Raw genomic sequence first — 105,048 nt, forward strand, 5'->3', positions numbered from 1 at the left:
AGTTGTCCAATAGGGCTGTCGGCTGTGTATTAACCTGACTTCTGCACAACACAACTGATGGTCGCAACCCCATTGATAAAGCAAGAAATTCCACTAATTAACCCTGATAAGGCACACCTGTGAAGTGGAAACCATTTCAGGTGACTATCTCTTGAAGCTCATGGAGAGAATGCCAAGAGTGTGCAAAGCAGTAATCAGAGCAAAGGGTGGCTATTTTGAAGAAACTAGAATATAAAACATGTTTTCAGTTATTTCACCTTTTTTTGTTAAGTACATAACTCCACATGTGTTCATTCATAGTTTTGATGCCTTCAGTGAGAATCTACAATGTAAATAGTCATGAAAATAAAGAAAACGCATTGAATGAGAAGGTGTGTCCAAACTTTTGGCCTGTACTGTATATATACATGTATATATATAGTACACATCTCATCCACGGTGGGGCCTCTGACCTGTCAAGGTATGGACACACGGGGTGTCAGTGGCTTAGTGGTAGAGCAGGCGCCCTATGTACAAGGCTGTTGCCGCAGCGGCCCGGGTTCGACTTCAGCCTGTTGACCTTTGCTGCATGTCACTCCCTCTCTCTCCCCCATCACGCTTGTCTATCCTATCAATTAAAGGCCAAAAAGCTCCAAAAAGTATCTTAAAAAAAAAAAAAAAAAGGTGTGGACACAGGCCCTCTGGGGGTGTCCTGTGGTGTCTGGCACCAGGGCACTGGAGGCAGATCCTCTGAGTCCTGTGGATGGCGAGGTGGGGTATGTCCAACGGATGCTTGATCAGATTGGGATCTGGGGAATATGGAGACCAGGACGATGCCTTGGGATCAGAGTCACTTTAAGTGTAGCATGGTGCATGGTCCTGCTGAGGGTGGAGGGGTTTGCCATGAGGGAGGGATACTTAGTTTGTAAAGGTTTTTGTGTGCGTGGATTATGTCAAGTGGCATCCAATTAATGCCAAAGCCCAAGATTTCCCACCATTGTATTGTGATCATGTTGATATTATCTGGAGTAAGGGGGGTCATCTTTCACCCCCTGCAAGAACTAATGTTTTACACTCTTTCTCAGTATAATTACTGCTGCAGGTTATTTGTCACAACTGCCATGTTCAAAAGACAAGCATCACTACAGCATAACTTATTTTCCCTTTATTCCCTCAAAGAACAGTTCAAACAGTGACCTGCTGAAAAAGAGTTGCAGAGCATCCAGACCAAAAGTAGGTCTGCAGACATGAAGTCAGTCCAAGGTTGTTTCACTAAAACTATTCATCCAGTAAGGTATGCACCTGCTCTCATGGAGGTCCATTATCACTTCCAGATTTTACTCTTTTGCCTTTATTCAACTCCTAAATGGTGATTCTGCACCAGACATGTTTTGTTCTGCTGCACCCTCAGGTGGTGGATGAGTGCCACAACATCCTGATGGAGGACAGCTTTTCTGAACAGGGGGTCAGACAGCCAGCCACTCAATTTCTTTACGATATTGAATAGACATATACTGTAATAAAAGCAGTTAAAAAGGTGTTTATGGAAACAGGAGAGCTGAAATAAAAGGAACAATTCATCTCAGATTCTAGACAGTGTTGGCCAAATCCTGATATTTTTCAACAACAATTAACAAATTATTTGAGCTTTAAATAAATGTCTTCACAGATTGAGGAAGACAGGTGGTGTTTCTGTGGAGGAGCAGCTGTCCTGCGGCAACCAGTCTCTACCAGCTGTGGACACTGGTTCTGCAGACAGTACATCAGCTCATACTGGGACCAGTCTGGTTCATCAGAATACTCCTCCTGTCCCCTGTGCGAAGAAAGATCCAGAAAAAGACATGGACTGCAGTCAGTCAGTCCAGCACTGTTACTGTTAATCACTGTTAATGCAGATGCTGTACATTTTGGCAAATGTGTGATTTTTTTCCTTCTTTTTTTTAAATTTTGAAATTTCAACCCCAGCTCCTATAATAAGTCTATAATAAACTGAGTGACAGACACCCAGTCCCCAAAATAAAAAAAATACATAGTTTTCCTCTTATCTTTAGTGCTGTTTATCATTCTAGATTGTTTTGGTGTGAGTTGTTGAATGTTGGAAATATCCACCTTTGTGATTTCTGCCTTCTCTCTAATATCATGGGACGAGATTGCACACGGCTTGTGGTGCCCAGGGCGCCAAAAAACAAACTAAAACAACAACAATAAAAACCTGTAAAAACCTCAACAGCAACGTCTCTTTACAGGAATCATGACCTGGTTACACAAGATATTCCACAGACCTTGTGAGCAGTTTCATACGGGAACTATTTTCTTTTAACCCGAACTGCACCCTCCATCTGCATCACCACACAGAAAGAGGCGTCACTGGCGTCCTCCTCAGCTGAGCTGTAACGTTAGCAATCTCAATGGTGCTCAGCGAGCTAGCAGTAGATGCAAGCCTCCCTTAGTGTGGTGATATGGTTGGTGGGTGTAGTTCAGTAAAAAGAAAATAGTTCCTATGTAAAACTGCTCACAACAAGTGTGAGCAGTGTGGATTATCTTGAGTAACTGGGTCATGATTTCTGGAAAGAGACATTACTGTTGAGTTTTTAAAATGTACTGTTTTGGTGCTTTGAGCACGACAAGCCGTGTGACATCAAGTTCCATTATATTGGAGAGACGGCAACACTAAATACGAGATAAATAGCTGTATAGGTGAGAGAATGAAATATATTTGTTTTTTGGGTGAACTGTCCCTTTGAGGTTTCAGGGATTTTGCAACATAGCTTGAAACCAAATGGAAAGCATCATCATGCAGCTGCAAGGCCAAACAGGTAAAGGTGGTCACCTAAAATAATTTACCCCAGCAGCCCTCAGTTTCCTGTTTCACATGAAGATATTGCCATCTGTGTTACTATGTTTGTTGCTTCGTATGAGAACAGCTCAGAACATCATTTGTCATTTCAGAGGCACATGCTCAAGACATCAGGACTTTGATGACCAAACTGCAGTCAATACAGCTGAACATCAAGGATCAACTGATGGATGTCTATATCAATGAAGAGGGACCATCAGGTTATCCTCACAAAAGGAAGAGTTTGGAAAACAGTACAGAAAGTATTTATCAAAATGTGATGATCCACAGTCTGGAGCCAAACAGAACTGGACCTGCACCCTCAGGTAATGAACACATGCAAACAGGTTGTTATGTGTATACGCATACTGTAACAGGATGTTGACTACATGTTAATGTGAATATGTGAATCAAAAAGTCATTCAGATAGTGTTTGGTGCATTTTGTCTGGCTAAAACATGAACAATAATATGTGAATGAGTTAATTTAATTTGGTTTCACATTAATGAACAAACACATGACAAACAGGCGTTGTGACTTCCCCCCTCAGGTGCTGCAGATGTGAAGAAGAGCCCCTGCAGAGCTGCTGCAGTGTGTCTGAGTCTGCTGTGTCTTCTCCTTCTGACTGGACTCATAACTCTGGTTTGCCTGTGTGAGTATTTCAGCATGCTGATAAACACTGAGTAGGTGATGCTGATTAACAGATTTTCTTAATTTGTTTGTTGTTTATGTGTACAACAGTCACCAAAAGCAACTCTGAGTGGAAAATGGAGTTGGTCCTGGTTCACAACAATAACAACAACCTGACTATGGAGAGAGACCAGTTACAGACCAGTTACAACATCCTGGCTGACGAACGAGACCGGCTCCATAAAGGAGTTGAAGACATGACCGAAAAGATAAATGATCTTCATAAAATGCTTCAAGGTAATTATTTATATATTTAATTATGCCTAACTTAATCACTTAGTCCTCACTTAATCACTCTTCTTCATGATGAAACAACTGAATCAATGGTTCAGTCAGAGATCCACGTGTGTTATACTAGTAGCATTGAGCTGCTGGCCTAAGGCAGAGATAAGGAGCGGGCTGCAGAGGTCTGCTAAGATCTCTTCTTTCTAACTCAGACAGAAAGAAACATCAAGTCACAGAACTAAAAACTCCCTGGTGTGTGCCGAAATTACAGTGTTGGGAAAACTAACATTACGGCACACAATCCATGACCACGATGCTGTTCGATACTGTGGATTACAACATCTTAATTGAATGCCTCCAGTTTGGTGTTGGCATCAGTGGCACTGCATTACACTGTTTCACTTCCTACCTCAAAATAAAAGTTTCTCTGTCAGCATGGGAAATCACCCCTCTTCCTCAGCCACTCTTTCCTTTGGGGTCCCTCAAGGCTTCATCTTAGGTCCTATTTTCTTTTCATTGTACATGCTTCTTCTCTGCCAAATTATTAAAGAATATAACATCTCCTTCCACTCCTATGCTGTCCAATGTTGCCAGTCTCATACACTGCCTCAAGGACATAAAGAACTGGATGGCACAGAATTTCCTGCAGCTGAATGAGGGCAAATCAGAAGTTGTCCTCTTTGGCCCCCCTGACTCCATTAGAGGGATTTCTGACCAGCACCATTTCCGAAATCAAGCCATTTCTCTCCCTCAAAGACCTGCAGATAGTCACCCAGGCTCTCATCTCCTCCCGTTTAGACTACTGTAACTCTCACTGGTATCAGTCAGTCCTCTCTGTCCCGCCTCCAGCTGGTTCAGAATGCCGCTGCTAGGCTCCTCACAGGAACCCGGTGGAGAGACCACATCACACCTGTTTCGGCCTTTCTCCACTGGCTGCCTGTAAAGCCCAGAATAAACTTTAAGGTTCTCCTGTTTGTGTACCAGAATCTGTATGGTCTAGCCCCATCCTACATCTCAGACCTTCTAACCCCCTATTCTACATCCAGGTTCCTCGGGTCAGCTGACCAGGGGCTCCTGGCTGTCCCACGCTCCAGACTTAAGCTCAGGGGTGATTGTGCCTTTGCTGTGTCTGCCCCCAAACTATGGAACAACATCCCCCTCCCAAAAAGATCTGCCCCCACCATTGAATCATTTAAATCCAGGCTCAAAACCTACTCCTGTTCATTAGTGTTTGCATGCCTGTGTATATTGTGTCTCTAAATGTGTGAGCTGTGTACCTGACAATTATGTCACCTCTATGTATGCCTTTTTTAGTGGCCTTTTTTAGAGTTGTTTTTAAATGTGGTTCATAAATAAATTTGAGTTGAGTTGAGTACGATTTGCAGTTTATTTAGTTACTTTTACTGGATTCTGATATAGTTTTTGATTCAGCCATTCTGGCGTCACATTTGGTTCACAGATTCAACAATGAAGCCATCTGACTTTGTCCTGATTCACCACTCTGAATGGCTTTCTCTCCATGGCAGTGAAGGCTGTGGCTAAATTGTACTGTAGCATTTAGCAGTCGAGGCTCATGGATTTTGTAATATTTAGTGGCCGGTGGAATATTGTCGATTCTGTAATAACACACATACTAGTCACTGTACTAACTCATATCTACAGTGTTGATAGCCACTACCAAAGCCCATTTAATCAAGTGTCAGCTTTCAAAATCAGTGCTTACACCCTGTCTGGTGCTCTCCATATTATCTCTACTCTATGCAGTCCTAATGGGAATCAGTTTGGCAATTAATTAAGTTCATACAATTTTTCCCTCCCCAATTTAAAACAGCTTGCTGTTCCAAACAAGGATGGACATATTTCAGAGGTAGTTTATATTACATTTCTTCTACGATGGCACCCTGGCAACAAAGCAGAAGTGACTGTCAGCAAAGAGGTGCAGACCTGGTGATTATTAACAGCAAAGAAGAACAGGTATGTGTCTTTATGTGTGTGTGTGTGTGTGTGTGTGTGTGCAAAGAAAGAGCAAAAACATGAAGGAATGCAATGTTGCAGAAGTGGACAACGCAGACAGAATGAAACTATTACATGTGAAGTATGCTGACACTTTTTTCTGTGAATAAGGAATTCGTAAGGCGTTTCCAAAAGGTCCTGTGGATTGGACTGACTGACACAGAGACAGAGGGGAAATGGAGATGGGTGGATGGGACTCTGCTGACTAAAAGGTTTACGCAATACTTTACTTTTGTATTGCCATGATGTGCTGGGGCCAGCCACTTTCACTTAAGTTCTTTTTTTGTGTTTTAGCTACTGGGCCTCTGGTGAACCAAATGGACATCTTTTCGGCAGAGATGAAGACTGTGCAGAAATAATGAACTTTAATTTGGAAAACAGCTGGAATGATGACTCCTGTTACCAGCAAAAATCATGGATCTGTGAGAAGACATGGCCTGTGTAACTCAATGTAAAATCCCAGGAGGCAACTATATAATACATGAAAATAGTTTGCATTTTCCTGTTTCAGCTAAAATTAAGACTGCACTAACATTATGGTTCACTCTTAATTCAGTTATGTCAACATGATGATCATATCTCAAGATGTTTATATATTGTGTGTGTGTGTGTGTGTGTGTGTGTGTGTGTGTGTGTATCTTCTGCTGAATAAAAAAAATTAAAAATGCTTGATGTCTACATCAGTTATTCATATTGTAATTCACTGCTGTTGTTACTATGTTTTGCCATTTTTAAAATACATTGCTCAATAAAGAATAAAATATGATCATATCCACAACTGTTCCATATCCAATAATTTCACAATTACACACATATAATACAAGTATATATATATATATATATACAGTACAGGCCAAAAGTTTGGACACACCTTCTCATTCAATGCGTTTTCTTTATTTTCATGACTATTTACATTGTAGATTCTCACTGAAGGCATCAAAACTATGAATGAACACATGTGGAGTTATGTACTTAACAAAAAAAGGTGAAATAACTGAAAACATGTTTTATATTCTAGTTTCTTCAAAATAGCCACCCTTTGCTCTGATTACTGCTTTGCACACTCTTGGCATTCTCTCGATGAGCTTCAAGAGGTAGTCACCTGAAATGGTTTTCCAACAGTCTTGAAGGAGTTCCCAGAGGTGTTTAGCACTTGTTGGCCCCTTTGCCTTCACTCTGCGGTCCAGCTCACCCCAAACCATCTGGATTGGGTTCAGGTCCGGTGACTGTGGAGGCCAGGTCATCTGCCGCAGCACTCCATCACTCTCCTTCTTGGTCAAATAGCCCTTACACAGCCTGGAGGTGTGTTTGGGGTCATTGTCCTGTTGAAAAATAAATGATCGTCCAACTAAACGCAAACCGGATGGGATGGCATGTCACTGCAGGATGCTGTGGTAGCCATGCTGGTTCAGTGTGCCTTCAATTTTGAATAAATCCCCAACAGTGTCACCAGCAAAACACCCCCACACCATCACACCTCCTCCTCCATGCTTCACAGTGGGAACCAGGCATGTGGAATCCATCCGTTCACCTTTTCTGCGTCTCACAAAGACACGGCGGTTGGAACCAAAGATCTCAAATTTGGACTCATCAGACCAAAGCACAGATTTCCACTGGTCTAATGTCCATTCCTTGTGTTTCTTGGCCCCAACAAATCTCTTTTGCTTGTTGCCTCTCCTTAGCAGTGGTTTCCTAGCAGCTATTTGACCATGAAGGCCTGATTGGCGCAGTCTCCTCTTAACAGTTGTTCTAGAGATGGGTCTGCTGCTAGAACTCTGTGTGGCATTCATCTGGTCTCTGATCTGAGCTGCTGTTAACTTGCGGTTTCTGAGGCTGGTGACTCGGATGAACTTATCCTCAGAAGCAGAGGTGACTCTTGGTCTTCCTTTCCTGGGTCGGTCCTCATGTGTGCCAGTTTTGTTGTAGCGCTTGATGGTTTTTGCGACTCCACTTGGGGACACATTTAAAGTTTTTGCAATTTTCTGGACTGACTGACCTTCATTTCTTAAAGTAATGATGGCCACTCGTTTTTCTTTTGTCTGTTTTTTATTTTAACAGTTGTCCAATAGGGCTGTCGGCTGTGTATTAACCTGACTTCTGCACAACACAACTGATGGTCCCAACCCCATTGATAAAGCAAGAAATTCCACTAATTAACCCTGATAAGGCACACCTGTGAAGTGGAAACCATTTCAGGTGACTACCTCTTGAAGCTCATGGAGAGAATGCCAAGAGTGTGCAAAGCAGTAATCAGAGCAAAGGGTGGCTATTTTGAAGAAACTAGAATATAAAACATGTTTTCAGTTATTTCACCTTTTTTTGTTAAGTACATAACTCCACATGTGTTCATTCATAGTTTTGATGCCTTCAGTGAGAATCTACAATGTAAATAGTCATGAAAATAAAGAAAACGCATTGAATGAGAAGGTGTGTCCAAACTTTTGGCCTGTACTGTATATATACATGTATATATATAGTACACATCTCATCCACGGTGGGGCCTCTGACCTGTCAAGGTATGGACACACGGGGTGTCAGTGGCTTAGTGGTAGAGCAGGCGCCCTATGTACAAGGCTGTTGCCGCAGCGGCCCGGGTTCGACTTCAGCCTGTTGACCTTTGCTGCATGTTACTCCCTCTCTCTCCCCCATCACGCTTGTCTATCCTATCAATTAAAGGCCAAAAAGCTCCAAAAAGTATCTTAAAAAAAAAAAAAAAAAGGTGTGGACACAGGCCCTCTGGGGGTGTCCTGTGGTGTCTGGCACCAGGGCACTGGAGGCAGATCCTCTGAGTCCTGTGGATGGCGAGGTGGGGTATGTCCAACGGATGCTTGATCAGATTGGGATCTGGGGAATATGGAGACCAGGACGATGCCTTGGGATCAGAGTCACTTTAAGTGTAGCATGGTGCATGGTCCTGCTGAGGGTGGAGGGGTTTGCCATGAGGGAGGGATACTTAGTTTGTAAAGGTTTTTGTGTGCGTGGATTATGTCAAGTGGCATCCAATTAATGCCAAAGCCCAAGATTTCCCACCATTGTATTGTGATCATGTTGATATTATCTGGAGTAAGGGGGGTCATCTTTCACCCCCTGCAAGAACTAATGTTTTACACTCTTTCTCAGTATAATTACTGCTGCAGGTTATTTGTCACAACTGCCATGTTCAAAAGACAAGCATCACTACAGCATAACTTATTTTCCCTTTATTCCCTCAAAGAACAGTTCAAACAGTGACCTGCTGAAAAAGAGTTGCAGAGCATCCAGACCAAAAGTAGGTCTGCAGACATGAAGTCAGTCCAAGGTTGTTTCACTAAAACTATTCATCCAGTAAGGTATGCACCTGCTCTCATGGAGGTCCATTATCACTTCCAGATTTTACTCTTTTGCCTTTATTCAACTCCTAAATGGTGATTCTGCACCAGACATGTTTTGTTCTGCTGCACCCTCAGGTGGTGGATGAGTGCCACAACATCCTGATGGAGGACAGCTTTTCTGAACAGGGGGTCAGACAGCCAGCCACTCAATTTCTTTACGATATTGAATAGACATATACTGTAATAAAAGCAGTTAAAAAGGTGTTTATGGAAACAGGAGAGCTGAAATAAAAGGAACAATTCATCTCAGATTCTAGACAGTGTTGGCCAAATCCTGATATTTTTCAACAACAATTAACAAATTATTTGAGCTTTAAATAAATGTCTTCACAGATTGAGGAAGACAGGTGGTGTTTCTGTGGAGGAGCAGCTGTCCTGCGGCAACCAGTCTCTACCAGCTGTGGACACTGGTTCTGCAGACAGTACATCAGCTCATACTGGGACCAGTCTGGTTCATCAGAATACTCCTCCTGTCCCCTGTGCGAAGAAAGATCCAGAAAAAGACATGGACTGCAGTCAGTCAGTCCAGCACTGTTACTGTTAATCACTGTTAATGCAGATGCTGTACATTTTGGCAAATGTGTGATTTTTTTCCTTCTTTTTTTTAAATTTTGAAATTTCAACCCCAGCTCCTATAATAAGTCTATAATAAACTGAGTGACAGACACCCAGTCCCCAAAATAAAAAAAATACATAGTTTTCCTCTTATCTTTAGTGCTGTTTATCATTCTAGATTGTTTTGGTGTGAGTTGTTGAATGTTGGAAATATCCACCTTTGTGATTTCTGCCTTCTCTCTAATATCATGGGACGAGATTGCACACGGCTTGTGGTGCCCAGGGCGCCAAAAAACAAACTAAAACAACAACAATAAAAACCTGTAAAAACCTCAACAGCAACGTCTCTTTACAGGAATCATGACCTGGTTACACAAGATATTCCACAGACCTTGTGAGCAGTTTCATACGGGAACTATTTTCTTTTAACCCGAACTGCACCCTCCATCTGCATCACCACACAGAAAGAGGCGTCACTGGCGTCCTCCTCAGCTGAGCTGTAACGTTAGCAATCTCAATGGTGCTCAGCGAGCTAGCAGTAGATGCAAGCCTCCCTTAGTGTGGTGATATGGTTGGTGGGTGTAGTTCAGTAAAAAGAAAATAGTTCCTATGTAAAACTGCTCACAACAAGTGTGAGCAGTGTGGATTATCTTGAGTAACTGGGTCATGATTTCTGGAAAGAGACATTACTGTTGAGTTTTTAAAATGTACTGTTTTGGTGCTTTGAGCACGACAAGCCGTGTGACATCAAGTTCCATTATATTGGAGAGACGGCAACACTAAATACGAGATAAATAGCTGTATAGGTGAGAGAATGAAATATATTTGTTTTTTGGGTGAACTGTCCCTTTGAGGTTTCAGGGATTTTGCAACATAGCTTGAAACCAAATGGAAAGCATCATCATGCAGCTGCAAGGCCAAACAGGTAAAGGTGGTCACCTAAAATAATTTACCCCAGCAGCCCTCAGTTTCCTGTTTCACATGAAGATATTGCCATCTGTGTTACTATGTTTGTTGCTTCGTATGAGAACAGCTCAGAACATCATTTGTCATTTCAGAGGCACATGCTCAAGACATCAGGACTTTGATGACCAAACTGCAGTCAATACAGCTGAACATCAAGGATCAACTGATGGATGTCTATATCAATGAAGAGGGACCATCAGGTTATCCTCACAAAAGGAAGAGTTTGGAAAACAGTACAGAAAGTATTTATCAAAATGTGATGATCCACAGTCTGGAGCCAAACAGAACTGGGCCTGCACCCTCAGGTAATGAACACATGCAAACAGGTTGTTATGTGTATACGCATACTGTAACAGGATGTTGACTACATGTTAATGTGAATATGTGAATCAAAAAGTCATTCAGATAGTGTTTGGTGCATTTTGTCTGGCTAAAACATGAACAATAATATGTGAATGAGTTAATTTAATTTGGTTTCACATTAATGAACAAACACATGACAAACAGGCGTTGTGACTTCCCCCCTCAGGTGCTGCAGATGTGAAGAAGAGCCCCTGCAGAGCTGCTGCAGTGTGTCTGAGTCTGCTGTGTCTTCTCCTTCTGACTGGACTCATAACTCTGGTTTGCCTGTGTGAGTATTTCAGCATGCTGATAAACACTGAGTAGGTGATGCTGATTAACAGATTTTCTTAATTTGTTTGTTGTTTATGTGTACAACAGTCACCAAAAGCAACTCTGAGTGGAAAATGGAGTTGGTCCTGGTTCACAACAATAACAACAACCTGACTATGGAGAGAGACCAGTTACAGACCAGTTACAACATCCTGGCTGACGAACGAGACCGGCTCCATAAAGGAGTTGAAGACATGACCGAAAAGATAAATGATCTTCATAAAATGCTTCAAGGTAATTATTTATATATTTAATTATGCCTAACTTAATCACTTAGTCCTCACTTAATCACTCTTCTTCATGATGAAACAACTGAATCAATGGTTCAGTCAGAGATCCACGTGTGTTATACTAGTAGCATTGAGCTGCTGGCCTAAGGCAGAGATAAGGAGCGGGCTGCAGAGGTCTGCTAAGATCTCTTCTTTCTAACTCAGACAGAAAGAAACATCAAGTCACAGAACTAAAAACTCCCTGGTGTGTGCCGAAATTACAGTGTTGGGAAAACTAACATTACGGCACACAATCCATGACCACGATGCTGTTCGATACTGTGGATTACAACATCTTAATTGAATGCCTCCAGTTTGGTGTTGGCATCAGTGGCACTGCATTACACTGTTTCACTTCCTACCTCAAAATAAAAGTTTCTCTGTCAGCATGGGAAATCACCCCTCTTCCTCAGCCACTCTTTCCTTTGGGGTCCCTCAAGGCTTCATCTTAGGTCCTATTTTCTTTTCATTGTACATGCTTCTTCTCTGCCAAATTATTAAAGAATATAACATCTCCTTCCACTCCTATGCTGTCCAATGTTGCCAGTCTCATACACTGCCTCAAGGACATAAAGAACTGGATGGCACAGAATTTCCTGCAGCTGAATGAGGGCAAATCAGAAGTTGTCCTCTTTGGCCCCCCTGACTCCATTAGAGGGATTTCTGACCAGCACCATTTCCGAAATCAAGCCATTTCTCTCCCTCAAAGACCTGCAGATAGTCACCCAGGCTCTCATCTCCTCCCGTTTAGACTACTGTAACTCTCACTGGTATCAGTCAGTCCTCTCTGTCCCGCCTCCAGCTGGTTCAGAATGCCGCTGCTAGGCTCCTCACAGGAACCCGGAGGAGAGACCACATCACACCTGTTTCGGCCTTTCTCCACTGGCTGCCTGTAAAGCCCAGAATAAACTTTAAGGTTCTCCTGTTTGTGTACCAGAATCTGTATGGTCTAGCCCCATCCTACATCTCAGACCTTCTAACCCCCTATTCTACATCCAGGTTCCTCGGGTCAGCTGACCAGGGGCTCCTGGCTGTCCCACGCTCCAGACTTAAGCTCAGGGGTGATTGTGCCTTTGCTGTGTCTGCCCCCAAACTATGGAACAACATCCCCCTCCCAAAAAGATCTGCCCCCACCATTGAATCATTTAAATCCAGGCTCAAAACCTACTCCTGTTCATTAGTGTTTGCATGCCTGTGTATATTGTGTCTCTAAATGTGTGAGCTGTGTACCTGACAATTATGTCACCTCTATGTATGCCTTTTTTAGTGGCCTTTTTTAGAGTTGTTTTTAAATGTGGTTCATAAATAAATTTGAGTTGAGTTGAGTACGATTTGCAGTTTATTTAGTTACTTTTACTGGATTCTGATATAGTTTTTGATTCAGCCATTCTGGCGTCACATTTGGTTCACAGATTCAACAATGAAGCCATCTGACTTTGTCCTGATTCACCACTCTGAATGGCTTTCTCTCCATGGCAGTGAAGGCTGTGGCTAAATTGTACTGTAGCATTTAGCAGTCGAGGCTCATGGATTTTGTAATATTTAGTGGCCGGTGGAATATTGTCGATTCTGTAATAACACACATACTAGTCACTGTACTAACTCATATCTACAGTGTTGATAGCCACTACCAAAGCCCATTTAATCAAGTGTCAGCTTTCAAAATCAGTGCTTACACCCTGTCTGGTGCTCTCCATATTATCTCTACTCTATGCAGTCCTAATGGGAATCAGTTTGGCAATTAATTAAGTTCATACAATTTTTCCCTCCCCAATTTAAAACAGCTTGCTGTTCCAAACAAGGATGGACATATTTCAGAGGTAGTTTATATTACATTTCTTCTACGATGGCACCCTGGCAACAAAGCAGAAGTGACTGTCAGCAAAGAGGTGCAGACCTGGTGATTATTAACAGCAAAGAAGAACAGGTATGTGTCTTTATGTGTGTGTGTGTGTGTGTGTGTGTGTGTGTGTGTGTGCAAAGAAAGAGCAAAAACATGAAGGAATGCAATGTTGCAGAAGTGGACAACGCAGACAGAATGAAACTATTACATGTGAAGTATGTTGACACTTTTTTCTGTGAATAAGGAATTCGTAAGGCGTTTCCAAAAGGTCCTGTGGATTGGACTGACTGACACAGAGACAGAGGGGAAATGGAGATGGGTGGATGGGACTCTGCTGACTAAAAGGTTTACGCAATACTTTACTTTTGTATTGCCATGATGTGCTGGGGCCAGCCACTTTCACTTAAGTTCTTTTTTTGTGTTTTAGCTACTGGGCCTCTGGTGAACCAAATGGACATCTTTTCGGCAGAGATGAAGACTGTGCAGAAATAATGAACTTTAATTTGGAAAACAGCTGGAATGATGACTCCTGTTACCAGCAAAAATCATGGATCTGTGAGAAGACATGGCCTGTGTAACTCAATGTAAAATCCCAGGAGGCAACTATATAATACATGAAAATAGTTTGCATTTTCCTGTTTCAGCTAAAATTAAGACTGCACTAACATTATGGTTCACTCTTAATTCAGTTATGTCAACATGATGATCATATCTCAAGATGTTTATATATTGTGTGTGTGTGTGTGTGTGTGTGTGTGTATCTTCTGCTGAATAAAAAAAATTAAAAATGCTTGATGTCTACATCAGTTATTCATATTGTAATTCACTGCTGTTGTTACTATGTTTTGCCATTTTTAAAATACATTGCTCAATAAAGAATAAAATATGATCATATCCACAACTGTTCCATATCCAATAATTTCACAATTACACACATATAATACAAGTATATATATATATATATATATATATATATATATATATACAGTACAGGCCAAAAGTTTGGACACACCTTCTCATTCAATGCGTTTTCTTTATTTTCATGACTATTTACATTGTAGATTCTCACTGAAGGCATCAAAACTATGAATGAACACATGTGGAGTTATGTACTTAACAAAAAAAGGTGAAATAACTGAAAACATGTTTTATATTCTAGTTTCTTCAAAATAGCCACCCTTTGCTCTGATTACTGCTTTGCACACTCTTGGCATTCTCTCCATGAGCTTCAAGAGGTAGTCACCTGAAATGGTTTTCCAACAGTCTTGAAGGAGTTCCCAGAGGTGTTTAGCACTTGTTGGCCCCTTTGCCTTCACTCTGCGGTCCAGCTCACCCCAAACCATCTCGATTGGGTTCAGGTCTGGTGACTGTGGAGGCCAGGTCATCTGCCGCAGCACTCCATCACTCTCCTTCTTGGTCAAATAGCCCTTACACAGCCTGGAGGTGTGTTTGGGGTCATTGTCCTGTTGAAAAATAAATGATCGTCCAACTAAACGCAAACCGGATGGGATGGCATGTCGCTGCAGGATGCTGTGGTAGCCATGCTGGTTCAGTGTGCCTTCAATTTTGAATAAATCCCCAACAGTGTCACCAGCAAAACACCCCCACACCATCACACCTCCTCCTCCATGCTTCACAGTGGGAACCAGGCATGTGGAATCCATCCGTTCACCTTTTCTGCGTCTCACAAAGACACGGCGGTTGGAACCAAAGATCTCAAATTTGGACTCATCAGACCAAAGCACAGATTTCCACTGGTCTAATGTCCATTCCTTGTGTTTCTTGGCCCCAACAAATCTCTTTTGCTTGTTGCCTCTCCTTAGCAGTGGTTTCCTAGCAGCTATTTGACCATGAAGGCCTGATTGGCGCAGTCTCCTCTTAACAGTTGTTCTAGAGATGGGTCTGCTGCTAGAACTCTGTGTGGCATTCATCTGGTCTCTGATCTGAGCTGCTGTTAACTTGCGGTTTCTGAGGCTGGTGACTCGGATGAACTTATCCTCAGAAGCAGAGGTGACTCTTGGTCTTCCTTTCCTGGGTCGGTCCTCATGTGTGCCAGTTTTGTTGTAGCGCTTGATGGTTTTTGCGACTCCACTTGGGGACACATTTAAAGTTTTTGCAATTTTCTGGACTGACTGACCTTCATTTCTTAAAGTAATGATGGCCACTCGTTTTTCTTTTGTCTGTTTTTTATTTTAACAGTTGTCCAATAGGGCTGTCGGCTGTGTATTAACCTGACTTCTGCACAACACAACTGATGGTCCCAACCCCATTGATAAAGCAAGAAATTCCACTAATTAACCCTGATAAGGCACACCTGTGAAGTGGAAACCATTTCAGGTGACTACCTCTTGAAGCTCATGGAGAGAATGCCAAGAGTGTGCAAAGCAGTAATCAGAGCAAAGGGTGGCTATTTTGAAGAAACTAGAATATAAAACATGTTTTCAGTTATTTCACCTTTTTTTGTTAAGTACATAACTCCACATGTGTTCATTCATAGTTTTGATGCCTTCAGTGAGAATCTACAATGTAAATAGTCATGAAAATAAAGAAAACGCATTGAATGAGAAGGTGTGTCCAAACTTTTGGCCTGTACTGTATATATACATGTATATATATAGTACACATCTCATCCACGGTGGGGCCTCTAACCTGTCAAGGTATGGACACACGGGGTGTCAGTGGCTTAGTGGTAGAGCAGGCGCCCTATGTACAAGGCTGTTGCCGCAGCGGCCCGGGTTCGACTTCAGCCTGTTGACCTTTGCTGCATGTCACTCCCTCTCTCTCCCCCATCACGCTTGTCTATCCTATCAATTAAAGGCCAAAAAGCTCCAAAAAGTATCTTAAAAAAAAAAAAAAAAAGGTGTGGACACAGGCCCTCTGGGGGTGTCCTGTGGTGTCTGGCACCAGGGCACTGGAGGCAGATCCTCTGAGTCCTGTGGATGGCGAGGTGGGGTATGTCCAACGGATGCTTGATCAGATTGGGATCTGGGGAATATGGAGACCAGGACGATGCCTTGGGATCAGAGTCACTTTAAGTGTAGCATGGTGCATGGTCCTGCTGAGGGTGGAGGGGTTTGCCATGAGGGAGGGATACTTAGTTTGTAAAGGTTTTTGTGTGCGTGGATTATGTCAAGTGGCATCCAATTAATGCCAAAGCCCAAGATTTCCCACCATTGTATTGTGATCATGTTGATATTATCTGGAGTAAGGGGGGTCATCTTTCACCCCCTGCAAGAACTAATGTTTTACACTCTTTCTCAGTATAATTACTGCTGCAGGTTATTTGTCACAACTGCCATGTTCAAAAGACAAGCATCACTACAGCATAACTTATTTTCCCTTTATTCCCTCAAAGAACAGTTCAAACAGTGACCTGCTGAAAAAGAGTTGCAGAGCATCCAGACCAAAAGTAGGTCTGCAGACATGAAGTCAGTCCAAGGTTGTTTCACTAAAACTATTCATCCAGTAAGGTATGCACCTGCTCTCATGGAGGTCCATTATCACTTCCAGATTTTACTCTTTTGCCTTTATTCAACTCCTAAATGGTGATTCTGCACCAGACATGTTTTGTTCTGCTGCACCCTCAGGTGGTGGATGAGTGCCACAACATCCTGATGGAGGACAGCTTTTCTGAACAGGGGGTCAGACAGCCAGCCACTCAATTTCTTTACGATATTGAATAGACATATACTGTAATAAAAGCAGTTAAAAAGGTGTTTATGGAAACAGGAGAGCTGAAATAAAAGGAACAATTCATCTCAGATTCTAGACAGTGTTGGCCAAATCCTGATATTTTTCAACAACAATTAACAAATTATTTGAGCTTTAAATAAATGTCTTCACAGATTGAGGAAGACAGGTGGTGTTTCTGTGGAGGAGCAGCTGTCCTGCGGCAACCAGTCTCTACCAGCTGTGGACACTGGTTCTGCAGACAGTACATCAGCTCATACTGGGACCAGTCTGGTTCATCAGAATACTCCTCCTGTCCCCTGTGCGAAGAAAGATCCAGAAAAAGACATGGACTGCAGTCAGTCAGTCCAGCACTGTTACTGTTAATCACTGTTAATGCAGATGCTGTACATTTTGGCAAATGTGTGATTTTTTTCCTTCTTTTTTTTAAATTTTGAAATTTCAACCCCAGCTCCTATAATAAGTCTATAATAAACTGAGTGACAGACACCCAGTCCCCAAAATAAAAAAAATACATAGTTTTCCTCTTATCTTTAGTGCTGTTTATCATTCTAGATTGTTTTGGTGTGAGTTGTTGAATGTTGGAAATATCCACCTTTGTGATTTCTGCCTTCTCTCTAATATCATGGGACGAGATTGCACACGGCTTGTGGTGCCCAGGGCGCCAAAAAACAAACTAAAACAACAACAATAAAAACCTGTAAAAACCTCAACAGCAACGTCTCTTTACAGGAATCATGACCTGGTTACACAAGATATTCCACAGACCTTGTGAGCAGTTTCATACGGGAACTATTTTCTTTTAACCCGAACTGCACCCTCCATCTGCATCACCACACAGAAAGAGGCGTCACTGGCGTCCTCCTCAGCTGAGCTGTAACGTTAGCAATCTCAATGGTGCTCAGCGAGCTAGCAGTAGATGCAAGCCTCCCTTAGTGTGGTGATATGGTTGGTGGGTGTAGTTCAGTAAAAAGAAAATAGTTCCTATGTAAAACTGCTCACAACAAGTGTGAGCAGTGTGGATTATCTTGAGTAACTGGGTCATGATTTCTGGAAAGAGACATTACTGTTGAGTTTTTAAAATGTACTGTTTTGGTGCTTTGAGCACGACAAGCCGTGTGACATCAAGTTCCATTATATTGGAGAGACGGCAACACTAAATACGAGATAAATAGCTGTATAGGTGAGAGAATGAAATATATTTGTTTTTTGGGTGAACTGTCCCTTTGAGGTTTCAGGGATTTTGCAACATAGCTTGAAACCAAATGGAAAGCATCATCATGCAGCTGCAAGGCCAAACAGGTAAAGGTGGTCACCTAAAATAATTTACCCCAGCAGCCCTCAGTTTCCTGTTTCACATGAAGATATTGCCATCTGTGTTACTATGTTTGTTGCTTCGTATGAGAACAGCTCAGAACATCATTTGTCATTTCAGAGGCACATGCTCAAGACATCAGGACTTTGATGACCAAACTGCAGTCAATACAGCTGAACATCAAGGATCAACTGATGGATGTCTATATCAATGAAGAGGGACCATCAGGTTATCCTCACAAAAGGAAGAGTTTGGAAAACAGTACAGAAAGTATTTATCAAAATGTGATGATCCACAGTCTGGAGCCAAACAGAACTGGACCTGCACCCTCAGGTAATGAACACATGCAAACAGGTTGTTATGTGTATACGCATACTGTAACAGGATGTTGACTACATGTTAATGTGAATATGTGAATCAAAAAGTCATTCAGATAGTGTTTGGTGCATTTTGTCTGGCTAAAACATGAACAATAATATGTGAATGAGTTAATTTAATTTGGTTTCACATTAATGAACAAACACATGACAAACAGGCGTTGTGACTTCCCCCCTCAGGTGCTGCAGATGTGAAGAAGAGCCCCTGCAGAGCTGCTGCAGTGTGTCTGAGTCTGCTGTGTCTTCTCCTTCTGACTGGACTCATAACTCTGGTTTGCCTGTGTGAGTATTTCAGCATGCTGATAAACACTGAGCAGGTGATGCTGATTAACAGATTTTCTTAATTTGTTTGTTGTTTATGTGTACAACAGTCACCAAAAGCAACTCTGAGTGGAAAATGGAGTTGGTCCTGGTTCACAACAATAACAACAACCTGACTATGGAGAGAGACCAGTTACAGATCAGTTACAACAACCTGACTAAGGAGAGAGACCAGTTACAGACCAGTTACAACAATGTGGCAACACAACGAGACCAGTTACAGACCAGTTACAACATCCTGGCTGACGAACGAGACCGGCTCCTTAAAGGAGTTGAAGACATGACCGAAAAGATAAATGATCTTCATAGAAAGCTTTAAGGTTAGTTAGTCCTCCCTTACAGTAATCACTCTTCTTCATGATGAAACAACTGAACCAATGGTTCAGTCAGAGATCCAGGTGTGTTATACTAGTAGCAGCTAAAGTAGGATTGAGCCGCTAGCCTAAAGCAAAGATAAGGAGCAGGCTGCAGAGGTCTGCTAAGATCTCTTCTTTCAAACTCAGACAGAAAGAAACATCTAGTCACAGAACTAAAAATTCCCTGGTGTGTGCCGAAATTACAGTGTCTAGAAAACTAACATCACAATCTGCAGCGTATTTAATTTTACTGGATTCTGATATAGGTTTTGATTCAGCCATTCTGGCGTCACATTTGGTTCACAGATGCAACAATGAAACCATCTGAATTGGCTCTGATTCACCACTCTGAATGGCTTTTTCTCCATGGCAGTGAAGGCTGTGGCTAAAGGGTACTGAAGCATTTAGCGGTTGAGGCTCATTGATTTTGTAATATTTAGTGGCCGGAGCAATATTGTCGATTCTGTAATAACACACATACTAGTCACTGTACTAAATCATATCTTGATAGCCACTACCAGAGCCCATTTAATCAAGTGTCAGCTTTCAAAATCAGTGCTTACACTGTGTTCTCCACATTATCTGTACTCTATGCTGTCCTAATGGAAATAAGTTCATACAATCTCTAATATTCACAGAGCGTGTTTTAACCTGTAACAACCGAAAAATTGTGTTTCCCCCCTCTCCAATTTAAAACAGATTGCTATCCCCAACAAGGATGGACATATTTCAGAGGTAGTTTATATTACATTTCTTCTACGACGGCACCCTGGCAACAAAGCAGAAGTGACTGTCAGCAAAGAGGTGCAGACCTGGTGATTATTAACAGCAAAGAAGAACAGGTATGTGTCTTTATGTGTGTGTGTGTGTGTGTGTGTGTGTGAATCTGTGTGTGAGATGTAGTGGGAAAAAGAAAGCGAAAAACTGAATAATTGCAATGTTGCAGAAGTGGATGACAGAATGAAACTATTACATATGAAGTATGTTGACGCTTTTTTCTATAAATAAGGAATTCGTAAGGCGTTTCCAAAAGGTCCTGTGGATTGGACTGACTGACACAGAGACAGAGGGGAAATGGAGATGGGTGGATGGGACTCTGCTGACTAAAAGGTTTACACAATACTTTACTTTTGTATTGCCATGATGTGCTGGGGCCAGCCACTTTCAATTAAAAAGTTCTGTTTTTGTGTTTTAGCTACTGGGCCTCTGGTGAACCAAATGGAAATCATTTTGGCAGAGATGAAGACTGTGCAGAAATAATGAATTATAATTTGGAAAACAGCTGGAATGATGACTCCTGTTACCAGCAAAAATCATGGATCTGTGAGAAGACATGGCCTGTGTAACTCAATGTAAAATCCCAGGAGGCAACTATATAATACATGAAAATAGTTTGCATTTCCCAGTTTCAACTAAAATTGCTAAGACTGCACTAACATTATGGTTCACTCTTAATTCAGTTATGTCAACAGATGATCATATCTCAAGATGTTTATATTTTATATGTGTCTGTGTGTGTATCATCTGCTGAATAAAGAAATTAAAAATGCTTTGTGTCTAAGTCAGTTATTCATATTGTAATCCACTGCTTTGTTACTATGTTTTGCCATATTTTTTTAAAAAATACTTTGCTCAATAAAGAATAAAATATGATCACATCCACAGTTGTTCCATATCCAATAATTTCACAATCAATTTCAGGAACTAACTTTTCCTCCTTCTACATCATCGTTTAAGTATTGACACATTTCTGCATGAGTCAAGCATTGGCTAAGGTTTTTGTATCAATGTTTCATAGTTGGCATAGTGCTGGCTAAGAGCAGAGCTACTGTATACACTGATCAGCCACAAGATTAAAACCACTGACAGGTGAAGTGTATAACATTAACGGATGTAAAGGACAGAATCTTTTTAATGGAAGACTTTCTCTGTGAAATAGCTGCAGAAAGTTTTGAGTTTGGATCAATACAAAATACAGTCATATTACTAAATGTTGAACAGACAGATAATAAAAGCAGTTCAAAAGGTGTTTATGGAAGCAGGACACATAAGATAAAAGGAACATCTTAGATTCTAGACAGTGTTGGCCAAATCCTGACGTTTTTCAGCAACAATCAACAAATTATTTTATTTGTTGATTGTTGTTGAAAAAAGTCATTTCTTTATTATTTTAGTTATAAAGAAATGTCTTCACAGAAAGAGGAAGAGGAGTGGTATTTCTGTGGAGGAGCAGCTGTCCTGCGGCAACCAGTCTCTACCAGCTGTGGACACTGGTTCTGCAGACAGTACATCAGCTCATACTGGGACCAGTCTGGTTCATCAGAATACTCCTCCTGTCCCCTGTGCGAAGAAAGATCCAGAAAAAGACATGGACTGCAGTCAGTCAGTCAGTCTAGTACTGTACAAAGTAAGTTTGTACATCTGTCTGCTGATGTCATAATGTCTGAGAACACTTAACCCTTGTGCCTTACAGGGACATTTTCAACTTTTTCATTTGTTTCTATGATCATTTTGGCTGTGTTAATGCAGATGCTGTACATTTTGGCAAATGTGTGATTTTTTTCCTTTTTTTAAATTTTGAAATTTCAACCCCAGCTCCTATAATAAGTCTATGATAAACTGAGTGGTCAAAATACAGACACTCAGCCCCCAAAATCAAAAATACATATTTTTCTTCATATCTTTAGTGCTGTTTATCAATCTAGATTGTTTTGGTGTGAGTTGTTGAATGTTGGAAATATCCACCTTTGAGATTTCTGCCTTCTCTTTAATATTATGGAACTAGATGGCACACAGCTTGTGGTGTTCAATGTGCCAGAAAACAAAACAAAAAAAACAAAGAAAAAACAAAACAAAAAACCCAACAGCAATGTCTCTTTCCAGAAATCATGACCCGGTTGGTCAAGATAATCCGCAGACATTGTTGTGAGCAGTTTCATGTAGGAACTATTTCTCTCCAATGAACAACACCCGCCAACTGCATCACTGGGCAGAAGGAAGCATGCATCTACTCATGGATTAGAGGCTCGTGCCAAGATTTACACATTAATGGCATCCTCCTCTGCTGAGCTGTAACATTAGCTAGCTCATGGTGCTATGTGAGCTAGCACCAGATACAACACAATCCGTCCTCAGCTTGTAAGCTACAGTTTTCAGCGTGTGCTTGTTCACTTTGTCCCTTGCTGTTTTGTGTGCCACATGCCAAGTCATGAATACAGCTTCCACAGCAGGACAAACTGAGCTGAACTGCTGTGACTCAGCTTGGTATGGTCAATCTGAGATGGCCTCCTCTCTCAAACCAAAGTCTTGTCTGTGGCGTATCTGATTCAACACATGCCTCTGTGCTCTGTGTTCAGCTGTGGCTACGTTTGTAGCCTCTAAATGAATAAACTTACTGCTGACGTAAACTCAACATTTCCTTCTGCTACATCACATGAAATTTGTCCACCAACAGGAAGCTTTATCAGTGAAGCAGCTGTAGCAGATGAACTTGTCACTGAGTGAATTTGTCACAGAAATTTGCAGTGCTTTGTTAGCGGCTTTGTTCAATATAAAAAAACATGACTACACAAGAAGATATAAACATACTGGGTAACACTTTACAATAAGGTACACAAAATTAGAGTAGTTACTGAGGAACTAATGAGGAACTAATGAGTAGTTACTGAGGAACTAATGAGGAACGAATGAGGAACGAATGAGGAACTAACTATTAGTTAATGGTCAGTTCCTCAGTAACTCATGATCAAATTTCAGAGAAGTAGTTACTGAGGAACTTATGAGGAACTACTGAGTAGTTACTGAGGAACTAAGGTACACAAAATTAGAGTAGTTACTGAGGAACTAAGGTACACAAAATTAGAGTAGTTACTGAGGAACAAATGAGGAACTAATGAGGAACGAATGAGGAACTAATGATGAACTATTGGTTAATGGTCAGTTCTTCATTAACTCATGATCAAATTTCATAGAGGGGTTAATCACGACTTAATAATTAGTGAACTAGTTACTTCATCAGTGTAGAATCATTACTCAATAACCCATCCATTAGTTAACCTCTTTATGTCCTAAAGTAAAGTGACACATAATGAGTAGTCTTTCATTACATTATCATCATCTTTACAATTAGTTCCTTAACAAAAATAATCAGACAGCAAGATTCTTGAGAAGAGTTTTATTCATTATTTTCAGACCACATACACATTAATATGACCATCCATGTTATTCTGTACGATGATGCCTTAGAAATAAATATGATAGTGTGTCACATTTTAGGTAGGCTAAGCTTAAAGAATTTATCATGGGGGCTGCGTGTAAAGTACTGTATACTGATCACACCGTTGTTCACAGTACAGTTGTTTGAGGTGCACAAAATTTAAAGTAGTTACTATGAAACAAATTTGGAACTAATGAGGAACTAACTATTAGTTAACGGTCAGTTCTTCAGTAACTCCTGATCAAATTTCAGTAGTTACTGAAGAACTAATGAGGAACTAACTATTACTTAATCATTACCTACCCTTTTTGTGTACCCTAAAGTAAAGTGAGACATCAAAATGAGTAGGTAATGATTTAGTACTCATTACCTACTCATTTTGATGTCTCACTTTAAAATGAGTAGGTAATGAGTACTGAATCATTACCTACTCATTAGTTACTCTTTTTGTGTACCCTAAAGTAAAGTGAGACATCACAATGATTAGGTAATGATTACTGAATCATTACCTACTCATTAGTTACTCTTTTTGTGTACCCTAAAGTAAAGTGAGACATCACAATGATTAGGTAATGATTACTGAATCATTACCTACTCATTAGTTACTCTTTTTGTGTACCCTAAAGTAAAGTGAGACATCAAAATGAGTAGGTAGTGATTCAGTACTCATTACCTACTCATTTTGATGTCTCACTTTACTTTAGGGTACACAAAAAAGGTAGGTAATGACTAAGTAACAGTTAGTTCCTCATTAGTTCCTCAGTAACTACTCCTCTGAAATCTGATCAGGACTTACTGAAGAACTGACCATTAACTAATAGTTAGTTCATCATTCATTCCAAATTTTCGGCTGATTGAGCATGTTCAGTCGGCGGCGGAGCTTGTCGATGAGAGAGATCCCTCTGACTGGCTGTTCAGGTGTTATATCCTCTTCCCTGTAGCAAGCGAATCTGCCTGTAGTGAAACCGGGGCTAACCGGTGCTTCCTCCTCAGGCTCCACTTCACTCAGCTGCCCAACAGATCCGCTGCTTCTTCCCACTTTAACCTCAATAACAAACCGGAGCTAGCTGGGAGCGGCTAGCGGAGCGTTAGCCGCAGCATGACCGGAGGGAAGCAGCCAGTTAGCCTCTGCTAGCTTCCCAGCTAACGTTAGCCCCGGCTCTCCGTTTGGATCCAACCGGAGCACCGAGCCCTGGTTTGTTATTCAGGTTAAAGTGGGAAGAAGCAGCGGATTTGTCGGGCAGCTGAGTGAAGTTGAGTGAAGTGGAGCCTGTGGAGGAAACACGGGGAGTGTCTGGATGTAATAGTCCGTGGAAGCGCTGCGGTGCTCGGCTGCACAGATAGGAAACCCCTCGGCTGACAGGATGTATCACTCTGTCATTCCACGCTACTTTGTTGATCTCATGCATTCAACGGACTTCCGGTTTCCCTTTTTGCGTTATTTCCTTTCACGCAGGCGCAGAACGTATGTGCTACTTGGCCGTCGGACGTAGTCTTTTTTTTCCCCCACAACTTTATTTAAGACAGGAAGTTTACAGAATGCAGATCTTCAACATTACACATATATGTCATATAACAGGGGCCAGGGGGGATAAGAGTTTACAAGAAAATATTAAAAATATAAAATGTTTTCTATGTGTAAACTTACATTTGTGAATGTGAAATCTTGCCAAAAGTAAGATGAGATTAATAATAAATCTTTCAATGGGTTTTGCCATATTTCTGTTAAAGTCAAAAAGTCCAAACAGCACATCCCTCCAAAACAGCTTAAATTATTTTTTAATATTGTCCGCAATAAAATTACAAATATCACTCCAGAGTCTTTTGACAATGGGGCAGTGCCAAAATAAATGAGTAACAGTTTCAAGCGTTGGGTGTAGTCTTTGTGGTGTGTTCAAATGCAGCTGACACAGGGTGACGTGAGGCGACGTAGACGATGCAACAGTTGGCTTTTGTTGCCGCTAGTTCTTTGATGTCGGTTTGGTGTGTCAGCACCTTGTACAGAATAACATGGATGATCATATTAATGTGTATGTGGTCTAAAAATAATTAATTAAACTCTTCTCAAGAATCCTGCTGTCTGTGATTTTATTTGTTAATGAACTAATTGTAAAGATGATGATAATGTAATGAAAGACTACTCATTATGTGTCACTTTACTTTTGGACATAAAAAGGTTAACTAATGGACGGGTTATTGAGTAATGATTCTGTACTGATGAAGTAACTAGTTCACTAATTATTAAGTCGTGATTAACCCCTCTGTGAAATTTGATCATGAGTTAATGAAGAACTGACCATTAACCAATAGTTAGTTCCTCGTTAGTTCCTCAGTAGCTACTCCTCTGAAATTTGATCAGGGGTTACTGAAGAACTGACCATTAACTAATAGTTAGTTCCTCATTAACTACTCTGAAATTTGATCATGAGTTACTGAGGAACTGACCATTAACTAATAGTTAGTTCATCATTAGTTCCTCATTAGTCCCTCAGTAACTACTCTAATTTTATGTACCTTAGTTCCTCAGTAACTACTCATTAGTTCATCATTCGTTCCTCATTCGTTCCTCAGTAACTACTCTTATTTTGTGTAGCTTAGTTCCTCAGTAACTACTCTTTCGTTCCTCATTAGTTCCTCATTCATTCCTCATTAGTTTTCCAGTAACTACTCTAATTTTGTGTAGCTTAGTTCCTCAGTAACTACTCATTTGTTCCTCATTAGTTCCTCATTAGTTACTCATTTGTTCCTCATTAGTTCCTCAATAGTTCATCAGTAACTACTCTAATTTTGTGTACCGTAGTTCCTCAGTAACTACTCATTAGTTCCTCATTAGTTCTCCATTAGTTTATCAGTAACTACTCATTAGTTCCTCATTAGTTCCCCAGTAACTACTCTAATTTTGTGTAGCTTAGTTCCTCAGTAACTACTCATTTGTTCCTCATTAGTTCCTCATTAGTTACTCATTCGTTCCTCATTAGTTACTCATTAGTTCCTCATTAGTTCATCAGTAACTACTCTAATTGTGTGTACCGTAGTTCCTCAGTAACTACTCATTAGTTCCTCATTAGTTCCTCATTAGCTCCCCAGTAACTACTCTAATTTTGTGTAGCTTAGTTCCTCAGTAACTACTCATTTGTCCCTCATTAGTTCCTCATTAGTTACTCATTCGTTCCTCATTAGTTACTCATTAGTTCATCAGTAACTACTCTAATTTTGTGTACCGTAGTTCCTCAGTAACTACTCATTAATTCCTCATTAGTTACTCATTAGTTCCTCAGTAACTACTTTAATTTTGTGTACCTTATTGTAAAGTGTTACCTAAAACATGTGCACTGACACACAGTCAGAGGCTGAGAGACACAGGAGCATTTCTGTGCTCTCCCTGAAGCTGGATTTTATAAACTTTACTCATTTATATGTTCTTCTAGTCATGGACATTATGAGACAACAGGCCCCTGGGCACAGATATGCATAAGGTTCAACCACCTCTTCTACATAGGAGCAAGACGCACAAACATTTTGTAGTTTTATGCCGTTTGTGGTTATTTTGTGTGTCTTTGAGAAGTAATTTTGGTGCTTGCTGGTCAGTACATGTTAGTTTGAGTGACATTTTTCAGGTGAACTCCGGGGGGCCCCTGACCATCTGGGCCCCTGGGTTTGTACTTGATAGACCCATTCAGTAATCCATCTGTTTTAATATATATTTTTTTCATTGTAATGCAATAATTCACCAGATTGTCGAATTTTTGTGGTTGTGGCTCACTTTTTTTTTTGACTTTTCAGTATGTCTGCAGGAGGTTTAAGATGAACATAAGATGAGTCTGAGCAGGAGATGCAAATGAGTGACTGAAGGAACTGATGAGGCAGAGGTAAAACTCTCCTCAGCAGGATCTACACTGAGCTCTACATCACAGAGGGACAGAGCAAAGAGGTTAATACCCAATATGAAATAAAGCAGCTTGAGACAGCCTCTAAGATGAAGTCCTTCCATGACACTCCAATCAAGAACTGGAAGTTGTTTTGATGAGCGGCGTTGCTGGTGTTGGACAAACCTTCTCACTGCAGAAGTTCTCACTCACTCTGGACTAGGCAGAGGGTTTGGAAAACCAAGATGTCAGTCCAGTGTTTCAGCTTTCGTTCAGGGAGTTGAACTTGATCAAAGACAAGCAGTACAGTCTTCTAATGCTGCTTTATGTTTTCCTTGGGGATCTTAAGTCAAATGTTAAATCACTTTCTGTGGATTTTTATTTGCTTTTGGCTGCACAACATGAGATTGTATAGATAGAGTTACTGGTGAGGCTGGCAAAATTTGAAGTGAAGTAACTATGAATTTATTAGTGGCACATTTTCATTAATAGTAGCGAGAGCTCTTTTTCACTTTTTGTATTTTACAGTTCGTAACCTGCATCCTGCGGTGTCAATTTTCTAAAATTTATTTTTTCTTTATTCAGACTGTGTTGGTGCAGGTTGTCAGAGATTAGCTGTGTTTCTCTAGCTTCAGCTTTGAAGTCCAACCCCTCCCATCTGAGAGAGCTGGAGCTGAGTGACAACGACCTGTTTGATTCAGGAGTGAAGCTGTTGTGTGGTTTTCTGGAGAGACCGTTCTGTAGACTGGGGACTCTGAGGTCAATTCACTGACTTAAGTTTGTAGATCTTAAATGTTTAATTTGCAATGGAATCTGATATGTGCAAACATGACTTACATCCATTTAGTCATATTTTTCTTTTTCTTTCACTCAGTTTAGTCTGCAGTCACAAAAGACTAGTGTTTCTTAAAGAAGATGTCCACTATTAGTTGTTCGAATAAATTCATGTTAGAATTCTTGGTAAATGGTCATGGTTTCTGTCTTTTCCTATGAAGAATACAGAGAGATCAAAGCTTATTTCCAACTGCAGCTTTAATTGATGGTACAGCTGAGGACTGACAGGAAAGGTGGGGTATGACCTGCAGCAAAGGGCCGCAGTATGGAATCAAATCTGGGCAGCTGCAAAGGACACAGCCTATATCCGGTGCACCTTCTGCCAGGTAAGCTAGAGGTCGCCCCACAAATGCAGCAATATATATATTAAAATCAATATAATATTGATCCTCTAATCACAGCATTGAGAAAGATCAGCAGCATGTTATTAGTCTGTGTTGACATGAATATGTGTATGAATGTTGTGGTGATGTGGATGATGTCTTTAGAGGGCTGACATCATGATGCTCCACAATAACAGGATGACAAAATTTAGGGAATATCGACATGAATTAGGACATAGTAACAAATCTTACCTGTGCCTGTAATCCTCTCACACAAACACAGCCTTGATGCACAAGAGGTTGGCGGTGTGTCATAAGTTGACTCACATGACTAACAAGGAGTTGGCCAACAAAACTTCTTGGTTAGGAAAAGATTGTGGTAGTTGTTAGACTCATGTAAGTAGACTTATGTGACTAATGCCTGACGTGACAAAATAGCTCAGTGTTTACTTTTAGTATCACACAGGACATGGACACTTGTTTCCTGGCTCAAAGTCCTGTGCATGTTATCCTTCCAACTGTACACCTACAGCAACTACAGTATATCTCCACCGCTCTACTATGATGAACAACTTCTCACACCTCCTTTAAATGTGGCAACACTCAAAATAGGTATCTATAACTTGCCATCCTAACATGATGGATAACACAATGTACAACCTTGTTCTTCTTGGCTTAACTATTAGTTAACCTTTGACCTTTTCTCACTATCATCATTCAAATACAGTACTATATTACAGGACAATGTATGCATATTTGAGTAACTCCTATCTATACCGAAGCATCAGTGTTGATGCAAAGTTCCCATGGTCATGGTCTGGACAGTATGCTGTAATTTCACTTCATGTTTTCACTTCCTTTACAGATATTATCTTGATGAAATCTTTCTTTCTTAATTTTGGATACATCTTCTTTGTCTAACTGTGATACTTTGTTTCGAATCCTGACCATTTGTTTTTTTAAAAGGCAGAAATAATAATTAAAAAATACTTATTTCAATAACCTACATTTAAATAGACATTCAAATAGACATTCTATACATCTGCTTAGTTTTAGGGAGTACATCATCTCCAGTCTTGAAAAGTCTTTTTTTTTTTTTTTTTTACCTTTAACTGTTCTGATAACTTATTTTTTCCTCAGTAGGTATATCATTCTCTCTCTATTGTCAGATCAGGATAGTTGGGATAACTCTGTTGTTTCCTACAGTTTATTACATAAAGAGTATAGGAGAAAATGTATCTCTGGCTGTTCTGCTTCTCCTATGTCACACAATAACAACATCCTTTTCTGGGTTGGTAATTCGTGCAATGAGTCTATATTTGGTCAGGATCTGTCCTTGTGTGCGTCAGAGCAGAAGTACTCAGATAACAGAAATTATTCATCTTCCAGTTGAACAATGTCAGTTAGCGGATTGGGTGATAAGATAATCCTTTTACGTAACTAAAGTGACAACACAATTTTGTAAATATCCATTGCAACATAGTGACAAGGGCAACGTTAATGTCACTTTTAAATTGTTTTATGTTGCTTTAATGTATAATTTCTGCACCACAGTCACTGAATATAGCACTGACGTGTGTTAAAGGTATAGTTTGGATTCACTGCAGTCCCACAATAAGACAAACTACCTCTCAAGGCAGCGGTAGAGCAGCATCTACCATGTTCAGTGAGGTAAAATTTTTGTTGATGGAGTCTGGCTTTGAAGAAACCACAGAAAAGCTTCTCTTTTAATTTAGCTCCCTGTTGGAAAGGGCTGTGTCTTTGAGAAGCGCTGAGCGTACCACAGGATAAATGAGACATAGATTAGACTGGTTACTGAAAAATGAGGAAGAACAAAAAAGTGGTTTCAGAATATTAAGAGAGGAACATTAAAAAGAAGAAGCAGATCTCTGATAGTGGCTGTCTTGAGAAATACATCAGAACCATCTAGTGTGCAAAATATGGCGAGGAGTGTCCACAAAGCTGAGTTCACAGTGGATCTTGAAGGTATAGACACTGAAATGACTGCTGCAGTGCCTGGTAAGATTTCCTACAATCCAACTGTAGTTTTAATGTTCAGTTTGAAGAATGAAAGCCAACAGCTATATAGACATTAATGTTTTCTGGCACAAAAAGTTGTAGAACTTTGTAACGTATATTTCAAAGTGCTCAATATATATGGAAATTAAAAAGAAAATGCACAGAAAAGCTGTTTATTAGATAATAAAAATCCTCTGTAATGCTGTGCTTACTTTCATTGGATGTGACATGAGTATAATATTTACTTTTATTTATATGTTAACAGAGGACACAGGAGATTTATCTGAATTCAGCCTGACTACATCCTCAGTGACCTTCAGTCCCATAGACACTAAGTTGTACTACATTTTTCTGGGTATATTAGTGTGTGCACAACAATGCAACTACTCAAAATTCTGTGAGAAAATAATTCAAACAGGAGAAAACCTGCTTAACTCCTCCACTCAATATATATCAATATACTGTGTTCAACAGCAAACAAGCACGTAACTCCTGATATGACCACCAACTTTTAGATTTCAGTTTGTGTTTGGAGGAAATTAACCAAATACAGCTTTGAAAGTGTTGGGACACACAATTTTGAAGTTTGACAGTATCAAGTTAGCTGTTTCTCACATCCTGACCCATCTCTGTGCTACACGAGTTTGATATCAGTCCTTTCATCTAACTCTGAGAAAAAGCAAATAGGCATATGACTGTTACGCTACTGCTGTAGACTTTTACTGCATTTATAAAATGCTCATTTATTGCTTGGAACACACGATATGGCACCACCTATAAATACATTACAAAACAAGGCAAAGCACAGATGGTTGGCAGGTCTTGTGAGACAAGACCCAAAAAAGTTATTGTTAGCATGAACACAGGAGTAAAATGATCCTCATAAAATGATTTCTCACCAACTCTAACTCTTTAATTACCTAGAAAATACAGAAAGATATTTATTAGGTCATGCAGTTGGAGTTTCTGCCTCAAAGTCATTTTGCATTTCTATACTCAAAGAACACAATTATTATTATTATCATTATTATTATGAAGCACCCTGATAATGACCAGCCCGTTCTCATGTTGAAGTCATTAAATACTGGAGCTTTGTCACTGATTTCAGACACCCACCTCCAAAAGCCACCTTTCTCAGTGGTATGATATGTGGCTGGGCAGCATCACTATGTAACGAGGCCTGATGTAATCTTTCATGTTGTTACGTTGTTACGGCATCTGTAGCATCAGTCTCATATGCCTATGGACAGCGTCAGATTGAAATGCTGATGAAAACAACATAAGGAGCTGGAAAGTCTCTGTAGGGGGGTCAGTCCAACCAGTGGTGTATGGTAGTTGAGATAGGCCCCAGTGCACACTGTTAGGACAAACCAGATTTTGCTTCGAAACAGCTACCGTAAATTTTATAGCATTTATAGCACTGGACAACATCAGCATACATATTACCAATCGTCACTGCAAATCTCTATATGACAAAAATACCAAATAAAATAGGAAATATTTGTTGAACAATTTGTATAGTTTATGTAAAATTAACATCTCATTTTGTAATATATTTCTACTGACTATTTCACAAAAGAAAAAAGCGGAAACAATGACGGAGGTTGGTTTGCCTTCTCTATATTTACGCCCCTGGGTTGAACAAACCCTGGACTTTCACACAGGAGCGTGGTGTTCACTTCCCAAATGCTGAACCTAACCATGTGCTTTTGTTGACAGCCCGGTGTTGGTAGAATGTCCTGGAATGTCAACAGCAGATGCATGTAACATGTAGACATGAAAGGCCACTGACAAAGCAACGATATGTGATGTCTCTCTGTGTGTGTGTGTGTGTGTGTGTGTGTGTGTGTGTGATTTCTGCACAGAGAGAAAACTGTACAGAGCGGTTGCTGTGAGCTTTGGACTGCTGTGTATCCTTCAAGCTGCTCTCAACGTTTCCCTGCGTCTTGCTCTCTGTGAGTTGTTTTAAATTGTTTTTGCACTTCAACTCTCTGTTTCCAGATTTATACTGAAAATCACCATCTGATCGGAGGAATAATTACAATTACAATCTACGTTGTTGGTTTGCTGTTATTTTGGTGCACTGAAAATGACCTCTCTGCACAAAATTGCCGCTTGCTTGACATGAAGGTGTATCCAGTTGTTTTTTTTTTTTTCAGGATTGTCATCTAAATTTTTTTTTTTGCTTTTTCAGACAGTTCAGATTGTAAGACAAAAGACTTTGAGACCATTTTAAAAAACCTGACTGAAGAGAGAGATGAGCTGAAAAGGAAGCTGATTGAGATGAGTACGTTTAAAGACGAAATAGTTACATTACTAATTAGGCCTTGGAGTGTGCATTGCTGGTCCCAAATCTCTTATCAAACCACCCATAACTTCTCCCTCTCCATCGACGGTTGCACTGTGCTCTCCTCCCCCCATGTCCATAACCTTGGAGTCATCTTTGATCAAACCCTCTCCTTTGACCAACACATCAAACACATCACCAAAACAGCCTTCTTTCATCTCAGAAACATCGGCAATCTCCGTCCATCACTCTCCTTTTTAACTGCAGACACTCTCATCCACTATTTCCAGACTGGACTACTGCAACAGTCTCCTCTACGGTTTGAAACTACAGTATATCCAGAGCTCAGCTGCTCGTCTTCTCACACACTCCTGCAACCGTGACCACATCACCCCCGTCCTTCATAACCTCCACTGGCTCCCCGTCCCCCAGCGTATCCACTTCAAACTCATCATCACTTTCAAAGCTCTCCACAACCTGGCTCCCCCCTACCTGTCTGAACTCCTCCTCCTGCGCTCTTTGGTCTGCTTATGCCAACCTCCTGTCCCCCTTCACCAGTAGCTATATTATGCTGTGTGTGTTTGTCAAGCAGATGTGAATCCAGACAACCAGTGAGAGAGGAGCAGTTACGTAATTATATTGGTAAAATGATTTTGGTGCAGCTGAGAATGACCTCTTGTTTGAATCTAGCTTTTTCTTTGCAGAATTGTTATGTAAGTCTTTTTGCTCTTTCAGGCAGTTCTGATGACGAGACACAAGACTTTGAGACCATTTGCAAGAACGTGACTGAAGAGAGAGACGAGCTGAAGAGGAAGCTGATTCAAATCAGTAAGTTTGAGGATAAAAGTAGTTACACTAATAATCAGGCCTTAGATTAGCCTCGGCAGTGCCGTGCACAGACATTTTGTGGAGCAGATGCTCAAGTGAAAAAAAAGGGCATCCCTTCCGCAACAATTTTGGCATGTGGAAATGTTATTATTTTATTGCCAGGAGGTTTCTATAGCCCCTTTTACACTGCCAGATTTTCCGCGAATGTTGGGCCGTTTTGCCGGCCAGCTGCGAGCGTTTAGACACACAGAGGCGGAATGGGGAGTTGATCCGAGGTGCCCAATTTTCTGCCTCATAGGGTAGTTATATTGGTGGAACCCTTTTAGTTTAAACAGACCGAGGCGGCCTTCCACCACGGGAGGGGCTGTTGAAGATTTGTGGGAGGAGCTGTTGATGACGCCGCACGTGCGAGCCACTGGCGGTGGATAAACAGGAAACAGCTGATAGCAGGAATTAGCAAGCAGCTAGTAGCAAGAGGGAAACGCAAACCTGACACTGTAAAGATGAGCAACTGGGGAGACAAGGAATTGCGCGCCCTTCTTGCCCTCGCAAACGAAGAGGCCATTAACCATCAGATGACAGGAACGGTGAAGAACGGGCCGATTTACGAGAGAATTGCCGGCTGACTATCACCGCCTGACCAGCCGCGGCTTCCCTCCCACGTCACTGTTTATGTCACACGCTGAGCCACACGAGTTTTGTTACTTGCTCACGCCCTCCATTGCCCTGAAAAAGGCACATTCTGTATGAACAAAAGTAGGCAGGCGGCATTCTGCTGCACTCCCCGATTTTGTTTTTATACTGCCAATGCTGAAAAAGACTGATTGGGCTTTCCTGCAAATTTGCACAATTCCTATCTAGAAAGGGCTTATGTGTCAGCCGGCACCAGAAGAGCTCTTTAGGCTGATGTACATACAATACATTTGTGCAGGAATGGTCAGGGAACATGCCTGAGGTGTCCCAAACCCTATACTATATACACCTTGCTGCTACACATTCACTTTCTACAGTTATCATTCATTTATAACAGGTAACAACAAAGAAAACAATGCCACACTGTGAAGACTGAAGTGGTCTATAAATTCACATTCAATAAATATTTACACAAACTGAATTCTATCTGTTGCATGCACCTGGTCAGTGTAAAGAAATGGAATACTTTGGTAATGTATGTCTTTCACTCACCCTGTGTTACACTGAATTTGTGAAGAAGTTTTCTCACATGTCTCCATGGTGAACAAAGAATCCAAAATAGTTGACATAGTTTTGCTGTTGTTAACTGTGCCCCCCCTTTACGTCAGTTCATCAGGAATTTTCACCTTTTTGTATTCTAACATGGGGTTAGTAATTGATGTACAAACTGTCATGTGGGGGGTGAAGTATTTCCATCCATCCATCCATCCATTTTCTAACTGCTTATCCTTTTGAGGGTCGCGGGGGGGCTGGAGCCTATCCCAGCTGACATTGGGCGAGAGGCAGGGTACACCCTGGACAGGTCACCAGACTATCACAGTGCCGACACATAGAGACAGACAACGTTTCACACTCACATTCACACCTACGGACAATTTAGAGTCACCAGTTAACCTAGTGAAGTATTTCTTTCGGTTTAATAATTTGATGAAAACTTGTTTGGAATAAAGACTCACTGCTCAACAGTGATCAACTCACAGATGTCTACAGTCTATCCTAAATGATAAGATGTTTGCCCACTTCGCAGCTCTAATCTTGTAATTCTGATCTATCTTATAAATATGAGACTCGTATCTCAGAATGGAGAGATTTATATTTCCTCATTATGAGATGATCTTGGCATGAGATGATTGATTAAGACAGGTTCTTTAGCCTCTTTTGACTATCTGTATATTTTTGTGAATAGATATTATCAAAAGATATTAATCACGTATTATATTTCTTATTTTTATTAACAGCAGGTGATCACTACTCCCAACTAGGATGGAAGTATTTCAGTGGTAGTTTCTACTACATTTCCTCAGACATGAAAACCTGGAAGGACAGTAGAGACGACTGTGTGCAAAGAGGTGCAGACCTGATTATTATCAACAGCAGAGAAGAACAGGTGCGTGTGTGTGTATGAGTATGAATCTGTGAAAGAGTAAAGAAGGCTTAATGTGAGGTCACTGAGGTGGAGGATAGACTAACGCTGTATATGTTTCATATCTATTGATTAATGTTTCTTTCTTTCAAGATGTTTACTGCAGGTTTCCAGACAGTCCTGTGGATTGGACTGACTGACAGAGAAACAGAGGGGACATGGAAATGGGTGGATGGGACACCGCTGACTACAAGGTTTACATATACTTTTTCATTGCCATGGTTTGTTGTGACCAGATTCTTGCTTGATGTGCTCATTCAGGGAAACCGCGAGAAAACAGATAAATCCCAAATCAAATATTCATAATGATGTGATTTGATATGACTTTGGTTTGTTGTTGTGACTCTTCAGTTTGTGTTTGCATGTGGTCATGAGAAAAAGAGAAATGATTGCTCGGCCCTTGATTAAAAAAAAAGGAAAGAGGAAACAACAACAACAACAAAAAACAACAGTTGTACAGTTGAACAAATGTTTGATGTTTGAAATTATAATCTAAATGCTTTATGGTATGTGTTATTTGTTAAAGGCTTATATTTTGTTTGGGGTTTCAGCTACTGGACCTACCATGAGCCAAATGGTGCTCCAGACAGAGACGAAGACTGTGCCGAAATTAAGGACTTTTATTTAATTAACAGCTGGAATGATGAACCATGTGACGCCCAAAAATTCTGGATCTGTGAGAAGACATTGCCTCTATAACTCAATATATAATCCCACATGACAGCCACATAACACAGTGCTAACATAATGCTAAGCAAGCTGCTGTATGAAAAGAGTCTCAATAACGAGACATAAATATCCAGCTTGGTTCACTGCTTTGACTGTTAATGATGAAGACTGAACATATTATTAATGAATGTCTGTATGAAGCACCACGCAGTACGATCTGACCTCGTGCTCAAGCTGCATTAGGGGAACATCTGAATGGAAGTTACATAGTGGACCGTTTTGCAGTTCACAGTTGACATCCAATGACAGTATCTAGTGCCCACAGAGAAAGCAGAGTGCTCTTTATGAAGCGAGGACTGGAGTCACATCTTGTCATGACTAATGTTCACTTTTTAAATAACTTTAATCACATCCCCTCAATTTGTATTTCTCACTTTTTATGTTTTTGTGATTGATCATTCGCTTTCAGATCCTTTTTTCAGTTCACAGTTTTTTGTCTTAGAAATTTTTGAAATTATTTTCTATTGGACATATATCAGTTTGTGAATTTTCGTCTGCTGGTTAATTTCTACATCAGTTATTCATGTTTTAATTCACTGCTGAATAAATAAGTTTATAAATATGTCAGTAAAATGTTTGGCAGTTCTTCCCTTTGTTTTGCCCAAGAAAGTTTCAAATATAATAAAATCCACAATTGTTTCATATCCAGTAGTTTCATAATCAGTTTCCCCCATGCTACAATTTTTCACTGGACAATAAGACTTAGGACTTAGTGTTCATGTGCAAAGGAATCGTTGTTGCCTTCCTCTTCATACAAGTTTTGAAACAATGCTTCATGAGTCAAACTTTGCCTATATATTACTTTCGATTAAACAGTTCAAGAAATGAAGTGCCACACTAGAACAAATAAATAAATAAATAAATAAATAAATAAAAAACAAATCAGTTCAGTTTAATAATGACAAAAGTTTCGTCACGAGTACTTTTTCACATTCATCAAGATATTTTCACATTATTATGATGGACAAAGAAGAAACCTTACTTGTTATAACAATATACTATTTATCTTTTTACAACGTGGACATACAACATGAAATGTTTCATGTTATAACTTGATAAATCACATTGTTTTAACATGAAATATTTGATGCAATAACAAGATAACATATTATTATAACATGAAACTCATGTTTAAATGAAGAAACTGATCGATTTTTACTAAACTTGGTAGATATGTAGAACAGGACGCCTCAAGGTGACTGGAGAAATTTAACTCTAATTGGCAACTGGGTGGCGCTATAACAACAGAAAAATGCTTAAAAATGGCTAAAATGCGACCGATCGCTGTGGCTCCCCCTGTGGCCCAATGTTTTGTTTTTTTCTAATTTTTGGTATGACTAAGTCATGGTATGGTATGCTGTACTCAATGGGTATGGACTAGTTCTTGTTATATTAGGATTCTTAATATGTATTTTGCTGGTGCATTTATGCTGGAAACTTCCCCTTTTACATTTTCCTTTGCTCTATTGTATAATTTATATTATTTAGGCTAATAGGGTCATGTAGCTGTTAGTAGTTTTTCGTGCGTTTTGGACACTTTTAAGCATGATCTTATTCTATCACAAATTTTCCAAGTAGTGATCATACACATGTTGTAAGCTTATTCTGAAAGTTTTCTGCATTATTGGATGCAACTTTTGTGTTTATGTGCATCTTCATTTATTTATCTGGATTCTAAAACTCCTTATACATAATTTCTTGCTACGTTTCCAGAAGTAGGAATTCATATTTACACCTTTTAGCTTGTGACACTGTTTGTTGTTGTTTCTGATTGTTGTGGACACACCTCCTACGTAGGAGTGGTCGTAACTGGTTGGTTCATTCCCAGATGGATCCTTTGATGTAATTATCTATTCTCTTTCCTGAGAATGCATATTTTTTGTGTTAACATTTCTTTTTACACATTTTCACATTTCTTTAACACTTGAAATGATGAAAGCAGATGTAGGCTAAACGTGTTTAGTATAAGACAGTTATTTTGTCGGTGAACCTTGTGAGTTGTAATAAAGCCAAATTGTGTGCCGTTACCTTTGTTAAATGTTGTCCCTGGTTTTATATGAGAAGAGGGAAAGATTGCTATAGCTGCTAGGCTAATTTATACAATGTGCTAATGACGTTAGCATGTTGTATTTGTGGGGAAAATGTGTCCGGATAAAGACAAGTGTTTGTCTGTGAATGCTGCGAGTTATTGTGAAGCCAGTTTGTGTACTTGTGTTTGAAATTGTCTATTAAGCCATTTTTAATGTGTGTTTTGAATCAACTAAACTTTACAGCACTTCACAGAAAGCCACCTGCTGACTAGTGTTTTGGAGGTGTAACTGCAGAGTGACACAGACACACCACCGCACAAGTATAAAGGCCCACTGCGGCGTAGGCAACGTGCGTGGGTGACGTGCGAAGGCTAGGGCGTAGGGTCTGCCACAGTTATAAATCCCACTTTAGCCTGTACCTGTCTGGTGGGAGGGGTTTCAGACAGAGAGGAGGGAGCTGCAGGAGGAGTGTGTATTTTCAAATTCTGCCATTTTTTTTCTGCTGTTTCGGAAAACTGCAAACGCCAGCTTTAACATTAACAAATATACTTAAACTCCACTAGATGCTGCACCAACAAAAAAAATCAAGTCATCACAGTTTGTACAAAACAAGTTCAGTCCTGAGAAAGTAATTTCACGATTTCTCAGACAATCACATTTCTGACATTAAAGACACAATCAGTGAGCCAAATGTCAACCAAAGTGAAGCCTTCTCCACCAACATTTAAACCACAGGGTTAGAAGTTGTCTCGTCCTACAGAGAACACAAAGACACAGAGGAACCGTGCGAGCGGAACCTGAACCCAGGATAAAGAGGCCATGTGAATGTGGTGTTGAAGGTGTGGAGGTGTGTCAGTTTGCCAGAGGAAGAGACACTGTAGAAGGACAGAGTTCCCGCAGGACAGTCGACATACACTGCTACTCTGTGATGGGCAGAGGAGGAGGAGGAGGAAGAGAGGGAGATGTAGGAGGAAGGAAGAGGAAGGACTGTTTCTTTGTTATTGTGCCAGACAGAGAAACCATTACCAAAGCAGTACAGACTCCAGGAGTGATTATTTCTGCCAAACACGCATTCAGTACTGTTTCCCTTCCTTCTGATTCCTCTGTATGTCACTGCGTCACGAACCAGTCCTGTCCACTCCACCTCCCAGTAACAGCGACCAGTCAGAGCATTTCTACAAAGCAGCTGAGGCAAGGTGTCAAATCTCTCTGAGTGATCAGGATATGGCTGCTCCTCCTCCACACACGTCACCTTCCTGCTGTTTTCGGACAGTTTGAGGTTTCTGTTCACTGTGTTTGTGTCCAGTGTGAGTTGACAGAAATCTGATGGAGAGAAAATACAACACAGCAACAGCTGATCATTGGGCACATTAGGGTTTATTCTTTGTTTTTGCACTGATGTTGTTCATTTCAGAATTTAATGACGACAAGTTGTCTGTAATGTTTTTCTTAATAAATACCACAACTCAACTTTGTTTTCTCTTTTAAAGAGAAACTGACTCTGTGGTGTTTTGTCATCATAAGTCAAAGTGAATCCACACTTACACTTCCTCAGACCAGGTTTTAACCTCTGCTCTCCACAATGGTCCACCCTGAAGGAAGAAACACAGAATGATTTTTAACCAACATCTGGCAGCAGGGATCAACAATAAGGATTGCCTGTTTGTCTGGGGCAGGTAAAATGCCACAGAGGGTGTTACTAAAGCTGGCAACTCACTTGCCTAATCAAGGAAAAAGTGATAGAAATTAAACCTAGTTTATCAATCTATCTTGCAAACCAATGCAGATCTTACAATGGGGTTCATGTGTGATTCTGGAATTCTTATCTCACTGATCACAGTGTAGGAATGATTGGCTGTTAATAAATGTGGTGGCTAAAAACAATCATCATTTACATGTTGGGATTCACTGGACCACAGATGATTTGACATTTGTTACATGGGAAGGCTTCTCCTCATGTTCTTTGTTCTTCAAACAGAGATAGCCATTTGGCCCTTATCTCCACAGGATGCCCCACCTCACACCTTAGTAAGAGACAAGTCTCCAAACTTGATTGAACAGTGTCATGTGACTCTGTGAGGTCACCAAGCAAACTTCAAGAGAGGTTCTGGATTGTTCAATCTGTCTTTCTCTTCCAGCTGGGCTGTTGACCAGCTCAGTAGTTCTTTCTCCTAGGCCCTTGACCAGCCCTGGACTATGACTTGCCCTCACTCACAGCAGGTGCAGAACTGGGAACCAGAGAAATTAGTGTGCAAACAAAAGGTTTGCAACTAACTTAGCACCCCAATGTCTTATTCTGCACGGGCCCTGAGCGACCGGCTTCCTCTGATCTGCACTTTTGGAACACACAACAAAGACTGCTTCTGGAACCACAGCTCTTTCCAGCTTTCCTCTGCCAGCTAACAAAAACCACACAGCACAAAGCGACTCTTCCCCCCATCCATTCAAGGACTGGTAATGTACTAACTGGGCATAGCTTTATTACAGTCGTACAGGCTAAGCAAGACTGTTTAACTTTGTTGATTGTGATTTAATGTTGTTTATTGAGTCATTGTTGTGATTATTGCAGTTAGATCATTGGTTAGTTGGCTTTGCCAAAGCTGAGTGATGTTAGTTTGCTAATGCTGTTCATAGAGTCTTGCATGCAACTAAACATCCTCTGCACTAATCCAGACCATTTGCAACACATATCACATTCACATAGACTCATTTACACATTGGCTTTCAACAGAGCTACACCCAGAGAGGCAACGCAAAGTTCCTGCTTCTTTTCCTTTGTCTTTGTCCACACAGTCAGACAAGACCTCCCCCGATCTGAAACCAGCTTTGATTCAGCCATCTTGTAGTTCTCTGTTGTAAGCCATTTTGTTTTGTAGGCCAAATGGCCCTTTGATTACCACACCTGCCTTTGTTTCTCTCTCTCTCTCTTTCTTTATGAATAAATATAATTCTTTGGAATCATACCTGCTGTCTGTTTAATATTGCACAAGAGTGAATGAATAGTCAACCTCTGCTATGTCAAGAACTCAGAAATCCCTCAGCCTTTACAATTAATATAGTAATTTTGGCTTCAGTTATTGATTTAATTATCAATCAAAATTCCAAATTAATTGTTAAGTGAACTTTATGAGACTAATACCATTTACAGGTTATCATTTTTCGCTTTTTGGGAATGGTGCTCCATGTGGTGATTTATTGTAAATTAAGTCACATTGTTTAACATAATTAATAATTATTAATAATGACTATTAATTATTTCTGATAGCCATTTTTATTTTTTAATTGGAGATCTGTTACAAGGTCAGGCTCATATTTAGGCATTTCCTACAAATGGTCCCCCTCGGTGTCACTTTAGATTCCCAACATTTTGGTGTCCCCATGTGACACTTAGTATAGCATAATTTGTAGATCACAACATACATATCCCATCCTGATATATTCTGGGTTTAGCCAGACTTTTTTAGCCAATTTGTTTTCTGTGCAGCAGGAAATCCAAGACCCAGTGATAAAGGGATATATTCTGGGTTTAACCAGTTTGCCTCCTGGACACTGCCCAGGTGCCTTGGAGCAAGGCACTGACCCCCCACCTGCTTGGAGCGCCTGTCCAAAATTCAGTACTTTATTGCCATATAACTTGCACAAGTCGTTAGGGATTTGCTGCAGTGCGCTCTACATAGTAGGACAACCACAAGACAAAACACCAAACAAGAAAACAAAAACAAGAATAGCAGACATAGGACATAGGACACTCTTCATGGCTTACACAGGGTCACATTTGGCATGAGAACAGGTCATACCTCATACGCCTTGACATGTTTTAAACCTGGATGTTAGTCCAGGAGGCTAAAGTCTAAAGTGACTAGTGCAGATTTTAAGTGCAAATTCTCAGAAAGTGCAATATGTAGCAGGTTGACTCTAATGTGCAATAGTATAAAAAGAAAATAACACTGCAGCATAATAAGAGCATCAATCAATCAATCAATCAATTTTATTTATAAAGCCCAATATCACAAATCACAATTTGCCTCACAGGGCTTTACAGCATACAACATCCCTCTGTCCTTTGGACCCTCTCAGTGGATCAGGAAAAACTCCCCCAAAAAAAAAACCCTTTAACAGGGGAAAACAGTAGAAACCTCAGGAAGAGCAACTGAGGAGGGATCCCTCTTCCAGGACGGACAGACGTGCAATAGATGACGTACAGAACAGATCAGCATAATAAATTAACAGTAATCCGTATGACACAATGAGACAGAGAGAGAGAGAGAGAGAGAGAGACAGAGAGAGAGATGCAGGACAGACGGTAATGACAGTAGCTTACAACAACATACTTACAGCATAAATACCATATAAAAATATAATGACAAAAAAACAGAGGGCAGATTATTCAAGTGCTGTGGGGAAGTTTCCTACTTCCATAAGGTATTGGTGCAGGGATGGAGCGCTGTTAAGGAATTTGATGACATTCCTGTATGTACTATTCAAAAAGCAGGAGGTCTTAGTTTTGATAGCACTTAATCTTTAGGAGGGGGTTGGCAGGGTGGGTTTCATCCAATAGGATTCTCATGCCCTTGCTTTGGATACGGGCCTCGTATATATCTGAGATGGGGGGGTTTGCAGCCTATGATCTTCTCAGCCATGTGGACTATTCTGTCTAACTGCAGCCTCTGCTGGACAGTAGAGCTGCCATACCAGACAGTTATAGAGAAGGTAAGAATACTCTTAATAGTGGCTTGATAGAACTGCAGCATCCCCTTACAGGCCACCCCAAATTTCCTCAACTGATGGAGGAAAAAGAGCCTCTGGTGGGCTTTTTGATGATACAGCTTAAGTTGTCTCCCCATTTCAGTGAGGATGAGATTGTGGTGCCTAAAAACTTAAAGCTGCCCACCCGTTCCACCTCCGCCCCTTTGATGGACAGGGGCTGGGACACTCTTCCCCTGCTGCGGAAGTCCACTACCAACTCCTTAGTTTTAGAGACATTTAGCTCTAGGTTGTGGAGGGTACACCATTCAATTAGTGTGTGGACCTCATTTCTATAAGCAGTGTCATCATCCCCAGAAATCAACCCCACCAGTGTTGTGTCATCCGCAAATTTATACATTTTGACACAGTCTGTGTGTGATACGCAGTCATTTTTGCACAGTGAATATAACAGGGGTGATAAGACACACCCCTGGGGGGAGCCAGTGCCAATGTGTTTGACCCTAGAGGTCTTATTATTGACCCTAACAATTTGTTTTCTGTGCAGCAGGAAATCCAAGACCCAGTGACAAAGGGAGTCTGTCCAACTGTTGAAGTTTCTTAAAAAGTTTGCTGGGTAAAATTGTATTAAAAGAAGAGCTAAAATCGAAAAAAGGATCTTAGCATAGCTGCCCGGGGCCTCCAGATGCTGTAGGATGGAGTGAATACATAGGGACACAGCATCCTCAACGGACCTGTTTGCCCTGTATGCAAACTGGAAGGGTTCTAGGCTGACTACTCTGGACAGGTGTTCAGATACAATGTGTTCAAAGATTTTCATTATTACAGGAGTTAAGGCTACCGGTCTGTAATTGTTCAGGCAGCTAATCTTAGTGTTTTTGGGCACGGGAACTATGACAGCAGACTTATAGCAGTCAGGGACTCTGCATTCCCTTAACGACCAGTTAAAAATATGTGTGAGAACTGGAGCCAACTTAACTGCCCAGTGTTTGATGGTGGCGGACAATACAAGGTCAGTGCCTGCAGCTTTCCTGCAGTTTTGTTTTTTAAGTAGGAGCCTGACCTCATCCTCTTCAATGACAAAAGGGGAGCTGACAGGGTTTGCACACCTGGGCTGCATAAAGGGGCCAGCATAACTATTATCAAAGTGACAGTAAAACTCATTTAGACTGTCAGGGTGCTCAGGATCATCACTGACCCCTGGTGCTGTACTTGTTTAATTGGTAATCTGCCTCAAGCCTTCCCATACTCCTCTGCTGTCATTGCTGTTAAGTTTGTTCTCAAGCTTGTGTCTGTAGTCAGCTTTAGCCTAAGTGACAGCTTTCTCAAATTCATATTTAGCCACTTTATATAAATCTCTGTCCCCACTCTTATAAGCATTGCTTTTGTTTTTCCAAAGATTTTTTTTTATCTCTCTGCTAAACCATGGCTTGTTACTGCTGTACCCAGTCACAGTCTTAGTAAGCACACATACGTTTTCAGAAAAATTTATGTAAGCATTGACCACATCAGTAAATGATGATAGATCATGACATGATTCTTTAAAAACAGACCAGTCTGTATTATCAAAATAGTCCTTCAGTGCATCAGTTGCTGAAGTAGACCATTGTTTTACCACTGTAGTTGTTGGTTTAACAGCTTTTAGTTTTAGGGGTTAGAAGGATGGTGTTATGGTCTGACTTCCCTAGCGGAGCCCAAGCCACTGCATAATAGGCATTAGCAATGACACAGTAACATTGATCCAGGATCTTATTATACCTGGTGGGCATTTGGATCTGTTGTTTAAACCTGGGCAGGGACCTCTTCAGATTGACATGGTTAAAGTTTCCTAGAACCAACACCACAGAGTCCAGGTAAGAATACCTGACAGACCATGTTTCTACCATGGTGATTTTACACTCTAAATAAACTGAAACTGAAACTGAAACTGATACGTGATGAGAGGGCTCTGTAGCTTGAGGAGGTATATAAACAATGATCAGTATGGTGGAAGTGAAGTCTCTTGGCAGGTAGTCTGAGTGGGCGGAAGTTCGCTGCATAGATCAGCCTCTCATTGGGTGGAACGAGCAACCCGCTGAAGTCCCGCCATACCACCTCCGGTTGTGTAGCAGTTTTCAACCGTTTTAAACACGTCCTTTACTAACTTTTGCAGTGTTTGATCTTGTGGGGATGTAGCCATTTTTCTGCCATGGTTCGCATCCTGTAGGCGATATTTTTGTGGGCATGTTACACCAAAACCTGGTTCCCTCCGGCAATATTTTTGCAAGCGCACCATTGCTGTGGCACCGCCCAGAACGATTGTGATTGGTTGAAAGAAATACAAGCAGCCGGTGCGTTTTTTTCTCCAATCTTAAATTGAGAGTCGGCCCAGCCAGACCTTGGTTTTCTTGAGAAAGGTCTGGTGAGCGAGACTACTTGGCAGGTAAAACAGTCTGCACTTTATGGATAATGTCTCAAGGACTGTAGAGCAGGTCCGTGAGATCACTGTTGTGTCTGTGCACCACCACTGGTTCACATAGAAGCGTACTCCCCCACCTTTGGTCTTCTGTGACGCGTCAGTACGGTCTGTGCGGTGGAGGGTGAAGCCGTCCTGTTGTCGGGGATGCCAGCGTTGAACCAGGTTTCAGTGAAGCACAGAATAGAGCAATCCGCAATGACCCGTCTGCTGTTGATGAGGATGGAGAGCTCATCGTGCTTGTTTACTAGAGGTCGGACGTTGGAGAGTAAAACGCTTGGTAAACCGCTTGGTTCGGTGCCTCTGCTGTTTCAGACGGACTAGAGCGCCAGCTCTTTTGCCCCACTTCCTGGTTCTCAGCTGGGGTTTGGGGTTGGTGATCACCCGGCTACCACTTGTGTCCCTAGGTCCGATTAAAACGTCTTTGTAAAAGTTCAACTTTGGCTCAACTTTAGCCATGCTATCCCATATGTGAAGGAGAGCCAGTCTCTCGTACCTGATTACCCCCAGGACATAATCCACATGTAAACACAGCGCAAACAAACACACTGACAGACAGAGCAACACCAAGTCGCCATAGGACGGTGCCATGACACCACCACCGTGTCTTTTCAACTGCTTAGCGAAACCAACGCCCTCACTCTGAAATCTATCTATTAAAGCATGTATAGGTCCTGTTTGTGTATGGGTGTATTTCAGGCCTGTGTGTATGAATGAAAAAAATCGAATTTCCCTTCAAGGATTAATAAAGTATATCTCCTTCTTCTATAATGACAAAAAACAACTTGAAACCAAAATACTCGACAAATTAAAATATTGATCTGATGATGGCACTAGATGGAATGTCAGAAAATCACCATGGTTATTACAGTTCATCCTGAGTGGGACATAAATGAACAAAAAGTTGAATAGATATTTCAGTCTAATGGTTTGGACTGATAAACATTGCCATTCCTAGAGCCATGTTGCTAGCAGGTCTAAAATGAGAAATGTTTTAATGAGTGGGGATCCATGTGTTTCCTAACTCAGGTATACTCACTGTTCTGAACAGATTAAAGAGAAATAAAACGTCCCTCATGATGACAGACCACAGCAGAAGAATATGAAATTAGAGACATTAGAGAAACATGCATGTGAGCTCTTGTTGTCTGTCCATACCTGAGAGTGTTCAGTCTATAGCGTGGATCGTCCACTGCAGCGGACAGCAGCTTCACTCCTGAGTCTCCTGGATGATTGTAGCTCAGGTCCAGTTCTCTCAGATGGGAGGGACTGGAGCTCAGAGCTGAGGCCAGGGAAACACAGCCGTCTGCCGTGATCAGACAGCCTGACAGTCTAGATTTAGGAACACATTATAAACAGTTTTAGAAAATGTATCTTCGGCTCGAGTGTGTTGACTCACTCTGGCGGATCTGTGCGGAGTAAGTAGATGGGGGAGGAAGGCTGGGTGACCTTATTCCTCCCCTCAACCAAGACCACAGCTGAATCAGACTGTCAATCCTTAAAAAGAGAGAGAGAGAAAAACAAAAGACCCACTACTTCAGGTTACGTAAAGGGGATAAAGCCAACAATGGGGTAGCTCCCCTCTATAAGGGTCTGGGGGCGACCCAAACCTGGATCAATATCAGTCACAATAACCACAAATAAACATAAATCACAACTAAAAGAGTCCCCTCAGAGGAGTGCAGATCTCTGCCAGGCAGCCAAGCGGCTGCCCAAGCTGATCGTGGCTACTCTAGAAAATTCTCATAATTCCTAGATGCATTTCAGATGTTCCCAGAAGGTAAGAAAAATTACACACCTCATGTCTATTTTAGACAGAGCTGCAGCATAACTGGACTTTGAACAGTATTAATTTAGTCTGAAGGCTACAGTACAACAAAGTGGGAAACAACAATGATACACACAATCAAATAGACCAAAAGAGAAACCACTTACCAAACCTTGCCTAGGCTATCTGTGGTAGAAGTACAAATATAAAGGAATTATGTGCCTAACTTTGGAGGATCAGAATATATTGAGTATTGAATTAATCTGCAGATGCTCCAGTTCAAAATAAGACCAAACATTTTTATGAGTGATTATTTTTGAGACATGTAGAAGACCAAAATGTGGCCGACAACAGACAGTAAGGATTGTTGTTCTTAGCCAGGCCAATGTGCCGAGCCCCTACTGGCTGGGTAAAAGGAGTGACGGGTCTACAGTCAATGACCGCATACGACCGAAAATAAAAGTTTTTTTTAAACAACTTTGAATCAGCATTACTACAAGAGGCCCTTGAGCATACAGTCATAAATGTGCACACAAAATATTAGGCTGACTGGTCCAGTAGTATTTGAGATGGACGGCAGCAGACAGATGGATATGCACACACACACACACTCACACTCACACACGTACTAACATCAAATCACTGCAACACTACCTTTATCTGTCTTTTGTGATTGTATCAAAAAACAGAAATCATGCAACCATGAAGATCCTACAGGTGTTATTCACTAATATGAACCTAAAGCTTGACTGTTTAACAAACAGCTGAATACTGACCTGAGAGTTTCCAGTCTACAGTGTGGACTCCCCAGTCCGACAGAAAGCAGCTCCACTCCTGAATCCCACAGGCTGTTGTTACTCAGGTCCATCTCTTTCAGACTACAGAGCTGTGAGCTGAGGGCTGAGGACAGAGCTTCACAGCTTCTATCTGAGAGGTTACACAAGTTCAGGCTGTAGGATTGGTGAGACAAACAACAAATTTAATATGTCATCTGTAAAACATAAACACAAATGTATTTTATACTGTATTTAGAGGAATGATGAATAACGCAGCTGCTGACTATATATAATGATCCATCCACCTACAGAGCTTTGTTGGAGACTTTTACCACTGGCAGTAGCCACAGAAGAGTCTCCTCTGTGGCGGAGTATTTCTTCAGGTCAAATATGTCCAGATCTTTTTCTGATGACAGTAAGATGAAGACCAGAGCTGACCACTGAGCAGGAGAAAGTCCATCTGTGAAGAGATCTCCTGAACTCAGGTACTGTTGGATCTCCTCCACTAGAGAATGGTCGTTCAGCTCATTCAGACAGTGGAACAGGTTGATGATTTTCTCTGGAGAGGTACTGTCAGTGATCTTACTCTTGATGTACTCAGCTGTTTGCTGGTTGGTCTGGGAGCTACTTCCTGTCTGTGTCAGCAGATCTCGTAGGAGAGTCTGATTGGTCTGCAGTGAGAGACCCAGGAGGAAGCGGAGAAGTAAGTCCAGGTGTCCATTTGGACTTTGTAAGGCCTTTTCCACAGCACTCTGATAGAGATGTTTCAGTTTGGGTTTGTCTCTGAAGGCTTTAGGCCACTGGGAGGTTGATTGTTCTTCTGACAGCAGATTGACACCAGAGTTGATGAATGTCAGGTGGACATGAAGAGCGGCCAGAAACTCCTGAACGCTCAGATGGACGAAGCAGAACACCTTGTCCTGGTACAATCCTCTCTCTTCTCTAAAGATTTGTGTGAACACTCCTGAGTACACCGAGGCTGCTCTGATATTGATGCCACACTGTGTCAGGTCAGATTCATAGAAGATCAGGTTGCCTTTCTGCAGCTGTTCATAAGCCAGTTTTCCCAGAGACCCAATCATCTTCCTGCTCTCTGGACTCCAGTGTGGATCTGTCTCAGCTCCTCCATCATACTTGATGTTCTTCACTTTGGACTGAACCACCAGGAAGTGGATGTACATCTCAGTCAGGGTCTTGGGCAGCTCTCCTCCCTCTGTAGTTGTCAACACATCCTCCAGAACTGTAGCAGTGATCCAGCAGAAGACTGGGATGTGGCACATGATGTGGAGGCTTCATGATGTCTTGATGTGGGAGATGATTCTGGTGCCCTGCTCCTCATCTCTGAATCTCTTCCTGAAGTACTCCTCCTTCTGTGGGTCAGTGAATCCTCTGACCTCTGTCACCATGTCAACACACTCAGGAGGGATCTGATTGGCTGCTGCAGGTCTTGTGGTTATCCAGAGGCAGGCAGAGGGAAGCAGATTCCCTTTGATGAGGTTTGTCAGCAGCACATCCACTGAGGTGGACTGTTCGACATCTGTCAAGATCTTATTGTTTTGGAAGTCCAGAGGAAGTCGACACTCATCCAGACCATCAAAGATGAACAAAAGCTCTTCAAACTTGCAGATTCCTGCTTCTCTGACTTCAGTAAAGAAGTCATGAACAAGTTCCACCAAGCTGTACTTTTTCTCTTTCAGCACATTCAGCTCTCTGAAAGTGAATGGAAATGTGAACTGTATGTCTTGATTGGCTTTGTCTTCAGCCCAGTCCAAAGTGAACTTCTGTGCCAGCCACTCCCTTAGTCATCACTGTTCTGATTGGTTCATCTCTTCCAGGTCCGGTTTTAAAGATGTCTTCTTGTCTGATTGTTGTTTCTGGTCTGTCTGGTTTCCTGGGTGCTGTTTCAATCTGTCTGACCTCATGTTCACCATTAACCTCTGCAGCCCCTCCCTCTGTGATGTAGAGCTCTGTGAAGATCTGACTCAGAGGGGTTGGGTTTCCTGCTTTAGCAATGCCCTCAAACACACACGTGAACTTCTTCTTCAGGTTAGCTTTAAGTTTACAGCTCACTGCAGCAGATGTCCCTGAAGAAAAAAAACAGGAAATACAAATAGGACAATGCTAAGAAACTGACCCCCAAAATGAATCACTGCTCCTTGTTTATTATGCACTTCCTCAGTGGCAGATACCAGTGAGGAGAGTAGTGCTATGAACACATGAAAATGGTGTGCTGTTGAAAGCGCAACTCTTTTGTTGAGACCCTGATGGACAACAAATGACAACTGTCATCACTGAGGTATGTTGGTAAAGTCTCCTTAACCTAAAAGGACTGAAACCAAACCTTGTGCTATGTACATAGCACAAGGTTTGGTTTCAGTCCAAACCAAACCAAACCAAACCAAACCTTGTGCTATGTACATGGTTGTTAACATGAGAAAAGAACCTGAGTGGACCAGGGTTAAGGTAAAGATTGTGTCTTGTTGGCAATCATGGCATTAAGTTTATAGCCCCATTTCCACCAAAAACTTTCGGTTTTGTACCCTTAGAACCATACCTAACCTGTATGGACATGTACCTGAACCATAAATCTGTTTTGTGTATCTACTGTTTTGTGTCGTCCACAGACAGTAGTATTATTAAATGTAGGCAGCAATGTTACCAGATAGTAACAGCTATGTCACTGCTCCATCCAGCTCATGCTGTAATTCCTCTTCACCGACGATACAGAGGAACGCCTGCACCTCGCTTATTGTCCATGGAATGGGGTAGTAGGCTGGAGTATAGAGTCTGTGTCGAAATCAATGGAATACTTAAAAACAGTCATTGTTTAGCATGAGTGTTGATTCTCTACTGACTTTTTAACAGTCTGCAGTGTTTCTAGGTACCTCAACAGAGGGGTGAAGAAAAAACAGGATGGAATGGATTGGTTCTGTTGGGACCATCCACAACTTTTGACAATAAAAATGCAAAGATAACCATTCTGAAACAGACAAAGTACGAGCGACAAGGTGGCAAGCTGAGAAAGCTTTTGATATTAAGCAGTTGTGCACGCTACTGCCCTCGACTTACAGTAGTAATTCAGAAACTGATGTCTACAGTTAAGGGCTGTCATGCCACATGACACATGACATGCCAAAAGACATCTGTTGCAGTGAACATGAATTAAGTAATCCAAAACATACAATCGAGCTAACTGATGGTAATGAGGTGGCTCACAATGGGTACGGTTACATGATGGCTTCTCATTCAGAATGAAATAAATCTGAATGAAATCATTCGGAATTAAAGTCTTTCCAGGTAGTTTACATGGGAAATATTCTTAGTGCCTTTTTCGGGCTTGTTTTGCTTATATTCTTGAAGCAGCAGTACGACAACAACCTTGTTCTGCTAATGCTTCGTCTGTTGAGGAGGAGAAGGGAGGTAGAAGGTCGAAGAAGGGAGATAAAAGACCATGCTTTGGCGAATGGAAACCGGTGAGCGCAACGAGTCCAACTGCTCTATCTCAGCCCGTTGCTATGCGCGCTATATACGTCATCGTGTCAGAAGGGCAAGGAAACGAGCATGCGCAGAAAGACCGGAATGAACTTAAAGAGGAATGAGTGTGCGAGAAATTCTTTCATTCGGAATTAGAAACGGAATATTCCAGCCCCTTACATTGGATTGACTTTTCAATCACATTGGCCATTTTCATTCCGATTTAGGTCTTTGGAAGATCACTTGTAATAGGAATGAACTTTCATTTCGAATGAAAAGGGAATTAAACTGTCCATGTAAATGTACTCAGTGGTAGGGCTTGTGAAGTGGTTGGAAAAAGGAGACCAAACAATTGACAGGAGTGAAGAAAACAGAACCTGGCATCCTCCACCGCTGAAGTGTAGTAGTTTTCCACCACACCTGACAAGGTGCTTCCAGTCACCCCAAGGGATGTACTGCCCCCAGAATTAGAGAGCTTTGCTGTTTGCTTAACAACAACTGAATGATGACAAATTAGCTCATCCTCTACAACAGTTGCATTTTTGCACAACACTAATGCAAAAGAATACACTCTGATTTAGCATCTTAATAGAAAACTTAGCCAGTGGGCACTAATAAGCAAAGAGCCCAAACTGTTGTTGGCCAGGCCCTTGAAGAGAGGGGTCATGGCCTGACAGTACACACTAACCCAGCCACTGATGTGATCATCAGCCTGATGTCCATCTTTGAGGTCAATAGGTCGAGCCATTGACCGGTCACTTTTGATGGACACACAGCTGGGTCAGGTCCAGGTTCAGGTTCAGGTCCAGCTTCAGGTTCAGGTTCAGGTTCAGGTTCAGCTTCAGGTTCAGGTTCAGGTTCAGGTTCAGGTCCAGGTCCAGTATAGACTGGTCTGTGCTCCTGCTCTGGGCTTCAACACAACACACATAGATCTTTGAGTGTCAGTAATGATGGTGGAGTAATTTGAGTGCTGAGCTCCGACGTGGAGAAGAGTCATGGAGAGTAGAGATCCTTTTCCCCCCTCTGAGTTTTGGTTTGGCTGACAGGGTGGGCAGACTGATACTGCTGAATTGATACTTCAATACCGACAAGCTACTCATTTGGTTTTGATTCCTTTAAAAATATGTTGATATTGAAATTATAAACATCCAAAATGTGGGTGGCTGCATCAGAACTTAGGGCACACAGTTAGCACATGCAGGAGTATGCACAGTCACAAACTTTCACATTAAACATGAGAGAGTAGCAGAAAAGAAATATAGGGTGGTGCGGTGCTACATTTCACCTGTAGATAAAAATATAGCAGCAACACAAGCATCCTCTTCAAACAATTAAAAACAACAAGGCTGAACAGAAATAAGAAGATGCTCAAACATCTAAGTCCCCTGCACCACCCTCTGTCTGACAAAAGTATTCAGAGGGGAAAAGTATATCCAGCCACAGGTAGGTGGCAGAGGTTATGCTTCTGCCACGTTTGTCTATCCATTTAAAAAATGACCAGTATCGGTATTTAAATTGTTAAAACTGTAACAAAAATTAAAAATATATATATTTTCAGTAATCCTAAAAAAATGTCTTAATGTGTAACCCTGAACCTGTGCTACATCGCAAAAAAAACAAAGTGTATTTGGGGGATTTATGGGTGCCAAGAGAAAGTCAAGGTCTGTGTCTCTAAATCTTTAAATCTATCTTTGAATATTTAAATTATGACAAAAGTTTAACAGAGAGTTCACATTTTCTATCCCTTTAGAGGTCCCTGAAGGCTGAGGGACCCTGAGCAACCACTGCCCACCCTGGGCTGACTCTGATCCATCTAGAAAGGAAGTTATAGCCTCTGAGACAGTTGAGACCTGGACTGTGCTAAACAGTCTTTAGTGAAACCGGGTTAGTCTCAGTGTTGGAAGATGGCTTCATTTAAGCACAAAACACTTCATCTATGCACTTAACTTAAGGGTATGACAGTTTCCATCCTTATCATTTGCAAAACAGGATGTACATCGTACCATTAGAATCAAACAACGGATTACCTGCAAAAGTCTGTAACTTGCTCAGAATCCTTAGTTCATCTCTCAAAAGCAAAATCTTGTGTCAATAAACATGCCCTCAGAACACTAGTTTACAAGTAAGATAGTTAAAATGCTAGATTTAACAGTACAAGGTTCACATTACTGTATGCAAGGGATTGACTGCAAGAAATGGGGTTCACATTCACAAAGACCAAGTCACTGAAAAGAAAAGAAAATGACAGGACTGTTTTACAGCACTGCATAGCATAAATGAAAAAACAAAATAGAAATATATAACATAGGAAACATCTCTATGTCAGAACTGTACATGCTCTATGGGGAATTTATGGGGAATTACAACGCAGTGTTTCTATACATGCTGACATTCCTTTCTGCTGAGCCACAGATTCTTACCCACATCAAGACAGAAATCTTCCCTGCAACACAACAGAAAGGATTTTTTGGAATGTCTTACCTGTGAGAAAAAATGCACCTGAGAGCTACTTTAGAGAAGCATTTTAGAGAACTAGTTGATCATTGGTTGATCTAATGTGTCACACATTTCCCAAAGAAGTATTTTTGAGGATTTCAATTCTGTTCTAAATAATGTACCAAAGAGACTGAGAAAAACTGTAACAGTGAAAAGATGAAAACACTTTAGTCAAGTCAATCAAAGCTGTCAGACCAGTTCAGACACATTTTCCCCTGAAGAAACCTCAGATTACCATTAAACCATTGTCGATTCTACTTAAGAAACAGTAACAACATTACATATAAGTCTTTCTGAAATTATTGTGGCGAAACTCGGAAAGAAATTTGACAACATATTTCAAATAGATATTCTGAATGAGCCAATGGGCATCAAGAAACATTTCTACTGTACAGTTAAACAGTGATACAGCACAACATGATCAAAGTGATCCTGAGTATCAAACATTTACAGATTCCTCTGGTAGGATTCTCACCTGCTGAACTCACTTCAGGTCAGTTTACAGACACAGTCCTCTTTCATGTGCTGGGGAAACACTGGGAGAGAAGAGGCTGCTCATTTCTTCCTCGTCAGTCCTGGTGTTCTGTGTATTGTATGTAAGTTCAAATCTAAAGAAACATCAGAGTGACATCAAGACCAGTCTAACCAGTGGTAGAAACTCAGCCAGTGTCAGAGAAATCGCACATCAGATGATGTAGTTCCACTCTCTGTCCACTAGATGGCGAGAACTAACCATGTAATGAAATAAAGATCAGCTCAGAACTGAAAGATACAATGAAGCTGTAGCATGGATCGCTTTGGTACACTACAGGAATTTGGACATATTGTTTGTTATAAGGCAGATCCCCAGGCGAGGCCCTTCACTCTTTACTACCTCTTCATCACCAATATAGAAAGCAGGTTCAATTGTGGATTGCACACCAAATTTTGAACTGTTCGGAGCATTTCGACCAAAAAAGAAAATTGGTTAGTAACCTGAAAAGTTGGTTCCCAGCCTGAACCAAAAAATAGAAGATTTTCAGTTCAGTTCAGCTTTATTAGTCACTTAGTAACACTGGGTACATTCATGTGAAATTCTTAGTCTGGAAAGCTCCACCAATAAAAAAACAAAGACAAAACAAAGACAGCACCTTAAAACCAATTCTAAAAGCAATCAGTACTACCTAAAACAAATTGATAAACTATAAAAACAGGACTAGTACATCACTCTAGTAAGGTGCATAATGCTGTGTTATTGCACAGCTACTGTTTCCTGTCTGATGGCCTGGGGGATAAAACTGTTTCTCAGTCTGCTTGTTCGTGTTTTAGGATTCTGTATCCTTTCACCCGTTGGGACTACAGGGGGGTGAAGTGACTGTTGTGGGGCTGGGGTCCTTGATGATTCTCAGGGCTTTGCTGAGGCAGCGCTGGGTGTACAGGTCTTCCAGACTGGGCAGCTCGCATCCGGTGATCTTTTCGGCTGTGCGAACCACCCTCCTCAGCGCTGACTGATTATTGAAGGTACATTTGCCATACCAGGAGGTGAAGCTGCTTGTCAGGAGGCTCTCAATTGTGCCTCTGTAGAAGTCCCTGATGATCTGGGGCCTCATGCTGAATTTCTTCAGGCGTCGGAGGCCGTAGAGGCGCTGTTGGGCCCACTTGAGAACCGCGGTGACATGGTAGTCCCAGGTCAGGTCCTCCTCGATATTCACCCCCAGATATTTAAAGGGTCCACCCTCTCCACCATTGAGCCATTGATGGTGAGAGATGGTCGAGCCTCCTTCCTCCTCCTGAAGTCAACAATGACCTCCTTGGTCTTTTTGACATTCAGGGAGAGGTGGTTGTCTCCGCACCACTGCTCCAGGTCGGTCACCTCCCTCCTGTAGCCAGACTCATCCCCACCGGAGATCAGCCCCACCACTGCTGTGTCGTCCGCAAACTTCACAACGTGGTTTGATGTGGTCTGGTCTGGCAGTGGGGTCAAACCTGGCAGTGAAAGAGTTATAATCCTCAGGAAAAGTGGAAGTGACATTTGGGATTTGTTGTGACTTTCCCCTATAGTCAGCTATGGCTTCGAGCCCCTGTCATAGGTGACTATTTTCTCTGACCTGAAGTGTGAACTGTGATGACATCAGTGGGCATGTTATATTCAACAGGTTGGACAGAGAGAATGAAGTCTTGCACATAATAGTCTTCTACATGTCCTTATCATAAATAGTTGGTCCATGCTTGTTTTTTTTTGTTGTTGATAAAACTAATGTAACTAATAACAGTTCACAGATTATCAATGCAATCTATCATCTTACTGCTTCTGTCCATTGTACATTGTACAACACTCTGTTGATGGCACATTCTTGATTACCATGATTCTGCTCAAAACTGGTAGAAACACAGGTTGGTTTGCTGGATAGCACCAAGGTTACAAGAATCCTGCATGGAACCGGTTTGAGAACTAGATTTAATTTGGTAGAAAAGGGATGTCTGTTTCTCAGTCCTGGTTTCTATCAAAAGGGGATGAGAAACCCCAGAACCTTAGGCTGCCACACCTCTTTTCATTTAAACCTCCTCAAAACAGACTTTGGCTCTCAAGTACTTTATTTAAAGGTATTTTTACTCATTTGTCATTTGACTTTGTACCTTTGTTTTAAAAGGTGTTATAGAGATACAATGTTTTTTTTAACATCACATCTAATGGTGCTTCTGCTTCTGATAATATGGGTAAAATAACAGCTACTGGGACTGAGAGGTCAGAGGTCAGGGTGGAGTAGCTGTATCTAAGCGTAGTTGTGTGTGTACTCCTGTGAGGATAGTGTTTGTGAGGACATACAGTATTTGTGAGGACGTTGTGTGGCTACAGTATTTGTGAGGACGTTGTGAGGACATACAGTATTTGTGAGGACATTGTGAGGACATACAGTATTTGTGAGGACGTTGTGAGGACATACAGTATTTGTGAGGACATACAGTATTTGTGAGGACGTTGTGAGGACATACAGTATTTGTGAGGACATACAGTATTTGTGAGGACGTTGTGTGGCTACAGTATTTGTGAGGATGTTGTGAGGACATACAGTATTTGTGAGGACATTGTGAGGACATACAGTATTTGTGAGGACGTTGTGTGGCTACAGTATTTGTGAGGATGTTGTGAGGACATACAGTATTTGTGAGGACATTGTGAGGACATACAGTATTTGTGAGGACGTTGTGTGGCTACAGTATTTGTGAGGACCTTTTGTGTTAAAACAGTGTTGTGTATTGTAAATTGCAGGCTCTATTGGACAGCAGTGGAACGTGAGACTGTTTATGATCATAAATAGTGTAGGCAATAATATCTATAGACTTACATGTACTCTGTGATGTGCCTCATGTGTTGTGTTTAAAATAAAATGTGGATAAAATATGTTGTAGCCTATTAACAGTGAAGATCACTGATCACTGAGTGTTTCCCGAGGAAAAAAAAAATGTTGTAAAGTTACCTCCAATATCAAAATACATTTTAATACACAGTATTTTATTTGAACTCTCAAAAAAAACTTTTCCAATAGATGCCTCTATAGAAAGACCTTGACATCATTCATAAAAATGACCCATCCTTCTGTACAGTCTGAGAAAATCATTCCCTACCTCAGGTGCAAGTGGTGACGTGAGGTGAAAAAAATTCACCTGAGCCAGAGTGAAAAGTATGAGGCAATTACTCCAACAAGTACAATTCAAAACAGAGTACGTGTGTCAAGAGTTCAAAAACTTCCAGCGCACACTAGAATATCAGGATTGACACAAAGTTTATTCAAAAATGTTTAACAACAAAAGGAGCGAACAACGCGTTTCGCTTGTTGCGTCATCAGATTCGCTCTTGATTGTCATCAGGTGTGTGCTTAAATAGTCAGGGCAAGTAACAACCAGACAATCAATCAATCAATGAGAAACAAATACAAAGTACATAACCTAGCTATAATATTAAAGGGAGAGTGCATACAATATAAATAGAAATAGATATCAAAACAGTGATACAAGAAAATACTTTACAATTGCACAGTTCATCATCCGACAATTGTTTATACATACTTGTAATGATGAGATATAAAAAAATGCAAAATACATAATCTGGCTGTACCAACTCATATAAACAGGGGAGAGTGAGTACAGTATAAATAGTCAAATAGTCAAAAAAAATTTTTAGAAATACATATCAAAAACAAGTGGGCCAATATAAGAGATATAAACAAAAGAGGAGATACTCCAGAAGTTACAAACGTTATTCCACAATCTACAATATCTACTCTAGCATTCCTGTCTACACAGGGGAGGAGGGGAGGGGGATGTGCCAGGAGAGGTGAAAGTGGCTCAACTTTCCCTATACATTACCTGCAGACACAGAAGCAGAGAAAAGTTAGACATATAATGAGCTTACAAAAATGGACTCAAGTCTAATGTCTCATTTAGTCCATGTGGCTCTAAAGAGTTAAGGGTGTATATCCAGTAGGCTTCTCTCTTCAGTAGCTGGTTAATGATGTTACCACCTCTGGGATTGGGATTAACTCTCTCAATACCTATAAATTTAAGAGAGGCGGCCGAACCATGATTTCTGTCCTTGTAGTGTCTTGCAATAGCATAGTCCATATTTTCATTTCTTATAGCTGCTTTGTGTTCAGCTATTCTCAGTTTGAGATTACGTTTGGTTTGGCCCACATATATAAGTCCACACGGACATTTGAGCATATATACCACATGTGTAGAAATACAATTAATGAACTCTTTGATTTTATACTTCTTCCCTGTATGAGGATGACAGAACTCTTTGGTGTCATACGTGTTAGAGCAATGGGTGCATCAGCCACACCTATAATTACCATATACTTCCTTAGAAAGCCAGTTAGTTTTCATGTCAGGTTCTTTAAAAACTAACTGGCTTTCTAAGGAAGTATATGGTAAGTATACCAAGAAGTTTTTGAACTCTTGACTGTGATTTATCCTACACCAGCTGGCACCTAGAAGAAGCACTGCGCCGCTGTGCACAGGGATTTACTATTTTTTAGAGTACGTGTGTGTTAATAAGACAATGTGCTGCAGTCAGAGAACTGTCAGTTGAATTAAACAGTGGTTTTAGTTGTATAAAGGACCTACTGTTTATTAATGTGTGCAGAGATGTGTATATACAGGTGCAATACACATTTTTTTTATATATACATGTTTAATGACTGAGCAGTGGTCAGTTACTGTAAGTGTGAGATTCAAAAATCCTATCTTGCTGCAGTAGTCTTAGCAAAATGGAAAGCACCTCCGTACATCTACAAGAAAAACCATGACCATCATCCCACCAGCCCTCATGTACATACACTTCTGTGTTAGCACTGCCTTCTCAGTAGAACCACAGTTTAGATATTTCTCATTTCTTACTTCTGCTTTAGGCACCTCAGGTTCAAACTGAACCGTCAATACAGCTGAACATCATGGATCAACAAGATATCTACATGAACGTAAAGAGACCAAGAGGTAATCCTGGCAAAAGGAAGAATTTGGTCAAAGGTTTCAAAAGTGTTTATGAGAATGAAGATAGGATCCAAACTCTAGAGCTGAACAGAACTGGACCTGCAGGTAATGAAAACATGCACAGAGGTACACATACTACACATACACATATTGACTGCAGGGTTGTTCAAATATGTGAATATTCTTTATGCACACACAAACACTGAACAGATTTTAAAATAATTTAGGTGAACGAAACAAAGAATTCAATGAGAAACCATAGTGTAAAGTGGGGGACGGAGAGAGCAAAGAAGTTAACCACAGCACTGAGTTTCTGTTTTTAATATACTCTGTTGTTCCCATGAGACCAAATTTTTCTGAAACTTCATTGTGGTGTCATCGCGATTCTGCCTCTGGGAAATATTATCAGGGATCATGCAACTGATCATTATTACTATGCTGATGACACACAAATATACATTTCCACATCACCCACAATCTCTCTCCCATCATGAAGTGGTAATGGTAGAGAGGATACACAGTATATTGATCTTCGCTTCTACTATTGTCCATTTTACAGTTATATTTGGGTTTGTATTGAGACATCTAACTTAGGTGCACAGCTTTTCTTTTCTGTTGTATACTGCTGTAACTCCGTCTTTCACAGTCAGTCAGAACATGTGTGAATGTAGCACTTGTTTTTTTGGCATATTAATTAGTTGGCTGTAGAAGATATTTGACTTCACTTTTGGTTGACTGTAGAAACATTAGCTCTTGATGAAATACAGAAATGTGATTCTAACAGAAATCCTTGGACATTTCACTGCTGTGAGACAGACAAAAAACATTTTGTGTTAGGGATATGACTGATGAATTCATGTCTAAAGTGTTTTGAGTGAGTTACACTTTGACACAGATTACTTGGTGTGATCATTTTAGCTAAAGTTCAGAATTGTAACTGTGCTTAAAAGGATGTGCTGTTATACAATACTCTCTACTACTCTACTCTTATCTTTTTATCTTAACCAAAAAGAAAAAAAAGCTTTCAGCTACATGCCCACCAGCTGCTTATTTTCTCATGGTAACATCTGCCACAGTGACTACATTCCACCACTCACACAACAACACCACTGACAAAGCTGAAAGACATGTTTGATAATGATGATTGTGGAGGAATGCTTAGACCAACGTTGAACAGGTGTGGAGGGAGGGGGCTCAAAATCTGTTTGACTATCTGACAAGCAGTTCTGATGAAACATTCTGAACCTTTTAGACCATTAGAGTCTATGATGATTTTGGTCCTCACTTCTGGGACTTTTTGTCAGAGAAGCTGTGAGCATCCAAATTTCTTTCAAGTTCATTAAAAAAGTTTCCTCTTCAGCACAGTATTTACATTCTGTAGCAAGTCAAATCAGACTGACATGTTTCCTTTACTCTTTACGTTAGGTGCTGGAGATACTAACAGGGCAAAGAAGAGTTCCTGCAGAGGTGCTGCTGTGTTTCTGGGTCTGCTGAGTCTTCTCCTACTGGCTGGACTCATAACTATGATTTTCCTATGTGAGTGCTCTGTTAGCATGCAGATAAAACACTAAGCAGGTGATGCTGGTTAATAGTAATTGTTGTTTATGTGGTAAACACAGACACCAAAGGCGTCTCTGAGTGGGTTCAGCTGCAGAGCAGTTACAACAATTTGTCTGCAGAGAGAGACCAGATGCAGAAAAGATTTGAAGCCATAACCAAGGACAAAAATGATCTGCAGACAAAGCTCCTCTCAGGTAATTCACTCTTACTTCTTGTGGGTCTAGGTTCATCTGTTTAAAATTCAAAATTGAATCTTTGTACTTTGCTGGGAATTCAACTTTTCTGTGCATGAGTAAAAGTAGATTTTATGAGTGTTTTTTTATTTTTTTTATTTCACTCATCTTCGTGGCACATGACGCTCGACTCGACTGTGTTAACCAGCAGCTGTAACTGGTTGTTGGCCATGAAGCGATCAGTGTGGGTAATGGCTGCCCACGGTGGTTGATGTGGCTCAGATCACCATGCAGTCGTTTTGAAAAAAGAAAACATTGGGCCACTGTGGGTGACTCCACATTACACAGTGTCACTTTGTTCAGTTTTTGGCAGTATGAGAGCTCCCTCAGACTAATGTGATAACTAATAGATTTCTATGAAATGTGAGGATTTGTCGAGGATTTTTTTTGCTTCTTTATCCCAAGAGAATGAACACATTTGCGTGTGACAACCCAGTGACCTTTCCTTTCATACCGCCTGGCAAACTTTACATTTTTGGAGCAAAGTCATCAGTATGTTGTTCATTCTGTCCAAATGTTTTCACAAGCAGTGAAGATGATTCTAGCTTGAAGACATCACTTGCAGGGTATTATATTCTCTACACCTATTATGCATGTTATTTCTATGAATATTTTATTTACCGAAAGGACCGACATGAAAAAGAACATTTCAGGTCATTGTGTTTCAGCTGTGGATGGATTTTGAGACAATAGCTCCCTGGGCACAGACAAGTAGATGCCCCCCACCTCTCCTACATATGTGCGAGACCACAGACTGAGAGAAACATTTCCAGGCTCTTCGTGGTCATTTTGTGCCTTTTTTGTAGTCATGTTGAGTCTATTTGTAGTCCCTTTTCATCTCTTTCTGGCTATTTTGCTTCTCTCTGTTGACTTTTTAAAGACTTTCTTCAAACAGAGGCTCTTGGGCCCCTGGGCCTGTATCCGGCAGGCTTCTTCAGGAATATCTTCATGGCTTCAGCACTCAGTTTCATCCATCTAGGATTTTATGCAAGCAAAATGATGGCAAACCAATGTATAAAAGAACAGGAGGCACTGGCTCAATTAGAATAATATGCAGAATTGTAAGCTACTGTTTGTAATCATGCTCGCCAGCGAAAGTGAAAGTCCTATTCAGCGTTTTGCCCATAGACTGTGAAAACAAAGTTTTGCCTCACTGCGCTGTGTCTTGTGGATGCCTGCTGCTTACAGTCTGACACCTGGTTCCTACCTTTTTATATAGCCCTGACCTCACCTGTGCACCATGAGACAACAACGGAGGCTGAACTTCCCCTAAAATTTCATAGAAGAAATGGTCAAATATTCACTATTGAATTTACTTTAAAATAAGAATTTATATTGCATTAAACGTGCGCTAGGATGCATTTAACATCATGATTATGCTGTTCAAATGTCAGCTGTTTATCACCAGTTTTCAAACGCGACCTCCCTGTCATACATTCTCGTGTCAGCACGGTGGACGCGGAGCCTCCAAGCATTCCTATGAGACAGCGCTGGGCAAGTTTTTTCATGCAGCAAAGCAAGACGGTCATTGGATAAATGTTACAAAATCTCCCAGGGAGGCTCATCTCTCGCAAGATGACGTCACAGCCCAGAGCAAGTGAAGGGTAAGGGAAACGTTTACTATGCTATTTACAGAGATAGCACTGGCGATCTGAACTGGTCAGTGGCGAAAAAAACACTTTTAATGTGCAAACTTATACGGGACACATTTGCCCCCGTTACTGTTTTAGCTCTTTTCACGGCTCCCAGCTGCATCCGCCTCCCTCAATACTGAACCAATTTTAGAACGAGTTGTACCTATGAATCATATGCACACATACACATGGGGAAATAGGGCCCAGGTTGAAAAATACCGAAGTTATCCTTTAATGAAAATGGGTTATTATTATCATTTATGATGTCTCTGTTGGTCCTGAGCGTGTGTGTGCGTTTTTATGCTGTAGACACAGAGAAAAACTGTTGTGACAGATGGGTGAAGCTTGGCTCCAGCTGTTACTATGTATCTACTGAACAGAAGACCTGGACAGAGAGCAGAAAGGAGTGCCAGAGCAAAGGAGCTGACCTGGTGATCATCAATAGTGAAGAGGAGCAGATGAAAAGATCACAAATCAACATCAGTTTAGCTCTTTTATTAACCTGAGCACATAGATTGTTGGACCATGTGTGAGCTCTTGGAGGCAATATGAGGGCTCCATTGGTGTCTTATCATACAACTATCATCTCTCATACATCTTTATATGTTTTTTTCAAACAGAAATTTGTCATTAAGTTCGACAAAAGAATCTGGATTGGGCTGACTGATCAAGATGAGGAGGGTGTCTGGAAATGGGTGGACGGGACAGCTCTGACTGCAAAGTAGGCCTACATGTACAGTGCATGAAAAAAGAAAGAATGAAAAAGAGATTTCATCGCTAAAAAAGCAACAAAATGGAAATGAAATGTGAAATTATAGAGAAAAGTTACTATTGCTTGATGATCTCCTCACAGGTACTGGTACGCTCCACAGCCTGATGATGGTGGGCAACCAGGAGTGAAAGAAGACTGTGCAGAGATGTACGTTAAAAGTTCTGATCCTTTATTAAAATGGAATGATATTCCTTGTTCACATCGTAACTACTGGGTCTGTGAGATTTAATCTGACAACCACATCACTGAGAGTTAGCCTGAAGTAAGAGAACTTCTTTAAATATTTTGCAAATTTATAAGGGGTCCTGGGCCATTACTATGAGGCAAAAAGGGGACTATGTAATGTGCTTTAAAGCTGTTAATGGTTTGATAATAGTTTGGTTATGATCTGATGCATGTCTCAATGAGAGTCCTACCCTATGAATCTGGTTATCATCATTTCTACCAATAGCTCTCTCAAATAATAACAGAAACAAAATGTCACATCTTGTCGAAAAACCTTTGTTTCTTGTTTTTTTTTAGATGCAAAAATTGTTTCAATTAACCTCTGTCTAGCTGTATTTTTTTCCGTCTTTATTTGATGCATTTGTGGCTATAATAAGCACAAAGAAAAAGGGATGTTAGTCCAGGTTTCAGTGTAAAGATTGTGGTTCACACAGACAGAGGTGTAGAACATCATGGCTGCAAAAATTGGCCCCACCGTTTCTCAAAAACAATCCATTGTAGAGAATTACTTAATATTTCAGTCTAACACTATTTCTATGATGATCTAAACCCTAATTAATTAAGACCCAAAATGGTGGTGGTTATGCCATAAAGGACATTGGAATGTTTGTATAATGTTTTCATTTTCCCCATGATGAATAAAAAGTTTAACAACCTCAAAATACACAGAAAGTTGCAATAGATCACAGGCATTTTCTGTCATCTCAGACTCATAATTGACTGGAATTATAAATCTTTTTGCAAATTAAGGTGACCATATTGCATCAATAAAACTATCCATCTACTTGCAGCCTGATGACATGATGTACTGTATATATATTTATACCTTTACTCATTTTCAGTATTTTTAGTTTATATCCAGGGGCGGAAATCCCAGGGGGGACAGAGGGGACATGACCCCACCTGCAGTAAAGCTGTACCCCCCTAGAATAATTTGAGACACAATTAATAATTTTTGAACAATGCAGTAGTATTTATTAAAAGCACAATGTAAGCGGTGCTCATTATAATCGCGCAATAATGTGCTATTTAAATCTTAAAAGATTTAGTCCCCCCCTCTCATTCCTAGAAGTGGTATATCCCACACTCTTTCCAACAGGCGGGGCTAGGCTGGACCCAGCTGCCCACATTGCGCATCGCAGGGTAAGATGTTCACTCACACAAACACAGTTTAACTTACACAAGTTACAACACATCCCATTTACTGTTACACCAAGCCCCAGGCCCAGGCTGATAATATAAACTGTCTGCAACATTTATCCTGCATTGTTCAAAAGCCTACTCAATTACGAGTGCTGCTAAGCTAAAAGCTAATGATTAAGCTCAGAGTTTAGTGATAGTCAGAGAGGACAGGAGAGAAAGAAGAGGGAGAGGACAGGACAAGAGCAGTCAGTGGCGGAGCGGCTCGTAGCTAATGGGTACCTGTCTGTGGGCTCTCCACCTGTCAGTGAGACAAACATGAGAGACGTGCAGTTTAACCGACGAGGAGCAGTCATTACGCGCGACTATTACGCACAGTTGTGAGGTGCGCAGTGGCAGATCTCACAGCACACTGTTTATAAACCAGTTTACCAGTTTAATTGCAGGAAATGTTTAGTTGTTAGGCCATTTCTCATAAGTACAGACATTCACTGTATTCTACATGTGGCTGCTGCTGGCTTGAGTCTTGACTCTCTCTTTACCAATAACTTGCAATGCTGAGATAAATGTTTAAAGTCCAAAAAAAGTAATTTATTACGAACAGGTCAATAAAACAGGTTTCAAAATTCAAAATACCTTGTAAACAAACAAAATATTCAGTATTATACATTGTCTTTGGTTACTTTTCTTTCAAACATTTTTTAAAGTTATGATCTCACTGCCGGTAAAAAAACGAAAACAAAAAACAGAAACGGTTTGCTCCTGCAGCCAGCCAGAGACGAAGGATCCATTCCACACACCTGAGCCAGAGAATCAAGCAGATCCCTTGTAAAGTAGCAGCACTTTCACTTGTTTAGCATTTGTTGCTCATATGTATTTATTATGAATAAATTTTTCATTTCTTCATCAAACACTGTGATAATCTAAGATGTTAGAATTGTCAGAAGCTTCTTAATGTAATCTCACAGTAATAAATTGCATGTTGATACAATTTCTGTTGATATGTCATTGTTATTTGATTCACTGACAACAGTCTGATAGATAACATATCAGACTTTTTCAAGGACAGATAATAAAGTCCCTGCAGTCGTCAACTTCACCAACAGTGTACATTTTGTCACCTCATCACATTAGTTCTTCCCACTCCTACACTAGTGTCATCCTGTCTCACATAGAAAGAGCAATGGAACTCATCCTTCCAGATATTTTCAGCTTGCTGCTGTGATGTAGCTGATGGATGTGGCTGAGTCTTCTCCTTTGCCATGTAAAACTTCACAGGTGATGTCTCCAGAAGCAAACGTATTCAGACTCACATGTTGTCAAATGGACTGCCAACCTTCTGGCCTTCAGAAACAAATTACTCTTGTAGTTTCTCACTTAGTGCCTGGGAGGGAAACACGGCAAATTTGGACATGTGTTATAAAAGCCTAGACCTGGTGACTTGGCAGCACTTGTTGTGTCTGATAACCTGAAATTGTGCTATTCTGCTCTTATTGAGTCTGACCTTTCCTACAGCATTGGTAATCTGTAGCCTTAAAAACAAGAACAAGTTGAAAAAAGTGGTCAAGTCATGCTGCAAGATCACTGGTGTTACTCTGAATAACCTCCAGCATATGAAGAGAGGGTCATCTCTAAAGCTTGGTCTATTGTCTCAGACTCTCAACATCCCCTCCAAGTTAAGTTTCAGATGCTTCCATCAGGACGGAGGTTTTGATAACAATACCAATACAAAACAAGTTTCTACCTCACCTGTCCCGCCTCCTGAGTCTGTGATCCCGTGTTACAACACACAAAAACAAATCGGAAGAAGAAGTAGAGTTGACAGAAAAGTATCTTTGCAATGGGAACACAAATGATTTACACACTGTATTATTTTGTATTTTTTGTCTTGTGTTCACTTCAATAACAAGCATGTTATAGATTATATGCAGTGCACATAATGAGACAATAGATCTTCACAGATTAATGGGGGCTGGAGCACATTACATTATTCTTGCAGGCTTAGCTGTTTATTCTTTCTCTATTAATCAATAAAAAAATGAAGGTTCAACAAGACAATCATCTACCAAACACCAATGCAGTAGTGTAGTGGAGAGTTTGCGTAGGAAAATGGGGTATTCCCACCTCTTTTTCAGGCTTACAGGCCCATAAAAGAAGCTCCTATCAGCCAAAAGCCATCAGAATATACAAAAGAGTATACCCATTTTGTCCTTGTGGCAGCAGAAGTGAATAAATAAAGAGTGAAATGATCAAGTTGTCTTTTGTGTAATTTAATAAAGTGATAAAAACAGAATAATAAGAGTTAGTCATTTCAGAGTCTATTTCAGATGAAAGGTGAGAGCTCAGACACCTGGGGCTCTAGTTTCGCAGACCGGGCGCGGCGGAGGCGCCAAATGGGTGTGGCCAGGCAGATTTTGTTAGTTTGGCACACCGTGCGCCCTGGTGCAGCTACTCCTCTTTCCCCCCTCCGTCCCTCCGAGTCGGAAAGAGAGGAGTGGTTTTTACACAGCCCATTCACATCACACCAATCAAATGAGCCCCTCTCCTCTCCCTTAAATGCGCCGTGTGAAGGCGTAATGAGAGTTTACTCAATTCGCCATGGCAGAAGAGAGCAGCAGCGTCAGACAGCCAAACTTCTCCCAGGAGGAAACTGATGTTTTGGTCCGGGAGGTACAAGCTCGCAGTGTCCAAATATACGGAACTGCGAGCAGACCTCCACGGGCTGATGATGCAAAGGTAGCCTGGGAGGAGGTCACCACAATTGTAAATCAATGTTGCGTTTCTCTCGTGCGCGCGTGCTCTCTCTCTTTCTCTCTCGCAGTCTCACTCTGTTTCTTTTCTTTTGACTTTTCTAAGATGACAGATGCTGAATATATACTCCCTATCTGATGCTGTGGCTGTTTGTGGTTGGCTGAGAGGGATGTGAACTCATTAGTTTGCAGCTGTGTTAATCAAATCAGGTTGGGTTTCCATTACGCGTGCCAAGCGGGCCAAACGGTGCCAATCCCCTTTGATCTGACATCAGATGTGATGGGACAGTCGATATAGAGATACATTTATGTGCTGATTGCAGATAGTTGCATTGAATAGTGGTTTTTGTGGGTATTTATTGCATCGTTAATGTGCCTGTTATTCTGGAAACCTGCCTGTGAGGCTTTGGTGACGTGTGCGCACTGTCCGCCGGTCAGCCAAACTTCGGCTTACACCGGCTGCGCTTCGCCTGCGCTGACAGTAGACGTGGTTTCAGTTGACGAGCTTTTAGCGCACCTTCGGCAAAGCCTTTTGGCACGAAACTGTCACTGCACCAAGCTTGATCTGTTGACACCTCCCCCTGCTGCGCTGCCACACTCATCTCAGCGCACCTCGGTCTGCCAAACTACCAAACTGAGTGCGCCTCGGGATGCGCTGCTCGAAACTAGCTCTGCGCGGGGTTCGCCACCCTGCGCCGCGCCGGGAAACTAGAGCCCCTGGAGTGTCCTCTGTAGGTCTGACTAAGAATCACAGATTCAGTCACATAATATAATTAAAACTTGAAATGCACAGAAAAGGGAGGCAAAGGGAGGCCTCTAGTTAACTGATACCTGTAATGAGAACAGCTACAAAGCACGCTTCTCATACACAAATGAAAACTCCCAGGACACAGTTTACTTCAGGTACAATGAAGCCTTATACACATGAGGAAGCACAATACTACGTCTATGGTAATTAATTTTGATCCCATCCATCCATCCACCTAATAGTAACCCACCTCATCGACTACCACTACACCATTGCAACAATGTACGACATACATATGATTTAGCACATAAAGTGCCACAAAATATCTCGATGCAATACAAAGTACGTCACAAAGCATACTACCATAGTCTCCAAAGGTATTGCAAAATTGGCTAACAGTTTGTTTAAAATACATCAAATTCATTGTTGCCTTCAGTTCTAAATTAAATTTGCTTATATTTCCATATTTTAGTTTGTCACTGATGATTTTTTTCTATTATTGTGACAATCAGTTTTTATTCAGAATGGTTCCAAATGTGAACGTCTTAGCTCTGCTGCATGCAAAAGCACATTAAGTCATTTGCACGTGCATGTACAAACACATAATAATATGCTCCTGAGCAGTGGTGTCGCCCAGTTTATTGCATCTCTGGGAGCATCTCTCTCTCAGCCTCTCTCTCTAGCTCTAGATTTCTTTCTCTCTTTTTATCCTGCTCAACCACAGACACATTACGCACACGTGGACACAGCTCTGTCTCACACAGCCAGCGCCGCTGGACTCGACAGGGGGCGTCATTCCAGTTGGCCTGGACAGGGTTGAGGTGATACATCTCCACACAGTCCTCTACCTTGGTGGGACTGCGATCCGGCTGTCCAGACTGCCAAAACCTAAATGACAGCACAGTGATAAAGGTCAGAGAGATTCAGTTTGAATATTCATGTTAGATGACTGGACTGATACCAGTTTGTGTAACACTATAACATCATAGGGGCCTTTGTGACCATTCAACCAGATGGTTTAGGGTAATATTAATATATATACATATGTTTCTCATGCCAAAACTGAAATGAGACCATGTCCCATCTCTGTGTGTCACCTTGGACCCAGTTCCCCCCTTTGGTAGGTTTTCTCTCTCCTGTTGGTTCTATTAAAGTTAATCACATTTTGAGTTGGGTCTAATTATCCTCAGGACGATTTGCACTGGGTCCAAATGGAAGATTTAAATGCCCAAACTGAAGCAAAACAAACAAAGAAAAATATAGGAAAAAGTGAATTACAATTCATGTTATATGTAGCCTTTTTCCATTCTGTGCAGGAGGAGGAACATGACATTTTTCAGATAGTCTGTCTCATGTACTTCTTTCAGAACAAAGGGATAGTTTCAGCATATATGTCACAAAGTTATTTTCATTAGATCAGACCAGATAAGGTCTCTTTAAAAAAAAAATTGGTCGGTTTCAGATCTAGTCTAAAATTTTAGACCTGTGAAGATCTCTTAACCAGTTCTAATTTACTCGGCCTGCCCAGCATAAAACTACAGAGTTATTTTAAATCTTACGATTTGGTCAGCTCAGATCCATCCACCCATGTCCACCTGTTGGTCCCTTTTGTGTCACTAAGACCGATCCAGAACAAGAGGTCAGCATCCCCATCCAGACGGTACAAGGCCCTCTGTTGATTGAGATCACATGTAATTATGACTTCAAAAGTTCTCCTTCGACCTCAAGAACTGCAAACACTCATGCAATCAGACTCAGTCACAGATTTTCTGTACTGTACCTGCTCCTGTTCGCTGTTGATCACCACCAGATCAGCATCTTTACTCTGACAGTATTTCCTGCTGTCCTCCCAAGTCCTCTTCTCAGTGGAGAGGAAATAACATCTGGAGTTAATCTCACTCCAATCTGCAGGACACTGCTGAGAGGACAGACAACCACTCGGCACTGGAGGATGAAATCAACAAACAACACATCACAAATTAGACTCTGAGGAATTGAATGGGGAGCTGTAAATACAAATAAGACTCTGAATTTGACAATTAATGTAATCTGAAGACAATAAATATTAATATGTTATTGCCTATCTGTGACTATAAAACACTAATTGTAATTAGCATGTACAATACATAACAGACTGTAACTGCAACTGTACAGTGATCAGTTGTAAAGACATATTCACAGGGTCACTGCTGGTCATTTGAGTGCCCTGAGTGTTATTGCTTTGTTGTGCCTGAATGGCCTTAAACTAGGAGAGTTAATGCAATACGTATGATTATGACTGATGATGATAATATTGGCTTTTTGGATGCCCCCTCTGGTACTAGAGCCTTCAGCATAGCACATGTGTGTGCCCGAACCAATTTCTTACATGTGGTGACTCCTGGTGCTGCTATCCGAAAAGACCCTGCAAATCAATATTTGTCCCTAAAACACAGCCAAAAATGTTAAAGCTTTCATATTTGTGGTCTAAATGGAAAAGGTTATTCGAAAAGTAAGAAGAAGAAAAAAACTTCACTAAACAAGAAAGTTGATGCTTTTGATCTCTGCTTGCAACAACAATAGTTTCTTTGTAACCACAAGAAGTGCTGGGTCATTAGATGGAGATGTCACCATGACCAAACTGACAAGAAAGAGGAAGAAATGAAGAGGACCTAAAGTTAAAGGGGAACTACGCCCAGTTTCAGAAATCATATACGTTATTCCTATGGTCCAAGACTACCCTGGAAATCCAGAGTCACCCTGTGTATTGTTCTGATTGGTGGTAGTTTTATCCAATTGCGTGCAGTGATATTTACAAATGCATGCTTGGTGCCGCCCCTTGAGTTGGGCCATTTTCATTACTCATGGCCAGACCCTAAATCTTTCTAGATTTGGGTCTGGATTTCCAAGCTAGTCCAAGACAGTCTAAAGGTCTAAAAAATATTAGTAAACTCTTTTCCTAAATCCAAAAGGTACAGTGCTAAAACTCAAATCTGTGATGCCATAGGGTATAAAGTCATAGAGCAGGTCATAAATGTTCCCGACCGTTCCAAACGTACATTTTGTGTTTCAGAAATGCGAACACTATGATAGGATAAAGTTCGTTTGAGTATAAAAAAGAAAACAAACATACTGTGAGTTCACAAAATCTGGCTCCCATTCATTGTCTATGGAGCAGCTCTATACTCTATGACATCACAAGTTGAAGAATTTCTTCCCTGGTTTCTTACTTTGAGAGAGAGTAGCTCACATTCACAAAAATTGATTTAACTTATCTAGGCCATATAAATAACATATTGGAATTCTAAATATTCTTAATATACTTGTGGGTGGTGTTTCTCTTTAAGGTCAGAAACCTTAACCTGATTTGTTCTCACCCCCCAGCCTCTGTTTCAGCCTGTCCCTCTCCTCCTCCACGTTCCTCAACCTGTTGGTGAGGTCATTGTTTCTGTTCTGAAGATCATTTTTCTCTGCAGTCAAGGCGTTGAACCTCTCTTGCAGTCTGTTACAGTGGTCAGGCTTCTTTCCCTCACAATCCCTTGGCACCATCTTTGTATTGTTCTGGACACAAAAATGAGTTGTGTTGCAGTCCGAGTGGGTTGATTCCTTGCTCGATGACACTGAGAGTATGAACAAATATGTACATTCAAAATATTTTTCAAATTGATTTAAATCAAAAAAGGTTTTGTTTGACAGCAAATTGTGAAAAAAGCAACATGTCAAATTACACCACAGAGCATATGTATTTGTAATATTGTGGTACTGTCTGCACAACTATGTTAGCAAATTTCAAGTTTCTCAATGCAAAGAAAGCGCCCTCACCTGTAAGGCGTAGAGAAACATTGAGAATGGCTTGTACAATGCAGAGCACTCCAAAGCCGAGGAAAAGCAGCTGACAGAGTCTTCTCCCTGCAAAATCAACAGCATATGTGTGTAATGTTTGTTGATGCATCACACATAAAGACACCTATGCTCTCTAGCTTTGAAGTAACTTTTACTATATAAAGTTTTGCAAGGGTAAAATGGCAATCGTTAGCATGCTAATGATTCGGATAGCTACATTTTCTGACAACTTGGGTGTCATTTTTGACGCTTTGGCCATTGTCTCTGTCAGTTGTTACTCCCAGATTAGCCACTGACATTATGTGTAATGGAGCAAGAAACATGACTGATAATCTGACAGGTTGTATTGTAAACAAATTAACAATTTTGCCAGCTTTGGTTTTTCCTGTTCCTCTTCAGGAGATGGTTGAGTGAGCTTTAAATTAACTTGGTGAGTACAGTGTTGTCATAACTGAGGGTCTCTGGCAAAAGCTTTAAAAAACAAGTAATAAACCAGATATCACCTTCAGTGTTGAAACGCACTAGTTGAATAAAGAGGTGTTGCTTCTTGTAAGTCAATTAAAATGGTCAAGTTTTCAAACAGCTATCGCACACACAGCTGCAAACACTTTGTAGAGTACAATATATAAACCTGCGTTGTTTCACAGTACATATACAATAAAATAATTTGTGTTATTACCTGTTGGATATCCATCCCCACTGCGTTTCTGCTCACGTCTTGGTCTCTCATTAACATAATCCGCTACCTCCATCTGCTGCATCGTCCTGGTTGCCTTAATATTTGTGGAGAAGTCAAGTTCAGAGAAGTCTGATCAGTGAACTCTGTGTTCCCTCTTTGTGTGTGTGTCTTCGTCAAGTGTGAGCTAATAAACCCATTACTACACCACGAACTGATTTAGAACAGGTCAAATAGAGGAAGAAACAATTATGTGGAAACAGAACATATAGCACACTGAAATCTGTTTCACTTCAATGACTGAAAGAATAAACTAGTTATAATTTGATGATTTAAGGCTTTAGGTATGTGCCACTTCTTCATCTTCACTTCTTTATCTTCTTGCATCTATGGGAAAAGTAAGAGATGGGGGTGTGTTTGAATGTTTTACTGTGGCTATTTTTGTTTATTTCTTCATTTATTTATATTAAAATTATTCAAAATAAAATAATTAAGATATGAAATAAAGCAGGCATGAGACAGAGTATAAGAATATGAAGACAGAGTCAACAAATCACTTAATGGCATACATACTGTTAAACTGTACATGTAACACACTTTATGTCACTTCGACAGTTGCGCAGCACCAAATGAACTTTGAAATATCTCAACAGTCACACACACTACACAGGGAACTGATACAGAAATATGTGTACACTCTTTTTTTTAAAATCAGGTTTCAAAATAACAAAACTACAAAGGAATAAAAAGAGTCCACAAAATGCCTTCAGTGTAAATGTTAAGAATAAAATTGAGCACAAAAAGTGATCTAAATTAAGTACAGTATGTAAATGCACCTCAGATTGACATTTTACAGATCACTGTGTAGATCAAAAATTATATATATATAAAAATCTACAATTAGTGAAACAACAACTGAACAGCGGTGTAGTCAGGATTACCTACATGTTCATTACCTACATAGCTCTCTATCTAGAACCATCACTAAAAGTTGGGTGTGTTGGGTATGTGATGCTCTCATTCATTAATGATTTCACTTCCTATTGAGCTGAACTGTGGGCCACGCCCTTCCAGCCTGGATGCACCAGGTTGAATGCCCCTCCCAGCCTGAAGGCTCAAGGCTGAGTGCACCAGGTGAGGGTGGTTTGCTAGTCATCTGGGTTTGGAGTCACAGAAGCACTACAAAGCAGCAGTGGGAACAAGCAGTATGAGAGGTTGCTGATTTATGATGATTTGGACACCAAGACTCTTTGTGCAAAACTAAGCTTACAAGGAAGAAGGAGCCGGTGAGCTTTCATGCATTGTCTGTTGTTTGTAGCCCATTGTTTGCAAGTCACTTTAATGATTTGATTAAGAACTATAAATATTAATGGTTAAAATAATGTGGGATAAATATAATTAAAAATGCTGCCATGGTAGTTACACAATTACACAATTAAGACTGTGATGCATTTAAAAATCACGTGAGTTATATACAATTAAAGTGTGAGCATTTAGATCTATCTTAAAAAAGCTGTTAGTTTTGTATAGTTAAGATCATGAAGTCAAATCAAATTCCACACTAAGAATGTATTTAATGTGCTTACTGTGTTTAACATAGTTACTTAAAATATTGCTCTATTATTCGTTACTTATTCACAAGGTTTATTTCTGGTTATTTAAAAATTCAAGTCTTTGACGTGTTTCACTGAATGTGATTATCTTGCTTTTCATTTTTTTAAAGTGGTGTTTGTTTGTGTTTAAAGGTTTTTCACCTGGTTATTCACCATTGCATCAAACTTCTAAATAAAAGAAAGAAGAAAAAGAGAGCAAAAGAATGATGAGTGGAGTCCTGTGAAGTCTTCCTGAAATTAGCTGCCTTTTCAAGTGGGGGAGTTTTGCACACTGACACTTTGCAACAGTGAGGGCACTTGACACTTCCTTTCACACTCTGTTAGTTTGACGTCTATTTATAAAAATACGCTCTGAGAACTTCCTCCTCTTCTTTCTTTTGAATTGCAAGTCTTGCTGGGGTTATAATCTCTGGAGTCTGTCCACAGCTCTGGGGAAAAAATTGTTCCATAGCCTTTTTGCGTGTGTGATGGGGGCCCTCCGTCTTCCCATGGCAAGGGTGGTGAAGAGAGGGTGTCCGGGGTCCAATCCAATCCACTTTATTTATATAGCACAATTTTATTATTATTTTTATTTATTTATTTTTTTTAGATATTTTTATGGGCATTTTTTGCCTTTAATTGATAGGATAGTGAAGTGTGAGAGAGAGAGAGAGAGAGAGAGAGAGAGAGAGAGAGAGAGAGAGAGAGACACATGCAGCAAAGGGCCCCAGGCTGGAGTCGAACGCGGGCCGCTGCGGCAACAGCCTTATACATGGGGCGCCTGCTCTACCACTAAGCCACCAACGCCCCAATATAGCACAATTTTAACAAACACACGGTTTCCAAAGCGCTGCACAACAAGCTAAAACACAATAAATAAGAATAAGATCAAAAAGATAAAATACACAATAAAAAAGATAAAAGCAATAAAATAGTGTGTGGGTGTGAGGTGTCTGACCTTATGTATGTGGCCTGTGTGAGAAGACGGCCTGAGTGGATGTCACAAAGGTTTGGTAGGGGGAAGCTAATGATCCTCTCAGCCATCTTGACAACCTGCTGTTTCTTTTCGGCTGCGGTGCAGCCAGAGCACCACACGGTATAGCAGTATGTTATTATAATCTCAATTCTACAGTGGTAAAAGAAGTTTCTGAGGAAGCCTGTTACGTTTCAGGGTCCTCGGAAAAAACATCCTTTGATGGGCTCTTCTGATGATGTGGGAGGCGTTAAGACTCCAGATCTGGTCCTCAGCTATGTGCACCAGGAACTTAAAGCTTGAAACCCTCTCTACCTTTTCCCCATAATGTGCAGTCCACTGTGATGAGTTATGAAAAGTGCGCTCCCCGTGGGCTGTTTCATTATTGTTTGATTTGAGTCCCACTATAGTTGTCTCATCTGCGAATTTGATAATGCGGTTGGTGTTGTGGGAGGGAGTGCAGTTGTGGGTAAAAAGCGAGTAGAGGGCTGGACGGAGGACGCAGCCTTGGGGGACGCCAGTGTTGAGAATGATAGTGGAGGAGTTGTGGTGGCCGATCCTGACGCACTGGGGTCTGTTTGTAAGAGAGTCTTTAATCCACTGATGGAGAAGGGCTCACAGACCGAGTGTTTGCAGTTTGTTGATCACTTTATTTGGTTTGACGGAGTTGAATGCTAAGCTGTAATCAATGAACAGCATCCTGACATAACTCTTGGGATTTTCTGGGTGAGAGGAATGTGTGTAGTGTGATGGAGATGGCATCATAAGTGGATCTAAAAAAAACTGGTCTGAACTTTGGCAGCAGTGTTGGAAATTTTTATTATCACTTCAAGCTCTGTGATGATGTTTTTATTTTCAAAATAGTGATAATGTAACTGTTGATCTAAAAGGCTCAGAAGGGCCCAGACGTCACATAAGCAACCCTTCTGCAGTGAAATGTTTAACACCTAATGTGATGGTTTATCAGTAATTTCTTGTTTCAAAACGTATGAGAATGTTTGACACAAAAGTATATAGGTATAAGTATATATATAAAAGACAGCATATAAGACACCCTACAGTCTTCAGCCTTACAAACTGTTTGCACTTTGTCACTGCATCACTTTAGTTTTTGCTACTCCTGTAGTATTATTTCTCCCAAAGAATAGTTTCATTGTGTCTCACATAGACCGAGTGATGAAACTCATCTTTCCAGTCATTGATATTCTCATCTTGCTGCTGTGATGCAACTGTTTGATGTGGTCGAGTCTTCTACTTTGCCATTTAAAACTTCTCACAGTTGCCATTTCCAGAGGCAAACATATTCAAACTCACAGCCAGTCAAATGGACTGGCAAATTGTTGTGATTATTTCTAATGTGTTATTTCATGTGTTTTGTATGCTGGGATAGATGACATTCTTGTGATGACAGTAACAAGAGATACTGTCATAGGCAAAAATTGACAAAGTTAGTCATTGTCACTGAAACCTACACTACACGTTTACTACATGACAATGTAGGAAAACTTTACTGCTAATTTCCTCTCTGCTCCCATTTCAAACAGGTGTCTGCTCCGAGGACATTTTTCGTTCTCTCTCTGTCACTCAACCACAGGCTGTGAAGCGAGGTGGCTTCTTCTGTTCGACTGGTACGACTTTGAAACGGGTCATTCTCAGAAGCTCATTATCTGAGAACTTCCCACCAGTGACGGCAAGTTCTTTAATCAGCCGCCATGGGACACACGGGTCAAATGGATGATGCTAGTGGGTCCATAGCCCTCAGGGAGTCAATTCGGCTAGGCCAGTTGCCGCCATGGGCCCCTATGTAGCCTAGAACTCAAATTTATCTGTTAATGATAGAAATAGGTCTTAAATTTTTGCTGAATACAAGTTAATCTCTGCTCACTGGCCTTGTCCCTGACCTGAAGGCAACGTATGAGCCCTGAGATTATCGAGCTTTGGGAAGGGCAGAGGGGCGGAGGGGGGCCTTCTTATTTGACATTTCCACCATCCTGATCACATGAAGGACCTGACGTGCTACCTTGGTGAAAGGCGCACTATCTTTTGAGTGTCACCCGGACAGAGGTATCATTTCGGGGAAAGATGCGTTGTCTTTTCATGTTAAGCCAGGACGGAGATGCTACACATGGAGTCCCTCACAGGCAATAACCTGCCAAAGTTGCCTCCGTCTTCAGTAACCCTTCAGAAGATTTCAGTTACTCAGATCTCAAATGGATCAGTTTTGTTTTATAGGTTTTGTTCACACCTTGTAATTTGGTCACTAGTTTGTTGTCACCCATTACCCCAGTAGGATTAATTTATCGCATGGTGACTCATAGTAATCGTTTTAATTTTTATTTTATTAACCCTTAACCCTGGGAACCTAACAGCTATAAGGTTCCACCGTGCTCAGCCCTCTTTGTAAGCCAGGGGAAGGGCCCCTATGCAGGTTATCCTCCCCAGAGGTGTAGAGTAGCCTATAGGGTGTGTGTGGATCTGTATCAGTTGCGTACCGTTGTGTGAGATGTGCTGGAACTTACCTCGGGGGCTCTACGCTGAGTTCCTGGGTGATGATAATCATTTTTACAAGAAATAATAATCCAAGGAGAAGTATTCCAAGTTGTCACTTGATTTTTATTCCCTCAATAATGTTTTTCTTACATGGTATGAATAATCCAAGAAAAGGTAAGAATCAACCTCAATCAAAGAATAAGGGTTATTACATCGACACGTTTTGTAATCCCAAATGACATGAAAAGATCAAAAAGTATGAAAATGAAAAAAAGGAATATTTCTTTAAAACAGAATTTTGTAAACCCACACAAACTCATTTTTTGTAAATCCACAAGATGTGAGAGAATAAAAAAAAAATAAATAAATAAATAAAAGAAAGGTAAAAAATTATGAACTGGTCTGGATTATAAACCCTCAAATTTGGGCTGGATTATTACTAAATTTTGAGTAGTTTTTAAAATTCTACCTGCTCTGGGGTCCTTTCTCTACTCAGGGTCCGTTCGCAATCAACTTTCACCAGTTAAGAGTTTCACAAGGGAAGCTAGAAGATTCAGTCTATTGCTCAGTCTCCTGCCAGAGACTAAGGGTAAAAAAAAAATCGTGGTTCAGTGTGACAAGGGCTCTGCAGGCTTCCAAAAAGTCAGCCCTGAACATCAAAAATTTCAAGCCCAGTTCTTTATGACGCGGCGCAGAGTTTTTTAATAAACTCAAAATACAATTGGCTGTTGGTCATCAAAAAAACTTGGGTAGTTTGATTCATAAGTCAACGGACAGCAGCTCAACCTGGGTACTTTCCCACCTGCTGTGGTCTGCTTCAAAACATTGTGTGCGGGCTTCAACACCCATACCCACACACCCACCCACACACACACACACACACACACTTACACACACACACTTACACAAACACATATAGCTTTAAGTGCTGGTGTATGAGTCACAAGCGAGCCATCAAAATAAAACATGGTAAACATTAAAGTATATAGGTCAGTGAAATAATACTCATGTAAAATAAAAATAAAAGCATTTTAGAAGCAGTTTTCTATTTGTTTTGATTCCCTCCTGATTCATCTTAGGACTGTGTATCAGCCTACCTTCCTTTGATGTACAATGCAATACACAACAACACAGTGCAACTATGAATGCATTACAGGCACCCCTTCAACGCTTAAACAAGTACATTAATATGTCAGTACTTATAGCCAGCAAATGTATGAGACCATAAAACTTAATAAGGTAAAAATAATAAATAAAATTTAATCATGAATTAAAAAAACGTAAGGGTATGGCGGCAACACTTCGCAAGACGTTTAGTGGAACCGTAAGATCGAAGGATAATCCTTATGAACCAAACACGTAGCCTACTCTTAGACGATAGTGTGGGCACATTTCTTATCGGATGTTATCCTCCCTGAGCTGTTGTGGCTTTTATTTTTTTTTTTTTTAATTGTTCCCTCTTTGGGGGTTTAAACATCATAGCTTATGAAGGCCAGGCTATGGTCTGAAGCCTATGAAAGCTCCATTCGCTGGCCGCAATTTAATACGAGGCACCGCTTCTAAATCAAGCCATTGTAAAAGCCAGTACATGTTCTATGAACATGAATGCATGTCAGCATACAGTATGTGTAACTGTTGGTGTGTGTGTGTGTGTGTGTGTGTGTGTGTGTGTGTGTGTGTGTGTGTGTGTGTCATGAACAAAACCAGAGACAGGACCCAAATGCAAGACTCTAAGACGAGGGTTTCCCAAAAAAACGTTGTTTAATAACAGACCGGGTTCGGTACACAGGAGGGCAGTCAGATGAGGCAGAGGTATCCAAAAACGAGAGGCAAAAGGCAAGGTCGATAAACAAACAGGATCAAAAAAGAACTAGAGAGCAAGACAGGAACAATGCTGGAACGTGACATGAAATTCAACGAACTGGCGACGAGACAGAGTGAGACAAGAGGTAAAATACAAGAGGTAATGGGGAGTGATTGGAGACACGTGTGGGGAGACACAATCAGGGGCAGGTGCGCACATGACGGGGGGAAGGGACAGGACACAAACCTGAAACAGAGACAGGGGTGAGTGATCTTCAAAATAAAACAGGAAATGCAGAACATGAAACATAAACAGATACTAAACCGAGACATGACAGTATGTGTGCGTGTGTGTGTGTGTGTGTGTGCGTGTGTGTGTGTGTGTATGCGTTCAGTATGTGAATGTTTACATATCATCAGATGCCTGGCCCCATATGCAATACTACTCTCCTACTCTGGCAAATGGTGAGATATTAGTTAATGGTCAGGGTGCCTTCATCCAAAGAAAAAATTGGTCTCACTTTGAAATGCAGCATCTGCAAATTAGTTCTTTAACCAAAATGTCATGATTCCCTAACATGAGGCACAATACAACACCAATACATCACCTTTTCCCTTATTTTGGTGCCATCTTGACTGTGAGGGAGCAGGTTTTGTTCAGTCTGCTGCATGGCTTCATACCACGTGTTTTAGAAGTGGAGTATTTTGCCTGCCTGATTTTGTAGACTTGGAGATTTTGTTGGTCATTTTTTCTTTATAGTTGTGCTTCTACCATAAATAAGTAAGAAAGGTATGTCGTTAAATGGTTCTTCCTTTGTCTCATTCAGTTGTGTTTATTATTGTAATTTCCTACTTTCTTGTACTGTAGCCTAAGTTAATACCATTCAAAGTCCAGTTCTGAACAATAATGATCAATTATCTGTGGCTGTTTTACTTATTAAATGTACATTCATCCTCATAATTCCTGGTAATTCCTGGTAACTGTCTACATTCAATCAGTCAGTCTGGTTGGGCAGCAAGTTCCTGCACTGTACTGAGTTGTTCTTACTACTTGTGACATGAATTTCCATGCCACATTAAAATCAAATAGAGACAGAAAAAAAGTAAAGTGTTGTATTGCATTTCAGCCTCATCCACTAGAGGGCAGCTCAAATCTGTCAACTGTAAATGCTTGACATTAGTTTTCATGAGGAAGTGCATAATGGGTCTTTCTTGTTTTAAATGAGCTCTGCATCCATGTACATCTGTGCACTCCATGTTCTAATAAATACGGGCGGTCATCAAATTCAAATGGCTCATCCAGATCCAGTTGGTCAAAGTTGGGTAAAAATTCAGCCATGATTACTCCAAACAGAGTAACTCCTCGTGTTTGTAAGGTCACTTCCTGCAACAACTCAAATCTCGCGAGACGTAAGATTTCAGAGCCAGACCTTCACTTGCCACAAGAAACATATCCGAATTTTTAACCGATTTTGACCAGCTGGATCTGGATGAGCCATTTGAATTTGATGATGAGTACACGGATGAAATTGAAGAGCGGACGAGGAGAGAGAGGGAGCAGCAACAGGCAGAGCAACATGTCCGAATCCAGCTAAAGGTAAACACAGACGTTCATTTCTCCTTTCCGTTATGTTGTCGGATAATTATACTAACAATCTGAGCCTATCTGTGTGAAAAAAATGCACTTTTAGTGGACGTATCCTGACGTTGTTTGACGTTGTCTGAGTGCCCTATTATTTAATATAGCGCGCGCTCACGGGCTGCAGGCAGGTCAGCCCTAGCTTCGTACTGGAGAAATTTAAAATATTGAACATCCTATCACTCATTTAGACAAAAGTAGAATGGAAAATAGGGCCCAGGTTGAAAAAAACATTAGTTCCCCTTTAAGCCTTACCTACTCTTTTGCAGGCCACATTTTTCCTTTGGCTCAAAAACTGACACTGATAGAAACATTTGTTCTGATATTGAAACAGAACATTGCAGATTGACCCAACACCCGATATATTATGATCCACTAAAGTTAGGCACATAACGAGATGAATAAATCACTATTTTCTTTATTATCGGCACCATCTTGACTATAAGCTAGCCTGGACCCATGGCCACAGCTGCACTGTGTTCTGGCTGCGACCGGTGTTGTTCCGTCTGCCCAGGGCATTTTACCACATTAGAAGCGTTTTAGAAGTGAAGCATTTTGCCTGCCCAATTTTGTAGACTTGCAGATCTTGTTGATTTGGTCATTTTCCCTTGATATTTGTGCCTCTACTATAAATAAGTAAGCAGGCTATGTAGGTAAATGCTTTGTTTTGTTTTTGCCCCCAGACAAAGTTAATACTGTTAAAATTCCTGTTATGGATGATAAGGATCAAAGATTTGTGGCTGTGTTTTAATTACTAAAATTACAGTCATCCTCACAATTGTATCATTGTGGTGTGTCTTCTGGTAATACAAAAGTTGTCTACATTGGCAGCAATCAGTTTGTTAGTGCTTTTTTCTAGTTGTGACAAGTTTTGTGAGGATGTTCTTTGTGTGTTTTGAGATGGAAAACAATATCCATGTCTAATTCCTGTTCATTTTAAGTACCCCCCTGTAAGATCGGTTCTCTGAAAAGAATTGGTCTTTTTTTTAGATACTGATACTGGACCTATGAAAATCTATACAGCCTAGCACTACATCTAAAAGCCTTACAGTTCAGTCAGCACAGATCCATCCACCCATTTCCATCTGTTGGTCCCAGCTGTGTCTTTCGGTCCGATCCAGAACAAGAGATCAGCATCCCCATCCAGACGGTACAAGGCCCCCTATTGATTTTGATAGAGAATGTAAGCATAACTTTAACATATAGAATGGTGTACACACACACACACACACACACACACACACACACACACACACACACGATGCTTTTGAACTTTCCCAGCAGCAACAATAGTTTCTTTGTAACCACAGAGAGATGCCACCGTGGCCAAACCAACAAAACCAGTCTGAAAGGGGAAGAAATGAAGAGTTAAAGTTAAAGGGGAACTATGCCCATTTTCAAAAATTAAATATGTTATTCCTACGGTCTAAGACAGTCAAAAGATTAGTGAAAATGAACAACTCTTTCAAATCCAAAAGCTACAGAGCTAAAACTCAAATTTGTGCTGTCATAGGGTATAAAGTCATGGAGCAGGTAATAAGTGTTGAAAGATGTTCTAGAGCACCCAGGAGACGGTTCTGAATATGTGGGTACATTTTGTGTTTCAGAACTGAGAACACTACCATAGGATAAAGCTTATTTGGGTATAACACAGCAAACAAACAAACTGTGAGTCCACAAAATCAGGCTCCCATACTTCCCTGGTTTCTGGCTTTGAGAAAGAGAGTAGCTCACATTCACAAAGATTGATTTAACTTATAGAGATAACATATTGGAATTCTAAATATTCTTAATATACTTGTGGGTGGTGTTTCTCTTTAAGGTCAGAAACCTTAACCTGATTTGTTCTCACCCCCCAGCCTCTGTTTCAGCCTGTCCCTCTCCTCCTCCACGTTCCTCAACCTGTTGGTGAGGTCATTGTTTCTGTTCTGAAGATCATTTTTCTCTGCAGTCAAGGCGTTGAGCCTTTCTTGCAATCCGTTGCAGTGGTCAGGCCTCTTTCCCTCACAGTCCTTTGGCACCATCTTTGTATTGTTCTGGACACAAAAATGAGTTGTGTTGCAGTCCGAGTGGGTTGATTCCTTGCTCAATGACACTGAGAGTATGAAAAAATATGTACATGTGAAAAAAAAGGCGGAAAGCAACATGTCAAATTACATCAGAGTGTGTGTATTTGTAATATTGTGGTATTGTCTGCACAACTGTGTTAGCAAATTTCAAGTTTCACAATAGGAAGAAAGCACCCTCACCTGTAAAGCGTAGAGAAACATTGAGAATGGCTTGTACAATGCAGAGCACGCCAAAGCCGAGGAAAAGCAGCTGACAGAGTCTTCTCCCTGCAAAATCAACAGTGTGTTACCACATCATAAATAAATACAGCTGTGCTCTCTAGCTTTGAAGTAACTTTTACTATATAAAGTTTAGCAGATTAGGTAAAATGGCAATTGTTAACATGCTAATGGTTCGGATAGCTACATTTTCTGACAACTTTGGTGTCATTTTATCAGTTGTTACTCCCAGATTAGCTGCTGACATGACTTTCAATGCCCAGGAAACATGCCACAACATACTGACACTTCACAAAACTCTTTGTTGACAGTGAAATAGCCTCTGTAACACTCATATTACATTCAAGTTTTAAGTTTTTTTTAATACATGAAATAGAGAGACAATACAGTGTTTGACATTGATTGTACCTGCCCGCAGCAGTTGAGTAATGGCCTCTGCTGGGGTACAGCAATACCATGTGAACAAACCACCTGCACAACTGCAGCACACTGTAACACTAACTGTTGTAACAATAATGGCAATTTGACAAGTTTATTTATGATTATGATTACATTTGCTAAGGATTATTTTGGATGGTGGCGCTTGGTTGCCTGTTGTAGTATAGCAATTTTTTTCTGTATATTTTTTTTGCAATATGGGGACACTTTGTATTTTTATGGGGCAGTGGCAGCCTGCTCTCACTCCCAACTCATTAAATACCGCTACTTTGTCAGTGATCTCTGTGTCAGATACTGATGCACAGAGCCACCCTTCAAGCAGTATTCTATGCACCAGGTAGCGACTATTTCTGACGCCACCGGCAACAACCAAACTCATTAAATACCGCTGCTTCATCAGTAGATATTGGCATCTGACACGGACACACTGAGATACTCTTCATGGTGGTATAATATGCACCAGATGGCAGCGATTTCTGACACTGCCAACATCTACCATAATATGAGGATCAAGAAAGTCCATCTAAGGTGGATGGGTCAAACAAACACTGGATTTTCACTCAGGATCCTGCTGTTTGTTTCCTTTGTGAAACCAAAACTCAGTGAAATTACTTTAGTAACAACGTAATGTGCTAGTATGTGTAGCATGCTACACTAGTGACGTATGTCAAGGGACGTGACACTACATTAGTAGGATCCATAGTTATTTTAAGACAAATCATGATGATTTTCTCTAAACCCAACCATGTGCTTTCGTTGCCTAAGTCTTTTACCTTTGTCATAATTTTATTTTGAAAAAGTATGTATGCATGTCATGAGCAGAAGCTGTACATGTCTTGTTAAATAAGGAAAAGTATTTTGAAACAACAAATTGCATGTAACAAGGGTGAATTGACACACCGTCCCAGAACATCCAAAACCTGCACAGGAGACTTCCTGGTGCTTCATATTTGGATGTTTAGGTCGACTGTCATGGCAGCAGTATTTAACGAGTTTGGATGAAAACACGTTGGCAATACCTAGTGTTATCATGTCATGTTAGAACTTAAAGATTAACTCATAACTTAACTGTATAGCTGCTGTAGCTGTTCAGATACAATCTAACATCAGCAAAATATGAATATAATTTCTAGGAGACAGGGTTATGGGGCCATGTTGCTACTGCAGCTAAAACACTTGATGGAGTCCAATCAGTCTATCAACCTGTGTCCATATACAATAAAATTATGTTTGCTATTACCTGTTTGATTTGCAGTTGTCTTAATATTCGTGGAGAAGTTCACAGTAATCTGATCAGGGATCTCTGTGTTCCCTCTTTGTGTGTGTGTCTTCGTCAAGTGTGAGCTAATAAACCCATTACTACACTGTGAACAGATTTAGAACAGGTCAAATAGAGGAAGAAACAATTATGTGGAAACAGAACATATGACTGAAAGAATACACTATTTATAGTTTTAGGATTCAAAACCTTTGATGAATACCATGGCTTCCCCATTCTTTTACCCGTCTCCCTGTCTGAACTTCAGGGCTATCTTTTATCCCTGGAAGTAAACTTCTCCCACCAACAACATCATTATTTAACAATAGTATGAAAATCAGCTCAATATTAACTGTCAAGCAATCCAATACCATTGATGTGAAGTGAAATGCTGACCATTAAATCGATGTATCGAGTCTGATGAGTCCCTCATGTGAAACAAGGAAATTGGAGGCCTCTTTGAAGTGATAAGATCGTCGGCATTGCAGGTAACCAGGTTGTAGTGAAGTCAAAGGCTTTGGGATGAAGAAGTTGCTTAAGTCAAATCTAAAAATGAGGAAGAACAAAAATGTGTTGCTTAGCAAAATCAAAATAAAAGCAAGAAGTAGATTACACATCACAGTCATTCGGACAAAAACACATTCACCATCATCATTGTCACTTTCTAGTCAGTGGGTAAATTATGGCAAACTTTGTCCCTCAGGATCAACCTGAAATCACTATGGACTATGTAAATATACCTAATTCTTCAGCCAGGAGCTCTAGTGATGACGGTAGAGGGACTGCTGCAGTGCCCGGTGAGTCAGAAAACCTATAGTGTAACATTTTAGCATTTATCTAAGAAGGCAGTATGGATACAAATTTAAATTCCAAAATGTAAAATAGAGATTTTTAGGAAAATATCAGTGTAGAAAAGTGAGAAAGATCCTCTATATATTTTTAGTGCACATGTGAAAATATTATTGATCTTCTTTTATATCAAGTCAGTTTAGTCAGTCATTTTACACTGAAAACTATTAAAATTATACATTCGTTCTTGTTTTACTGTTAAATTAACATGGTTTACTCTGAAAAGAACACATAATGGTTTACAGAGCTGCCTGACTTTGGCCTGAACACATCCTCAAATTTACAGTCACACATACAGTCCTCCTAAAATGTCAACAGGGTAACATTATCCATAAATCTGCTTCATGTACTGTAGAAGGCTGCCAGGCGCCTGCTTTATGTGCATGTCTGTCTTACTTCTGCACACAGGTAGAAGACTGTACAGAGTGGTTGGTGTGAGCTTTGGACTCCTGTTCATCCTACAAGCTGCTCTCAACATTTCCCTGCGCCTCTGTGAGTCATTTTGAACTGTGTCTGTAGTTTTGCTCTGTGTTTCTGCAAATTCTCTGTTATCATAAGTCTAGAGAGTGGATCTGGTTACTGCCACAGTTGATTAATTACAATTACAAGATATCACACTTTGAGAGGTTTCTAAGATTTTTTTGTCTAAATATTATTTCATCAGTGTTCAGATCACTTGATGATTGATAGCGTAGCAACATTCTCTGTTATTCTGTGTTTGCGCTCTCAGGCTCCTTCACAGTTTCGATTCAATTCAGTGATATTCAGTTACACAAGTTTGGGGAAGTTTAGAATCACAAACAGTCACGAGGAATAATAACACTAGAATGCAAACTTACGTCAGATTACGTAAGAAGAGTACGGGACTTTCCAGTTAGTTCTCTCCTTATGAAACTCAAGTCAGAACTGTCAACCGGTAAACGTATTGTTATTGTAAGCTTAAAGTCTATTATAAACTACATCACAAATACTGTACAAATAAGCTTCTTTGCTTTGTTTCCCAATCTCCTCAGACCCCCTTGTTAAAGTGTCGTTGAGCAAGATACTCAACCTCAAATTGCTCCTAGTGCATGTGGGCATAATTGTTGATTTAATTTTAGTGTTTCTGCTCTTTCAGACAGCTCTGACAGTAAGACACCAGATACAGAAGCCGGCTGCACAAACCTTATTCAGGAGACTGCCAAGCTGAAGAGAGAACTGACTGACTTTGGTTAGTATGGGGATGAAGGTTGTCATGCCAATAATGAAAGACCCTGAATCCAAAGGGAGATTTAGTGCCATGTTTGGGTTCTCTTGGTTTTCATTTTTGGACAGACACTGTACAATTTTATCTGACTCATATTGTGTTTACTCACACTACATGTTTTAATCAGACTTTCTGCACAGCACACAGAGCACTTTGGAGGTCTAGAACATAGTAACTGGCCAATCAAGATTTCAGTTAGTTTGTTTTTGCAGAAAGTCTCAATTAAATAATATGTGGGATTGTGAGGTGTAAATTTGTATTATATATATTTTAGGTATGAAATACGTATTATATTTATATTCAATATTATACATACTTCTGAATATGATGCAGTCAAGTACAACAGCATCACCAACTACTGCATGACCTCAATGCTAAAACATAATTTAACTAAATCCTTCGACAGTGTCAACAAAAAGTGATCATTGTAGGCATCGTAAAAGCAAACTTTACAGCAGAACACTTGTATTTTATTGCATTACAGAAGTACAGACACACGAGTGGTAGAAGTAGGGAAACCCATGGACATGGAATTATTACATTTACTAACCTTTTTATCATGGTCTTTTTTTACTTTGAGCTTCATAATGCATAGTTTAATTTTGATTATTGAATTCAAAAAAGCTCTTTAAAATTGGTCAGTTTCTTATTTAAAAATGTCAATTTCCATCCATTAATCTTTCTGTAACAGATTACTATTTGCAACAAGGATGGGTGTATTTCCGCCACAGTTTTTATTTTGTTTCTACTACCACGAAATCCTGGCAGGACAGCAGAGATGACTGTCTGCAGAGAGGTGCAGACCTGGTGATTATCAACAGCAAAGAGGAACAGGTGTGTGTATTTATATGTGAATGAGTGTAAGTTTGAGGTTAGGAGAGACAATGCTAAGAGAAAAAGTGAAAAATGTAATGAATGAGAGGTAACCTACTAACTGCATGGTGAATTTAAATCAGTTCAGTTTCTATTGATTAGTGATTTCTGTTTTTCTCTGTAAACAAGAATTTCATAGGAAAATTCGGCAGGGTCTTGTGGATTGGACTGACTGAGAGAGAAGCCATGGGGATGTGGAAATGGGTTGATGGGACGCCGCTGACCGAAAGGTTCACACATCACTCTGTTATTCAACTAACATTAAAGCTACAGATGGTAACTTTTAGGAAAATAACTTTTTGTCATACTTACTCCTCCTCTTCGTAATGCTTTTAATAGTATTCCTTGGAATTTACCGCAGGGAAAAAAAAAACAGTCTGAAAACTGTGGTGAAACTGTCAAACTAGGCAGCGCTGATCAAATATGAATCAAGATTCTGTTCCTGCATTGCCTATTTCTCAGCTCAGATGTTTTCTGAACCATATTTTAGTGCACTGTTTAGCTGTAATATGACAAAATTAGTGTCATGGCTGCCATATTGTAAATGGTCAACCGAAGTACCAAGCATCACCCACCAGGTGGACCAGCTTTCTCATTTTACATAGAAATAGCGGTGACAGAATCTTGATTCATATTTGATCAGCGCTGCCTAGTTTGATGATTTGACCACAGTTCACAATGAGCAACAATTGCCATGACTGACAGCTACGTTAGAGACTCCTTGGCTCTGATTGGTTGTTTTCTGGTTACATGCAGTAAGGCCATTAGAAATGCTACAAAGCAATAGAGTAGGCAGAGGGATATGATTTATTTTCATAGATTATTTTTCTCACTTTGCTCTCTGTGAATATAGTGACTGTTTCAGCATATATGACAAAAAGTTACTTTTTTTATAAAAGTTATCAGCTGTAGCTTTAACGCTGAATCTAAAGGCCTTAAAATGTCTTTTAGATTTTTATGTTAGATGAATAAATTAATCTAGAAATGAATCACAGGAAACATTTTAATTTTCCAGCTTAAAGCTGGTCACATTCCAGCATTGTGTTGTCCATGAAATGTTTCTTGGTTTGTGTTATTTGTGAAAAGACGGTTTGTTTTTTGGTTTCAGCTACTGGAAGCCTGGGGAGCCAAATGATTTTTTGGGCAACACTGAAGACTGTGTAGAAATGGAGGACAGCTGGAATGATATACCGTGTAAAAATCAAAACTTCTGGATCTGTGAAAAGATGATGTCTTTATAACTCAGCATACGAAACCATGGAGAGCTGAAATTCAATTCATGTTTGATCTGGCATAGGTGTTTCTAGCCCATTTTTGGGGGTGCTGAAACCTGCCTAAATTGAATCCCAGCACCCCTAAAATTTAAGAGATTTTTTTTTTTTTTTTTTTTACTGTATGTCCTTTTTTAACAAGCTAGAAAAGTGTCAAAAACATATAGTACTTGGTTGAAACATAATATATCCCCCCCCCTGCCTCAAAAATGGTTTGAGCCACCCCATCCCTCTCATCTTTCCCCGACTCGGGCTCTGAGAGCTCTATCTGCACAGAGCAATGTGCTGCCTTCCAGTGTGCGTAATATGCAGTAGTGGTGTAAGTACCTGGCTTAAACCAGGGTATGTGGCACATTTCTTAACTTCTACCACTCAATACCAACACATTATTATCATTACCAGTCCTCATTTTTGCTGCATTTAATCGTAGGTCACTGTTTATGTTGTTAGGTAGGAGTTAGCTGACGTTTTTTCTAGCTAGGAAACGTTACAGGTGGTCAGTACCACTGTCCTCTGTTTGAATTGGAATGAGAGAAGCTAGCTGTTGTGTCATGTGCATGTGTTAATATTAAACCAAGGTGCTACTGACTAGCTAACTGACTGGATGCCCATTAACATTATAACTCCTATTGTGTGTATTTATTATTATTATTTTGTAGATTTCAAGCACTTTTCTTTTTTGAAGTGTATTTTTATTTATGTATTTGTATTATATAATAGAGACAAGAAGGAAAAAGACAAACATTGAAAAAGTCAATTACTGTTAATGTGTTAATGTTACATGTTGTGCATTTCATTTCAAATAAAAGTCCAAAAAATAAGTCCAAGGTCCATTTTTGGTATTTTTGGTACTCACTATAGGGGGCTGGTTTACTCCAGAAACATACATACTGTTTATGTGTATGTTGAGGAGCTGCTGTATCAAAATGAGTTGTCTTCCCCCAGAAATTAGGGTTACGATATGTTTATTTTATGACTCCAATCCATTCCTCTTTTGCTGTGGCTCAGCATTTGAATAACCTTTATCAGATTTGATGGTTTAGTCACAGACTTTCCCAAAAAGTGTTGTGCTTTTCTTTCACAAATGTGGGAATGAAATTGCATTAAAATGTACAAAACAGTGAAATTTATCTTGCCTGGCCGGGCAGCTCTCTGGGTGCTCAGCACCCCTAAACCTCTGATCCTAGAATCGCCCCTGATCTGAAGGCACAAATTCACTTTTCACAATCCTATACCTGTACATGTGTGTGATTTTGATTTTGGATGGAGGACTCATTTACTTTTACTTATTTGTAATACCTTTGTATAGTCCCTTGAGATTAAAGGGAGGTGTAAGATGATTTGACAACAATGGTATCCAGGTTTTTGACCTCTGGTAGAGGTATGGAGCTGTTTTTATGTGACTAGGTCCCTGTTCTGTTTATCTAGTGATAAACGCACACAAGGAATCGCAGCAGTGCACCAACAAAGGCAGAGAAGAATAAGACTGCACGCTAGAAAGCATGAATGAGCAATGCAGGTTGTAAATTCTTGAGAAGAATCTTTTATGAGGAAGGAAATGTTTCCCAACACAGTTGTTATACCTAAATGACAATGTTTACATGAACACTAATTGCACACTAATATTCTACTATTATTACAAATATGACAATGTTCTGAATTTGACACGGGTCATGTAAATAGCATAGTCTGGTACTATTTCGCTTGTAGGAGCATTCTTTGGACAGCACATTCAGAATATGCATCTCAGCTGGGCTTTTTACAGCAGTTTGTGACAAATGGTCTCTTGTCAGTTTACAGTCAGCTGCATGTGTTGTCATATGTTGTACACAAACAAACTAACCAACAGTTTGCAACTCTGTGGAGTACAGATGCATGCCTAAAAGAAAAGCCCACATTGCTGGTCAGAAGTAGAATCACACCTTCTTTTAAACAATTAAAGGCTTAGATATCAACAGGTTTTTGGATATGCACACATATTGCAACACCAACCTTTTTGAGAGGGTAGTTGAAAGAATAAAAGAGGGAGGCTGTGTTTGCTCTGAAAGAATCTTATAATGATGCAAAGAAGCAAAATGGCACATGCAGCTGCAGCCATTCCACTTTCACATGTTATGAAGTGATTTTTATAAGGTGACGGTATTGATCGTAGTATGCACAGCTGCATGTAAACGATCAAGTATAAACATCTCAAGTAGGAAAATTCTTTTTCGAAATAAGGGCAAAAAATTAAATATTTTGTGAATGTAAACGTGAACGTAACTTTTGTTTGTTTGCAAGAAAACTCCACATGCCCCCTTCAATTACAGTGCATACATACCCTATTTTAGGATCTGTCGTAAGGCCGTATTTGACTGAATAATAATTTTTATGTATGTTACCAAAAAGATCTACTGAACCATGAGGGGTATTCCAGGTGGGAGGTTCAACAAACTCTGAGTCTAATCCTGAACTCTGAGTTGACTTACCCTGAGATGGGAAACTCTGAGTATCCGGTTCCAGAACAGCTGATTTGAATTAGTTCAATCAACTCTGAGAAGGTACACCTTGAGTTAAGCGCGTGCACAACCACAATAAAAAGCCATCATCAATGGAGCCCTGATACCTCGATTCACCATGGCAACCGGAGAGAAAATCTGATCAACTTATTTTACACCTGTGGAATTGGAGGTGCTCATGAACGCCTACAGCGAATATGAGCATATATTTCGTAAAAAAAAAGTAACACCGCTAAAGCTGCCAAGGAGAGAGAAGCGGCATGTGAAATTTAGCAAGCAGAATCTCTTTTTATGGGAGGTTGGGGGCTTAGTGGATAGAGCAGGCGTCCCATATGGCAAGCGAGCGGGTTAGGTTCACAGAGTCAGTTGCCATGGTGATTGACTCTGAGTTTGACTTACCTCTCTGTCTGGAACTGAAAACCCAGAGTTTCCCTCATTTCAGGGTTAACATACTCAGAGATTTCACTAAACCCACTTTCTGGAATACCCCATCATCTAACAGATGGCTAATTAATTTACTAACATTTTCACTGTCCACATACTTTAATAAACTTTTTGTGTTTTACATAATATTTGTGAGATGATTGCTTGACATAGTGTCAGGGGAGGAAAGAAATACGAATAAAATCTAATCTAGCCTAAATTACTTCTGAAGAAGTGACTGAAATGAATCAATAAGTGATTATTAAATGACTCAAATGTGAGAGGGTACTGGAAAACAGTACTGAATGTTGGGGCTTTTTAATAAAATGAAAATGCACAGCCAGCTGTCGTGGCGCTATACTTAAAATGAGTTCACTTATATGAACTTGTGTAACAGCTTACCTGTCTGGTTGTGAAGAAAAGCAGAAGGCTGATTGCCGTCACATTATGTCACGTTGAAATGTAATAATTAATGAAGACAGAACTGCAATTATGAATAATGACCTTAATGATAATAATAATAATACATTTTATTTATGGGCGCCTTTCACAACACTCAAGGTCACCTTATAGACAAAGACAGTGAAAGTGAAAGCAGATAAAAAGTCAAAGAGGTAAGGAATAAAGTAACATAAAATAAACAGCTAAATAAATAAATGACCTTCTGACGATATCTACTGTATGTTTCAGTTTACAGACAAATAGATAGGTGAACTTTTTACTAGTGACATTTAAGAGACCTCACAAATACAGTAGCACTAACCAAAATGGAAAGCACCATCAGGCACCTGCAACTTATAGGTCGAATGGGTAAAAGTGGTCAGCTTAAGTATTTCACACCACTAGCCCTCAGTTTCCTGATGATGTGAGAGACACATCCGTAAATAAAGAGCCTCTTTTAGAAGTCAGAGTTACTCTGTACGCAGTTCATACAGATGGATTTCAAAGGCACTCTCTGCAGACTTTGAAGGTTTCAGGCACCACAGGACCAAACTGCACCACCGGTGTGGCTGAACATGATGGATGAACTGTCGAATATCTATGTTAATGTAGAGAGACCATCAGGTAATCGCAACCAGAGGAAAAGGGAGAGAAAAAGCTCTGAAAATATTTATGAAAATGTGGTCAACATTCAGGAGCCAAATGGATCTGGACCATCACACTCAGGTAATAAACACATTGCATTTCTTACTTAACGGCACATGGACAGAAAGGACTGCATTATAAAAGCAACAATACAAAAACTTGTGGGAGAAACAATAATGTGGAAAGAGTTAAGCAGCAAGAGACCATTAATACCCACAGTGCATGAAGAAATTATATACAAAGCTATGCAAAACATGCTTGAATATTAATTAATGTTGACTCACACAAAAAAAGTATATTCCATACTTTTGGATGGTTGCATTTCAATGGGTAACTTTTGCTCATGTGAACGTCATTACAATGCCAGCCCTCATCCCCTCCATGTACCAACGACAGACATTACACCAGCTTTTGATTTCATTTCAGTTCAGTTCAGTTGTGTTTTCTGATGAGAGGCAACAATACAGAGGTTGACTTTTGTAAATGACAAAATGTTCATGTTTTTCCTTCAGGTGCTGCAGATGTGAAGAAGAGTTCCTGCAGAGCTGCTGCAGTGTGTCTGGGTCTGCTGTGTCTTCTCCTTCTGACTGGACTTACAACTTTAGTTTTCCTGTGTGAGTACTGTGTGAGTACATGCTGTTAAAGCTCCGAGAAGACTGGCTGACAGTGTTTCTTTATTTCTTTATGTGTCAAATGCAGTTACCAAGAGCAACTCTGAGTGGGAGATGGAGATGTTCCTGTTACAAGACAGGAACAACAACCTAACGAAAGAAAGAGACCAGTTACAGACCAGTTACAACAACCTGTCTAAAGAAAGAGACCAGTTACAGACCAGTCACAACAACCTGTCTAAAGAAAGAGACCAGTTACGGACCAGTTACAGCAGCCTGTCTAAAGAAAGAGACCAGTTACGGACCAGTTACAACAGCCTGTCTAAAGAAAGAGACCAGTTACAGACCAGTCACAACAACCTGTCAAAAGAAAGAAACCAGTTGCAAAAAAAAAATGAAGCCCTGACCAAGGACAGAAATGATCTTCAGAGAAAGCTTGAAGGTAAGCAGAGAATGACATTTCTAAGGAAACCGTGGGCGACTGCTGTGTTGCATCATGTACAGAACAGCCGGAGCTGAACAGCCTTGGTAGCTTAACCTCACATGAGGGGGCAACTGAAGGACTGTAATTAGTTAGAAAAGTATGAAAGGGATAAAGTTGCAAAATATAGTGTGTAAGAGCCAAATATTGTCTTTCACATACCAGATATTAATAGTATGTACCATGTATGTACACTGTTTGGCACTGTGCTGGTATTTGGGGTTTAGTGAATTAAGGTAGGAAGGACATTGTTGCCGTCAGGTGTGAACCCTGGAAGGGCAAAAGGTTTTTGACCAAAGATTGTTCGACATGCTGAAAGTTGTGTGTTTGGTTTTTGGATGAAAATGAAGAAATGGACATTTATAGACATTTGATCTTGGCGGATCAAAGCACAGTGTACAGTCCAATACAAAGAAGCAGACAGTGTGGTTGGTTACCAACTTGACTCTTTACCCTTTTGATATGTTACATAAAAGTTCCACAGATTTTAGAAAACTTGATGAGGGAGTTCAAGTACACCAGATTTCGTAAAGATGTAGACAAGAAACCATGTCATTTAGCCATTTTGTAAAGCAAGGAGGGGAAGCTGATTTCCATTCTCACAGAATAACCCTTTTTGCTATGACTATACTAGTCATCAGGGACTAACTGTTTACTATATATGTTACTTACAACTGAAAAAAAACAAAAAGAACATGATGGCTTTGCTTTTGTCCATTTATTTTTTGTTCTCATCTTCTCTCAGCAGCAAAAGCCAGTCACGGCACCACCTGAAAAGAGGTTCAGAGGTCAGCAACCAGGCATCAGTGAAAGATCAAGAAAAACATTCACATCGGACGACAGAACATCAACAGCAGGGATAACTATTTCCCCTACATATACAAACAAATGGTTGTCACATGACCAATATTCTGTGACCAATTACTTACATCACATGGTGGGTAAAAGCTTCATAAACAACACGCTGGATGATGAGGATTCAGAGCCAGAAAGTAGCTTGTCCAGCTAGTCTGTGATGCTAACTTTTGTCTCCTGTCTCTGGTGGTAAGAGTAATTGCACAAACACCGTCGGCACAGTTTACATAACATATGCCTGTAGGTGACCTTGCCACATCTTTCACGACCCCATTACTGTAATCCTTCTTCTGAATGCCGACTTTCTTTTTTATCTGGAGCATCCACTCCAGAAACTTTTCTTGGATGCCATATTCCTAGCTGCTACTTTAATCGCTAAGGTCTCTCCCCACTTCTTTTTTGAAAAACCTTTATTTCAAATGAGAAATCAGAATCATGCACATAGTAAAAGACAAAAAAAATCTACTGTAAAGCAAATACATTCATCTCTTTCCCCTTTGGCTCTGGCTGGGTGACGTAAAATTGTGTCACTTCTGGTATGTATGTAGGTATGGAAGAAGTTGCCACAGACACCTGACACCAGAACTCTGGTATAAATCCAGAGAGCTTTCCCTGGTGGCAATATGCTTAAAGAGCATGGTGTAAACTCATTTGGCAAGACCTAGTCCAACACTCTAGCTTTAACATTAGCTAAAGCAGCTACATTGCAGGGTTTTTAAAAGCTGCGATACAGGCGGCCAGTCTGTCAAAACCTTGTTAGACACGTTTCTAACAGTTTATAGTATCATAACTGACTAGTTGCAACACCATTTGTTAATTTCATGTATACAGCTGACTGTTTTTAAACATCAGCAACAAGCAACAGAGATATTGGTATGATTTCATGAATACAGAGACAAGATGAGTTTGTGATAGTACTTGATAAAAATATCTTGCTTCATACTTTGTAGACAGGGCTATAGTTAAATTCTAGTACATGACTGCAAATGAAATCGCAATCAGTATTGGCTGTTACTTTTCTGAGGGGAGATGGCAAAAAACATTTTTCCCAGCAGACGTGTCACAGCAGAAAAAGCACAGATGTCACTAATAACATTAACCATGGCTTTGTTTATTCTAAGTCTCACCATTAATTATGACAGTGTGATGTACAATGCCCGGGCTTTGTAACTGAAGCAGCTTACAGTAATAAAAGCCCTAAGGGGAAGTTTAATTGGAATAGGTGACAACATCGGCTTGTCCAGCAGGTGGCACTGAAGCATTTGAGCCTTAGCTGTGAACAACTGTGGGCCTCAAGATAAACTGCAACCCTGAGACTCCACAGCCTATCCAACAAAAGCAATGGTCTTTCTTCCTCAATTAACATTAGATTGATGTTGTTTTTAGTGAGCCACTGAAAAATGTACAAACTGTCATGTCCAGGTCACGGGCAAGATATGGAGCAGTAAACAGCCTTCAATACTTTGTTGCTTTTGTTTTTTGTTGCCACTAGATAACTGTAGGTGTGAATTTATGATTTGATACACTGTGTTGAAAAAGTTGTTATTGTTATTTTGCTGTCTTGAGTCCAATTTTTTGTAGTAGTCAGTATTTCCTGTTTAGACACTGTATGTGGTTTTGTTGATTATGTTGTAAAATAAAAGTATACTACGCAGGAACTATCAGTTACCATTTGTAAACAGTATTGCTGGCGAATATGAAAGCCAACCCCAGCTATCTCTGCTTGGCATATCACCTTGCTGTATTTGTCTTTTTCTGTGCTGTGTCCACAATTTTCGGAGGTTTGTCTTGGATCTGGTGTGGCACCTGGTTGCGACCTTTTTATAAAGTCCCGACCTCACCAGTGCACTGTGCTCAGGAACGTCCTGAACACAGCAAAACATTAAGGAAATAAGAAAATACAGGCAGAGAGCAGAGTCTCTGCAGATAAATACACCACCACACAGTGAGAGTGGGTCATAAATGATTATTGAGAGGGATTACTCATGTTTGAGTCTATACATTGTTTTGTAGGGAAATCCTGCATAGTATATCTTTAAGAACACAACACTTTTTGGATCATGTGAATGGGAACATATTTGGTGTAAAAATGGGCTTATTCCCCATAATACAGCTTTAAACCAAGAGAGAAAAACTGTAACATAAGGACACTGATTTATGAGTCAGACCAGTGTTCATTCAGTCAAATGTATAATAAAGATACGTGGTGTTATGGACATTCAATTTCTCATACTCTTCCCTCAAAATCAAACAAAACATCATTTCAGCATTTTCATATAATCTTGCTGTTATATAGTCTATTGTCAGTTTAAAAGCCTCATTTTCATATTCATATAGAACAGTTTGATGTCATCTTAAAACAAAATTGTAGTGCTGTACTATTGTTTGTAGGCAAATCTTCTCACATGTCATGTAGAAATTTCTGGAGGCAAATGTTTTCTCAGAATGGTCTTAAATACTCTCTAACCATTGTTTATGTTGCTAGTGGTGGTTATCAATAAATAGCAATTAGACTAGAGTCTTTATTCAGTATTCATCCCTAACATCCCTCAAGATTCTTCAGAGCTGCTTCAATGTAATGCCATGGATTGGTCATGCTACATGAAATAAAGTGCAGTCAGCAGTGTGTAAACCTTTAACCAGTGCCCCTACATCAGAGACAATGCTTATAAGAAGAATCTCTTCATGCACATGAAGAATAATTGGTTAATGATTATAAGTTAGTGCTCTCAAACTAGCAACTACTTTTGTTTATTAAAAAAAAAAAAAAAAAAAAAAAAAGTAAAATTTTTATTTTTATATTCAAACAGTGCTGCTGCTATGGCAATTTGAGGAAGTGTGGGTGATTTGGGTGTTTTCCTCAGATGCTCTAGCTATCTCTACTGTATAAAGTGGGTTAAACAAAAGGCTCAAAGAAGACTTTAGGCCTGTTTCCACTGAAGAAGTTTCTGGTACTATTTGAGGGGCAGGAACTTTACAGGAACGTCCTCTCGCTCGGCCCTCTCAACTGCTGTGTCTCCACTGAGTAGTAGGAGGAAGAAGGAGGAAGGTTCCTTTAAAGTAAAACCGGGCTCTGGATGTGACGTAATCGTTGCGCGGCCATTTTGACCGGGGCGATGCGGCAAAGAAACAAACAAAGAAGAACAACAACAAAGAAGAAGAAGCAGAAGTACGAAGAAGAAAGCAGACATAAGAAAGATGATTATCAACATGGAAGGAGCTGAGGTGGTTGCTGGGTTTCTGACGTGTCTCTTCGTTTACATGACTCCTCGTCTGCTGAGTTTTGAAAATGCCGGCTATTTTGTCGCTTTCTGTTAACGTCACATCCCGCCTTGAGTATATCCAATCAGCACCAAGTAAACCTCAAGCCCCACCCAGGAGTTTTTTGGGGCCGTTCTGAATACCTACTCCAAGGCAGGGACTTGTTTAGCTCTGGAACTCTGTCCTTCGGGGGTGGTTCCTGCGGTGGAGACACGCACCAACGGCCCCCGGCCCCGTATAATGACCCCGAAGTTCCTGCGGTGGAATTGGGCCTATTTAAGTAAATAAAATTAAGAACAATAAAGTGTACAAACCATAAATACATATATAGCCTAATTGTTTTTACACATTCAAAGGATAGCTAAATCCTCCAGATTGACTGATTTCAAATTGAGTGATGGGGGACAAAATCCACTGTCCATGTGTGCATCTATACGTACATTCATATTTGTCTTATGAAGGTGATATAAGGCTTCAGCAGTCTAAGTTAGACAAAGCATGCTAGTATCATCCAAGCTCTTTTTAGTGCTTCGTAGAACTCTGCAGTGACGTACCTCTTTGTGCTGTTACCCCTACACTGCAACTCTGCACACAAACAATATTTGAATTAATCAAAACTGGAAAGTTGTACCAGTGGTGTACGGTAGTTACACCAGGCCCAGTGCACGCTATTGTGACGGTCCCAATAGTGTACGCTGACGTGCACATATTGTCTTGTCACATGATCTGAGACTTCACATTGGATAACATTAACATATTACCTAGCAATCATTATTGCGTATCTGTGTATCACAAAAAATACCAAAGAAAATGAAAAATTATTAATTTAACAATTCCAGTGGTTTATCACAGTTTATTTGGAATATGCATATAATTTTGTTATCGATGCTATTGTCTATTTTACGGAGATGATAGAGATGGGTTTGCTTTTTCAAGGTCATAAAGCAAATGGTGCTGTTTTTAATCTAATTAGAGTTGTTCTTTGAAAACAGGCATATTTCCAAGGTGGCAATCACACCCCGGAGCTGTACTAAAGAGCCTAATGACAGGCAGGCTGATAATTTTCACAGAATCAGTTCCTCTAAGTTGACACATGTAAGTGTATTCAACCATTTGATACTTAAACTATGTCAGTCTCTCCATCACCAGCTACTGCTGCTCGCCCCACAAAACTTCTCTTCAATGCATTACCAGTCATCGTGTATGTTTTACAAAAATAAAGATAAAATATTCATTTTAATGCACTGATTCAACATCCCACTTGTATGTATAATCTGTGTAAGCTCAGTATGTTGTTACATCTTGTTGATACAGCACATCTTCTTTGTAGTGTCCATGTTGTTTTGTCATTATAACCATGGGTGCGGGGGGGACACAATCAGTTGTGATTTTTTTTAATTGCACGCGTGCAAATCATGCCCACAGAGCGCTTGAGATTGCCAGCATATTTCACGATTTCATAGAGGCTCATCACCAAGTCATTCAAAAAGCACTACAAAGAGAATCATATGCTTACCTTTACTGTTTATTTCTCTTAAACAGCCAATAGTACATGGAGCCAGCCATCACCCTCCTTTTCACTGCTTCGCTGTTAGTTAATGCTACTTCTAGTTTCAGGGTCTCAGGCATGTTATGTCCACTCACGTTCTCATCTCTCGCCTCTCACGGATTCCCATTTCTCCTCATCATCTTCCCTCAGTAGCCAGAGAAAAGAGAAGTAATAGTCACTGTGATACAGATGAGGTACAGATAAAGATATACTTCCTCTGTTAATGTCACAGATGCATTTATCAGATAATCTAAAAAGTACATTATCTGCGGTCATTTGAGGCAAGTATGACTGTCCTGATGGGTTGTCTACTTGTGGGTCCCATATTTGGTACAGTGTGATGAGGGGAATGTGGTGGTTGAACATGTTTCTCTTGCAGTGTTGTTGCTTTATCTCTGAGGCACAGCATAGATGTCTTCCAGGAGTGCTTATCAAGTGCAGTGTGCGCTCAGTTGCTCTGAGTGATGTGGAATTTGTTTATATCAGTTTTGATAATGTCCTGTATACATAATTATATATACATAAGATCTGTTTGGGTGGTGTGGTGCATGGTGGTGTGGTGGTTAGCACTCTCGTCTCACAGCAAGAGGGTTGCCGGTTCGATCCCGGGCATGGGAGCCCTTCTGTGTGGAGTTTGCATGTTCTCCCTTTGTCAGCGTGGGTTCTCTCCGGGCACTCCGGCTTCCTCCCACAGTCCAAAGACATGCAGATTGGGGACTAGGTTAATTGATAACTCTAAATTGTCCGTAGGTGTGAATGTGAGTGTGAATGGTTGTCTATCTCTATGTGTCAGCCCTGCGATAGTCTGGCGACCTGTCCAGGGTGTACCCTGCCTCTTGCACGATGTCAGCTGGGATAGGCTCCAGCCCCCCCGCGACCCTCAATAGGATGAAGCAGTTAGAAGATGAATGAATGAAGACCTGTTTGGGGAGTCGTGTGTCAGATATGCAGATGACATGGCCTGTCCATCAGAGTTGGTGCTGCATTATTGTAGTGGTGATGAACAACAGTGAACAACAGAACAATGATGTTAGTGCGTTTGTCCTCCCATCTGTCCACTGTTTATCTTAATGCGAGTAATTATTGTTTTGGAGCTGTCCCACACTTAAAGTTAAGGAGTCCAATATCAGATAACCCATAGCTGAATGAGAAAGCCCTCTATTAGTATCACTGATGTTCCTGTTTATAGTGCAGTTAAAGCAACACTATGGAGTATTGCGCTTTTTACCTCACAGGGTCCCCCTACAGACGAAAAACGGTATTGTCTGTCGCAAAAATCTTTCTGCACGTGCATTTGTTGACAAGCCAACGATACCGCTGAACTTCCTGAAGCTGGCCGTGTAATGTGCGATCATCATGTCTTCAGAACAGGTAAAGTAGCCTTACAGCATTTTGTACATACATGATTAGGCCGATTGCTTTATTTATGTATTCATTTTTGAAACTCAGAAATGAGTTGCTCTCTGCATGTCAGGGCTGGCTGACCTCCTCCTCACAGCGCACGCGCACGTGCACACACACACACACACACACACACACACACACACACACACTCAACAGAGTGAAGACAGACAACAGCAGAGAGGCTACGGTGTAGATGAAGGGAATATAACTTCAAGATCACTCTAGTTGACGACAACTACGTTTGTTACTGTAAGTACTGTAAGTGCGATAAAACCTCTGCCAGCCAAGCCAATACTTTATCATTACATGTGATCAGCATGTAGAAAGCCATATTTCAATCTGCTCTGTCCGCAGTCTCTCTCTCATTCACCGCTACGACCGTGGTCGACACAAGCACATCGCGCACGCGGTGCTAACAGCAAACTGTTAAAGACAAACTAAAATGAAAGCTGTCTGTATGTAGGCTAACACTTTATCTTAAAATGTACCTGAGGCAGCCGACCTGCAGACAGTGAGTCTGGTAAGTAGAGGGTAACAGCAGTAACAGCGCCAGGTCACCATCGGTCGGGCATCCCTCCTCCTCGTTCAACTCTTGCCAGTGTGTGAAAGCCGGGCCAATATTAATCCTTGTTCGAGCTCTCCCGTTTTCTTTTCTTTGTCTCCTCGGACAACACCTTCACCTTCTTCCTTTTCTTTGTCGCTTCAGCCATGACAACCACATCTAACTTCGTTCACCTCAGTTCGGCTACGCTACTCTATAAAGAAGAGGGGGATATGATGAGAGGGGGATATGACGTATGGAGTAAAGCAGCCAAATTTTGTAGTCTTTTTTGTGTCCGGGTTCCTACCCGAACACCGAAACTGCATAGTGCCAGTGCAAGTGAAACAGACGCTCTCAAGCAATGACGGAGGTGTCATCCTAGGCTGACCAAACGTCCGCTTTTGCCCGGACATGTCCACTTTTCACGTCCCGTCCGGGGCGTCTGGGGGGGTTTTATAAAGGGATGATAATGTCCGGTTTTCCGTGTGTTTGTTTGTGTGTGTGTGTGTGTTAGAGTGCGGCACGGGCAGCATATTTCTGTCTGAACCCGAACCGAGCCCGACATTATTTAATGACCAAAGCACTGAGTTTGTGTCACACAATGGTTACAGGCTATTTAACAGGCCGGGCGTGCGCCGTGGGTGCTCAGCTGCGGAGAGGGAGACCTCTGTGTTTGAGACGGGAGCGGGAGGCGGGAGGTCCGAAGCTTCTAGCGAGAGGAGAGGGAGAAATAAAACAAAATAAGATAAAATAGGAAAAACCTGTCTCCCTCTTTTATTTTATTTTCAGCGTTTAATCAAGGCGGAGGCGGGCGGCAGGAGGTCCGAGACTTCCAGAGAGGAGAGAGGTAGAAACAAACAGCCAATGTGTGTCTGTGTGTGTTATGTTCAGGTGTTGTCACGTAAATAACAGTGTCCAAGCAATAAACATGACAGACAATAGGATTTTATTTATTTTTACACTACATTTTCACTGAAAGCTGACTGAATCCGACCCGAGCCCGAATTCAATTTATAGCTAAATTTTTGACAAACCCGGCCCGACCCGTTGGGTACCGTCGGGCTCGGATCACCACACTCTAGTGTGTGTATGTGTCCCCTATTGGGGCCTATCTGAATTTCTGTCTTTGAGAGATATTATTTTGTAATATAACTGAATTTTCTATCCATACATATAAATTTTAAATATATTAAAATTATAAGGCATCTTTGAGTAAGCTGCGAGTATCATTTGTGACTGGCCGAGTGTCCTCTTTTTTGGAAATCAAAATATGGTCACCCTATGTCATCCAACCTATTGTGAGTTGATGTACCATCACAAGGATCTTGGATATATATTTTTTGAGGGCTCAAAAACTCCATTGTGTTACTTTAACCACTGCATGTCCCAGAGTTCACCTATTGATTCATACCATCTCATACTCATATGATTACTTCAACATGTCACAGTATCTGAAACACACCCTTACTCTAAAAAACTATGTACAGCGTGTTCGAGCTTGTTTTTATTCAGTAGACTGTACAGTCAGTTATTGGCCTTCTCCTAAAATCTTGATTCAAATAAAATACAAATACAAATACAAATGACTGAATGTGGGGTTCTGTATGTGATGTAGTTATAGAAGCTGGTGGTCATATTAGGGGGTGAGGAATTATAAAACCATTGTTGTTTCTAATTCAGTCAATGCACTATACTGTTGCCATTTATGATATACAAGCTCAGTTAAAGGTCAATGCTGAATTAATGAATTACATTTAGTTAAAACCAGTGTCAGAACAAAAGCCTTGTGTCTTACACTTACTTTAATAGGAAAGCTAAAGATGTCATGCCAATGCCAGTTGGGATACTATTATGTTGATAGTAAATTCTTTTTCATGAAACACATCTATCAATCTTTTTTTCCCAAGTTTAACCACTCAAAACTGATGAAACATGCACGTAAAGATATGTTAAAGCCTAAAAACATCTCATCCAGGGAGGAAGATTACTTAAAACTGAACAAGGATGGTGATAGTACGAAAAATGTCACAGACAGAAAAGTATGTAAGATAAAATAATGCCTTTTCATAAAGCAGGTATGTAACATTCACTGTTGACACAGTGCAGATGAAACTTCACATTAAGTTTGGAGGTTGTTGTTTATGGTGTTTGACTTGCATTATATTGCAATCTTACAGGATCATGCAGT

The 105,048-nt window shown here is 40.5% G+C and overlaps 7 protein-coding genes and 1 pseudogene across 9 annotated transcripts; 6 read left to right on the forward strand and 2 right to left on the reverse strand.

Annotated features, from left to right (window-relative positions):
- Window positions 1-2,928: 2,928 nt before the first annotated feature.
- LOC144461831 (uncharacterized) lies at window positions 2,929-6,484 on the forward strand. The gene is made up of 6 exons (XM_078165517.1): window positions 2,929-3,141; window positions 3,366-3,467; window positions 3,557-3,742; window positions 5,562-5,704; window positions 5,855-5,955; window positions 6,038-6,484. The coding sequence occupies exons 1-6, from the start codon at window positions 2,958-2,960 to the stop codon at window positions 6,186-6,188; spliced, it is 867 nt and encodes a 288-aa protein (XP_078021643.1). The 5' UTR covers window positions 2,929-2,957; the 3' UTR covers window positions 6,189-6,484.
- A 4,246-nt stretch (window positions 6,485-10,730) lies between these two features.
- LOC144461832 (uncharacterized) lies at window positions 10,731-14,165 on the forward strand. The gene is made up of 6 exons (XM_078165518.1): window positions 10,731-10,940; window positions 11,165-11,266; window positions 11,356-11,541; window positions 13,361-13,503; window positions 13,664-13,764; window positions 13,847-14,165. The coding sequence occupies exons 1-6, from the start codon at window positions 10,757-10,759 to the stop codon at window positions 13,995-13,997; spliced, it is 867 nt and encodes a 288-aa protein (XP_078021644.1). The 5' UTR covers window positions 10,731-10,756; the 3' UTR covers window positions 13,998-14,165.
- A 4,379-nt stretch (window positions 14,166-18,544) lies between these two features.
- LOC117255864 (uncharacterized) lies at window positions 18,545-37,360 on the forward strand. Its single transcript, XM_078166589.1, has 11 exons — window positions 18,545-18,757; window positions 18,982-19,083; window positions 19,173-19,434; window positions 28,161-28,319; window positions 30,597-30,736; window positions 32,602-32,691; window positions 32,931-33,023; window positions 33,759-33,851; window positions 35,783-35,931; window positions 36,061-36,161; window positions 36,519-37,360. The coding sequence occupies exons 1-11, from the start codon at window positions 18,574-18,576 to the stop codon at window positions 36,664-36,666; spliced, it is 1,521 nt and encodes a 506-aa protein (XP_078022715.1). The 5' UTR covers window positions 18,545-18,573; the 3' UTR covers window positions 36,667-37,360.
- Window positions 37,361-37,613: 253 nt separating this feature from the next.
- LOC117254736 (NLR family CARD domain-containing protein 3-like) lies at window positions 37,614-52,120 on the reverse strand (annotated as a pseudogene). The gene is made up of 6 exons (XR_013490822.1): window positions 52,084-52,120; window positions 48,739-50,513; window positions 48,430-48,603; window positions 47,044-47,217; window positions 40,272-40,318; window positions 37,614-40,049 (listed from the first exon to the last, which is right to left on the reverse strand). The product of XR_013490822.1 is annotated as an NLR family CARD domain-containing protein 3-like (transcript).
- A 7,650-nt stretch (window positions 52,121-59,770) lies between these two features.
- On the forward strand, window positions 59,771-64,105 carry LOC117254733 (uncharacterized). Its single transcript, XM_078165538.1, has 5 exons — window positions 59,771-59,976; window positions 61,297-61,407; window positions 61,491-61,625; window positions 63,608-63,777; window positions 63,940-64,105. Exons 1-5 carry the CDS (start codon window positions 59,832-59,834, stop codon window positions 64,021-64,023), a joined length of 645 nt encoding a protein of 214 aa, XP_078021664.1. The 5' UTR covers window positions 59,771-59,831; the 3' UTR covers window positions 64,024-64,105.
- A 1,906-nt stretch (window positions 64,106-66,011) lies between these two features.
- LOC117254732 (asialoglycoprotein receptor 1-like) lies at window positions 66,012-73,742 on the reverse strand. The gene is made up of 6 exons (XM_033623128.2): window positions 73,435-73,742; window positions 72,735-72,821; window positions 72,290-72,532; window positions 70,714-70,877; window positions 70,493-70,605; window positions 66,012-69,821 (listed from the first exon to the last, which is right to left on the reverse strand). Exons 1-6 carry the CDS (start codon window positions 73,514-73,516, stop codon window positions 69,572-69,574), a joined length of 939 nt encoding a protein of 312 aa, XP_033479019.1. The 5' UTR covers window positions 73,517-73,742; the 3' UTR covers window positions 66,012-69,571.
- Window positions 73,743-86,549: 12,807 nt separating this feature from the next.
- LOC117254729 (CD209 antigen-like protein A) lies at window positions 86,550-91,281 on the forward strand. The gene is made up of 6 exons (XM_078165528.1): window positions 86,550-86,709; window positions 87,170-87,253; window positions 87,879-87,971; window positions 88,699-88,841; window positions 89,010-89,110; window positions 89,989-91,281. Exons 1-6 carry the CDS (start codon window positions 86,595-86,597, stop codon window positions 90,119-90,121), a joined length of 669 nt encoding a protein of 222 aa, XP_078021654.1. The 5' UTR covers window positions 86,550-86,594; the 3' UTR covers window positions 90,122-91,281.
- Window positions 91,282-93,982: 2,701 nt separating this feature from the next.
- On the forward strand, window positions 93,983-98,316 carry LOC144461864 (uncharacterized). 2 transcript variants are annotated; one of them, XM_078165532.1, is made up of 4 exons: window positions 93,983-94,239; window positions 94,671-94,772; window positions 94,858-95,211; window positions 95,996-98,316. In XM_078165532.1, exons 1-4 carry the CDS (start codon window positions 94,089-94,091, stop codon window positions 96,022-96,024), a joined length of 636 nt encoding a protein of 211 aa, XP_078021658.1. In that variant the 5' UTR covers window positions 93,983-94,088; the 3' UTR covers window positions 96,025-98,316. The 2 variants fall into 2 exon arrangements, with proteins under 2 accessions (XP_078021658.1, XP_078021661.1); XM_078165535.1 differs by having other exon boundaries at window positions 95,999-98,316.
- Window positions 98,317-105,048: the final 6,732 nt, after the last annotated feature.

The sequence above is a fragment of the Epinephelus lanceolatus genome, chromosome 3 (assembly GCF_041903045.1).
Source record: "Epinephelus lanceolatus isolate andai-2023 chromosome 3, ASM4190304v1, whole genome shotgun sequence".
Classification (NCBI taxonomy): Eukaryota; Metazoa; Chordata; class Actinopteri; order Perciformes; family Serranidae; genus Epinephelus; species Epinephelus lanceolatus.

Bases quoted from the DNA above. Each gene is read 5' to 3' on its own strand.
- LOC144461831 (XM_078165517.1), top strand. From the start codon at position 2,958: ATGACCAAACTGCAGTCAATACAGCTGAACATCAAGGATCAACTGATG. The intron at 3,142-3,365 runs GTAATGAACACA...TTCCCCCCTCAG, and splicing joins AACTGGACCTGCACCCTCAG to GTGCTGCAGATGTGAAGAAG. The intron at 3,468-3,556 runs GTGAGTATTTCA...TGTGTACAACAG, and splicing joins CATAACTCTGGTTTGCCTGT to TCACCAAAAGCAACTCTGAG.
- LOC144461832 (XM_078165518.1), top strand. From the start codon at position 10,757: ATGACCAAACTGCAGTCAATACAGCTGAACATCAAGGATCAACTGATG. The intron at 13,504-13,663 runs GTATGTGTCTTT...TCTGTGAATAAG, and splicing joins TTAACAGCAAAGAAGAACAG to GAATTCGTAAGGCGTTTCCA. The intron at 13,765-13,846 runs GTTTACGCAATA...TTTGTGTTTTAG, and splicing joins GGGACTCTGCTGACTAAAAG to CTACTGGGCCTCTGGTGAAC.
- LOC117255864 (XM_078166589.1), top strand. From the start codon at position 18,574: ATGACCAAACTGCAGTCAATACAGCTGAACATCAAGGATCAACTGATG. The intron at 18,758-18,981 runs GTAATGAACACA...TTCCCCCCTCAG, and splicing joins AACTGGACCTGCACCCTCAG to GTGCTGCAGATGTGAAGAAG. The intron at 33,852-35,782 runs GTAAGTTTGAGG...TTTTATTAACAG, and splicing joins GAGGAAGCTGATTCAAATCA to CAGGTGATCACTACTCCCAA.
- LOC117254733 (XM_078165538.1), top strand. From the start codon at position 59,832: ATGGATCAACAAGATATCTACATGAACGTAAAGAGACCAAGAGGTAAT. The intron at 59,977-61,296 runs GTAATGAAAACA...TCTTTACGTTAG, and splicing joins GAACAGAACTGGACCTGCAG to GTGCTGGAGATACTAACAGG. The intron at 61,626-63,607 runs GTAATTCACTCT...TTTATGCTGTAG, and splicing joins GCAGACAAAGCTCCTCTCAG to ACACAGAGAAAAACTGTTGT.
- LOC117254732 (XM_033623128.2), bottom strand. From the start codon at position 73,516: ATGCAGCAGATGGAGGTAGCGGATTATGTTAATGAGAGACCAAGACGT. The intron at 70,878-72,289 runs GTGAGAACAAAT...TTCATCCTCCAG, and splicing joins GCTGAAACAGAGGCTGGGGG to TGCCGAGTGGTTGTCTGTCC. The intron at 69,822-70,492 runs GTAAGATTTAAA...GCTGTCATTTAG, and splicing joins GGATCTGAGCTGACCAAATC to GTTTTGGCAGTCTGGACAGC.
- LOC117254729 (XM_078165528.1), top strand. From the start codon at position 86,595: ATGGCAAACTTTGTCCCTCAGGATCAACCTGAAATCACTATGGACTAT. The intron at 86,710-87,169 runs GTGAGTCAGAAA...TTCTGCACACAG, and splicing joins AGGGACTGCTGCAGTGCCCG to GTAGAAGACTGTACAGAGTG. The intron at 87,254-87,878 runs GTGAGTCATTTT...CTGCTCTTTCAG, and splicing joins CAACATTTCCCTGCGCCTCT to ACAGCTCTGACAGTAAGACA.
- LOC144461864 (XM_078165532.1), top strand. From the start codon at position 94,089: ATGATGGATGAACTGTCGAATATCTATGTTAATGTAGAGAGACCATCA. The intron at 94,773-94,857 runs GTGAGTACTGTG...TGTCAAATGCAG, and splicing joins TACAACTTTAGTTTTCCTGT to TTACCAAGAGCAACTCTGAG. The intron at 95,212-95,995 runs GTAAGCAGAGAA...ATCTTCTCTCAG, and splicing joins TCTTCAGAGAAAGCTTGAAG to CAGCAAAAGCCAGTCACGGC.